We start from the raw sequence: 144,179 nt of genomic DNA, 5'->3' as shown, positions 1-144,179 counted from the left end.
TTACTGTAACACGCTCTACATGGGGCTGCCCCTGAAGAGTGTTCAAAGACTTCAGCTAGTCCAGAATGCAGCTGCGTGAGCGATTGTGGGTGCATCTAGGTACACCCACGTTACACCTATCCTCCGCGAGCTGCACTGGCTTCCCATTGGTCTCCAGACACGCTTCAAGGTGCTAGTCGTTATTTTTAAAGCCCTACATGGTATCGGATCTGGCTACCTGAGAGACCGTCTCCTGCCAATTACCTCCCAGAGAACTATTAGATCGCACAGACTAGGCCTCCTCCGGATTCCATCTGCCGGCCAATGTCGGCTGGCGACCCCCTGGGGAGGGCCTTTTCTGTAGCTGCTCCGGTCCTATGGAACGATCTCCCTGTTGAGATCCGGACCCATACTACCCTGGGCATTGGCCTGTTCCTGGTGGTGAGGAATGATTTGAAGATAGTACTGGGGCACAATGGGCAGAGGGAGAGTTGCTGGCAGTCAAACAGAGGGGCCGGTCAGCAACTGATTACATCAGAGAATTTTGATGTTTTGCCAGAAAGGTCAGGGGCTGGTCAGAGAGATTGATCATATATCAGTTCAAGGTTAGTCTCAACTATGGGTTAAGGAGAGCATTTGTATAACAGTGCCTGAGGTCTCGCCTTATGCACTGGTTCCAGGCAATGACTGAATTGGGCACTGAGATGTGGGATGATAGATTGAGAACCGGTTGGATGCATTGGGGTCAAAGACCACCTGAAAAGCCAACTAAATGCAGCCCCGCCATGCTGACAGCACCACCCATAACAACAAGTCCTCCTATTGCAACACCAGTTAGAACTGGACCTCCTCATATGCCAATGTCGTGTTTCCAGTGTGGAAAACTGGGTCATAGGACTGTAGAATGTGCAGAGGCAATTGTAAAGGCACCAACCATAAAGCCTATCATTTGGCCAGGGATGGCGAAGAAGAGTATCCGGAAACCCATGGAGTCCTTCAGCGGAGCACAACAAGTAGCTCAAACACCACAAGAAGATGCCGTATCTCTCATGAATGAAGGTGTACTGGCTAGTGAGAGTGATGATGATGATGAGGATGACCCTATGGTGCATAATGCTATTAAACCTTTCCTTGGGCCAGTTACCCTAAAAGCAAAAATCTGCTGGGAGTGCAAAGCCTTAATAGTCTCAGGATGCACTAGATATCCTATAAGTGCTGATATTGCTGCTAAGTTGAGGGTACATATGAGGAGACTATCCCAGGCAATATGTTTCGAACAAATGGATGGTTCTTTGTTGGGGGCCAGCCGGCAACCCATATAACCAACTAGGTCACGAAGGAGATAGTCCCTCATAGGGAAATCATACGTTTTGTGATTGTCCTGGGAATTACTGAGCAGGTTGTATTGGGTTTAGCTTGGTTAGACAAGTGGGGTCCCACTATTTTTTTTGGGGGGGGGTAGTAGGCATCTTCAGATCAGACTTGGCACTAACCCACCTCCGCATGAGCAACTTTTCATGGGGTTGGAGTCTGAGAAAGGGGGGAAGGAGGCATCATATTCACTACTGTATGATGAGCTAAGGGAGGTGTTCAGTGAGCAAGGTTGTGATACCTTGCTTCCCCACAGGCTCACTGATTGTGCTATCGAGATAATATCTGGGTCATGACTACTGAAACCCCATGTACTCGATGACTACTCAGCGAGATGCCAGCTTATATTGAAAAGAATCTTAAGCAGGGTTTTATACAACCAGCCTGACCACGGGTAGCCGTTCCTGTGCTGTTTTGGGATAAAAAAGATAGAGAGTTAAGGCTGTGTGTTGACTTTAGAGGTATCAACGTGGTTTGCGTTGAGCACCTCTACCCGCTTCCATTGAAGAAAGATATGTTGGCCCAATTAGCAGCAGGCCACATATTCATTAAACTTGATCTCAGGGAGGCTTATTACAGGATCCGAATCAAAGCAGGTGATGAATGGAAAACAACTTTCAATTGTCTGTTAGGTAGCTATCAGTTTAGGTCATGCCCTTTGGGTTACAAGGAGCCCCTGCTGTGTTCATGCAGCTGAGTAATGAAGTCCTGTATGGACACCTTTATAAAGGGGTCCTTGTTTAACTAGATGATATATTGATATAGGCTAAAACAATGGATGAGCATGTCCATTTGATGCACTAAGTACTTAGAAAATTGTTGGATTGGACCATGTGATAGTCTTGTGGGTGTAGGGGCAAGTTCATGAATTTTCAACTGGGTGAGCAAAACTGGGAAGCTTTCAGATTCAGTTTTTTCCAGATGTGCCAACATGGCTCTTAATAAATTGGAACTTTGAGCAATACTTTTCCTTGGACACTGATTTAATTTTGGATGCCATTCGGAACCCTGACAGGGGCAAGAAGAGCACTATGAGTGGAGGCCATATTAGATACCCACCTGTGGCATGGCCACCTTCTGTGTCTTGTATTGCGGAAGGGATATCCATTGGCAGAGGCATCATGGGTGGCTGGGGAGGATGTACATGTGGATAGGTTGCTTGCTAGATTTTATAGAAACAACCCACTGAATCCAGGAAATCCCCAGAGCCACACCAGGTAATCCCCAGAGGCACACTCACTTAGATCTTTCTATTCAATACATTGTCTCTATGGTAGGGGCTGCATGTCAGTTCTGGCGCTCTCAGCAGCTCAGGGCTGCCTTATTGCTGGTGGGGAGATTCGTGACTTGGATGACTGTTATATCACATGTGTTTCCCTGCCGCACCAAGATCCTGCAGTGAGTTTCATTCGGAACGGAACCAGCACATGCGTGGCAATGTAAACCAGCATAGCCTGTCACATCATTGGAGTATATTGAGTATATTGCACACGGGTAGGAGAGGGCGGGCCACAAGTGGGTGGGGCATAGGATGGTTTAAATGGTGGAGGAAAGTACAGAATTACAGGCTTGACTTTAATTCACTCGTGTTTTGCATTATGTGTTTGCTGGAAGTATCGGAACAGGCTTATAAAGATTACATTTACCACAAACCACCTGCTTAGTCTTGCTGTTTGTTTTCTTTGCAAAGCCAGAACTGAGAACCATGGGCCAACATGCCAAATCTACTTTTCCCTCCCTTAACTAATAGCCAATGAGGTTCAGGCAAGTTGCTTTCATGATGGTCATTCCACGAACCGTTTGGTATCCTGTCGCATTCTTCTTTCAGCTTGATGACCTTGAGGCAGTGTCTCAAGGAGGTAAATCACTTACTTTCATTTCCCCAAGTCTTCCCCCACTTCAGTCCCCTTCTGCACAGTTCGTGGCAGCCTGTCACCACATAGCAGGAAAGCACAAGCGAGCATAAGATGGCAGCTGATAGTGTGTGACACTTGAGGGGCATGTGTACATGTTGAGCTGACATAAGGAGTTGAGTATTTTTATTTGTAGTGTGAGAGTTATAATTATATTTACATGGTGTAAAGCCTCAGGAAAGCCCTTCTATTTTCTATCTATGATTATTTTTCCATCTGCATAGTACAATGCTGAAAGCTTCCCAGTTGGAGAGAAGAGGATCAAGTGGTTTCTTTGGCTAAGAGACCAATCTAGTCTCAAGTTTTCTTTTTTCTTTCCCTTGAATTGAGCCTTCACAAAGGTTGTTGCAACCCTTCTAGGTGAAGTTTTACAACCGCGTCATTCCTGTTGACTCGTGTCCAGAAATGATGTTGTGAGAGTAATAAATCACTTTCAAAGAAATGAAATTCTGATGTCCCATAAGGTCTATGATGTCACCCAACATCTGCAGAAATCACTGTAGTGGGTCATGCAGAGTGTTGCAACTGAGAGTCATCAGTATGTTCTTGACAACCAGCTCTACTGTCCTCACCTACTTTTGAGAACAAGTCAGAGAGAGAAGGATACTATGCTACGAAGTTCCATATACAGTATATTCAATTTTTGGCAACAGAATCCTTCCCCTTCTCTTTTGGGAGCCTTGTCTCCTTGGCAGCTGTCTTGTGTCAATATACACTGACTGTCTCATTGCTTATACTGTCATTATCTGACTGGGGAAAAATTAATTATTATCGTTTTACTCATAGAAAGTATAACCTTGCATTTTAACTTCACTAGTCTCACACTTAATTCTATTGTTCTATGATTCTATTACATCTGAATTTAAGAAATTATTTCACTATCACTGCCCTACTTTTATGGTTAGATGTTCCTTAGTGTTTAGATCTGGTCTCAAGATGATAATGTAGCACTTCGGGAAGAAGATGCAGACCAGGAGACCAGCACTCGAGGCCAAGATGGAGAAGACCTGCACAGCCACCATGGACTTTCCTTTGGTGCTCAGGTAGGTGGGCAGGAAGGAGACCCAGACACTGCAGAAGACCAGCATGCTGAAGGTAATCAACTTGGCTTCATTGAAGGCCCCAGGGAGATTCCTGGCCAGGAAAGCCACTGTGAAGCAAATGACAGCTAGGAAACACATGTAGCCAAGGACAACATAAAACATAGTGACAGAGCCTTCGTTGCATTGAAGGATGATCTCTCCAGGCTGGGAATGCAAGTCAGAGTCAGGAAATGGAGGAGAAACTCCCAGCCATATGGCACAGATGAAAATTTGACCAGCAGCACCAGAAAGGATGATGGAGTTGGCCAAGCTCTTCCCCAACCATCTTCTCACTTTGTTCCCTGGTTTTGTGGCCAGGAATGCCAGCACGACTGTGATTGTTTTGGCCAACAGAGAGGACACAGCTACTGAGAAGACAATGCTGAACACTGTTTGTCTCAAAAGACAGGTGGCTTTTCTAGGTTGACCAATGAAGAGAAAAGAAGACAAGAAGCAAAGGAGGAGGGAGACCAGGAGGATATAAGAGAGGTCCCGGTTGTTGGCTTTGACAATGGGAGTTTCTAGGTATTTAATGAATACGATTAAAACAAATCCTGTAGTTAGGAACAAGAGTAGGGCAAAAGAGATCAAGATGATTCCCAGATTCTCTTTATAGGACAGGAAGGTTATTCTTTTGGGGATACATTGGACTCGGTTCTCAGTTGGATATTGATCATCTGGACACTTTCTGCACTTTTCAGTATCTGTGGAAACAGAAAGTAAAGTTTCTTTTATGCACCAATCTCTCCTTCCAAATGACTCACATATCAGTTTAATGCACATTATACAAAAGAAAAGAGAAGGGACCAAGGACCTGAACTCTGTCCTCCAACAACACCAACTAAAACCATATGTGAAGAGGAGAAACATTGCTAAAGTCTGTCTCTCATTCCCAATCCTCAGTGTTGTTCCAGAAAGAGACCTTTGTTGTTGGTACAAGAACCTTACGGCAGGTCCAGAAAGGACAATATGGTTTTACCAACCACATCCTGAGCTCTGCAGAGGTCATTGGCAAGAGCAACTGGTGTCATCTTTCTGCTGTAATTCAAGATACCATCCATTCCTAGGAGAAGACATTAACTCCTAGACTTTTTGGGGTATAAAATGCATTTGCCCCCTAAAAGTGGGTGAAAGTTGTGATGATCTTATACACCAAATGTTTCCAAAGCCCTGCCCACCCACTGACCATCCCCACAACTTGGAACAGTTGATTCGCAGTATTCCGGGGGGCCAAACCAACCACCAATCAGCTGCTCATGTGGAGTCATGCTGAGATAACGTGCTGAAGCTGACCAGGCTGTTTGCTACAAGGACACTAGCCAGATCTTTTTCTTATTTTAGAATTTACATTCTTTTGAATGTAAAATGCAACAACAAAATATTTAAGCATCTATGTGTCTTTAACGTGCACTTTGATCAAAATCTCTGTATGCCTCTGGTTTCATGTTTTCCAGAGTCACAAACCTTCATAAGTGGAGATGGTCCCCTCTGGACAAGGAATGCAGTCATAACAGCAAACTGGTTCTCCTTCTCGAGCCCGCTTGACAAATCCAGGATGACAATTTTCTACACATATGGATTGAGGTAGAGGCTAAGAGGAAAAATAGTGAATGCCAAGAAAATGCATTAGGACTCACCGTTCCATGGGAAATAGAGGTCAACAAGAACATTCATTAAGTAGACTATGGGCTTCATTTAGATAGATATGCAATTTCTAATTAGTTCCAAGTGGTTATAGGAGATATGATTTCTGGAGAATAGTTTGACTCCCTCTTCTTTGTGGCAGCCTCTGAGATATTGGAAGACTCCTATCATTTCTCACTCCGTCTTACTTTTCATTAAACTAGACATACCCAGTTCCTGCAACCATTCTTCATATCTTTTAGCCTCCAGTCCCCTAATCATCATTGTTGCTCTTCTCTGCACTCTTTCTAGAGTCTCCACATCATTTTTACACCATGGTGCCCAAAACTGGATGCATTATTCCAAGTGTGGCCTTACCAATGCATTATAAAGTGGTATTAACACTTCATGTGATCTTGATTCTATCCCTCTGTTTATGCAGCCTAGAACTGTGTTGGCTTTTTTGGCAGCTGCTTCACACTGCTATCTCTGTAACTCAAAATTATAAGTTTCACTCTACATATTCAATTATCAGTGTAGTTCACCTACCTTGTGACTGGGTCATAAGGCTTTTGAAAACAGAAAAAAAGACTAATATTTCACCCACCTTGTCGTACCACTTTAGCAAGGAAAGACTCTCTTGGCTGATGATAAGCCTCTGCCTTTCAAAACTTCCCATTTGCTCTTCATAGTTACTCTCATCGGGGAAAACCACCAAGCTCGTTATATGCAGATCTGCTATCAGATCTCCATTTTGGTCCAAATACATTTTCATCTCAGAAAAATTGCAAAATGCATTCTTCTTCAGAAAGGGATGAAGCTGGAATGAAAACAACCAGACAGTTTAAAAGCAGAAATCTTTGGTTTCTTATCCCACTTTGGTCTCTACATATTTGAATATTTGAATTGTTCTAATAGAGTTGTCTAACTAGCAGATATTCTTGAGATTTTAGATCTAAGATGTTGAGACTCTAGAAAGAGTGCAGAGAAGAACAACAAAGATGATTTGGGGACTGGAGACTAAAACATATGAAGAACAGTTGCTGGAATTGTATATGTCTAGTTGTCAGCAACCCATGTCTCTGGAGCCACATGTGGCTCTTTCATCCCTCTGCTGTGGCTCACTGTCATCAAAATATGCATTACAACCACCAATGTGCGACACCCACTGGTATGTGATTTATTAAGTTTTAGATTCCTAGTAGGCCACCAATGGATAAATCCAAGAAAAGAAAAGTTTTCCCCCCCAAAATAATAGAATCTTTGATTCAACTACATATGCTAGTTTTGTGGCCGCTCAGGAAATAGTCCTGCACGGGAAGCGTTTTGTGGCTCCCAGTGTTTTCTTTTCTGTGGGAAATGGATTCAAAAAGTTCTTTGAGTGTTTAAGGTTGCCGACTCCTAGTCTTGATGAAAAGAAGGACCAGGGATGACATGATAGCAGTGTTCCAATATCTCAGGGGTTGCCACAAAAAAGAGGGAGTCAAGCTATTCTCCAAAGCACCTGAGAGCAAGACAAGAAGCACTGATGCTACACTTCCAAGTAACGGACCCAAATTAGTCAAAACTCTGAGGCCAGGGGTTTCCTCAAAGTATGAATTATTTAGACATGCCATTTTGGCACAGCTGATAGAAACCCAACTCTGAAAGACCTGAGGTTTCTTCCACCCAAATCAAAACCCAAAGTTCTTTCCCTGGGCCATACGTCCATCACATGGTCCAATCAGTTCACTGATTGTTCAAACTAATCAAGGAGAGAAGCAACTTAGAACTGGGGAGAAATTTCCTGACAGAACAATTAATCAGTGAAACAACTTGCCTCCAGAAGTTGTCAATGCTACAACACTGGAAGTTTTACAGAAGATGTTGGATAACCATTTGTCTGAAATGGTGTAGCGTTTCCTGCCTTTGCAGGGGGTTGGGACTAGAAGACCTCCAATGTCCCTGCCAACTCTGTTATTCTGTTATTTTTAATTGGAAGAACAAGTTTTACCATTGTCTTCAAAAGTGAAAAAGAATGGTTCTGTGAAATTTCTCAATCGAATATATACAGGCTAATCCTGTAAGGAAGACAGGAAGGAAACATTCTGGGGTTGTTTCTACCCTAAACTTTATTCCCCTGCTTACAGAAACTGCCTCTCCAGTTAAGTCTTATTACACTGTAACACTAAGGCGAAGTCCCCATCGACCAGAGTGAGGTTTAGTTGGACATCCCCATATGGTCATATGACCACCAAGCCCTGCCTACCCAGCTGGTCTTTAGGGCAGAGAACCAGTTGTTAAATTATTTGAAGCAGACCACTCACTCACACACACACACACGCACACACACACACAGACACACACAGACACAGAGAGAAAATAACGAAATTTAGGGAGCAGTCTAGAGCAGAAACTAAACTAACGAAGAAATCAAGGGATTATTCTTAAACTCTACGAAAGCCACAAGGGGATTATTCAAAGAATGGGATTTCTGCAAAGAGGAAGAATTTGGATTAGCTTGAAATTTATGAGCATCAAATTCTACAGTGCTAATACCACTTGCTCATCCGGAAATCTCCAGAACTGTAAATCCTACAAACTTGAAATTTGGAACATAGGTTCCTCTTGGCTTTACATGCTAGCTAAGACAGGACTTTTTCGAAATGACAATCTGATCATTAGTATCTTATTTAGTATTATATTAATATGCTCTGATGCTAAGGAGTTAGATGTTCAACACCCCCTCCCCACCTGAAAAGAACTCTGTTCCAACTGCCAGTTGCCATATATTAAGCCCAATCACATAGTTTCTTAGCGAAGCATGGGTATCCAGCTAGTTAAAATATATCTGACATACTTCCCTCTCTCAGGAAATTATGCTCCAAGGACCTAAGGTTGGCCAAGCATTTTGGCCTTTTGTAGCACAAGTAGGTTTAGATAGGTTGCTATCTTCTCCTTTGGATTCATTTTCAAAGGAACGAAGCTTGATGAATCCTTTTATGGTCTCCTTACCTGCCATGGCTGAAGTCTTGAAGCCACCAACCACTTCTTCCTTCTCTTATTGGATCTGGAGGAATATGCAGCATTCAAGGCATAGGCCAGAGTCTTAATGACACTATAAGCACGGGGGTCGATAGGGTACTTGTGGCTGTCTCCTTTCTCTTCTGTTTCCAATGGCTCTTTCTGTGTGCATCTTCTTCGGACTTTGACAGAAAGGACGTGCTTTGAAAAAGAACAGTCAAAAGAACGGTTTTGAAATTGTGGTTCCACAAAGATAAATTCTTGAAAGGAATCTTCATACCCTCTTTCCTGTATATAAAAGCGCCAAATACTATGAACATATTCGTAAAGTCTATGACTGCTTACTGGCAACTGCCCAAAAAGTGTGATGATCCAGATTTTCCCTTCAACGGGTTGTGGCAGACCTTCAAGTGCAAAATGGACATGGCGAATTCCATCCATCATGGTACTAAAGTCTGTATAGAAAACAAAGACATTGACTTGTCTCCACTTAGAGATGGCATCCCTGAAGGGTGATGTAGGTGTAGTCGTTGAGAATCGTTGCGATATAACAACACAAATTCCATTCCTCACAAGCATAGGAGTAAATATCTGCATGAAATTCTCCCCCTTCTCTGTGTCTGAAGCAAAGAGACCAATCAAGGTCCATCTGAAATGGAGGAGCAGTTGGACAATTGCTGGGTACTGGATCCCATTTTTGGGGGCCATCCGGTAGAAATAGGGGAATTGTCTTTTATCACTCAGAGCCTCCGAAACAAATGAACAAGTGATCTGAAAAAGCAATGAAGAATGCAGTGTCATATTTGGGGTGAGTTGAAGCCCAAAATATTTGTTTTTAATAGTTCCAACTTTGTTCTAATCAACATAATAGAATGGCTTATTGTTGATTAGTCATTGGCCATTTCAAGATACAGAATATAAAACAGACATTAACATTAACAAGTACAAGGACATGACTGCCTCAATCCTTATCCCTTCACCACTTTGCATCCCTATCCCTAGCCATGAGTTCTACAATGGCCATGGTGAAAAGCAGCTCCTGAATTTTATAGAGAAGATAGGGCTGAATCTATTGTTCACACACCACCATTCCACTCATTTTACTCATAGAGAAACACACACACACCTGTGGGACTTTGTTGGTGCCTACTAAAGTTGACATCTGGATGGAGATGTCTCTTTTAGCTCCATCAAGAAGAGCCAAAAGGTTTTCTTTCCTTCCACAGCTATAGTTGGGAACGTTGGCTTCTCCAGTAGAGAGTGTGTCCAGCAAGGCATCTGAAGTGGCAAATGTGCTCAAATAGTTGTCATGGATGCTGTAACCAAGTGTGAGATTGTGCAGGTCCTGGAAATTCTTGTTGACCACTTGAGTGACGAAAATGTAGGGTTGCATTCCTGCCAGATTTGTGTTTCTAGTACTGTACGAATATGTTTATGTTATTATCATGAAGAATAGAAACCACAAAATAAACTATTACTCATCCAAAACCAAAAGAAATGACAGTCACATATCACCATTTAATTTCCAAAATTGTTGAGAAGATGAGATGGACATCGCTTTCAACCAGGGTTTTTTTCACAGATATATCATTATTTGTACTAATGCTGATTTTCACATCTCCAGTGACCATGTTTCACAGTCATTCAGTCAAGTACAGCTACTGAATCATTAAAGCAAGAACATAGATGAATAAGTGAGCCAGCTAAGCAATTCTAAAGTAAGTCATCTTATTCTATAAGGAAAGGCAATTAATACAACTTTTCAAGAGCTACATAAAATAATAATCATCATGAACAGGATAAACTCATATTTTAGAAGATCCTCTGAATTCTGTTTTGTTTTTCTCAGGTTCTTTTAGATTTCCTTCTTCCCCATCCTTACATTTGAGTCTTGTACAAGATAAGGCAAAAGAGGAGAGCTTTATCAATCAAGATGATTCACCCACATTCACATTTTCCTACAATATAGAAATAATTGGAAGAAAAAGAAAGGAAGAAGAGCACTAGAAATGCAAATGGATGGAATGCAACTCCATCACATAGAATGACTTACAGAGAAGAAATATACGGAGCCCTGTTAAATTGTAACAGCTCAAGAGAAGGATTTGTTGCTGTTTCAAACACAGTGATGATATGGTCTCCTGGCCCATAATAGTTCCATGGCTTTCCTGTGTCCTGCTGCTTCAAAATCGGGGGGCATTTAGCTGTGAGCCTCCCCAAATTTCTTTGGTTCAGCCCAAGCATCAGAAGCAGAAGCAGGAGGTTCATTCTTCCTTTGGTTGAATCAGCCACTTCTGTTTCTAAACCGTAAGAAGAGTTAGAAGAATTCAAAGCACACTCACAAAATGGAAAAGCAGATGATTTTCCTGATTCAGCCAAAGTAAGTTTCATGTGGAAAGGCATGGAAGATACATTCAATAGGCCAGTCTTTGCCTGTCCTAAATGTTGTGCATGAGACTCAGGATGACTAGAGGTTGATGCAAAAGCTATTCCATGTTGCTTTAGTCTATTACATGAAAGGCAATGGTTGGAGAAGCAGCAGATGGTAATAATTATAGTGGGAAGCCACATCTCCTCTGGGGAACCTTGAGTCCTTCTGAGTCTCCATGTTCAGAGGGAGGGATGGAGAATAGGATTCTTGTGTAAAGTCACAGATTTGCCTCTGGGGGAATTGTTTTGCAGTAGTTCTGGCCCTTTCTACTGGGATACCTTAGGAAATGAACATTGGAGGATGAGAGTTCAACCTCCAATGTTTGTTGATCCAGGATTATGATGACCAGGATTCTTTCATTGGAATGTCTGAATTCCACATCTCAATTGAGGCATGACAGGAAACCACAGGCTGGGTGCAATATAGGAGAGCTTATGCGGCAGGAACAAATTCCTTATACATACAACCACACTTGACCTATAGGGAATTCTATTCTATTCTATTCTGTCCTGCTCTGCTGTATTCTTAGGCTTGCTAAATATGTGTCTTTCTAAATGTAGTTGTTGAGCAATACCACTAGAGCAACTTCTTTTTTTAACTTCTTTCATGCAAATAACTGTATTTCCTGTTTGTGTTACCAAGTGAAGTATAAAGGCATGCTGAAGAAAGCATTTGGGTTCTTCCAGCTTTATGGCAGGATCCACCTTTGTCCAGATCTGAATAAATGTGTGACTCAGAGAGAATTGGACTCTGCCTCTTTGTTCATGGCAGGCCAGCCTAAGCCTCCTGCTTAACAACTTCTGATGTCCTTCTATCTTCTCTTCTTTGCTTTTCAACATTAACAGTGACCACTGGGCAAGGTCACCTACCCCCCATCATGTGGTACCACTATATGCTGATGATACTGACCTCTATTGCTGGATGGTCACTAGAAAGGACACTGGGCCCCAGTACTTTATTTCTGCACAGTAAACACTTTGATTTGATCCAAGTTCAAATCAAGCATGTCTACTGATATTTAACAATCTATTTTACAACATGAAATCATTGTCAAATGTCCGACTAGTGACACCCAACTAGTGAAACACTCTCACGAGCTTTGAATTCCCAAAAGCAACTATTGGATGCAACATTTTGATGCATCAAAACCAGCTCTGGTTTTCCCGTGCAAATGCTTGCTTAGTTAAACAATAGCTTCCCCTTCTCCCCATCCCCGGATGATCACATTATCCAATTATAAGATGTCCTTTTGTTATGGGAACAGTCCATCTCATTCTCAAGCACCTGCAGTGGTGTCCTTGATATTGCCGGGCTCACATGATTTAGGCACACATAATAAATACATAATTGAGTCTGGACGGGAAACAGCAAGGTGAAGCAATAAACATCAAGCACAATAGAACCCATATTCATTTTATTTTTCTTGTTTAATCTTTTAGCACAATGGATATACAGTAAATAAAGTTCATGTAGGATTCAAACTGATTACAATCATGCACACAAGTGTTTTATGTCAGACTGTGTCCTAAAAGGGGAGAAAAAGAATAATGTCTCTGGTACAGCTTTTTCATTTTCATGTGCTCAAATGCCCATTTTGAGTGAGAACGTATTTCCGTGAATGCGCTTGAAGGGGAGATTTTAAATGAATGATGAAGCATGGGAAGAAGTTAGAGAAATGGGTACCTACATCACAGGCAGTTTTGTAGAAGATATGGGAATATCCTCCATCCTAACGAACTTAAAGGCAACTCGGGAGCTAAAGTAAATATATCTAGGGGTCATCTATTTCTATACCTTAAACTTATTTTGTAGGAATTATAGGTCAAAATTATAAGAGGAAAGTGTATCCAAAGATATTGGAAGACTGCTATCATGTCTCCCCTAGTCCCACTTTTCAATAAACTAGACCTACCCAGTTCCTGCAACCGTTCTTCATATGTTTTAGCCTCCAGTCCCCTAATCTATTTATTTATTTATTTTTTATTTTATTTTAACATTTATATGCCGCCCTTTTCCCTGAGGGGACTCAGGGTGGCTTACAACAATGGGGGAAGGGAGTGCAAGACAAGACTTAAAAGAAAAAAAAACGTGCGTGAAAAAAAATTAACCATAAAAACACAACATTCACTCAACATTCGGGCGGGGTGAGAATAAATCCTATCCCCAGGCCTGACGGGATAGCCAGATCTTGAGGGCTGTGCAGAAGGCCTGGACTGTGGTGAGGGTACGGATCTCCACGGGGAGGTTGTTCCATAGCGTCGGAGCTGCAACTGAGAAGGCTCTCCTCCGCGTAGTTGCCAGTCAGCACTGACTGGCGGATGGAATTCGGAGGAGGCCTACCCTGTGCGATCTGATGGGACGCAGGGAGGTAATCATCTTTGTTGCTCTTCTCTGCACTCTTTCTAGAGTCTCCACATCTTTTTTATATTGTGGCAACAAAAATATGCTACAATGTCACTAATGACCCTAGCATTGGTGTCCATAGGATCAGACTGATGCAAACAGTGTGACAATGACAGTGCGACATGACACATAAAACCAAACTTACGTTCATTATTGTCCTTGTACATCATACATTCAAACAAAGATGTTATTCCTTCATTTTTCAACAAGGTATTCTAAATAGTCACTTCATATATATATATATTTTTAATTACTTCCTTATTAAAATTATTTATCAACAACAAAACATAAGCATGCTCTGGGTTCTATATAAACCAATATTTGTATTGATGACTTGCTGATAGTCTGGCGTGGCCTGGGTATTTATTTCTAGTGGGAAAATGTCCAGACTAAACATAATTTCTTGTTGTGGCCCAGCAGGAGCCGTTGGTACTGCAAACAGACTCCGATAGTGAGGGACCCTATGAGTCGGCTCTGGAAGATGTGGAGGACCCTGGACAGGGTTCAGACTCTGAGCAGGGATCAGAGAGGCTGGTTGGCAACCAGGAGGTGCCTGAGGCATGGAGCAGTGGTGAAAGCCAAAGGGAGTTTGTCCCTGACGTCAGGCCTGGAGCAGTGAGGAGGAGCTAAGGGAGTTGGTCCCGTACGCCAGGCAAAGATGGGCAGATAAGCGGCGACAGCAACTACAGAGATACAGAAGATAATTGGGGCCAGGTGGTTGTGATTAGGCTCCTCCCAAGGGAGTAGATAAGAAGAGACTTTGGGAGGTGGCTTTTTGCAGGACACAACTATTATACTAAAGCTGGAGAAGCTCTTGTGTATATTTCTTATCTGCGGAAGTCTGGGTTGCTGCCAAAGTCTGGTCGGTGTGTTAATTTACTGTGAATAAATTGTGACTCACTGTATGGAGGGGGGGTCAGAACAATTTCTAATGTTGGATTTTCCCCCTTGCTAGAGGGAGCCCCCTTGTGGAGTACTGTGAAGCCGTTACTATGGCAATTCCACTGCGCTGCACAGTAGAAGCCATTTTGCAGCAGAAGCCATTTAAAGGCACAGCAGGCTGCATCTTAACAGAACACACATACACCCCAAAGCAGTGGTGGGTTCCTACTGGTTCGACCTGGGTCAGCTGAATTGGTAGTGGTTTTGCAGCCTGGGTTGCTGGAACTGGCAGTGACCAAGGCCTGCCACGCCACTGAACTGGTTCTCCTGGCACTGCCATAGGCACCACCATTTTGTTTTTTGCTTCTGCACATGTGCACAGCAATTTTTATTGCACTGCGCACGTGCGCACATTACACATCAAGTGCACACATCAAGCGTGCGCACAGGGCCATAAGCAAACTAGCAGTAGTGACTATCAGAACCCACTCCTGCCCCAAAGGGTGTTAGGGTTGTCTTACCCCCACAGTACTAAAGTAGAATAAAATATGGATTAAAAATATAAGAATGAAGACGTGGCATAAAAAGGATAGTTAGAAGCTTGCTTAAAGGAAACTTCATCAGCCTCAAACCACAAGATGTTCTAGCCAACACCCCTATGTCAAAAGTCCAAACCACAAGGTTCAGATAAAGTTCGTTAATGACACGTTGTCCATTCCTGTAACAAAAGGAGAAGTAAGACCCTCATCTCCTTATAAGGCTTTCCCCCCAAAATAACCAATAAGAAATGCGTTAAGTATTTCCGTGTTGCAATGCTTTTGAGAATGTATAAGAACGTGTGGTTTGATGATGAAGGTGGTTCAGAATTTGCAACGTTAGCCATTTCGCTAACTTTCTGAACCTGGCTGCCAAATAAACTTTTTCTGTATCCTGAGAAGTCTAACGCCTGTCATTTTCTGCAACAGTACTTTTCTCCAGAGAGTAAGTCATCTGTGTACCAAGTTTGGTTGAAATTGCTCGAGGCATTCCAGAGTTATGCTGGAACATACATACACAAGCACACACACACACAGAGCCATTTTTACATACATAGAAGATTTTGATGAAAAGAGAGGGGGAATCTTAGAACTTGAGATGGATCATAGAAAATTGAATGGGAAATTTAGACCTTGGATTTGGGCTATGTATATGATGCAGCCAAGATGGATTAAAATAAGGTGTTTTTTTTAAAATGCATCTCTGCAATAGGGCTGAAATAAATCTTGAAGGACTGATTTATCACATTTTGAAAGAAACATCTCTAGTGGAAAGTGGGCATTAGAGCAGGTATGCCAGAGTGTGACATTATGCATGGAACAACCTCCCCGTGGAGATCCGTACCCTCACCACAGTCCAGGCCTTCCGCACAGCCCTCAAGATCTGGCTATCCCGTCAGGCCTGGGGATAGGATTTACTCTCACCCCGCCCGAATGTTGAGTGAATGTTGTGTTTTATAGTTAATTTTTTTTTATTCAAATTTTTCTTTTATGTCTTGTTTTGCACTCCCTTCCCCCATTGTTGTAAGCCGCCCTGAGTCCCCTCAGGGAAAAGGGCGGCCTATAAATGTTCAATAAATCTAAATCTAAATCTAATGCATAGACACAATAGTTTGGCCAAGCCAAAAATTCTCTATATTCAGGGACTTCTGGTTCAATGCATGGTGTAACTTTGCATTATTCCTTGTATTTGTTGATCAAAGGACTGGTTTCCAAGGTGACCAGTGGATAACTCCCTGAAGAGATAAAAGAGATGAAGAAATCCCCAGCGCTTCCGTAATTATAGGGGAGGACACCTGCCACTGCTCCTTGGCAGAGCTGGAAGAGAGCCTGTAAATGAAATGTTTCAGAGCTCCAGTCTTGGAAATTAATAAAGGGAGAAACGTGATTTTCTTGCTGAAAGTAAACAATGTTAAGATGTAGTATTGAAAGAGCAAGCAACATGTATTAATTAATGTCCATGTTTGCTGCAGGTTAAAGATAGATACACTTCACGTGATCTTGATTCTGTCCCTTTGTTAATGGAGACTAGGACTTTTTTTTGGTTTTTTTGACAGTTGCAGGCTTATAGTTCACAATTACTACTATTGAACCAAGTACTACATATCCTATACCTGCACATTTCATTTTTCTTGCCTAAATGTTGAACCTGAAAGATTTAAAGAAGCAGCTTATAAGAATATATATATAATAGATATAGATATAGATATAGATATAGATATAGATATAGATATAGATATAGATAGATGATATAGATATAGATATAGATATAGATATAGATATAGATATAGATATAGATATAGATATAGATATAGATATAGATATAGATATAGATATAGATATAGATATAGATATAGATATAGATATAGATATAGATATAGATATAGATATAGATAGATAGTGTCACAACCCCTGGTATGCCCCAATTATGGGAGGATCTAACTGCTTCCATTATCTATCAATCGGCTTGTCACAAGAGTCCATCACGACAGAAACCCAATATTTTTACTGTTGCCTTTGTTATATTTGTGTTATATTTGTGCTGATAAATAAATAAAGGGAGACTAGTATAGATCTATTTCAAGCTATTTAGCTCTCATCAGCTAGCTAAATCCCAGTAAGGGTATGGCTAGCTGATGAGAGCTAAATAGCTTGAAATAGATCTATACTAGTCTCCCTTTATTTATTTATCAGCACAAATATAAAACACACACACACACACAGACACACACACACACACACACACACACAAACACACGTGTGTGTGTTTGTGTGTGTGTGTGTTTGTGTGTGTGTGTGTGTGTTTGTGTGTGTGTGTGTGTGTGTGTGTACACCTAACTGTATATGTTCTGGCCCACCTCTGTCCGGTAATGAACACAGACACAGGCTTAGCTGTTTGCCCCTCTTTATTCACAGCAATTATAATCCTGTTGGTTGAAAGCCCAGACACGACTGACAAGACATTGGCAGCAACCCAGACTCCAACAGACACGGGAACACAAGGCAGACCAGACAAGGAGTTCTACGGATTACTATGGATCGTTATGTCCTGCAAAAGGACTGCTCCCAAAGTCTCTTCTTATATACTCTCTTGGGAGGGGCCAAGCCACAACCATCTGGGCTTGATTATGTCTTATGAGTCTGTCTCCGTAACTACTGCCTCCGTTTCTCCGTGATGCTATGAAGGGCGTCATCCATGTAGAGGTATGCTGCGAGTTGTTAAATGCAAACTCCACCATGGCCAGGTACTCCACCTAGTTGTTCTGCTGCTGATTCATGAAGCAGTGCAGGTATTGTTCCAAGATCCCAATCACCTTCTCCGTCCCCCCCGTCAGTGTCAGGATGGTGCGCTGAGGAGAAACAAACCTGGACATCTAGAGCCTCCATCAGCCCTTTCCAGAACTGGGTCGTGAATTCTGTCCCACTGTCCGACATGACCCGGTTGGGTAGGCCGTGCAGCTGGAAGACATGCTGGATGAACATGCGAGCGGTGGTGCAGGCTTTCAGCAATCTCTGACAGGGGATGAAATGCACCATTTTTGTGAGCATGTCCACCACCATGAGGACCATGGTAAACCCTGAAGATAGAGGCAGTTCTGTCAGAAAGTCCATGGACACGGCACCCCAGGGCCTGTCCGAGGTCGGCAATGGCTGAAGCAGGCCTGGAGGAGCTCCCGTCGCTGACTTGGCCTGCCAACACTGTACACAAGAGGTGACATATATCTGCATGTCATGTCATAAGTGGGGCCACCAGAAAGTACAGGAGACCAGGTTCAACATCTTGAAAAGGACAAAATGTCCCGCCACCAGATTGCCATGATACTGGGAGAGAATAAGTCCATGGAGGGGCCCCGCGGGCACATAGAGCCAGTCCCGGTACCTCAAGAGGTCATCGTCGAATGTCCACGAGGAGGCTAGCCATACCTCTGCCTTCCTTTGCTCCACCCACTCGTCGCACCACTGCACATCCCGTATCTGAGACCGTAAGTTCATGGGCTCATGAACTGCAGCGAAGGATTCGATGGGCAAAACTGTCTAGGGTGGAAGCGAGTCTGCAGTGTCAAGAGTACTCCAGTTTCCAGGACAGGGCATCCGCCCTTTGGTTTTGCGCACTCAGAATGTAGGTCATTCTGAAGTTGAACCGGGTAAAGAACAGAGACCACCAGATCTGGCACTGGTTCAACTTGCATGCCATTGTCAGGAACTCTAGATACCTATGGTCCATCCGGACCTCAACTTGATGCCTGGTCCCCTCCAGGTGATGCTTCCAGGCCTCAAACGCCATCTTAATGGCCAATAACTCCTTCTCCCAGATGGTGTAATTGTGCTTGGAAGGATTGAGTTTCCGCGAAAAGAAATTGCAATGGAAAAGGATACCACCAGGGGCATAAGCCTGCAGTAACACCGCGCCCACCACGATGTCAGACATGTCTGCCTCCACTACAAACGGACGATGGGGTTCAGGGTGCTTCAGGATCGGCTCTTTTGTGAAGGCATGCTTCAGGGCCTCGAACACGTGTTGTTCCATGGGCCCCCAGCGAAACAGCACTTTCTTCTGCAGGAGCCGAGTGAGGAGCACGGTCAGGAAAGGAAAGCTGGAATGAAGATCTGATAGTAGTTGGCAAACCCGAGGAGTCTCTGGACATCCTTCACATGGTGAAGAGGTTGCCAACTGCGCAATGCCTCTACCTTGCCCGGCTCCATCGCAATTCCTTCAGGGGAGATATGGTGCCCCAGGAACTCGATGGTAGTCTTCCAGAACTGACACTTCTCCAGCTTTGCAAATAAACGATGCTCCCAGAGTCGTTGCAGGACCAAGCATAGGTGTTGCTGATGATCCTTCTGAGATGTCGAGTAGATCAAGATGTCGTCCAGGTAAATGATGACAAACTGATCCAAGCGGTCCCAGAAGATATCGTTCATGAAGTGCTGGAAGACTGCCGGGGCATTGGTCAAACCAAATCGCATGACTGTGTACTCAAAATGTCCATACCGGGTGCCAAAGGTGGTCTTCCATTCGTCCCCCGCCCGGATTCGGACCAGGTTATAAGCGCCACGCAAGTCCAGTTTCATGAACACCGTCGCCTCCCGGAGCTGCTTCAACAACTTAGGAATCAGGGGCAGCAGGTTACAGTTGTGCACCGTGATGGCATTCAGGTGATGATAATCACAACAGAGTCTCAGATCCCTGGTCTTCTTTTTGACGAACAAGACCGGGGTAGACAGTGGTGAAGATGAGGGCCGGATAAAACCCTGGGTGAGGTTTCCGGCCAGAAAGTCCCGCAATGCAGCCAACTTCGGCTTGGACATGGAGTATAGGCGACCCAGAGCTTTGCGTCTGGTACCAAGTCAATGGGGCAGCGGCATTTGGTCCGCCTCCTGCTTGCTGAAGATGTCCGCGAACTCCGCTTAGTCCAGCGGCACGGACACCCTGGGCGAGCTGAGCACCTGACCTGCGCAGATGTGATGGGTGTGGTCGACATATTGCAGGGACTGGAACGTGACCAGGTTCTGAGACCAATAAATCTGAGGGTCATGCGCCCGCAGCCAAGCCAAACCAAGGACCACAGGGAAATGCAGGCCCAAAGCAATATAAAATTGGATGGTCTCTTCCTGCTTCCCGAGGACCAGGCACAAGGACTGCATGGCAGCCTTGATAGGCCCAGACAGAAGCACCTAGCCATCAATGGTCTTGACCCGCATTGGTGGGTCCACCGGACAAAGAGGGACGGTGTACTTAGTAGCAAACATCACGTCCATAAAGTTCGTGGTAGCCCCAGAATTGACCAAGGCATGGGCCGGAATTCCCTGCAGACTGCCAGACAGGAGGATGCGTGCTGCCAAGATCATGTGCTGGGGAGGGCTGTCAATCTCTGTTTCGGCATGCGCCCAACCTAAAGTCTCCCTTAGATCTGGCTCCACCCGTTTCCGAACATGTTGTTCCATTGCTGAGGGGAGGCCGCAGACCTTGCAGCCCCCTACTCTTTTTGGGGCAAACCGTGGCCAGGTGTTCAGGATCCTCGCAATAGAAACACAAACCCCCTGTGTGCCATCTGGCCATCTCAGATCGTGACAAGTGGGGTTTGGCGGCGCCCAACTCCATGGGCTCCTCCTGTGAAGCTAGGGTCTCATGAGGGATCGGCACCCTACTGGTCTCCTGAGGTGCGCAGCGAGGCCCCCGCCTCTGCAGCCAGGCGTCTATCTGGAGGCACAGGTGGATCAACTTGTTGAATGTCAGTGGCATGTCCACACACACCAACTCATCTTGCAGGTCATCTGACAGCCCGTCTTGAAAGGTGTCTATGAGGGCTGCCTCATTCCAGGCTGAATTTTGGCTAAGAAGCCGGAATTCGCTGACATAATCCTGCAAGGTGCCTGAGAGCAAGCTGATAATGAATCCCACCTTAGCCCGGTCGGTGAGAAAGTCCTTCGCTCTCAGGCTGATAAACGTCCCCTGTAGGAAAACCAGTTCAGGAGTGTGGCAGGCATGAGTTGCTGCCAGTTCCAGCGACCCAGGCCGCCAAGTTACTACCAGTTCGGCTGAACCGGTCTGAACCGGTAGGAACCCACCTTTGCCACCATCATGCCACAACCGCTGAAGCTTCTTGGGTGAGAAGCAAAATGTCCTCCTCAAGGAAGAAACAATCCAGTTGCTTTTTGAAAGAGCACCTTTGAGGTAGAAGAAATTAATAAATTAATGAGTGTTGAACTTAATTTCCTAGATGTTGAACTACGTAGCATTCCTCCAGAATCCCTTTCTGGATATGTCCTGAATGAAAAGACCACAGCCACTGGAGAACAGTTCCTCAGGGATGTATCTGTGATTTTTCACCCACATGCTTTTCCCCAGATGCCTGTCCGCACATGGAGTCCTGAAGGAGTTCACCATCCCCAGAGAAGAGGATACTTCTCACTGTAATTTTCACCATCCTGATCTTTGAGACCTGTTCTGCTACTTCTTCAGTGACTTCCTTTGATGTAAACAGGCTGAAGCCACATGAAAGAGAGCTTGCATCAGAAAAGGATATAGGCGTCAGGTGGCACAATCTGTGTGGCAAAGGTTTTGGGACAGGCAAAGGCTGGGCTCTTGAATGCATGTTTCTTTCCTTTCCAGGTGAAGCTTGGTCTGCCTTTGTCTGAATCAGGAAAGCCACTGGCATTTACATCTTGTGAGATTGCTTTGAATACTAATTCTTCTTGTTGCTCTTGTTTAGAGATGGGAATGGGGTTGTTTCAGCCCTATGGATGATGGACCTCCTGCTTCTGTTCCTGATGCTGTTGGTGTCTCAGCCAGTCTCTGGGAAGCTGAGGATGAAATGCCCGCTGAGTTTCGAACACCAGGAGGAAAAAAACCCATGGAGCTGTTATAGACCAGGAGATTATCTTATTGGTGTGGTGACCACTGCAACAAAAGAATTGCGTATAACGTTGCCTTTTAACACGGCTCCTTATATTCAATTTGATTCGTAAGTCATTCAGTCTGATTCAGTAGCATGCCCTTCATTTGCAGTTCTAACACTCTCCCACTGCCTTCTTCATATTTTGCTTACTGGTATATTGCAAGGCATTTCTATTTTCCTGAATTGTTTTGATTTCCGTGGCTTCCGTTTGTGTCTTCTTGTACATGAGAGACTCACAGATGGTGCAGAAAAATTCCCGAAAGAAGTCCAAATTATTTTCCTCTCCACATCCAGTCCTTCATTCACCACTTGAATATAGGCTTTTGTTTGAAGTAGTTATAGTTGCCTCTTCTCAGCCCATTTCCATATTTTTTACAACTGCTTATTGATATTCAATGTCTGATCCTTATAGAAATAAAGGTTGACTTGATGTTAGAATGTCTTTGCTTATGAAACATTTGCTTGATTTTATGATGGCTATACTTTTAATGATTGAATCATATTACATGCTGGTTATTGGACAAATAGAAATTAAGCCTGCTATAAGTAACGACTGTTTGTATTTTTTAATCTTAATTCTGGTGGTCCTCTATCAACAGCCCATCTTCTCAACCCTCCTAAAAATTAAATGGTAATAAGATATATTTCTGGTTTTGGATCTGTATTGACTTAAAACTCAATAAGCTTGTGGAGACAAAGAGGAATGAATAAATAAAAATGTTTTTTTGCTAATGACGATAACAACATGAATTCTTTTTTTCCCCCAGTACATCTTCTGATCACTCTAGAATTCTACGCTTCATTTTCACAACTGAACTTGTCAACAAGAATGCCCAGCTCCTACAAAACCTCACACTGGGCTACAACATCCATGACAACTATTTGAATCCACTTGGCACTTCAGATGCCTTGCTGGATGTGCTTTCTACTGGAGATGCCAATGTTCCCAACTATGCCTGTGGAAAGAATGACCACCTTTTGGCTCTTCTCGATGGAGCTGACAGGGACATCTCCATCCAGATGTCAACATTAGTAGGCACCTACAAAATTCCACAGGTTGGTGTGTATGTGTGTTTCATTATCTGATAAAGTGTGTAGAGTGGTGGTGGATGAACAATAGAGCTAACCAACCTTCCCTATGGAATTCAAGAGCTGCATTTCCACCATGGTCATTGTAGATGTCATAGCTAGGAATAGGGACCTAAAGTGGGGATGATGCAAGGATCAAAGGAATCCTCTCCTCTCATGGCACCATCTCTGTGTGTATCCCTGAAATATCACACAGAATTCTTCATTGCTTTTTCAGATCAGTTATGCAACTGCTTCAGAGGCCCTAAGTGATAAAAGTCAGTTTCCCTTTTTCTATTGGATGCTCCCAAAAGTAGGGATTCTCTTCCCAGCAATTGTCCAACTGCTCCTCCATTTCAGATGGACCTTGATTGGTCTCTTTGCTTCAGACACAGAGAATGGAGATAATTTCATGAGGATGTTTACTCCTGTTCTTGTCAGGAATGGAATTTGTGTAGTCATATCACAAAAAGTCTCAATGACTGAATCTACAACATCTCTCAAGGATGCCATCTCCAAATGGAGACAAGTCAATGTCTTTGTGCACTTTTTAGAATACGTTTCCCTTTGGGATAGACTTCTTCCTTTCCATTTAACACTTCAAGAGTTGCCAGAACCTGTCAAAGGGCAAGTCTGGATAATCACACCTATTGGGGAATTGTTGGTGAGAAGGCACACATATCTCAAATACATCCATAGTATTTTGTCCTATGCTTTTCAGTGGAATGAAAAGACAAATGATGATTCCTTTGAACCAGATCTTTTTGTGGAACCACAGTTTGGAGAACAGTCTTTTAGCTGTTCTTTTTCAAAGCATGTCTTCTCTGTCAAAGGCCGGAGAAGGTGCATGCAGAAAGCACCTCTGGAGACCAAAGAGGAAAGGAACAGCATCTGGTTCCGATATACTCGCCATGTTTACAGTTTTGTTAATACTCTGGCCCACACCTTGAATGCTGCATATTCCTCCATTTCCAGGAGAGGAAGAAAAGAAGAGAGGTTGAGGGCTTCAAGGTTGCAGCCATGGCAGGTATGGTGTTCCAACAGGGGTCCATCAAACTTTGTTCATTTTGAGTAAGTGATAAAAGAGAAGACGGGAAACCATCTCAACTTCCTTGTGTTACAAAAAGCCAACACTTTTGGCCATGATGTGGAGACTCTAGAAAGTGCAGAGAAGAGCAACAAAGATGATTAGGGGACTGTAGGCCAAAACATATGAAGAACAGTTGCAGGAACTGGGTATGTCTAGTTTAATGAAGAGAAGGACTAGGGGTGACATGATAAGTATAAGTATAATCTTTATTGTCATTGTACTTAAATGCAACAGAATTGGTTTTAACCTCACTGGCGCAAAATTATAACAGAAATGAAAAAAAAACAACAAGAAATATGCATGGAGTGATTGTGGTTGTATTTAAAAGTCTCACAGCCCAAGGATAGAAACTATCTTTAAACCTGTTTGTTTGGCTGGCTATACTTTGATGTCTTCTGCCTGATGGTAGAAGTGCGAAGAGACACTGACCAGGGTGTGAATTATCTCTGAGTATCTTCCTTACGCTGCTAAAGCAGTGAGACCTGGTGATGTCATCCAGCGGTGTCAGAGGGCAACCAATGGTTTCTTGTGCCGAATTGATCACTCTCTGTAGGGCCTTCTGTCCACAGCTGTTAAACCAGCATACCATACTGTAATACAATATGTATTACACTTTCTATGGTGGAGCGATAGAAAGAGGTCATCAGCCATTGTTCCTCCTGATTTTTTTGCAGGACTCTAAGGAAATGAAGTCTATGTTGGGCCTTTCCAATCACCAGAGATGTGTTGTTTTTCCAGGTGAGATCTTGACTAATAAACACTCCCAAGAATTTAAAATAGGAAACCCTCTCCACACAGCCCCCCTCAATATACAGTGGGACAGGTTCCTCTCTGTGCTTCTGGAAATCTAGCACCATCTCCTTTGTCTTACTAGTATTTAGATATAAATTGTTTCTTGAGCACCATGTGAAAACTTTCTGGACTTCTTCCCTGTATGCTGATTCGTCCCCTCCAGTTATGAGACCCAGCACTGTTGTGTCGTCTGCACACTTTATTATGATGTTGGATGGATCAGAGGATATACAGTCATCTGTATACAGCGAGTACAGGTATGGGCTGAGCACACAGCCCGGAGGGGAGCCTCTGCTGAGCTTCAGCGTGGAAGATGTAAAGGACCCAACCCTTACTGTTTGTGGATGATCCGTCAGGATGTCCTTGATCCATTCACAAGTGAGGGGAGGGAAATTCAGGTCAGTCAACTTTTCAATGAGAATTCCTGGTAAGATGGTGTTAAAGGCTGAGCTATAGTCTTTCCTATTTAATCCCCAGATTTCTCAAGGTGGTTTAGTGCAATATGTAGAGCAGTAGTGATGGTGTTCCCTGTTGGTTTAGGTTTAGGTTTATTGGGATTTATATGCCGCCCTTTTCCCTGAGGGGACTCAGGGCGGCTTACAACCACAGGGGAGGGGAAGTGCAAGGTCAAAACAAACACTTTGTGAACAAAAGAAAAATAATAAAACACAGCTTTCATTCAGCAATCAAACACTCGGGCGGGTAATTGGAAGCCTATCCCCAGGCCTGCTGGGAGAGCCAGATCTTGAGGGCTGCGCGGAAGGTCTGGGTCGTGGTGAGGGTGCGGATCTCCATGGGGAGCTCGTTCCATAGGGTCGGGGCAGCAACAGAAAAGGCTCTCCTCCGTGTGGTCGCCAGTCGACATTGACTGGCAGATGGAATTCGGAGGAGGCCCAGTCTGTGCGATCTGATTGGTCGATTTAGGGAGGTAATCGGCAGAAGGCGGTCTCTCAAGTACCTAGATCCACTACCATGGAGTGCTTTAAAGATGGTCATCATTATCCTGAAGCGCACCCGGAGACCAACAGGCAGCCAGTGCAGCTCGCGGAGGACAGGTGTAACGTGGGCGAACCGAGGTGCGCCCACTATCACTCGCGCGGCTGCATTTTGGACTAGCTGTAGTCGCCGGATGCACTTCAGGGGCAACCCCATGTAGAGCCCATTGCAGTATTCCAGTCTAGAGATCACAAGGGCTCGAGTGACTGTTGTGAGGGCCCCCCGATCTAGGTAGGGCCGCAACTGGCGGACCAGGCGAACCTGGGCAAATGCCCCCCTGGTCACAGCTGACAGCTGGTGGTCAAAAGTCAGCTGTGGATCCAGGAGGACTCCTAAGTTGCGGACCCTATCTGAGGGGTATAAAATTTGACCCCCCAGTTGACCTGTTGCTTCTATAAGCAAACTGGTGTTGATCAAAATTTGGTGGAAGACAGGACCTGAGGTGTGCTCTCAAAGCATTTCATCACTATAGATGTTGGTGCAATGGGTCTGTAGTCATTCAAGCTTTTTATTGCTGCTTTCTTCGGAACTGGGATAATTGTGGCTCCTTTCAAGCCTGATGGGACTCTAGCCTGTTGTAGGAAGAGGTTAAAAATCCTTGTCAGCCCCCCTGTTAATTGGTCAGCACAGGTTTTTACCACTTTTCCCAACACCCTGTCTGGACCTGCAGCTTTGTTGGGATTTACAGCCTTCAGCTCAGCTCTCACTTGATGTTCATCGGAGGCAGGAGAGAAAGATAGTATAAAAGAAAGAGATACAATATTTTAAGAAACATATAAAATAGAGGTCAAGTGGCTGAGCTAATGGAAATGTACTTCTTAAAAGGAGAACTTGCTTAAAATGTTGCTTACAGAAGGAAGAACTTGTTCAATGTAACCTATAGTTGAATGACCTATGTAATAACCTATGTACTAAAATAATTCCTGTAGCTTGTGCAAGGGAGGTGGACCCAAAGTAACAGATGGTGTAAGATAAGACCCACCCATGTAACCCACCCACACATAGAAGTATAACAAACTCATCATTTATTGAATTTCCTCTATTTAGTTACATTTCTCCTTTCTTGTGTTTTGTACTGATAGAGAAGGTGGCATAGCCTAATGCCTGGGCAGTGCCGGGTTTGCGAAATATATAAAAGTAACACCCTGGGCATTACCTGGGGTTCAGAATTTGTCATGCGAATGCTCTGAACCATTGCACAAATAAATCTGAGTTTGGTTTTTGGTTTTGGTTTTATTAGAATTTGTAGGCCGTCCTTTTCCCTGAGGGGACTCAGGGCGGCTCACAGAAAACCAGGGAGGGGGAATACACATTAAGATGACAACATATAATAAAATAGTAAACAACATACATTCATCATTCGGGCGGGGTAGGGGTCCTTATCCCCAGGCCTGGCGGGCGAGCCAGTTCTTCAAGGCTGTGCGGAAGGCTGGGACGGTGGAGAGGGTACGAATCTCCACAGGGAGCTCGTTCCAAAGGGTCGGGGCCACTGCTGAGAAGGCCCTCCTCCTTGTAGTTGCCAGCCGACACTGGCTGGCCGATGGAATGCGGAGGAGGCCTAGTCTGTGGGATCTTATGGGTCGTAGGGAGGTAATTGGCAGAAGGCGGTCTCTCAAGTATCCAGATCCACTGCCATGTAGGGCTTTATGGGTGATTAACAGCACCTTGAAGCGCATCCGGAGATCGACAGGCAGCCAGCGCAGCTCGCGGAGGATAGGTGTAATGCGGGTGAATCGAGGTGCACCCGCTATCACTCGCGCGGCTGCGTTCTGCACTAGCTGAAGTCGCCGGATGCTCCTCAAGGGCAGCCCCATGTAGAGCACATTGCAGTATTCCAGCCTAGAGGTCACAAGGGCCCGAGTGACTGTTGTGAGAGCCTCCCGATTCAGGTAGGGTCGCAACTGGCGCACCAGGCGTACCTGGGCGAATGCCCCCCTGGTCACAGCCGTTAAATGGTGGTCGAATGACAGCTGTGGGTCCAGGAGGACTCCCAAGTTGCGGACCCTCTCTGAGGGGTGTAAAATTTGACCCCCCAGCCTGAGTGTTGGAATATTGGCCAAATCTTTGGGAGGAAAACACAACAGCCACTCGGTCTTTTCTGGGTTGAGCACAAGCTTGTTAGCCCTCATCCAGTCCATAACGGCCTCAAGACCCCGGCACATCACATCAACCGCTTCATTGATTTGGCACGGGGCGGACAGATACAATTGAGTATCGTCCGCATATTGATGGTATCTAATCCCGTGCCTGCGGATGATCTCTCCCAGCGGTTTCATGTAGATGTTGAATAGTAGGGGGGATAAGACCGAACCCTGCGGCACCCCATAATTTAGGGGCCTTGGGGACGATCTCTGCCCTCCCACTAACACCGACTGCGACCTGTCCGAGAGGTAGGAGGAGAACCACCGTAGCACGGTGCCTCCCACTTCCACCTCCCGCAGTCGTCGCAGAAGGATACCATGGTCGATGGTATCGAAAGCCGCTGAGAGGTCAAGGAGGACCAGGATGGAGGAACGTCCTTCATCTCTGGCTCTCCAGAGATCATCCATCAATGCGACCAAAGCGGTTTCTGTGCTGTAACCGGGCCTGAAGCCCGACTGGAAGGGGTCTAGGTAGTCTGCTTCCTCCAAGGACCGTTGGAGCTGGAAGGCCACCACCTTCTCGACAACCTTCCCCAGAAAGGGAAGGTTGGAGACTGGGCGATAGTTATTGAGGACAGCTGGATCCAAGGATGGTTTCTTCAGGAGGGGTCTCACCACCGCCGCTTTCAGTGTGGCGGGGAAGTTCCCCTCCCGAAGGGAGGCGGTTACAACCGCCTGGATCCAGCCTCGTGTCACCTCGCTGCAGTTAGTAACCAGCCATGAGGGACACGGATCCAGAACACAGGTGGAGGTACTTACAGCTCTCATGGCCTTGTCCACATCCCCGGGGGTAACGTCCTGAAACTCAACCCAGAGCTGTTCTACTTGGTCCCCCTGCGCCTCGGCTGGAACTGCGGGGGTGGAGTCCAAGTCCGATCGTGGTCTTGTGTCCTGAATTGGTGACAGGATTAGGTGCAACACATCCAGGGTGAGTGGCTGGAGGTCAGAGGGCCTTTGGGCTAGAGCCACAGAGACTGATCTTTTGACCTCAAAGCTATTTAGCTCTTCTACTAGCAGGGCATTAGCATTGGCTATTTTTTCATATTGCCCTTATAGTTGGTTAGGTGTTGTAGCCCCTGCCACACCTGTCTTGAGTTATTATCTTCCAGATGCTTCTCTATCTTTTGTTTGTATTTCTGTTTAGCCGCCTTAATGCCTCTTCTCTAGTTTGCCCTGGCTTCATTGTATTTGTCTTTGTTTCCTGCCTTGAAGGTGGAGTTTTGGGCTCTCAGAAATAATTGTACCTCTGCTGACATCCAGAGTTTACGATTACTGTAAATTCTGATGTGCTTATTCACTGTTACATTGTCTGTGCATGTTTTAATGTATGAGAGTACAGTGTCAGTGAATTCTTGCAGCTCCAAATGTTCAAATATACTCCACTCGGTAGTCTCAAAGCAGTCCTGCAACTGGCAGAGTGCTCCCTCCAGCCAAATTTTGACAGTTTTTAAGACTGTTCGTATCCTTTTCCTAAGGGGGGGATATACTTTGTGCACTGTACCAGAGAGATGTGGTCAGGCGTAACCAGATGGGAGAGGGGGATTGCTCTACATGCCTGTCTTAAGTTTGAGTACATATGGTCTAGAGCAGTGGTCTCAACCTTCCTAATGCCACGACCCTTTAATACAGTTCTCTATTTTATGTTTTCCATATTTTTTTCAAAAATATGTATTTTCTGATGGTCTTAGGCGACCCCTGTGAAAGGGCCGTTCGACCCCCAAAGTGGTCCCGACCCACAGGTTGAGAACCACAGGTCTAGAGTATTCTTACCTCTGGTGGTACACTGCACATACTACATACTGCACAAACTTAAGGAGAACAGACTTTAGACTGGTTTGATTAAAATCCCTAGCCACGATAAAAGCGCCCTCAGGGTAAGTTTTCTCCTGCCTCTCGATGGCATCATGTAACTTAGAGAGTGCTGTGCTAACGTTTGCATCAGGTGAAATATAGACAGCAGTGATAATGATAGCAGTCTTCCAATATCTCAGGGGCTGCCACAAAGAAGAGGGAGTCAAACTATTTTCCAAGGAACCTGAGGGTAGAACAAGAAGGAATGGGTGGAAACTAATCAAGGAGAGAAGCAACTTAGAACTGAGGAGAACTTTCCTGCCAGTTAGAACAATTAATCAATGGAACAACTTGTTCCATAAGTTGCAAATGCTCCAACACTGGAAGTTTTTAAGAAGATGTTGGATAACCGTTTGTCTGAATTGGTGTATGGTTTCCAGACTAGGCAAGAGGTTGGACTAGAAGACCACCAAGGTCCCTCCCAACTCTGTTATTCTATTGTATTTTTAGAATTTGCAAATGCTCCAACACTGGAAGTTTTTAAGAAGATGTTGGATAACCATTTGTCTGAAGTGGTGCAGGCTTCTCTTCTCTTCTCTTCTCTTCTCTTCTCTTCTCTTCTCTTCTCTTCTCTTCTCTTCTCTTCCTTTCCCTCCCCTTCCCTTCCCTTCCCTTCCCTTCCCTTAAAATTGCTCTAGGCATAATGTTCCAAGGAGTGGGCCCCTTGGAGACATACATTTTGTATCAATATTTGTAGAGAATATTTGCAGCTCTGAGATGATATGGGGGGCCCTTGCTGCTCTGTGAGCTTTTACTCTTGCAGATGTTTCATTACCCAAAGTAGGTAACATCTTCAGAGGTACCCAGATATATTTTGATATAAAAAAATTGCTGGTTGTAAAACAGATGTTTGCATTTTTGAATAAATTCCTATACCCATGGGTTTGTGATTAGCATTGTAGAATGTTACCTTCATTAATTTGAAGGAGACCCTGAAACCATCTATCCCAACCCTTCCTCTCTGCAGGAATCGAACTTTAAACATCTCTGACTGATGGCTGATTGAACTTCTCTGGTTCCCGGGCTCCTCTGCTTCTCCTTTCAGGGTGTCTCTGCTCTCATTCAGCCTGTACTTCCTTTCTAATGACCAAGCTTCTCTATAACATATTTCATAGGTGGCTCAGTGGCTCAGTGGCTAAGATGCTGAGCTTGTCGATCAGAAAAGTTCGCAGTTCGACAGTTTGAATTCCTATTGCCATGTAACAGAGTCAGCTCCTGTTACTTGTCCCAGCTTCTGCCAACTAGCAGTTCGAAAGCAAGCAAAAAATTCAAGTAGAAAAAATAGGGACTGCCTTTGGTGGGAAGATAACAGCATTCTCTGCACCTTCGGCATTTAGTCATGCCGGCCACATGACCACAGAGATGTCTTCAGACAGCGCTGGCTCTTCGGCTTTGAAATGGAGATGAGCAATGCCCCCTAGAATTGGGAATGACTATGACATATGTGTGAAGGGAACTTTTACCTTTATAACATCTTTCAGTGATTGGAAGAGTGCTGTATCCTCCCTTCTGCAACCAAAAGATTCTGTTAGTTGGAAAATCTGCTCCCAGACACCTGATTTTCAGCTTCCACTGATCAATGTGGTTCTTCTCCTTGTCTTTCCTCGAGGCTAAGAACAGCGCCTTTGACCTCTTCCTTGGTTTCTTTATCCTTCCTTAAATCCGATCCAGATTGTCTGTAATGTCTTCTTCAAGCATGATGCCTGCAAAGCGATCCAGTACTTGTGTTGCGTTCTCCCCAAAACAGAATATTCACTTCCTGAGATTCTTATTTGCCTTCTTTCCATAAGCATCACACTGCCATATTACATTTGGTTTGTAGCCAGCTATTATTTTGAGATTATTGTCACAATAATTCTGTCTCTCTTAAATTTTATTCCATTTTTTCAGCCCATGTTTGTAAACCATCAAGATGTGTTTTGAATTTTATATCTGGTTCTGAGTTATACATTTAGACACTCAATCTAATATCTGTGATATCAGCTATCAGCTATTTGATAGCTGTGATATCAGCTATCAGCTATCTATCAGCTATAGATATCAGCTATTTTTTTATTTCCGTTTTTTTTTTTTTTTTTACAAATATATCAAATCAATGCATGAACAGTGTGGTACCTGGGTATCATACATTCTAATACAAGTAAAACTGATAAAGTTAATCATATTTATTACATTCAATCAACTGATGTTTTTCTAATAATATTACCTATCACTTGACAGCCATTCCTTTCCTTTTCCTCCAAATCATTAATGATTTTATCATCAAATAATTTATATGATTATCAAATCATTAAAATATTACTACTAATAATTTATTATAATCAGTGACTTGTGTACATACAATACTGTATATGTAAAAATGAAATCTTAATGAAAGGTCTACATTGTAGCCAGCATCTGTTCTCATATGAAATAACTTGGTTTGTCAAATCCTATTCGATAAAAATCAGATATTTTTTCTACTGGATTTTACTTGTGCACCCCTCTCTATTGTGAAATTATAAATATTTTTCTGGAAACTTGATTTTACTTAAATGACATTACAGCAGTTTGGTCTAAAGGTTGGTGTAAATTTTGCATCACAATGCCATGATTTATTAACTCTACCTCCATGAATTAATGACAATATAGAAGAACAGATGACCAAAGACTAATTGTTATTCAGGGACGTGCAGTCAGGGGAGGCAGGGGAGGCAGAGCCTCACCATTGTCATCATGAAAAGAAAAAAAAATGTAAAAGGGAAAAGGCAAGAGCTGAGGTCAGGCTGAGCTAGTTGCTGCCAGAGTCACCATGGATGACTCTGCTTAACTGTTTTAAAAAAGCCTTTAAAAAGTGCCCTCTACAGGAGGTGGCAGGAGAACGACGTGCCTCATCTAGTCTGGCATTTTATGATCACTCAAGCAGAGTTAAGCAAGAGTTAAAAGCCGAATAATTCCTGATGTAGATGAGGCACCTCATTCTCTTGCCTCCTCCTGCAGAGGGTGCTTTTTTAGAAGCTTTTTTAAACAGTTAAGCAGAGTCATCCACGGTGACCCTGGCAGCAACTAGCTCAGCCTGACCTCATCTCTTGCCTTTTTCCTTTTTTTTTCTTTTCATGATGGCAGGCAAGAGCAGAGTTGAAATCCTCTCTGAAACAGCTGGAAAAGGTACGTGTGGGTCGGAGGGAGGGGGAGGAATTCAAACTTCATCCTCCTGGTGCAACTTTGTGTTTGTGTGTGTGTGTGTGTGTGTTTGAAAGAGGGGGGAGGGAGCATATTGAGACAGTTCTTTAATTTATGCACTATGTAACACTCTAATACTATGCCTTTGGATCTTCTGAAATTTTAATTATCCAATCATAAGCAAAAACAATGTTTTCAGTAGAATGAATTTCCACTTCTACTTACACCTGCCAGCCAAAATGCTGCTAGTGGTATTGCTAACATGGGCTGAGGAGGAAAACCTAAATTTTCTGAATCCTGCTGCAACTTTGTGTGTGTGTGTTTGCGAAAGGGGGGAGGGAGGGAGAGAGGGAGGAAGGAGGGGAATGAAGAAGAAAAAGAAAGAAGGAAACTTATTTAGCAAAGGAGAAAAACAAATGCTGTCACTTTAAATTGGAACTGAGCATGCCTGGCTGTGGAATTCTGGGAGTTGAAGTCCACAAGTCTAAAAAAAATGCTGCCTCACCAGCCATAAACCTCACCTCACGTCACAGTTGTTATTCATAACTCTCCAGTTTTATGAGGAACTTTGAAAATTATTGAGTACATTTTTAAAAACAGCACTTACATAACTAGACTCCTTATCATCACACTACAAAGTAGTTTGTTAATACTTTGCTGAAATCAAGTTATAACACCAGCTTTGTCACAAGGAAAGGTAATGATATGTAGGAATGGCCTTGTGGATAGGATGAAGAGATGCTTCTTTCAGATGATCAGATAAAAGGGTGAAATCCCACAGTTGCATATCAGCCATGAGAAAGAAGAAAGGATCATCTTAAATTTCTTGTAAAAAGTGTTTTGGTGGGAGATTTATAGTGTCAGACTTGCAACAAAGGTGTTTTTTCAAGAGGCAACTGGACATGCTTTTTTTTTCTTGAAGACATTTAACTTCTCATCCAAAACAAAATAAAAAAATGGTTGCAGGAAGCAGGTATGTTTAATTTAATGAAAAGAAGGATTAAGGGTGACATGATAGCACTATTGCAATATCTCAGGGGTTGCCACAGAGAAGAGGGAGTCAAGCTATTCTCTAAAGCATCTGAGAGTAGAAGCAATGGGTGGAAACTAATCAAACAGAGTTGCAACCTAGAACTAAGGAGAAATTTCCTGACAGTTAGAACAATTAATCAGTGGAACTACTTGCCTCCAGAAGTTGTGAATGCCCCAACACTGGAAGTTTTATAGAAGATGTTGGATAACCATTTGTCTGAAGTGGTATAGCGCTTCCTGCCTAGACAGGGGTGTGGACTAGAAGACCTCTAAGGTCCCTTCCAACTCTGTTATTCTTAATCTTGTAAAACAAAACAAAAACAATGATCAGTTCATCTAGTTGTTTTACGGTCTGGTATACTTGGGGGAACATTAGTCTGGCAACTTTCTTCTTGACATATCCTTCCTTTCTGGTAAATCACTGTTTTGAAGGAGTTTATAGACAATCTCTTTACTTGTTGGTTGGTTCAATTTACTTTTGACCTGCTCTAGAATGTTCCTGATGATTTGAAAAAAAATCCAACGATATTATGTCAAACATATATTTTTGTCAAGATTGACAAATTGTGCTGAACCTTTTCTTGGCAGCTATGTAATGAGTAGAGAAGTACATTCAGAAAGGATCCTCGCCAACTTTCTATGCTGTAAAAAGAGCTACGGAGACATCTGTAGTTATTATGAGATTTGTAGATTTCCTACAATCCCAACTAAGGATATTTCAGAGTTAGAAGAAACTTTCAAAAGGGAATAGACCACACACTGAATGAGAAATCAAGTTGCCCACTTTAAAATTCTCAAATGTTTCTATTCTAGTTCCACCCCTTTCTGGAGAAGAATGAGTTTTGCAATCTTTCCCAACGGAAACTGTACTTGGACCAAAATGGAGACGTAGCGGCAGATCTGAACATCATGAGTTGTGTCATTCTCCCACAGATGGATGTCACTGTGGAGCAATTGGGGTCTTTTGAAAGACAGAAACTTATTCTTAACCAAGATCATCTGTCCCACCTAAAATTGTTAAACAAGGTAGGGGAAAATATTGTTCACTTTTCCTCTTCTTTGCTGAAGCATTTTCAAGTGGGTTAAACCTGCTCACCAAGGTGTCAAAGTTCCAAATAGCATTCAAAAGTAAATCACAGTCCAAGGCAAAGTATTGCTCAAAGTTTCAATTTATGAAAAGAGCCATGTTGGCACATCTGGGAAAACCAGAAACTGAAAGCTTCCCAGTTTTCCCCACCTAGTTGAAAGTTCAAGATCTTGCCCCCACACCCACAAGTCTATCACACAGTCCAATCTCTCACTGCCATGCTGGCAGTTCCACCCTTCCAGTTCCGGTCAGGTGCAGAGGTGCAACGACAAAGGATGACCTTGGCTTTCTAGAAAGAATTTTGTTATGGCTACATAGTATGTAACTCCTTACAATTCCCCCTCCCATTTTCCCACAATAGAAAATGCATAGTAAAATAATAGAATGTGTGGCAGGCCAAAGATCCAAAAGAAAAGATGGCTGCAGGCTTGACACAAGGTGGATGACATTCACTGAGAATTGAATGTGGGAAATATAGCCATTATAGTTTTGTTAGACTGCTTGGGAGCTTCCAGTACTATTCACAAAGATGTCCTTCAGATGATATAATATGGAACTGTTTTAAGCTCATGAACCCATGTACAAAATGGGTGAGAAATTAAACAATGATTTTACAGGACACAGATTATGGCCCTTTTGTGTCCCTTCTGCAATTCAGTATCCCGATAAACCTAGAAAGAAAGAGACTCTCAAGTGGTGGGGATTGTAGAACAGAAATTTGGGTCATTCTTGTCCTCTAGTAACAAAGAAGAAGGCAATTGCAGTGCCCACATTCAGGTTTGGTTGGTCTAAATCACTCATTCACTCAATCAATCAGAATAGTATTGGAAGGGACCTTGGAAACCTTCTAGTCCAAGCCCCTGCAGGAGACCCTATACCATTTCAGATAAGTGGCTGTTCAGTCTCTTCTTAACATCCTCCAGTGATGAAGCACTCACAACTTTTGAGGGCAAGCTGTTCCACTGGTTAATTGTCCTCACTGTTAGGACATTTCTCCTTAATTCCAGGTTTCCTCGCTCCTTGAATAGTTTCTACACATTGTCTTACCTTCTGATGCTTTGGGAAATAAATCGTCCCCCTACTGCTTGGGGCAGCCCCTCAAATACTGGAATATTGCTGTCGTGTGTCATAGACAAGGGGATGGGAACTTGCACTTCAGTCAAAACAAAGCAACTCCAGCTGGCAAACATCAAGGTCAAATCCACAGAGATCCACAGTGGCCAGAGGGTGTGACTTCTACAACCCACAAAATTGCTTCAATGGGGAATGTGACTGATGACACACCTGGGGGGGGGGAGAAGGGGAAACAGGGTCTGAGCCAAGGTGCAAATAAAGTGAGATTTATTTATTTATTTATTTATTTATTTATTTATTTATTTATTTATTTATTTATTTATTTATTTATTTATTTATTTAGTTAGTTAGTTAGTTAGTTAGTTAGTAGATTTATAGGCCGCCCAAACCTGGAGGACTCCGGGCGGCTTACAAAGCGAAAAGAAGAGTAATAAAAAAATAAAGGAAAACAATTTAAAAACATCACCCATGCACCCAATCTGATTCAGAGTTGGCTTCACTTAGTTCATGCCGACATGGCGCTCCTAATAAATAACTGGATTTCTTTTGAAGCTTGGCTTGAGGCTCATGATTTAATTAGGGCATTGGTTGGAACCCTGACCATCTGACCAGAGTAACTCATGTCTTTCTTTCATTCCATTGGGATGGAGCAATAGTACTCTGCTTCTGGGAAGGAGATCCAAGAAAGTCCAGTTGCCTCCTGAAAAAGCACTTCTAAAAAAATCTTTGCAGATCCTACTGGTTCAAAGTTTCTTTCTTTACCATAATTTTATTCTCTTTCAATAAATACCATAGAATAAAAAATAATAAATATTTTAGAATAAATTTTATTGTAAATTTTTATTGTAAAATTAATAGAAATAGATCGTCCTGTTTTCCAAATGATGGATGCGTGATGAATGGAGGAATGCATGTTAATAGGGCTGTGAGGAGCTGATTGTCACTTAATGTACAAATCTTTTCTCAATTCCATTCCTCCAGCCTTTATTAAATAGAAAATTGTAATGTGATATGCCAGAAGTAAATGGGAGAAACTCAATGAAGAATCTTTCAGTAGTTGTATCTTCTGCAATAATTTGAAACTAATTAAAAATATATCCATGTAGAGTACATCTAATTGAAACCCTGAGTCTCCTTGACTGATGTTCACACCAACCTCCATTTTCCATGGATGGTTATTCTTGACTTATTTTCTCTGGAATTCCTTTTTCTTCTTTTTAGTCTTTCCCTCAATCCAAATGTGTGGAGAGTTGTCCTCCTGGATTTTACAAACGGACTCGGGAAGGAGAGCCAGTTTGCTGCTATGACTGCATTCCTTGTTCGGAGAGGACCATCTCCACTGGGGAAGGTGGGTGACATCAGAGGCAAGGATGCTCTTTCCTGCCCACCTACCTTAGCATCAAAGGGAAATACATTGTGGCTGTGCAGGTCTTTTCCATTTTGGCCTCCAGTGCTGGGCTGCTGGCATAGATGGTACTCAGCAGGTTCTGACCAATTCTGGAGAACTGGCAGCAAACATTTTGAGTAGTTCAGAGAACCAGTAAATACCAACTCTGACTGGCCCTGCTGCCATCTATTCTCTGCCTCTCGAGCCCCAGCTGATCAGGAGAAAATGGGGATTTTGCAGTAACCTTCGCCTGGAGTGGGGAGGGAATGGAGATTTTACAGTATCCTTCCCCTGCCACACCCACCAAGCCATGCCACGCCCACTAGCCATGCCAACAGAACCTGTAGTAAAAAAATTTGAACCCCACCACTGGCTGCCGGGCTGCATCTTCTTCCCCAAGTGCTATATTATTATCCTGCAACCAGATCTAAACACTAAGGAACATTATCAGTTCCCTACTTTTAATGATAAAAGTAGGGAACTGATAATGAAATTATTTCTTAGGATGATAACATTTAATGTTTTATTGCAATAATTATTAATAGGTTTGTATGCTTCTTTTTATTCTGACAATTAAGGTTATTTTAAACATTTCAATCAACGTTCATGTTAAAAGAGACATGTTGACACTTGACTGTTTTTTTGTTTATTTTCAACCTGCCTGATTTCTATTATAATAGGAGAAATTAGGGGGAAAAATCTGGAAGGGTGAAGTAGGAAGGGATAGCAAGTCATGGGGAATTGGATAAGATTACTTCTGGTACAGAAAACATCTCTTCTATTTCTCAGTTTAGAAGAGTCTTTCCATATGTTCTTTGGAACATTTGAATTCTTTGAAGCTTGAAGAATTGCTTCTAGCCAATGGCTGTTGTTCATTCACACCAAATTACTTATAGGACAAAAGGGACATAACAGAATAACAGAGTTGGCAGGGACCTTGGAGGTCTTCTAATCCAACTTCCTTTTCAGTCAGGAAACCCTATACCATTTCAGACAGATGGCTATCCAATGTCATCTTAAAATTCTCCAGGGTTGGAGCAAGTTTTCCCACTGATTAATTGTTTTAACATTCAGGAATTTTCTCCTAATTTCTAGGTTGGTTCTCTCCTTATTTGGTTTCCATCCATTGTTTCTTCTCCTGCCTTCAGGTGATTTGGACAATAGGTTGATCCCTTCTTTTTGGGGATAGTCCCTTAGATATTGAACTATTGCTGTCACATCACACCAGTCCTTCTTTTAATTAACCAGACATACCCAATTCCTGCAATCATTTTTTATATCTTTTAGCCTCCAATTAACTAATCATCTTTGTTGCTCTTCTCTGCACTCTTTCTAGAGTCTCGACTTCTTTTTTATATCATAGCAACCAAAACTGCATGCAGTATTCCAAGTGTGGCCTTACCAAGGCCTTATAAAGTGGTATTAACACTTCACGTGATCTTGATTCTATCCCTCTGTTAATGCAGCCTAGGACTGTGTTGGCTTTTTTTGGCAGCTGCAATACACTGCTGACTCATATTTAAGTGATTGTCTTCTTATCAATCCTTCTTACTACTATTGTGATAGGTGCCACCTATTCTATATTGAGAGCTGAAGTGGCGCAGTGGTTAGAGTGCAGTACTGCAGGCCACTTCAGCTGACTGCTATCTGCAGTTCAGCGGTTCAAATCTCACCGGCTAAAGGTTGACTCAGCCTTCCATCCTTCCGAGGTAGGTGAAATGAGGACCCAGACTGTGGGGGCAATATGCTGACTCTGTAAACCGCTTAGAGAGGGCTGAAAGCCCTATGAAGCAGTATATAAGTCTAACTGCTATTGCTATTTGGTTTTTCTTGCCTAAATGTAGAACCTTACTTTTCTCATCATTGGATTTCATTTTGTTAGATAGGACTCAGAGTTTAAGACTGTCAAGATCCTTCTGTATCTTAAGTCTATCTTCTGGAATGTTGGCTATTCCTGCCAGCTTGGTGTCATCTGCAAAGTTGATGAGTTCCCTTTCAATTTTCCTCGTCTAAGTCATTGTTGAAGATATTAAAGAATACTGAAGTTAAGACAGAAATTTGTGGTTCCCCCACTTTTCATGTCCTTCTATGTACATGCAGTTCCATTGAGTGTGGTTGCTCAGCCAGTTACAAATCCATCTGGTGGTGATACTGTCTAACCCAAATTTTTCTAGCTGATCAAGTAGCAGGTTGTGGTTTACATTATCAAATACCATATTGAAGTCCAAGTATAGCATTTCTCTTGTCCACTAATTTTGTCACATTGTAAAAGAATGTAAAAAGATTTGTCTGGCATGATGTGTTTATGACCTTGTTTTCCTCTAAGTGTTCGCAGATTCATTACTTGATTATCTTTTCCAGAATCAATCAATCAATCATTCAATCAATGTGTTTTTAGATTTTTAGTTACATAAGCAGAAAGATCTAATTAGGAGGACCATGGAGGGATGGAAGTTGGATTCAAGGGATGAGAGAAAACCAAATGGAGGACTCACCATAAAACCTATCAATAGGATATCAGAGTGTGAGATTGAATATAAACTAAATTCGCCGCTTTTTTGGGACAAAATCTGCCTCTTTCCTCTTCAATGTTCTTTATACAATTGTATATAACTGTGATTGTGTATGTATATTTATACGTATAGGCTCCTGTTTAATATTTACAATGGCTTTCTGGTCTCTTATTAATACCTGTCATGAAAGAAGATCTATCTTCAAATATGAAAGGGGAGACTGTATAAGAAATATTACTTTCTATTTTCTCAGATACTGAAAAATGCACTAGGTGCCCAGACAATCAATATCCAACTGAGGCCCGAGTCCAATGTATCCCCAAAAGAATATCCTTCCTGTCCTATGAAGAACATCTGAGTATTATCCTTGTCTCTTTGCCCTATTCTTGTTCCTAACCACAGGATTCATTATTATAATATTTATTAAATACCTAGAAACTCCCATTGTCAAAGCCAACAACCGAGACCTCTCCTACATACTTTTGATCTCCCTCTTGTTTTGCTTCTTGTCCTCCTTTCTCTTCATTGGTCAACCAAGGAAAGTCACCTGCCTTCTCCGACAAACGGTGTTCAGCATTGTTTTCTCAGTAGCCGTGTCTTCTCTGTTGGCCAAAACGATCACAGTAGTGCTGGCTTTCCTGGCCACAAAACCAGGGAACAGGGTGAAGAGATGGTTAGGGAAGAGCTTGGCCAACTCCATCATCCTTTCTTGTTCCATTGTCCAAATTACCATCTGCTCCATCTGGCTGGGAGTTTCTCCCCCATTCCCTGACTCTGACCTGCACTCCCAGCCTCGACAGATTGTCCTTCAGTGCAATGAAGGCTCTGTTACCATGTTTTATGTTGTCCTTGGCTACATGGGTTTCCTAGCTGCCATTTGCTTCATAGTTGCTTTCCTGGCCAGAAATCTGCCTGGAGCCTTCAATGAAGCCAAGTTGATCACCTTCAGCATGCTGATCTTCTGCAGTGTTTGGGTTTCCTTCCTGCCCACCTACCTTAGTACCAAAGGGAAATACATGGTGGCTGTGCAGGTCTTCTCCATCTTGGCCTCCAGTGCTGGACTGCTGAGCTGCATCTTCTTCCCCAAGTGCTATATTATCATCCTGAGACCAGATCTAAACACTAAGGAACATCTAATGATAAAAGTAGGGAACTGATAGTGAAATTGTTTCTTAGGCTCATAATATTTAATGTTTTATTGCAATAATTATTAGTAGGTTTGTATGCTGCTTTTTAATCTGACAATTAAGCTTATTTTAAACTGAAGGAATTAAAATTATCAATGAGTAATGAAATTTAGAGTTCCATGACTGTGTAGTTGAATCATCACTCTCCACATCTGGACATGTCCCAACAACAACAATGACTAACTGTCAGACCTGCCCCACATAGGTTCCTTAGGAAAGAAAGACCTCCAATTCCATTTGGTTGACATGATTGGTTCTTTAACTAGTGGATACTAGTTGCAGCAAAATCGGGCTAGAACTAATTTTTCCATGTGGAGAAATTGTTTCTCTCCATGAACACTCCATCTTCACCCAGTGAAGATTCACCCAGGTGTTTTGAGCATACTGAGATGTTTGGAGTAATATACACCTGTGTGAAAAAGTCCTGCATGCTTTCAGTTTTAAGCTGTATTTACATGTTCACTCATAGAAACCACACAAAATTAGTACTTCGATGAACATTTCTGTAGTCAGATTGAGATGCATAATTTTTGTTAATATAACCAAAGTCTTTTTAAGGTTTTGAGTGAGTTTATGTGCTAAACAAACACAACTTGAATTTTTGAGAATGTTAGGATCGAAAGTAGCCAATCAGCAGCGAGCTTTGGCTGACCAAGTAAAATGCACAGAGGCTAAATCTATGAACCAATCAATGTTGTCATACTCTCTGACTATAAATAGGCATGAAAAGCATTGAGAAATTTAATTTAGCTCTGGCTGCGGGCAAGGATGAAGGCCTTTGCTTTCACCAGTACTGAGCAGTGGCATTACATCATTGTACTTCACGAAGAGGTTTGCTCCTGTACAGAAATAGCCAAGAGAATGAATTGCCATTGCAGAGCAGAGCCTGTAATCAACTGAACCAGTAAGCAAAGTGGTTGAAAAAATACCAAATAACTGGTTCAGTTGATTACAGGCTCTGCTCTGGAAGACAAAGAAAGTCAACAAAACAGCAAGATTGAGCTCTGCAATGCATTTTGATGGCTGACAGGAAGCTCACCTCACCTCAGATTACAAGAATTTGGGGTGAAACATGTGATGTAAAAGTGTGCACAAGCATAGTGCATCACAGACTGCTTGCCAGAGGGCTCAAAGGCTGCAGGGCTCGAAGTAAATCTTTGCTCACAGACGCTCACCACTTTAGTTGATGTGCATGGGCCAAGAAGTATGCCAAGTGGACCAATGAACAGTGGGCCAAGGTCATCTTCAGCGATGAGAGCAATTTCTACTTGATTGGGAATCAGTGCAATAAGTATGTCAGAAGATTTCCAGCTGAAGAATTTAGGCCGTACTGCCTGAATGTATTGGTGAAGCATCCATTGCACGTGATGATCTGGGGCTGTATCGCTGCTTCTGGTATTGGTCAGATACAAATTGGGCAGGGAATCATGACTTCCAAGCACTATGTTGAAGTTCTGGAAAAGACCATGCTTCCTTCAGCTTAGCAACTTGTAGTGAAGGACTTTTACTTCCAGGATGACAAGTTCAGCTTGTCCAGCAGTGGATGAAGAAGCATGGTGTTCGACTTCTGGATTGGCCAGCTCAGAGCCTGCATTTGAACCCACTTGAGAACTTGTGGGCCAAGATTGGTTATGAAATAAGCAAGAAGCATCTGAAGATCAAGCAGGAGCTAATTGAATCCATTATTGCAGCCTGGCACCACATTGTCACCAAAAATCATGTGCAAAGGCTTATACAGTCTATGCCAAAGCAATGCCGCCTGGTGATAAGCAATAAAGGCTGGCCAATTTCATATTAGTAACCATGTTTGGTTACCTAAACGGTCCTTTTCAGGGCCACAAACAATAAAAATGTTAACAAAACACTAGCATCGACCTTAGTAATTGCAACACATATCCCACTGGGTATGCATCAGTTAATTGTTTTCATAGTCATTGTAAGCATGCAAGAAAATTCACAATCCCCATCGAAACAGCACCAAATTGCAAAAAGCTTATGCTTTTCACTTAAAAACCACCAGTATTTATTTAAATATAACAATATTTGCATAGCAGTTAGCATAAAACATCATAAAATCAATGGCCTATCCAAAAAATGTCATAAACCATAAACCGTGCAGGATTTTTTCCACACAGTTGTACATTCTTTCTCAGGGTGCATGGCCTTGAGTGCTGGCACAAACTGGTTCTGAGCCATTTTTGGGAAAGTTTTTTTATTTGCCTCTTCAAAATCTTGGTGCGTCTTATACTCTGGTGCACCTTATACTCTGAAAAATACGGTGCTTAACTGTAACTTTTCAAGACACTCTGGAAAGTTGGGAATTTGAAGAAATACATGAGATTATAAAAATATACGAGTCATTAAAATTAAAATTAAATAGAATTTTGAAGTTAGAAATTAAGAAGAAACAAGAAGTGAGGGAAGAAGAAGGGAAAGGTAGTGGAACTATAGAAAAAACAATAGAAAATAAAAAAAACAGACAAAAGATTTCACTGGGTTTGACAAGGAAAATTGAAAAGGGGGATATGTCCCAACAAGGAAAGGGACTATAGAAGAAAGGAAAGGAAATGGCCAGACAGGCATAGAGAAGAAAGAGAAGAAAGAAAGGAGTGATAAGGGAAAAGAGGAAGAGAAGACAGGGAGACAGAGGATACGTCGAATGACGCAGCAGTGGGTGATGGAAAAGCCAGAGAAGGAAGAATATATGCCCAGTAGAAAGAAAAAGCAGGAACTTAGAGTTTGGGATAAAAGGCTCACTAGGAAGAAATGGAAAGGATTGACAGGAGAGAGAAAGAAGGGAAGCATATACAAATATATATAGAAGCACATATATTAATATGAATGACTAGCTAATTGGATATTTAGAAGTTATTATGTGGAGAATATAAATGACATGATAGTTAAACTGAATTGCTAATGAAAAGATAATTAAATATAAGTTAAAATATTTGGAATATGGATTCATATAGAACTTTTAAGAGGATGAATATAAGCGAGGTGCATATTGCTTGTCATGTTATATAGCAGATCAACGGAATTGTAATATGCATTGAATAGCAAGGATTGTAATTAAAAGATAATTAAATGTAAGCTAAGTAAAGATATGGAAAAATGGAAGGGGAACTGGAAATATACTTATAATGGAAAATTACTGAGATTATAAAGAGAGAACTAAAAATTTGGGGCATGTAATGATGTATAACTGTACAATATTATGAAGGGAATAGCTGGAAATTGTAACCAGGTCCACACTTTGGCCAAAAAAATAAGCTTTTGGTGGTGAGTGGGTGGATAAAAATGCAATTGCAATATATGTATACTTTGTTTTTTAAAAAAAGGAGGATATATGTTCAAATTATTAATATGAAAAATGTTTATTGAAATAAAACTACTAACACCATCAACATTAAACGGAGCCTGCTCAGACGCTGAAATGCACCATGCAAGGCAGATGAAGAGAGTGGAAGAGAGAAGTGAGACAAGAGGAGGAAGAGAGGGATTAGGAGAGAGGGTGGGGGGAAGAGGAGGAGAGAAAGAAGGAGTGGAAAGAGGAGAGAGAAGGAGAGAGGAAGTAGAGAAGAGATGAATGATAGAGGGAAGAAAGGAGGTAGAGAGGAGGAGAGAGCGAGAGGAGGCCAGAAAGCGATGGATAGGGTATAAATATGGAGAGCGGAAGCGGAAATGATAGTGTCAGCCTCTGTTTTGCTGCTTGCTTTTTGGCTGCCATTGAAACTGGGAGGGGGGGGCATGGTATTTGGGTGTGGGAAATATTCTGTGCAGGACGGACTGTAAGAAAGGAGTTGTTCTCACCATCTACTGCGCATGTGGCAGGGAGAGGAGTTTCCCGCCAAGTCCAACTGTCCGGCATACCAACCTGATGATGATTTTTGAGAATGTCTCCCACATGACACCTGTGGAGTAATTGGATTTGACTATGGGTTGGGTTACCAAGGGGAGGGGAATGGGTCATATATTGATATTTATGTTTGCGCACACTTTTGTCTCAGATCCTGCTTTGCTTAGCTACTATTTACTTATAACCAGTAAAAGTACTCTTAATTCTGCAAAATGGAGTTGAGTGGTTTCTTTCTTGGTTATTAAGTGAAGCAGCCCTGGCAGATAGTCTTTGGGAGTTGATGGTAAGAGGAATTGATATAATATTGAATAATACAAAATAGCGTTGGTTATGATGTAATGGTACACATTTGATTATTGGTATAAAAATAAAAAATAATAATAAAAAACTGATTAAAAAGAAAAAAGACATCTTTGGGACACCCTATCTGTAGTTTCCTGTCCTGCTTCCATGGAGCTGTGGATAGGCACACATTGTAACAATTCATTTCATCTCTTGAATTCAGACATGTCAGTGAAAGAATCCTGATCATCATAATCCTGATCAACAAAGTCTTTCACCTGAACTCTCATCCTCCAATGTTCATTTCCTAAGGTATCCCAGTAGAAAGGGCCAGAACTACTGCAAAACAATTCCCCCAGAGGCAAATCTGCGACTTTACACAAGCATCCTATTCTCCATCCCTCCCTCTGAACATGGAGTCCCGGAAGGACTCAAGATTCTCCAGAGGAGATGTGGCTTCTCACTATAATTATTACCATCCCAGTCTTTGGGATGTCTTCTGCTGCTTCTCCAACCGTTGCCTTTCATGTAATAATCAGACTAAAGCAACTTGGAAGAGCTCTTGCATCAGCCTCTAGTCATCCTGAGTCTTATGCACAACATTTAGGGCATGCAAACACTGCCCTGTTGAATGTATCTTCCAATATTTTCCATGTGAAACTTCGTTTGTCTCTGTCTGAATCAGGAAAATCATTTGCTTTTCCATTTTGCTTTGAATTCTTCTTTTCTTACGGTTTAGAAACAGAAGTGGCTGATTCAACCAAAGGAAGAATGAACCTCCTGCTTCTGCTTCTGATGCTTCGGCTAACCCAAATAAATTTTGGGAGGCTCACAGCTAAATGCCCCCCGATTTTGAAGGAGCAGGACACAGGAAAGCCATGGAACTACTACAGGCCAGGAGACCATATCATCACTGTGTTTGAAACGGCAACAAATCCTTCTCTTGAGCTGTTACAATTTAACGGGGCTCCGTATATTTCTTCTCCGTAAGTCATTCTATGTGATGGAGTTGCATTCCCTCCATTTGTATTTCTAGTACTCTTCTTCCTTTCTTTTTCTTCCAATTATTTCTAAATTGTAGGAAAATGTGTATGAGGGGTGAATCATCTTGATTGATAAAGCTCTCCTCTTTTGCCTTATCTTGTACAAGACTCAAATGTAAGGATGGGGAAGAAGGAAACCTAAAAGAACCTGAGAAAGACAAACACAGAATTCAGAGGATCTCCTAAAATATGAGTTCATTTTGTTCATGGTGATTTTTATTTCATGTGGTTATTGAAAAGTTGTATTAATTGCCTTTCTTATAGAATAAGAATGTGTTATTTCTAGAATTGCTTAGCTGGCTCACTTATTCATCTATGTTCTTGCTTTAATGATTCAGTAGCTGTACTTGACTGAATGACTGTGAAACACGGTCATCGGAGATATGAAAATCAGCATTAGTACAAATAATGATATATCTGTGACTATTGACCCTGGTTGAAAGCTTTGTCCATCCCATCGTCTCAACATTTTTGGAAATTAAATGATGATATGTGACTGTCATTTCTTTTGGTTTTGGATCAATAATAGTTTATTTTGTGGTTTCTGTTGTTTATGATGATAACATAAACATATTTGTACAGTACTAGAAACACACATCTGGCAGGAATGCAACGCTACATTTTCATCACTCAATTGGTCAACAAGAATTTCCAGCTCCTGCACAATCTCACACTTGGTTACAGCATCTATGACAACTATTTGAGCACATTTGCCACTTCAGATGCCTTGCTGGACACACTCTCTACTGGAGAAGCCAATGTTCCCAACTATAGCTGTGGAAGGAAAGACAATCTTTTGGCTCTTCTTGATGGAGCTAAAAGAGACATCTCCATCCAGATGTCAACTTTAGTAGGCACCAGCAAAGTCCCACAGGTGTGTGTGTGTTTCTCTGTGGGTAAAATGAATGGAATGGTGGTGTGTGAACAAAAGATTCATCCCTATCTTCTCTATGGAATTCAAGAGCTGCTTTTCACCATGGCCATTATAGATGTCATGTCTTGGAATAGGGAGCCACAGTGGTGAAGGGATAAGGATTGAGGTAGTCATGTCCTTGTATTTGTGGCTAATGTTAATGTCTGTTTTATATTCTGTTTCTTGATATGGCCAATGGATAATCAACATTAAGCCATTCTATTATGTTAATGAATGTTGGATCTATTAAAAGCAAATATTTTGGGCTGCAACTCACCCCAAATATAGCACTGCATTCTTCACTGCTTTTTCAGATCACTTCTTCATTTGTTTCGGAGGCTCTGAGTGATAAAAGACAATTCCCCTATTTCTACCGGATGGCCCCCAAAAATGGGATCCAGTACCCAGCAATTGTCCAACTGCTCCTCCATTTCAGATGGACCTTGATTGGTCTCTTTGCTTCAGACACAGAGAAGGGGGAGAATTTCATGCAGATATTTACTCCTATGCTTGTGAGGAACGGAATTTGTGTTGTTATATCGCAACGATTCTCAATGACTACACCTACATCACCCTTCAGGGATGCCATCTCTAAGTGGAGACAAGTCAATGTCTTTGTTTTCTTTACAGACTTTAGTACCATGATGGACGGAATTCGCCATGTCCATTTTACACTTGAATGTCTGCCACAACCCATTGAAGGGAAAATCTGGATCCTCACACTTTTTGGACAGTTACCAGTAAGAAAACATAGACTTTACGAATACGTTCATAGTATTTGGCGCTTTTATATACAGGAAAGAGGGTATGAAGATACCTTTCAAGAATTTATCTTTGTGGAACCACAATTTCAAAACCGTTCTTTTCACTGTTCTTTTTCAAAGCACACCCTTTCTGTTAAAGTCCGAAGAAGATGCACACAGAAAGAGCCACTGGAAACAGAAGAGAAAAAAGGCAGTCATGAGTACAAAATTGACCACCGTGCTTATAGTGTCATTAAGACTCTGGCCTATGCCTTGAATGCTGCATATTCCTCCAGATCCAAGAGGAGAAGGAAGAAGAGGTTGGTGTCTTCAAGACTTCAGCCATGGCAGGTAAGGGGACCATACAAGGATTCATCAAGCTTAGTTCCTTTGAAAATGAATCCAAAGGAGAAGATAGCAACCTATCTAAACCTACTTGTGCTACAAAAGGCTTGGCCAACCTAAGTTGCTTGGAGCATAATCTTCCTGAGAGTGGGAAATATGACAGATATATTTTAGCTAGCTGGATACCCATGCTTTGCTATAAAACTATGTGATTGGGCTTGGTTAATATAAGGCAACTAGCAGTTGGAAGAGAGTTCTTTTCAGATGGGGAGGGGGAGTTGAACATCTAACTCCTTAGAATCAGAGCATGTTAATATAATTCTGTATAAGAAATACTACTAATCCTTTCTTAGCAAGCAACGAAAAACAAGAGGAACCTCCATACCAAATTGCAAGTTTGTAGGATTTACGGTTCTGGAGATTTCATGATGGGTGAGTGGTATTAGCACTGTAGAATTTTATGCTCATATATTTCAAGAATCCCATTCTTTGAATAATCCCCTTGTGGCTTTCATAGAGTTTAAGAATAATTTCTTGATTTCTTTATTAATTCAGCAGAGGGATGAAATAGCCACATGTGGCTCCAGAGCCACAGCAAAGGGATGAAAGAGCCACATGTGGCTCCAGAGCCATGGGTTGCTGACAACTAAACATACACAATTCCAGCAACTGTTCTTCATATGTTTTAGCCTCCAGTCCCCTAATCATCTTTGTTGTTCTTCTCTGCCCTCTTTCTAGAATCTCAGCATCTTAGAACTAGAATCTCAAGAATATCTGCTGGATAGACAACTGTATTAGAACAATTAAAATATGTAGAGACCAAAGTGGGATAAGAAACCAAAGATTTCTGCTTTTAAACTGTCTGGTTGTTTTCATTCCAGCTTCATCCCTTTCTGAAGAAGAATGCATTTTGCAATTTTTCTGAGATGAAAATGTATTTGGACGAAAATGGAGATCTGATAGCAGATCTGCATATAACGAGCTTGGTGGTTTTCCCTGATGAGAGTAACTATGAAGAGCAAATGGGAAGTTTTGAAAGGCAGAGGCTTATCATCAGCCAAGAGAGTCTTTCCTTGCTAAAGTGGTACGACAAGGTGGGTGAACTACACTGATAATTGAATGTGTAGAGTTTAACTCACACTCCCCTACTCCTCCCTTGAGTTCTTATCTTTTGTATTCAACCCAACCTTTATTTCCAACTCCACTATTATTTTTTGCTGCCAATCCATCCCCTGAGTCTGCCAAAACTGCTATCTTTTCCCCCAAAATATTATTCAGTTCCATTTTTCTATCTCCTAGTATATAACATAAAAACCTTGGAGCATCAACATAATGTCTTTTTGAAGAGTCTTTCCTTGCTAAAGTGGTACGACAAGGTGGGTGAAATATTAGTCTTTTTTCTGTTTTCAAAAGCCTTATGATCCAGTCGTAAGGTAGGTGAACTACACTGATAATTGAATGTGTAGAGTGAAACTTATAATTTTGAGTGACAGAGCCAGCAGTGTGAAGCAGCTGCCAAAAAAGCCAACACACTTCTAGGCTGCATAAACAGAGGGATAGAATCAAGATCACGTGAAGTGTTAATACCACTTTATAATGCATTGGTAAGGCCACACTTGGAGTAATGCATCCAGTTTTGGGCACCATGATGTAAAAAAGATGTGGAGACTCTAGAAAGAGTGCAGAGAAATGAAGAATGGTTGCAGGAACTGGGTATGTCTAGTTTAATGAAAAGTAAGACCGGGTGAGACATGATAGGAGTCTTCCAATATATCAGAGGCTGCCACAAAGAAGAGCGAGTCAAACTAATCTCCAGAAATCATATCTCCTATAACCATTTGGAACTAATTAGAAATTTCATATCTATCTAAAAGAAGCCCATAGTCTACTTAATGAATGTTTTTGTTAACCTCTATTTCCCATGGAATAGTGAGCCCTAATGTATTTTTTTGGGCATTCACTATTTTTCTGCTTAGCCTCTACCTCAATCCATATGTGTAGAAAATTGTCATCCTGGATTTGTCAAGCGGGCTCAAGAAGGAGAACCAGTTTGCTGTTATGACTGCGTTCCTTGTCCAGAGGGGACCATTTCCACTCAGGAAGGTTGGTGACTCTGGAGGACAGGATACCAGAGGCATACAGAGATTTTGATCAAAGTGCACATTAAAGACACACAGATGCTTGAATATTTTGCTGTTGCCTTTTACATTCAACAGAATGTAAATTCTAAAATAGGAGGAATAAGAAAAAGGTCTGGCTAGTGTCCTTGTAGCAAACAGCCTGGTCAACTTCAGCACATTATCTCAGCATGAGTCCGCATGAGCAGCTGATTGGTGGTTGGTTTGGCCTCCTGGAATACTGCAAATCAGCTTTTCCAAGTTGCGGGGATGGCACAACCCATCGTCTCCCGCACACATCATGTTTTTGGCCTCTGCGCACTCTGTTTTACACCCATTCCAGGCTGCCAGGATCGCCAAAGCACATTGCTGCTGATTTCCACCTTCATGCATCACACTTTTGGCCTCTGTGCATCGGGTTTTTGGTCTTGGCATGACAATCCTCACCACCTGGAATCGACTGAAAAAGTGATGAGCAGAGGCCAAAAATGCAACACACAGAGGCGGCGAATGACTGTGATGTGCTGTGGGGATTGCCTGGAATGGGTCTAAGATGGAGTGTGTGGAGGCTAAAAACTCAATACTTGGAGGCTTAAAATAGCTGAACAGTGAGGGTCAGTGGGTGGGTAGGGCTTTGGAAACATTTGATGTATAAGATCATCACAACTATCACCCTCTTTTAGGGGGCAAATGCATTTTATACTCAGAAAAGTCCAGGAGTTAATGCCAGGAATTACAGCAGAAAGATGACACCAGTTGCTCTTGCCAATGACCTCTGCAGAGCTCAGGATGTGGATGGTAAAACCATATTGTCTTTTCTGGATCTGTCGTAAGGTTCTTGTACCAACAACAAAGGTCTCTTTCTGGAACAACACTGAGGATTGGGAATGAGAGGCAGACTTTAGTGATGTTTCTCTTCTTCACAGATATTTTCAGGTGTTGTTGTTGTAGGACAGAGTTCAGGCCCTTGGTCTCTTCTTTCTTTTTTATAATGTGCATTAAACTGATAGGTGAGTCATTTGGAAGGAGAGATTGATGCATAAAAGGAACATTACATTCTGTTTCCACAGATACTGAAAAGTGCAGAAAGTGTCCAGATGATCAATATCCAACTGAGAACCGAGTCCAATGTATCCCCAAAAGAATAACCTTCCTGTCCTATAAAGAGAATCTGGGAATCATCTTGATCTCTTTTGCCCTACTCTTGTTCCTAACTACAGGCTTTGTTTTAATCATATTCATTAAATACCTAGAAACTCCCATTGTCAAAGCCAACAACCGGGACCTCTCTTATATCCTCCTGGCCTCCCTCCTCCTTTGCTTCTTGTCTTCTTTTCTCTTCATTGGTCAACCTAGAAAAGCCACCTGTCTTTTGAGACAAACAGTATTCAGCATTGTCTTCTCAGTAGCTGTGTCTTCTCTGCTGGCCAAAACAATCACAGTCGTGCTGGCATTCCTTGCCACAAAACCAGGGAACAAAGTGAGAAGATGGTTGGGCAAGAGCTTGGCCAACTCCATCATCCTTTCTGGTGCTGCTGGTCAAATTTTCACCTGTGCCATGTGGCTGGGAGTTTCTCCTCCATTTCCCGACTCTGACCTGCATTCTCAGCCTAGAGAGATCATCCTTCAATGCAACGAAGGCTCTGTCACCTTGTTTTATGTTGTTCTTGGCTATATGTGTTTCCTAGCTGTCATTTGCTTCACAGTGGCTTTCCTGGCCAGGAATCTCCCTGGGGCCTTCAATGAAGCCAAGTTGATTACCTTCAGCATGCTGGTCTTCTGCAGTGTCTGGGTCTCCTTCCTGCCCACCTACCTGAGCACCAAAGGAAAGTCCATGGTGGCTGTGCAGGTCTTCTCCATCTTGGCCTCGAGTGCTGGTCTCCTGGTCTGCATCTTCTTCCCGAAGTGCTACATTATCATCTTGAGACCAGATCTAAACACAAGGGAACATCTAACCATAAAAGTAGGGCAGTGATAGTGAAATAATTTCTTAAGCTCAGGTGTAATAGATTCATAGACAATAGAATTAAGTGTGAGATTAGTGAAATTAAAATGCAAAGTTATACTTTCTATGAGTAAAATGATAATAATTAATTTTTCCCCAGTCAGGTAATGACAGTATAAGCAATGAGACAGTCAGCGTATATTGACACAAGACAGCTGCCAAGGAGACAAGGCTCCCAAAAGAGAAGGGGAAGGATTCTGTTGCCAAAAATTGAATATATTGTATATGGAACTTCTTAGCATAGTATCCTTCTCTTTCTGACTTATTCTCAAAAGTAGGTGAGGACAGTAGAGCTGGTTGTCAAGAACATACTGATGACTCTCAGTTGCAACACTCTGCATGACCCACTACAGTTATTTCTGCAGATGTTGGGTGACATCATAGACCTTATGGGACATCAGAGTTTCATTTCTTTGGAAGGTGATTTATTACTCTCACAACATCCTTTCTGGACACGAGTCAACAGGAATGATCCGGTTATAAAACTTCACCTAAAAGGGTTGCAACAACCTTTATGATGGCTCAATTCAAGAAAAAGAAAAAAAGAAAACTTGAGACTTGATTGGTCTCTTAGCCAAAGAAACCACTTGATCCTCTTGTCCCAATTGGGAAGCTTACAGCATTGTTCTATGCAGAGGGAAAAATAATAATAGATAGAAAATAGAAGGGCTTTCCTGAGGCTTTACACCATGTAAATATAATTATAACTCTCACACTACAAATAAAAAGACTCAACTCCTTTGTCAGCTCAACATGTACATACGCCCCTCAAGTGTCACACACTGTTAGCTGCCACCTTATGCTCGCTTGTGCTTTCCTGCTATGTGGTGACAGGCTGCCGTGAACTGTGCAGAAGGGGACTGAAGTGGGGTAAGACTTGGGGAAATGAAAGTAAGTGATTTACCTCCCTGAGACACTGCCTCAAGGTCATCCAGCTGGAAGAAGAATGGAACAGGATACCAACTGTTCTTGGACTGACCATCATGAAAGCATCTTGCCTGAACCTGATTGGCTATTAGTTAAGGGAGGGAAAAGTAGATTTGGCATGTTGGCCCATGGTTCTCAGTTCTGGTTTTGCAAAGAAAACAAACAAAAAGACTAAGCAGGTAGTTTGTGGTAAATGTAATCTTTATAAGCCTGTTCCGATACTTCCAACAAACACATAATGCAAAACACGAGTGAATTAAAGTCAAGCCTGTAATTCTGTACTTCCCTCCACCATTTAAACCAACCTATGCCCCGCCCACCTGTGGCCCACCGTCTCCTACATGTGTACAATATACCCAATATACTCCAATGATGTTACAGGCTATGCTGGTTTACATTGCTACGCATGCGCTGGTTCCGTTTTGTATGAAACTCACTACAGGATCTTGGTGCGGCGGGGAAACAAGTGTGATATAGCAGTCATCCAAGTCATGAATCTCCCCACCAGCAATATGGCAGCCCTGAGCTGCTGAGAGCGCCAGAACTGACATACAGTCCTTACCATAGAGACAATGTATTGAATAGAAAGATCAAAGTGAGAGTGCCTCTGGGGATTACCTGGTGTGGCTCTGGGGATTTCTTGGATTCATTGGGTTGTTTCTATAAAATCTAGCAAGCAACCTATCCACATGTACATCCTCCCCAGCCACCCATGATGCCTCTGCCAATGGATATACCTTCCGCAATACAAGACACATGCCACAGGTGGGTATCTAATATGGCCTCCACTCATAGTACTCTTCTTGCCCCTGTCAGGGTTCCAAATGGCATCCAAATTAAATTAGTGTCCAAGGCAAAGTATTGCTCAAAGTTCCAATTTATTAAGAGCCATGTTGGCACTTCTGGAAAAACCTGAATCTGAAAGCTTCCCAGTTTTGCCCACCCAGTTGAAAGTTCACGAACTTGCCCCCACACCTACAAGTCCATCACATGGTCCAATCCAACAATTTTCTAAGTACTTAGCGCAGCAAATGGACATGCTCATCCATTGTTTTAGTCTATATCAGTATATCATCTAGTTAAACAAGGATACCTTTATAAAGGTGTCCATACAGGACTTCATTACTCAACTGCATGAACACAGCAGGGGCTCCTTGTAACCCAAAGGGCATGGCCCTAAACTGATAGTTACTGAACAGACAATTGAAAGTTGTTTTCCATTCATCACCTGCTTTGATTCGGATCCTGTAATAGGCCTCCCTGAGATCAAGTTTAGTGAATATGTGGCCTGCTGCTAATCGGGCCAATATATCTTTCGTCAATGGAAGTGGGTAGAGGTGCTCAATGCAAACCATATTGATACCTCTAAAATCAACACACAGCCTTAATTCTCTATCTCCCCCCCCCCCAAAACAACACAGGAACGGCTACCCGTGATCAGGCTGGTTGTATAAAACCCTGCTTAAGATTCTTTTCAATATAAACTGGCATCTCGCTGAACTCCTGAGGAGTCATCGAGTACATATGCGGTTTCAGTAGTCGTGACCCAGAGATTATCTTGATAGCACAATCAGTGAGTCTGTGGGGAAGCAAGGTATCACAACCTTGCTCACTGAACACCTCCCTTAGCTCATCATACAGTAGTGAATATGATGCATCCTTCCCCACTTTGTCAGACTCCAACTCCATGGAAAGTTGCTCATTTGGAGGTGAGTTAGTGCCAAGTCCAATCCAAAGATGCCTACTACCCCCCCCCCCAAATAGTGGGACCCCACTTGTCTAACCAAGCTAAACCCAATAGAACCTGCTCGGTAATTCCCAGGACAATCACGAAACATCTCCTTCATGACCTAGTTGGTTATATGAGTTGCCGACTGGCCCCAAACAAAGAGCCATCCATTTGTTCGAAACATATTGTCTGGAATAGTCTCCTCAACTTAGAAGCAGTATCAGCACTTATAAGACATCTAGTGCATCCTGAGACTATTAAGGCTTTGCACTCCCAGCAGAGTTTTGCTTTTAGGGTAACTGGCCCAAGGAAAGGTTTAATAGCATTATGCATGGGTCTTCCTCCTCCTCCTCATCACTCTCACTAGCCAGTACACCTTCATTCATGATGGGTACGGCATCGCCCTGTGGTGTTTGAACTACTTGTTGTGCTCCCCTGAAGGACTCCATGGGTTTCCGAATACTCTTCTTCGCCATCCCTGGCCAAATGATAGGCTTTATGGTTGGTGCCTTTACAATTGCCTCTGCACATTCTACAGTCTTATGATGCAGTTTTCCACACTGGAAACACAACATTGGCATATGAGGAGGTCCAGTTCTAACTGGTGTTGCAATAGAAGGACGTTGTTATGGGTGGTGCTGTCAGCATGGCGGGGTTCCTTTTAGTTGGCTTTTCAGGTGGTCTTTGACCCCAATGCATCCAACCGGTTCTCAATCTATCATCCCACATCTCAGTGCCCAATTCAGTCACCACCTGGAACCAGTGTATAAGGTGAGGCCTCAGGCCCTGTTATATGAATGCTCTCCTTAACCCACGGTTGAGACTAACCTTGAACTGATGTATGATCAATCTCTCTGGCCAGCCCCTGACCTTTCTGGCAAAACATCAAAATTCTCTGATGTAATCAGTTACTGGCCGGCCCCTCTGTTTGACTGCCAGCAACTCTCCCTCTGCCCATTGTGCCCCAGTACTATCTTCAAATCATTCCTGGATCACCGCCAGGAACAGGCCAATGTCACCCAGCTCTCTAGCATGGTTGCTATACAGGTCACCGACCCATTCAGCCACTTCCCCCTCCAAGACTGCCACTACAGCCATAACTATAGACTACTATGATACATATAAATGTCCGTCCTTATCCAGATGGTTGTCCAATGAAAAGAGCTACCCTTTCTGGGCTTTCATGAAACGATGCCCTGACATCTGGAGGATCCAAAGGACCCATTTGAACTGGTCCATAGCCCAGCGACCCAGGCCAAGAAGGTCTTGTTGAGGAGTCCTAACATCCCATCTCCCCTGTGGTCACATTCATTCATTTCATTCATTTTATTTGTCTTGTATGCCGCCCACTCCCGGAGGACTCCGGACGGCTCACAACAGACAAGGGAAGGAGGATAAATAGACAAAGACAACACTTTAAAAAAGACGCAACATTCACAATTTCCGTGGGGCTGGATGTTTCACAAGCCCCCCGGCCTGCTGGAGCAGCCAGGACTTGGTGGCTTTGCGGAAGGCCGGGAGGGTAGTAAGGGTCCGGATCTCCACGGGGAGGTCATTCCAGAGGGCTGGAGCTGCAACAGAGAAGCCACTCGGTCTTGTCTGGATTGAGTGCCAACTTGTTTGCTCCCATCCAGACCCTAACAGCCTCCAGACACTGGCACATCACTTCTACTGCTTCACTGAGTTGGCACAGGGCGGACAGATACAGCTGCGTATCATCCATGTATTGGTGGTACTTAATCCCGTGCCGGCGTATGATCTCACCCAGCGGCTTCATGTAGATGTTAAATAGGAGGGGGGACAGGACCAAGCCCTGCGGCACCCCATAGTTGAGGGGCCTTGGGGTCGACCTCTGCCCTCCGACCAACACCGACTGCGACCTGCCCAAGAGGTAGGAGGAAAACCACCGGAGGACGGTGCCTCCCACTCCCACCTCTCGCAACCGTCGCAGAAGGATACCATGGTCGATGGATTCGAAGACCGCTGAGAGGTCAAGGAGCACAAGGATAGAGGGGTGACCCCTATCCCTGGCTCGCCAGAGATCATTGATCAGCGCGACCAAAGCAGTTTCCATGCTGTAACCAGGCCTGAAACCCGACTGATAGGAATCTAGATAATCAGTTTCATCCAAGGACCGTCGAAGTTGAGAGGCCACCACTTTCTCAACAACCTTCCCAACAAAGGGTAGGTTGGAGACTGGACGATAGTTGCTCAAAATGGCAACGGGATAGCCAGATCTTGAGGGCTGTGAGGAAGGCCTGGACTGTGGTGAGGGTACGGATCTCCACGGGGAGGTTGTTCCATAGTGTCGGAGCTGCAACTGAGAAGGCTCTCCTCCGTGTAGTCGCCAGTCGGCACTGACTGGCGGATGGAATTCGGAGGAGGCCTACTCTGTGCGATCTGATGGGACGCAGGGAGGTAATTGGCAGGAGGCGGTCTCTCAGATAGCCAGATCCACTACCATGGAGCGCTTTATAGGTGGTAAGTAAGACCTTGAAGTGCACCCGACGATCAACAGGTAGCCAGCGCAGCTCACGGAGAATCGGTGTTATATGGGCGAACCGTGGTGCGCCCATGATCACTCGCGCGGCCGCGTTCTGAACTAGCTGAAGTCGCCGGATGCTCTTCAAGGGCAGCCCCATGTAGAGCACATTGCAGTATTCCAGCCTAGAGATCACAAGGGCTCGAGTGACTGTTGTGAGAGCCTCCCGGTTCAGGTAGGGCTGCAACTGGCGCACCAGGCGAACCTGGGCAAATGCCCCCCTGGTCACAGCCGACAAATGGTGGTCAAAACTCAGCTGTGGATCCAGGAGGACTCCCAAGTTGCGGACCCTGTCTGAGGGGTATAAATTTTGCCCCCCCAGCCTGATTGATGGAACGTTAGCCGAATTTTTGGGAGGAAAACACAACAGCCACTCGGTCTTTTCCGGGTTGAGCACCAGTTTGTTAGCTCTCATCCAGTCTTTAACAGCCTCAAGGCCCCGGTTATTCTAAACAAGGCGGCTGGGCACGATTCAGCGGATGCAATAAGGGTGGCAAAATGCGAGCATTTCGCCGCCCGTATTGCCACGAGATAGGCTCTGATAAAGGCTCTCATCAGTGCACCTTGACTGTCATATAACGTGTCCTTCCGTGCTGTAACTTGTGCTGCCAGTGTCTGTTCCCCAGTAACCCCCTGGCCCAATCCATAGGGTGGTATCACACCAGGGTGGTCCCTCTACCACCTTCATCTGAGGCTTGCATCTTCTGGGACAGACAAGCTCTCTATGCCAACAACAACCAAGAACAGGCTCCTTAAACCTGGGTGGCCCAAACATTTCTCTTATAACATCCAGAGTTTGAGTACCTAATGCAGTTGAATAACTCCATTCATCTTCCAAATCCTTCTTTTCCTCCATTGCGAAAAATGTCTTCCAGTGGACGTGAGAGTAGGAGGACCCTGCAGACCCTCAAAACCTCCAGGACCCAGGGCACCTGCCACCATCCACTTATGGCACCCTCATGCGGCTTTCCCTGGTACACAGAAGCACCCTCCTGCGCTCCCAATTGAAGAGGCCTCTCCACTGGCCTCTCTTTGGGGTGTACATGCAGACCCAATGGAAAGGCTTTGGGATAACAAGCTCTGTTGGTGCTTTTGATTCTGCTAGGACAGCTGTCTCCAGATCAGGCTGAAATATGTTGAGGCTCGACTTTCTGTCAGGCTCGATTCAGGCAAAGAAAACAAACAAGCTGACTAAGCAAGTAGTTCGTGGTCAATGTAATTTTTATAAGCCTGTTCCTCTACTTCCAACAAACACACAATGCAAAAGACGAGTGAATTAAAACCAAGCCTGTAATTCTGCAGTTCCCTCCACCATTTAAACAATCCTATGCCCCGCCATCCTGTGGCCCGTCCTCTCCTATGGACACGCAATACACCAAATATACTGTGACAACGTGAGAGACCGTGCTGGTTTACATTGCCATGCATGCGCTGGTGCCATTCCATATGAAACTCACTTCAGGATCTCAGTGCAGCAAGGAAACAAGTGCGGTACAGCAGAGGTCCAAGTCACGAAATGCCCCAGTCACGAATCTCCCCACCAGTGGAATGGCAGCCCTGAGCTACTGAGAGTGCCGGGACTGACAAATAGTAAAGAGCAGCTTATATTGAAATAGAACAAAAATGTAGTCTTATGGGGTTTTTTTTATTTTAAAGTGGTAATTTAGAATTCCTTACCACCAAACAATTTCATTTGGCATAGGGATAGTAATCAGAGAAAGGCTGAATAATTCCTTTCAAAAATGATATTTCATTTTTTATATATATAACAAAGACTTGATCTGCATTTCTCATTCCAAGGAATTTGGCTAAGTTTTCTGGTTTTGCTTTCTCCTTTACCTATAATCCCATAATTATTCAGGACACAGCCATACATAAACTCTTGCATGCATGATTGCAATTAGTTTCAATCCTGCACGGACTTTATTTATATCAGAAAGAAGCATATTGAGCAAGCCTATGAAGAGAAGAGAAGAGAGCAGAACAGAACAGAACAGAACAGAATATAGAATTAGAATAGTATTTTTTATTGGCCAAGTGTGATTGTACACACAAGGAATTTGCCTCCAGTGCATAAGCTCTCATATATTGCCCCATATCAGTGTCTATGGAGATTTTCAGTCAGCCAGGTCATGGTTGTCCCAAAGGTGGGGCACGGAATCTTTCCATCCCCCCCCCCATTCTTCAGAGCAGAAGAAGCTTCTTGGATGAAAAGCAATATGTCTTCCAAGAAAAACCAGAAAATCCAGTTGCCTATTGAAAAAAAGCACCTTTGGGATGCCCTATCTATTTTCCTGTCATGCCTCCAGTGAGCTACGGACAGGCACACATTGTAACAATTCATTTAGTCTCTTGAATTCAGACATTTCAATGAAAGAATCCTGATCATCATAATCCTGATCAACAATGTCTTTCAACTGGGGTTTGAACTCATAGTAGAAAGGGCCAGAACAACTGCAAAGGAATCCCCCCAGAGGCAAATCTGTGACTTTTCTTTCACAAGGACAATATTCTCCATCCCTCTCTCTGAACATGGAGACTCAGAAAGACTCAAGGGTCCCCAGAGGAGATGTTGCTTCTCACTATAATTATTATAAACCCAGTCTTTGGGATGTCTTCTTCTGCTTCTCCAATCATTGCCTTTCAGGCAATAATCAGACTAAAGCAACATGGAAAAGCTCTTGCATCAGCCTCTACTCATCCTGAGTGTTATGCACAACATTTAGGACAGGCAAAGACTGGCCTGTTGAATGCACCTTTCCACGTGAAACTTACTTTGCCTCTGTCTGAATGAGGAAAGTCATTTGCTTTTCCATTTTGTGAGAGTGCTTTGAATTCTTCTAACTCTTCTGGCGGTTTACAAACAAAAGTGACTCATTCAGCCAGAGAGGAATGAACCTCCTGCTTCTGCTTCTGATGCTTGCGCTAACCCAAATAAATTTTGGGAGGCTCATAGCTAAATGCCCCCCGATTTTGAAGCAGCAGGAGCCAGGAAAGCCATGGAACTACTATAGGCCAGGAGACTATATCATCACTATGTTTGAAACGGCAACAAATCCTTCTCTTGAGCTGTTACAATTTAACGGGGATCAGTATATTTCTTCTCTGTAAGTCATTCTATGTGATGGAGTTGCATTCCCTCCATTTGCATTTCTAGTACTCTCCTTGCTTTCTTTTTCTTCCACTTATTTCTAAATTGTAGGATAATGTATAGGTGGGTAAGCTCTCGCCTTTTGCCACATCTTGTACAAGACTCAAATGTAAGGATGGGACAGAAGGAAGCTTAAAAAAACCCCGAGAAAGACAAACACAGAATTCAGAGGATCTCTCCTAAAATATGAGTTCATCCCGTTCATGTTGATTTTTATTTCATGTGGTTATTGAAAAGTTCTATTGATTTCCTGTCTAATTTTTAGAATTGCTTAACTGGCTCACTTATTCATCAATGTTCTTGCTTTAATAATTCAGTAGCTGTCATTTGACTGAATGACTGTGAAACATGGTCACTGGAGATGTGAAAATTAACATTAGTACAAATAATGATATATCTGTGACTATTGACCCTGGTTGAAAGCTTTGTCCATCCCATCGTCTCAACATTTTTGGAAATTAAATGATGATATGTGACTGTCATTTCTTCTGGTTTTGGATCAATAATAGTTTATTTTGTGGTTTCTATTGTTCATAATGATAACATAAACATATTTATACAGTACTAGAAACACTAATATGGCAGTAATGCAACGATACATTATCATCACTCAATTGGTCAACAAGAATTTCCAGCTCCTGCACAATCTCACACTTGGTTACAGCATCTATGACAACTATTTGAGCACATTTGCCACTTCAGATGCCTTGCTGGACACACTCTCTACTGGAGAAGCCAACGTTCCCAACTATAGCTGTGGAAGGAAAGACAATCTTTTGGCTCTTCTTGATGGAGCTAAAAGAGACATTTCCATCCAGATGTCAACTTTAGTAGGCACCAACAAAGTCCCACAGGTGTGTGTGTGTTTTCCTGTGAGTAAAATGATTTGATGGTGGTGTGTGAACAATAGATTCAACCCTATCTTCTCTATGAAATTCAAGAGCTGCTTTTCACCATGGCCATTGTAGATGTTATGTCTTGGAATAGGGTGAAGGGATAAGGATTGATGCAGTCATGTCCTTGTACTTGTTGTTAATGTTGTCTCTTTTGTATTCTGTATCTTGATATGGCCAACAATAAGCCATTCTTATTTTAAGCCATTCTATTGTGTTAATGAGAACAAAGTTGGATCTATTAAAAGCAAATATTTTGGGCTGCAACTCACCCCAAATATGACACTCCATTCTTCATTGCTTTTTCAGATCACTTCTTCATTTGTTTCAGAGGCTCTGAGTGATAAAAGGCAATTCCCCTATTTCTACAGGATGGCTCCCAAAAATGGGATCCAGTACCCAGCAATTGTCCAACTGCTCCTCCATTTCAGATGGACCTTGATTGGTCTCTTTGCTTCCGACACAGAGAAGGGGGAGAATTTCATGCAGATATTTACTCCTATGCTTGTGAGGAATGGAATTTGTGTTGTTATATCGCAACAATTCTCAACGACTACACCTACAGCACCCTTCAGGGATGCCATCTCTAAGTGGAGACAAGTCAATGTCTTTGTTTTCTATACAGACTTTAGTACCATGATGGACGGAATTCATCATATCCATTTTGCACTTGAAGGTCTGCCACAACCCATTGAAGGGAAAATCTGGATCCTCACGCTTTTTGGACACGTGCCAGTGACAAGACATAGACTTTACGAATACGTTCATAGTATTTGGCGCTTTTACATACAGGAAAGAGGGTATGAAGATACCTTTGAACCATTTATCGTTGTGGAACCACAATTTCAAAACCGTTCTTTTGACTGTTCTTTTTCAAAGCACGTCCTTTCTGTCAAAGTCCGAAGAAGATGCACACAGAAAGAGCCACTAGAGATCAAAGAGAAAGGAGACAGTCATGACTACAAGGTTGACCATCGTATTTATAGTGTCACTAAGACTCTGGCCTATGCCTTGAATGATGCATATTCCTCCAGGTCCAAGAGCAAAAGGAATAAGAGGTTGGTGACTACAAGTCTTCAGCCATGGCAGGTAAGGGGACCATAAAAGGATTGATTAAGGTTAGCTCCCTTGAAAAATATATCCAACCGATTTGTGCTACAACAGGGTAACAGGTTTGGCCAACTTTAGTTGCTTGGGGCATAATCTTCCAGAGAGAGGGAAGTATGACAGATATATTTTAGCTATGCTGGATACCCATGCTTTGAAATGAAACTATGTGATTGGGCTTGGTTAATATAAGGCAATTGGCAGTTGGAACAGAGTTCTTTTTAGGTGGGGTGGGGGAGTTGAACATCTAACTCCTTAGCATCAGGGTGTGTTAATATAATAATATATAGGAAATACTAATGATCAGATGGTCACTTCGAAAAATCCTTTCTCAGCGAGCACCTAGAAGCCAAGAGGAACCTATGGTCCAAATTTCAAGTTTGTAGGATTTACAGTTCTGGAGATTTCATGATGAGTGTTTGGTATTAGCACTGTAGAATTTTATGCTCATATATTTCAAAAATCCCATTCTTTGAATAATCCCCTTGTGGCTTTCATAGAGTTTAAGAATAATCTCTTGATTTCTTTGTTAGTTCAGTTTCTGCTCTAGACTGCTCCATTCATTTCGTTATTTTTCTTACATACATACAAACATACATACAAACATATATACAAACATACATACATACAAACATACATACATACATACATTTCTGCTTTTAGACTGCTCCCTACTTTTCATTGTTTTACTTACTTACATACATAGATACAAACATATATACATACATGTGATTGAAAAATTTCACAGAACCATTCTTTTTCAGTTTTGAAGACAATGGTAAAACTTGTTCTTCCAATTAAAAATAACAGAATAACAGAGTTGGCAGGGACCTTGGAGGTCTTCTAGTCCAACCCCCTGCAAAGGCAGGAAACACTATACCATTTCAGACAAATGGTTATCCAACACCTTCTTAAAAACTTCCAGTGTTGGAGCATTCACAACTTCTGGAGGCAAGTTGTTCCACTGATTAATTTTTCTTACTGGCAGGAAATTTCTCTCCAGTTCTAAGTTGCTTCTCTCCTTGATTAGTTTCTGTTCAGTTGTCAGCCCTGAAGTCATATTGGAGCATCTTCAGGGCTGCTGCAGCGAGGCCAGTTGGAGCTGTGGGAAGGAAAGGGGGAAATAGAGATAGCTGGGGATTTGTAGCCAAAATAAAATTCTTTCTCCTTGGATCCAAGGATGTTCCCACCAGGTGTTGGGGAGGTGTGGAGTGAAGCCAACTGGAGTTGGGACTGTGAACTGATTGGACCATGTGATGGACGTATGGCCCAGGGAAAGAACTTTGGGTTTTGATTTGGGTGGAAGAAACCTCAGGTCTTTCAGAGTTGGGTTTCCACCAGCTGTGCCAAAATGGCATGTCTAAATAATTCATACTTTGAGGAAACCCCTGGCCTCAGAGTTTTGACTGATTTGGGTCTGTTACTTGGAAGTGTAGCATCAGTGCTTCTTGTCTTGCTCTCAGGTGCTTTGGAGAATAGCTTGAATCCCTCTTCTTTGTGGCAACCCCTGAGATATTGGAACACTGCTATCATGTCACACCTGGTCCTTCTTTTCATCAAGACTAGGAGTCGGCAACCTTAAACACTCAAAGAACTTTTGGGATCCATTTCCCACAGAAAAGAAAACACTGGGAGCCACAAAACGCTTCCTGTGCAGGACTATTTCCTGAGGGGCATAAAGCTAGCATATGTAGTTGAATCAAAGATTCTATTTTTGGGGGGAAACTTTTCTTTTTTTTGGATTTATCCATTGTTGGCCTACTAGGAATCTAAAACTCAATAAATCACATACCAGTGGTGTCACACATTGGCAGTTGTAATGCATATTTTGAGTGACAGGGAGCCACAGCAGAGGGATGAAAGAGCCACATGTGGTTCCAGAGACATGGGTTGCTGACAACTAGACATACACAATTCCAGCAACTGTTCTTCATATGCTTTAGCCTCCAGTCCTGTAATCATCTTTGTTGTTCTTCTCTGCACTCTTTCTAGAATCTCAACATCTTAGATCTAGAATCTCAAGAATATCTGCTGGTTAGACAACTCTATTAGAACAATTCAAATATGTAGGGGCCAAAGTGGGATAAGAAACCAAAGATTTCTGCTTTTAAACTGTCTGGTTGTTTTCATTCCAGTTTCATCCCTTTCTGAAGAAGAATGCATTTTGCAATTTTTCTGAGATGAAAATGTATTTGGACCAAAATGGAGATCTGATAGCAGATCTGCATATAACGAGCTTGGTGGTTTTCCCCGATGAGAGTAACTATGAAGAGCACATGGGAAGTTTTGAAAGACAGAGGCTTATCATCAGCCAAGAGAGTCTTTCCTTGCTAAAGTGGTACGACAAGGTGGGTGAAATATTAGTCTTTTTTTCTGTTTTCAAAAGCTTTATGACCCAGTCACAAGGTAGGTGAACTACACTGATAATTGAATGTGTAGAGTTTAACTCACCCCCCCAATACTCCTCCCTTGAGTTCTTATCTACATCTTTTGTATTCAACCCAACATTAATTTCCAACTCCACTTTTTTTTTTGCTGCCAATCCATCCCGAGTCTGCCAAAACTGCTATCTTTTCTCCAAAAATATTATTCAGTTCCATTTTTCTATCTCCTAGTATATAACATAAAAACCTTGGAGCATCAACATAATGTCTTTTTGAAGTGCCTTCAATTCTTGCTGATGTGCCATCTTATCTTATTTTTAAAAGTCTAAATATTGCTCAATGTTCTATCAATAGCAATAGCAATAGCAGTAGACTTATATACCGCTTCATAGGGCTTTCAGCCCTCTCTAAGCGGTTTACAGATAGTCAGCATATTGCCCCCAACAATCTGGGTCCTCATTTTACCCACCTCGGAAGGATAGAAGGCTGAGTCAACCCTGAGCCGGTGGGATTTGAACCGCTGAACTGCTGATCTAGCAGTAGCTTGCAGTGCTGCATTTAACCACTGCGCCACCTTGGCTCTTAGTCTATCACCTTTCAAAGTTTGTTCTTTTTAACTTCCTAAAGCCAGCAAGTTATTTAATCTTAACATTGTCCATCAGGAGATACAATGGTTATAGTTCTTTATATCCCACAGTTAGTCAGTTAGTTCCATTTGTCCAGTCCAGGTAGTTCTCCAAATAGCTCCTTAAATCCACTCTTTAAATTGCTAATTAGCTCCAGTATTCAAAAGTAATTCCATTAAATATCCTCCAGGTTTTCAAGGTTGATCCTTTGGTGACCATAAAGTAAATAAGTATAGAATGGTAGATAATATGGTAGACCTCCAGGTGTTATTTTCTTTTTTTTTATCAAAAATCTCCAAGGTTGTTTTTGTTATTCTAGGAGTGTGACATAATATATATGCAGTCACAAGTAGATGGTGCTTTCAGCTTAAAGTTCAATGTTAAAGTTATTCTGCCAGTTATTTGTTTCAAGTTGATTAAAAAAGGCTTCAATAAGCAGTCAATTATCCAGCATTTTAAAATGTCTATTCAAAGTTATGCCAGTAAGACTTATGCATCCAGTCTTTCTGTATTTTATAGCTTTTACTTATTTCCTGTTAGGGTGCAATTTCTCTCTATCTCTCTTTAGTCACTACTTAAAAGCATTCCAGAGATCCTCTTCCTTGGATTTATTTATTTTTCTTTTAGGGTCAAATCCTAGGTAAAAATTAAAAATCACTCCCTGCTCCCCTCACTGTCCACTCACAATGCTCCAGCACAATCTTAGTTTCTTCGTTGTCCCAGCTTCAAGGCAGCCATAATGTCTGCCTTGTCTTTGTCTTTGGTAAAGAGGGAACAAACTCTGGGATCAGCATGAGAGCCGCCGCTCTCCGTGACCTGCAGGATGCCCCTCCTTTCTATGTCACCCCTACAGGGTGACTTTATCCCCTTAGAGGGGCTCTCCAATGAAGATGAATCAGCATGGGGATGCAGAGCCCAGTTACCCTGCGTTGATTTCACTATGACATCACTGGAATTCCTTTTCTTTTCTCTATTCCATTCTTCCTGACTTTATTAAGTACAAAAGTCTTTTCTTGCAATCTGATCTGTCAGAAGCAAGGAAAGGAACTAAATAAAGAATTTGCCAGTAGTCATATGTCCTATATCCATTTGGAACGTATTACAAATTTCATCTCTATCTAAATGAAGCCCAAAGTCTACTTGATGAATGTTCTTGTTGACCTCTTATTCCCATGGAATGGTGAGTCCTAATGCATTTTCTTTGGCATTCACTATTTTTTCGTTTAGCCTCTACCTCAATCCATATGTGTAGAAAATTGTCATCCTGGATTTGTCAAGCGGGCTCGAGAAGGAGAACCAGTTTGCTGTTATGACTGCGTTCCTTGTCCAGAGGGGACCATCTCCACTCAGGAAGGTTGGTGACTCTAGAGGACAGGATACCGGAGGCATAGAGAGATCTTGATCAAAGTGCACATTAAAGACACATAGAAGCTTAAATATTTTGCTGTTGCACTTTACATTCAGCAATTTATTCCAGAATAGGAGGAATAAGAGAAAGGTCTTAAAAACAAGGCAAGAAGGACATGGTGGACATTTTAGCCAGACACAGTCTCACTTCAAGAGGGATGCGGTGGCTTAGTGGCTAAGATGCTGAGTTGTCAATCAGAAAGGTTGGCAGTTCAGTGGTTCAAATCCCTAATGCCCCATAAGGGAGTGAGCTCCCATTATTTGTCCAAGCTTCTGCTAGCCCAGCAGTTCGAAAGCATGTAAAAATGCAAGTAGAAAAATAGGAACCACCTTTGGTGAGAAGGTATCAATTTTCCGTGCACCTTCAGCATTTAGTCATGCTGGACATATGACCACATAAACATCTTCGGACAGCGCTAGCTCTTCAGCTTTGAAACGGAGATGAGCACCACCCCCTAGAGTCGGGAACAACTAGCACTTATGTGCGAGGGAAACCTCACAGTTCCAGAGCCAACATTTTCCTAGTTTAATCAGCTCTCATTCCAAAACCTATAGTTCTATCAATTCCATCAAGACAAAGATACTTCAACCTCCCAGGGAATTCCTCAAGCATCACTTTCTAGACATGTCCTGACAGGAAGGACTGAAATCACTGCAGAACAGTGGCCCAGGGGTAGTAGAAAAATAGGTACCACCTTTGGTGGGAAAGTAACAGCATTCCGTGCGACTATGTTGTTTAGTCATGCCAGATAAATGACCACAGAGACATCTTTCTACATTGCTGGCTCTCCGGCTTTGAAATAGAGACAAGCACTGCCCCCTAGAGTTGGGAAAAACTAGCACATATGTGCGAAGGAACCTTTACCTTATCTCACTTCTACTAATCAATTTGAAGCCATCTTTCCATGTTTACCTTTGCTAGGAACAACTAAGCGCTTTGAAAGTTGAGGAACAGTTTCAGATCAATGGCTTGTTCTCACTCAAATCGACTTTACATTATTGGGCAAAGAATACAAACCACTGAACATATGATGGGCAGCATATAAACTTAGCAAACAAATAAAATACATCACTCAATCAATTGAATATCTTGTCAATATTTACTAAGATCGTACAGCCTTATAAAGAGAAATGTGTAGTCACGAGGACCACGGAGGGAAGCAGATGGGTTCAAGGGACAAGAGAAATCTAAATTGAGCACCCATCATAAAATCCATTAAGAGAATTTCAGTGTGACAGGAGGGATGAAATTAATTTTTCTGTTAGCAGAGATAAAACCTGCCTGTCTCCTTGCCAACACTCTTACTATTCATCTTATAAATTGAGAAGTAAAGCACCAATATTGCTTATTGCCCAGTTCAACAATCCTGGGTTCACCATTTATTCTGGGTGGCATTCTATAAAACCAACAATAAAATATTTTGCAAACCCAAATTAAATCAATGAAACCTAAAAACAAACAAACATAAGAGCAGCTCTGTTGAACAAATCACATTTTAAAGGGATTTCCAGAAAAACCTCAAATGTTGGAGTTAATCTCAACTTGAAGTACCATATTTTTTGAAATATAAGATGCTCCAGAGTATAAGCCACACATTAGTTTTTGGGGAGGAAACAAGAAAAAAAAGTATGCCTCTGCCTACCAGCATCCATTGGTCCTTGTAGCCAACAGCCTGGTCAGCTTCAGTACATTATTGCAGTGTGATTCCATGTGAGCAGCTGATTAGCAGTTGGATTGGCCTCCGAGAATACCACCAATCAGGTGTTCCAAGCTGTGGGGATGGCCACAGCCCATCGTCGACTCCATATATCACATTTTTGGCCTTGGTGTGTCATGTTTTTGGCATCCGCATGCTCCATTTTACACCCATTCCAGGCTGCCAGGATCGCCACAGCTCATTGCTGCTGATTTCTGCCTACATGCATCACAATTTTGGCCTCAGTGCGTTGGGTTTTTGACCTCCAAATGCTGATCCCCACCACCTGGAACCCACTGAAAACGCCACGTGCAGAGGCCAAAAACAAGGCATGCGGAGGCTAAAAAAGTCATGTGCGGAGGCTGAAAACACAATGCTTGGAGGCTTAAAATAGCTGAACAATGAGGACCAGTGTGTGGGCGGAGCTTTGGCAACAGTTGGTGTATAAGAAGCACCACAATTTTCACCCTTTTGTAGAGGGGGGGGGAGTGCATTTTCTACTCTGAAAAGTACGGGAGTTAATGTCTTTTCCCAGGAATGGATGGTATCCTGAATTGCAGCAGAAAGATGACACCAATTGTTCTTGGCAATGATCTCTGAAGGGCTCAGGATGTGGGTGGTAAAACCATACTGTACCTTCTGGACTTTTCAAAAGGTTCTGTTACCATCAACAAAGGTATCTTTCTGGAACAACATTGAGGATTGGGAATGAGAGGCAATGTTTTTCTTCTTCACAGATGTTTTCAGGTGTTGTTGTTGGAGGACAGAGTTCAGGCCCTAGGTCCCTTCTCTTTCCCTTTTTATAATGTGCATTAAACTGATAGGTGAGTCACTTGGAAGGAGAGATTGGTGCCTAAAGGAAACTTTACTTTCTGTTTCCTCAGATACTGAAAAGTGCACAAAGTGCCCAGATGACCAATATCCAACAGAGAACAAAGTCCAATGTATCCCCAAAAGAATAACCTTCCTCTCTTACAAAGAGCATCTGGGCATCATCTTGATCTCCTCTGCCCTACTCTTGTTCCTAATCACAGGCTTTGTTTTAATCATATTCATGAAATACCTAGAAACTCCCATTGTCAAAGCCAACAACCGGGACCTCTCTTATATCCTCCTGGCCTCCCTCCTGCTTTGCTTCTTGTCACCTTTTCTCTTCATTGGTCGACCTAGAAAAGCCACCTGTCTTTTGCGACAAACAGTGTTTAGCATCATCTTCTCAGTAGCTGTGTCTTCTCTGTTGGCCAAAACAATCACAGTGGTGCTGGCATTCCTGGCCACAAAACCAGGGAATAAAGTGAGAAGATTGTTGGGGAAGAGCTTGGCCAACTCCATCATCCTTTCTGGTGCTACTGGCCAAATTTTCATCTGTGCCATGTGGCTGGGAATTTCTCCCCCATTCCCTGACTCTGATCTTCACTCCCAGGCTGGAGAGATCATCCTTCAATGCAATGAAGGCTCTGTCACCTTGTTTTATGTTGTCCTTGGCTACATGTGTTTCCTAGCTGCCATTTGTTTCACAGTAGCTTTCCTGGCCAGGAACCTCCCTGGAACTTTCAATGAAGCCAAGCTAATCACCTTCAGCATGCTGGTCTTCTGTAGCGTCTGGGTCTCCTTCCTACCAAGTTATCTGAGCACAAAAGGAAAGTCCATGGTGGCTGTGCAAGTCTTCTCCATCTTGACGTCAAGTGCTGGTCTTCTGGTCTGCATCTTCTTCCCCAAGTGCTACATTATCATCTTGAGACCAGATCTAAACACTAAGGAACATTTAATGATAAAATTTGGGAACTGATAGTGGAAAAATTCCTTAAGTCTTGTGATGGGTCAGGTATGGATATATCAGGTGAGAGTGATGTCATGTGTCATGTGTAGGTGTGTCAAGTAAGAGTCTTGTAAAGAGTCTTTGGAAACCAACTCACAAGCTTGGAGAACAAACCTTTACCTTCCTCCTTGTTAAAATATTCATGACTGGGAGAGACCAGCCAATGGATAAGCATAGCAACTAAGTCAGACAATGGGAGCTTAAACATATCTCAGTCTGTGCAGAAAATTGAAACAGAAATCTAAGCGGTCTGCTGCTCTGAGAAATAAACTAGCAGTGTGTCTGGGCTTGTGGGCTAAAATGAAGCTAACTGCTTGTGTTTCCCTGTAATTTTCCTGCCTTGTGTTTACTTGGAAGAACCACCTGTTGGCATTGTACATTTATTCATCTATTCTTATGTATATAAAGAAGTTAAGGAAACCAGCTGAATCAGTTATCTGTGTCTGTTTTCTGGATTTGAATTTTTGCAACGAACTCTGACAATCCTAGATCCGTGCTACAGATATTTGCCACTATTGCAATGCTATAGGGTTTCCTGCTGAAGCAGGAGTTTGGATTACAAGACTTCCAAGATCACTTCCAACTTTTTAAATTGAAACTGCTAAGTTTAAACTGATTATGTGTTGCAAAAATGATCCCAACGATGAGATGTTTTCCTGCTATGTAAAGCTTTGGTGGTTCTAATCCATCCCACTTCCACAGATAATGTCACTTGTACAGTCAGCCCTCTTATCACATAGATACAGTAATGATTGCAGGTCAAAGGTCTAATATGACATGATTGAGATCTCTATGGGCTTTTTTGATTTGGAGGGTGCAACACACGTAAGAGAGATGATGTACAAAGGATGCACAAAGCTGAAATGTATTTGGAATAAAACTTCTCTGGGTATTCAGATGTTCTATGCAAGATATTTATTTGTGTCAATTTATAGCAATAGCAGACTTATATACCACTTCACAGTACTTTACAGCCCTCTCTCAGCAATTTACAGAATCAACATATTTCCCCAACAACCTCATTGCTCATTTTACTGACCTCAGAAAGACAGAAGCCTAAGTGAACCTTGAACTAGTGGGAATGAAACTCCGGCAGTCAGTAGAATTAGCCTGCAATACTGCATTCTAACCACTGTGCCACCACGGCTCATTTTGGTTCTCATTTCCCTTTATCAGCTTCAGTTTGTTTGAGTGGGATGAAGATTGGGGAAAGTAGTTTAGGAGGTGGTGGGTTATGATGATCTCTTCTAAATGTGCATCAATCATTATGCAAGTCTTGTAGAGTTGATGTACCATTTGGGGGAACTCCCCACCTGATGAATTCATTTGCAAATCTGTCATTCAGGCCATGTCTGAACTATAGCCATTAGGGAAGGCTCGTTCACTTCAAACCAACTACAATCAGTCGTGGCATGACAAAACCATGAAGCCCTTATCCGCGGAGACATAAGCGCATCGCTAAAGCCACGACGACATCACCGCGCGTCATCACCGCCGCGACAACAGCGCGGCAACAGAAGGGCACTTTAAAACGGCGCCGCGGCAGAAAGCCGATTTCAATTAAGGTAAGGGTTAGGGTTAGGTTTAGGGGTTTGTTTTAGGGTTAGGTTTAGGGTTAGGGTTAGGTTTAGGGTTAGGTTTAGGGTTAGGTTTAGGGTTAGGTTTAGGTTTAGGTTTAGGGTTAGGTTTAGGGTTAGGTTTAGGGTTAGGTTTAGGGTTAGGTTTAGGGGTTTGTTTTAGGGTTAGGTTTAGGGGTTTGTTTTAGGGTTTGTTTTAGGGTTAGGTTTAGGGTTAGGTTTAGGGTTAGGTTTAGGGTTAGGTTTAGGGTTAGGTTTAGGTTTAGGGGTTTGTTTTAGGGTTAGGTTTAGGGGTTTGTTTTAGGGTTTGTTTTAGGGTTAGGTTTAGGGTTAGGTTTAGGGTTAGGTTTAGGTTTAGGTTTAGGTTTAGGTTTAGGGTTAGGGTTAGGTTTAGTGGTTTGTTTTAGGGTTAGGTTTAGTGGTTTGTTTTAGGGTTAGGTTTAGGGTTAGGTTTAGGGTTAGGTTTAGGGTTAGGTTTAGGGTTAGGTTTAGGGTTAGGTTTAGGGTTAGGTTTAGGGTTAGGTTTAGGTTTAGGGTTAGGGTTAGGGTTAGGGTTAGGGTTAGGGTTAGGTTTAGGGTTAGGTTTAGGGTTAGGTTTAGGGTTAGGTTTAGGGTTAGGTTTAGGGTTAGGTTTAGGGTTAGGTTTAGGGTTAGGTTTAGGGTTAGGTTTAGGGTACTGAGTGTTTGGAAATGCACGGATTTGCCCTCCGCGATTATGTCATCGCGGTAGGGTCGCGTTTTTCCTTAGCGCTTTGAACGGTACGAATTAGTCTTCACGCTTATGTCTCGGCGGATAAGGGCTTCGTGGATTTGTGGTGGAACCACAATCAGTTTGTATTCTTCTATGCAGAAACTTATTCTGTGGTTATCTTGTAGAAGTTAGTACAATTGTTGTATGGTGGTATCTTCTTCTTTGGGATCACTGAAGTGTTGCCTGAAGTTGGTTATGAAGTTTTGGAGGTTATCCAAGATTGGGTCATTGAGCTCAAGCACAAGACAGGCTTGTCTGCTGGCTGAAGATGTCGGGAGGCCAAGAATAAAGGATGCTCATGATTTGTCCATCACAAATTCCCCTGGTCTGGTCCTGATGACCATGTTGCATTCAGCAAGAAATATTGTCATTTTATCTGAGTCTCCCACATGCCTCTCAGATAAGCCTTCAGAACCCAGAGGCATCAAGTACCTGGCAGCCAAGCACTAAGATTAGAAACCAAGGACCATACAGTGGAAAAATTTTCAAGTAACCTCAACAACGGACCCTCCAATATCCTCAACAATGGACACTCCTCTGCCTGTTATTATCAGATAGTTCTGCCTATCTTGTGAACTTCCTCCTCTTATTCAGACTGCCAGTTCTGCTTTCTAGGCTAAGTTCACAGCCGTGGTGGCACAGTGGTTAGAATGCAGTAATGCAGGTCTAACTCACCACTCACTCCAGGAGTTCAACATAAGGAGCCAGATTGTTGGGGGCAAGAGGCTGACTCCATAAACCATTTAGAGAGGGGTCTAAAAGCACTAAGGTAAAGGTTCTGGTTCTCCTCGTACATGTATGCTAGTCGTTCCCGACTCTACAGGGCGGTGTTCATCTCTGTTTTAAAGTTGAAGAGCCAGCACTGTCCGAAGATGTCTCCATGGTCATGTCGCCAGTATGACTAAACACCGAAGGGGCACAGAAAGCTGTTACCTTCCCACAAAAGGTGGTCCCTATTTCTTCTACTTGCATTTTTACATGCTTTCAAATTGCTAAGTTAGCAGAAGCTGGGACAAGTAACAGGAGATCACCTTGTTAGGTTGCACTAGGGATTCAAACAGCCGAACTACCCACCTTTCTGATCAACAAGCTCAGCATCTTAGCCACTGAGCCACTGCATCCCATGTAAAAGCACTATGAAGCAGTATATAAGTCTAATTGCTGTTACTATTGCTAAGCTCTAGTGCTCTTTAGCATAAGACCAGCACTTTTCTTTGAACTTAATAATTGGTATGCCATCTTATACTCGCTTGTGCTTTGCTACCTTCTGATGCAGTGGGGTTTCACTTATTTTTACCACCGGTTTGCCCTGCTCACGCATTCTCACTTCACACACATGTGCACCTTCTGTGCATGCCCCTGGCCTTTGCTCATGCAAAGACTTTCCACACATGTGCCCGGCCTCAAAAATGTGGCTAAATAGGATGGCATACTTCTGGGGTGGTGGTGGGAGGGTAAGCCCACCCGCAATCTCCACTACTGGTTTGCCTGGACTGGTCCAAAGCGACTGAATACTACCTCTGATCTGGTGACTGTCTGCCAAGAACTCTGGGGAGGGTGGAAGGGAGGTGGAATGTTTGGGAGGAAATGAAAGTGGCTGCTGTATCTTCCTAAGATGCTGCTTCAAGGTCAGCTGTCTGGAAGAAGAAGGCATCTGCATACCCACCTCGCTTAAATCCTTGAACCCACCACTCTGAAAACATCTTGCTTGAACTTGGTTGGTCATGGGGAGATCAGCAATGGGAGGCAGTTAAGGGAGGGGAAGATAGAACTTAGGGATTTGGGTGCACAATTCTCAGTTCTGGCTATGTATTACTGCAATACACCTGATTACTAATAAAACTATACCATTCTCAACAAATGGAGCCAAGGTTGGTTTCTATTTAGATGTTTAATTGGTGGCATGTCTGACTGTAAGGCTTGCATTGTCAATGAGCATTGAGGCTATTGTATCCAACACTAGTTAAAATTTCTGGATGATTTTTAAAGGATATCCCCCCCCCCCGCCCCAGGAGAACACATTATCCAAGTGGTAATTATGGGAAGGATGGTTTACCTTCCACAGTTGGGCAGAAGCACCTAGCCACAATCTTCATCTGTGCTTCTCGCAGAACTATGAATTTAAATTCATAATTTGAGGGGCTGCCACAAACAAATGGTTGCCCAAACTCTTCTTCAAAACTTCCAGTGTTGGAGCATTTACAACTCCCGGAGGCATGTTGTTCAATTGATTAATTGTTCTAACCAGGGGTGGGTTCTGGCAGTCACTACTGCCGGTTTGCTCATGGGCGCACTGTGCACACCGCACACTTGTTGCGCAGTACCACAAAAAATGTTCTGCGCATGCGCAGGGAAAAAAAGTTGGCGGCGTCTCCAGCACTGTCCAGAGAACTGACTCAGGGGTGTGGAAGGCCTGGCTCACTGCCTGTTCCAGTGACCCAGGCTGCCAAACCACTACCGGTTCAGCCGAACCGGTGCAAACCAGTAGGAACCTGCCTGTCAATGCCCCTTCATTTAATAACCAAGAAAGAGACCACTCAAGTCCATATTTCAGAATTAAGTGTACTTATACTGGTTACAAACGAAAAGAAGCAAAGCAAAGCTGAATCTGAATAAAAAGGCGTGAAAGCAATAGATATCAATACAAGATCCAATCCCCTCGCCTTGGTACCCCAGTCCAATCATAATTCACCCAACTGTCAGGTGGGAGACATCTTCGAAAATAATCATCAGGATGGAATGCTGGACAGCCTTTGCGGGAAACTCCCTTCCTTCCGCATGCGCAAAGAGATGCTGAGAATAACTCCCTAATTAAACAGTCCTCCAGCACAAAATGATTCCCTTCCCAAATACCATGCCCCCCCTCCCCGTTTCAATGACAGCCGAAAAGCAGCAGCGAAGCAGAGGCTGACACTACCACTGGTTCTAATTATCAGGAAATTTCTTCTTAGTTCTAGGTTGCTTCTCTCCTTAGTTTCCATCTGTTACTTCTTCAAGTGCTTTGAAGAAAAAAAGGTTGACTCCGTCCTCTTTGTAGCAACCACTGAGATATTGGGACAAAAAGCATATGCAGACAACCAGAACAAGGGCCACCACCTGACCCAAAACCTGCTTCTGGATGGATGTGGCAAGAAATAAGGTCTCCCTGTTCACCAATTGATGGTCATCACCATCACCTCAGCTGCAGACCACCCAGGGAACTGTTTATCTAATACAATAAGAAACCTCAAAATATAATGAATCTCAGTGTCTTGCATGATGCTGGAAGGACAATGTAGAGCAGGGGTGTCAAACTCATGTTGTCACAGTGTTGTCATGTGACGTTCCATGAATTTTTCCCATTCACTAAACCGGGCATGGGTGTGGCCAGTGCATGATGGGTTTGACAGCCCTGATGTAGAGAGTTTCACGGAAAAAATAAATTTATACCAACTTCTATATCCAATCTATAACTTTCTCCCAATTTACCCATCCCTACAGTCCACACGCTGCTACTTTCCCGTCTCTTAATAAGGTCTCATCCAAAAATTTAGATTGCCAGAAGAAGTGGGAAATGAAATCTCACTTCATGCAGAAATAATTTTAAACTCAGCTTTGATTTACAATAAATTTATGGAGATCTTATATAAAATAAAATCACAAACAGATCCTACTCTGTTTGTGTTCAAAGGTACTGATCTGTTCATTTGTGTAGAAAACAAATAACATTAGAATTAAATCTCATCAACCTAGAATAAACTCCATACTTATGAGTGATCTTCAGGGGTGGGATTGAAAACTTTTAGCAGTTAGACTTATATACCGCTTCATAGGGCTTTCAGCCCTCTCTAAGTGGTTTACAGAGTCATCATATCGCCCCCAACAATCTGGGTCCTCATTTTACCCACCTCGGAAGGATGGAAGGCTGAGTCAACCCTGAGCCGGTGAGATTTGAACAGCCGAACTGCAGAACTGCAGTCAGCTGAAGTAGCCTGCAGTGCTGCACTCTAACCACTGCGCCACCTCGGCTCTCTCTAACTTTTATCATGGGGGTGTTGCCTAGTCGGCCTCCTGCACCATGGAGGGGGACTTTTTGCCCTCCCCAGGCTCTGGAGGCCTCGGGAGGGCAAAAAGAGCTTCCCCCAGGCTCCAGACCCCTTCCAGAGGCCAGAAACAGGCCCATTTCTGGACTTCTGGAGGCCCATTTTTCACCTTCCCAGAGCCTCCAATGAGCCCTGCGCTTATCTGGCACGATGAATGGGCCATGTGGAGACTCCTGGGAGGGGCAGGGTGGGGTAGGCAGGGTCAGGCAGTCCTTCCAACTACTGGTTCAGCAAACCAGATGTAAAATTAGCATCCAGTCCACCATAACTGGTCCAAACTGGCTGAATCTCACCCCTGCTGATCTTCCCTAACAGTCTATGGAGGAAAAATGCCAGGACATCAAAAGCCAGTTACCTCGATGGTGAACTATCTACCTGCAGCATCACTTTTTGTACATGTGCTGACAGGAAGTAGCCAAAGCAATTACAAACCAATGCCCCCAGGTGTCTGTCTCTGTTTTTTGCACCAACATGCTTTTTTTCCACATATCCCTTTGCACATGGAACCCCAAAAGACCTTCAAAATTCCCTGAGGAGGAGTTGCTTCTCATTGTAATTTTCACCATCCTGGTCTTTGAGGCCATTTCTGCTACTTTGCTGTAAACATCAGACTGAAGCAACATGGAAGGGATTTTTCATTAGATAAGAATAAATGCCTGAGAGGACACTCTGTGTGATACATGTGGGGGCTTAGCTCGTGAATGTACCTTTCTATCCTTTCCTGGTGAAGCTCAATTTGTCTCTGTCTGAATCAGGAAAACTGCTGGCATTTCCACCTTGCAAAAGGGCTTTGAATTCATCTAACTCCTCTTATTGTCCTTCTTTAGAAATGGGAAGGAGATTGAGGGTTACATGAATTATGGACTTCATCTTTCTGCTTCTGATATTGCTAGTATCCCAGCCAGTCTCTGGGAAACGTAGAATGAAGTGTCTGCTAAATATGGAGCACCGAGATGGAGAAAATTCATATTACAAGACGGGGGACCATATCATTAGTGTGGTCACCACTGCAATACAACTATCGTATACAAAGTTGCCTTTCGACAGGGCTCCATATTGTCAGGTTAACACGTAAGTCATTCAATATGTTGGAATTTCATTCCTTCCATTTGCATTTCTAACAATCTTCTACTTTTCTTCTTATTTCACTTACTCCTAGATGGCAAAACATGCCTAATTTCTTAAATTGGTTACTTTACATAGCTTCTCTGCTTTGTCTTATTTTATGAAAACCAAAGGTTTAGGCAGAAAAAAACACTGAAAGAATCCAGACTATTTTCACATTCAATCGTCATTTCAACACTTCAAAACTGAATTATTAAAAGAGTTATAGTCACCTCTGCCCAGCCGACTTCTATATTTTTTATGAATGTTCATTGATATTCAAAGCCAAATGCTTATAAAATAAAGACTGACTTGTTTTTAGAGTTGCTTTTCTGAGTCACACGTGAAATATCTCCTTCCTATTCTGGAGCTTCTATTTTAATGATTCCAAGATTTTCAATACTAGTTATTGGACAAACAAAAATAATCCCTACTACAAATAATGATATATTTGTGACTCTTAACTTTGTTAGAAGACTTTCTCCATCCCATCTTCTCAACATTCATAAAAATTAAATAGAGATGGGTGACTATAATTAGTCTCTCACTTTGGATCAAAATTGCATTAACACCCAATAGGCTTCTGAAGAAAAAGAAATAAATGAAAATATTTGATGATGATGATCATGAATATTTTTTACAGTAGTTTGTCTACTGATAAGTCTAGAACCCTTGGCTTCATTTTTGCCATTCAAGTGGTCAACAATAATCTCCAGCATCTGCTCAATCTCACTCTGGGCTACAACATCCATCACAAAGATATGAATGCTGTTGCCACTTCAGATGCCTTACTGGACATGCTCTCAACTGGAGAAGTCAATGTTCCCAATTACAGCTGTGGAAGGAAGGACCACCTTTTGGCTCTTCTTGATGGAGCCGCCAGGGACATCTCTATCCAGATGTCAACCTTGATAGGCCCCTACAAAGTCCCACAGGTTTGTGCATCTGTGTTTCTCTATCTGGTAAAACAGGTGTGGTGGTTGTACTTGGGCAATAAATTCAACTATACTTTCTCTATGGAATTCAAAAGATGCTTTTCATCATGGCCATTGTAGGTGTCATGACTATGGACTGGGATTCCCAATGTGGAGGGAGAAAGGATCAAAACAGACATATCCTCTTATGACACCAGCCCCATTGTTGTAGGGGCTTCTTCTGAAGGTGAGGGGAGGCTCTGTATCCAATCAAAGAGCGTTCTGTAATGGGAAGCTCATATTTTGTACACAATCTTAGCAAAAAAATTCAATGGCTAATTGAAGCTATGGAAACTGACAGACACTCAAATTTGTGTCTGTTTAAACAGACAAAATTTCAGTTAAACACCCATTGGATTGTGCAACAAACAAGTCATTTTAGGAGCTGTGACCTCTCTGTCTCAACTGGAGAATAAGCTAGAAAGTTTGTTGCACAAAGAATCTGGAATCTTCAAGCAGCGAAAGAAATAGCTAACATATGTAAGGTTTACATATTGAAATGGATGAGCTGCTACAAACAATCTTTTCCAAATTAGGAGAGAAATGAGGAGTGGAAAGCGGGGAGAGGAGAAGGAGAGAGGAAGGGGACGTAGAGAAGGGAAAGATGACAGAGGGAAGAAAGGAGGAAGGGCAGGGGAGGAGAGAGAGGGAGAAGAAAGTGATGGATAAGGTACAAATATGATGTATGGAGAGCAGAAGAGCTAAATAATTGTGTTTTGGGAGTTGATGGTAAGATGAATTGATGTAAACATTTAATAATACAATATGGTGTTGGCTATGTAATAGTATACATGTGATTATATGTTACAAAAATGAAAAAATAAAAAACTCTACCAAGAAAAAAACAATCTTTTCCAAACTGTTTATTGAAATATTTATTGTTTTTTGAATAGAATTCTTTATTTGTCAAGTGTAACACACAAGGAATTTGTCTTTGGTGCATAAGCTCTCGGTGTACATAAAAATACATTCATCAAGAATCGTAAGATACAACATTTAGTGATAGTCATAGGATACTAAATAAGGAATCAAAATCATACTAGAAAACTAAAATTATAATTTTATATAAAATTATATATAAAAATTATAGTGAACAAAGTTTTATTTGTGGATTTTGAGAGATAGAAAATGTAACACACCTATGATTTGAATTCCACTGTGTAAGAAGTCAATATCTTGGACTGAGCATTAGATGAAGAACATATTGGTATCCTAATATTAAAACAACGTATTTCCTGTTTATTTAGAAATTTTAATGTCTTTATAATATGGCTCTTTATTTGAACAAAACATTTGATGGTAGAGATGATAAATAAATATGATTTGCATTAGAAACAGAGAAATATGCAGCCTAAGGGCAATCAACAATCATTTTTCATCAGAACCAATTTGGATTTATTAAAATTAAAGTAATATTTTTGATTTGATCAGACCACAAATAAAACAAATTATTCTTCATTGCTTTTCCAGATCACTGATAAAATTGTTTCAGAGGCTCTGAGTGAAAAAAACCAATTCCCTTTTTTCTACCGGATTTTCCCCAAATTAGGATTCCACTACCCAGCAATTGTCCAGGTGCTCCTCCATTTCAGGTGGACGTTGATTGGTCTCTTTGCTTCAGACACAGAGAATGGGGAGCATTTCATGAGAACTTTGTCTCCTGTGCTTTTCAGAAATGGGATCTGTGTTGTTATAACACAACTATTCTCAAAGACTAAACCTACAGCAGCCCTCTGGGATGCCATCACTAAGTGGAGACAAGTCAATGTATTTGTTCATTTCATGGAATATGATTCTCTTCTGGACAGAATTCTTCCTTTCCATGTGGTGTTTAACCATTTTCCAGGACCCATTGAAGGGAAAGTTTGGATCACTACATTCTTGGGAACATATAAAATAAAACAGAGCAAACTGTTCAGATATATCCATAGTATTTGGACCTTTGCTTTTCAGGAAAAAAAAAGACTGAAAGATTATTATTTTCAACCTGACATATTCGTGGAACAGGAATTTGAAGACCATTATTTTCTCTGTTCTGTTTCAAAGCATGTCTTTTCTGTCAAAGGCCGGAGGAGATGCACCCAGAAAGCACCACTGGAAAACCAACCGAAAAGGAACAGTATAGAGATCCGAAGTTACCACCATCTTTACAGTGTCATTAAGACTCTGGCCCATGTCTTGAAAGCTGCCTATTCTTCCAGATCCAGGAGGAGAAAAAATGAGGGTGAAGAGAAGTTGTCTATTCTAAGGCTGCAGCCATGGCAGGTATGGGGACCCAACAATCATCCAACAACCAGATGCCTAATTTTCCACTCCAGTTGACCAATATGGCTCTTATTGTTGTCGTTACTTAAGGTTAATAATAGCTCCTTTGATCTCTTCCTTGGCTTCATTGTCCTTCCATAAATCTCATCCAGTTTTTGTGCAATGTCTTCTCAGTAGACAGCAAGTTGATCTTATACTGGAGTTGGGTTCACCCCAACCAGAACATTCAAGGAATTATGGAAGCATTTTCCTTCTTTCCATGAGCACCACACTACCAACTCACAGTCAGTTTGCAATCAATTACAGTTTTGTCCTTGCCTAAAGCTGATGAAAATTCTGTGCAATGTCTTCTCCAAGTGTGGTGCCTCTTAGGAGACCTGGTATGAATCCACTGTGTGATTCATGACATTATCAAATTAGTAATGTGATTATTATGAAATCATTAAAACATTACTATTACTTTATTATAATCAGCAACCAATCTACATACAGAATAATATTAGAAAAACTACAAATGAAATCTTACAAGAATGTAATGATATATTATGTCATAGGAGCTCAAAATTAGTTTCCAACTAGATTTTAAATATGCACCTCTCCCTATTTCAAAATCATATTTTTATATTTTATAGCAATAGCAATAGCAGTAGACTTATATACCGCTTCATAGGGCTTTCAGCCCTCTCTAAGCAGTTTACAGAGAGTCAGCACATTGCCCCCAACAATCTGGGACCCCATTTCACCCACCTCGGAAGGATGGAAGGCTGAGTCAACCCTGAGCCGGTGAGATTTGAACCGCTGACCTGCTGATCTAGCAGTAGCCTGCAGTGCTGCATTTAGGATATATTAGTAGTCAACTATATCCATCTATGTTAATGAAGACATAGAATTATAGCTAACTAACGGCTAATTGTTATTAATAACTCTCCAGGTTTATGAGGAAAATTGGAAATAAATTGAGTACAATTTTTCATACAATTCTAATTCATTTACTTATCGTACTATCCAGTCCTCACTTAACTAGCTTCCTTATCATCACATCAGGAAGTAGTTTGTCAAGGAGAGAAGCAGAACTTTAGGAGAAATTTCCCGACAGCTAGAACAATTAATCAGTGAAACAGCTTGCCTCCAGAAGTTGTGAATGCTCCAACATGGGAAGTTTTTAAGAAGAGATTGGATAACCATTTGTCTGAAATAGTATAGGGTTTCGTGCCTAAGCAGGGTGTTGGATTAGAAGACCTCCAAGGTCCCTTCTGACTCAGTTATTCTATTCTATTCTATTCTATTCTATTCTATTCTATTCTATTCTATTCCTTTGCAGAAATCAAGATATAGCATCACCATTCCCATAATCCATGAAGGAAGTATAAGGACATGTGGGATTTGGGGATAGGAGGAAGAGATGCTGCCTAAAAATGATCAGATAAGATGGAGGAAGATACATAACAGGCAAAGAAAGAAACTCAAGAAGGATCCTTCCTAAACTTCTATGCTGTAGAAACTATTTGTGAGAGATTAGTAATTCCCCCCTTCCAAATTTCTGTTAATGTAGTTTAACAATGTAGTAGAAATGTAATGGTGAAACTATGGCACACATGCCCGAAGTAGCATGCAGTGCCATGTCAGCTGACACGTGCAGCATCACTCGTTCTTCTTCTGGTTTCTGGCGTGCATGCGCAGCCAATGATCACCTGGCCTTCATGCGTGTGGCAGTTCTGGAAACTGAAGAGCTGGTCTTCTGTTTTCTGGCATGTGCATGCATGCTGGCTAGCTGATTGTCTCACGCACAAGCACGCCAGAAATGGGAAGTGCGTATGCCAGAAACCAGAAGTCCATGCTGGAAAACAGAAGTATGCATGCTGGAAACCGGAAGTTCATTTCCTGGTGTGTACATGCCCCCTGGGCAGCTCCTCTTCCAGGTTGCATCCCTGATCAGCACTCACACATGCTCCCTTTTTGGCAATCAGTATGGAGAAGGTTCACCATCCCTGTACCAGAATTACCATATTATTACCACACAGAAACATTTTTCACTTTTCAGGACACCTTTTTCTCCCAATATGCTTACATATTTGCATATTAGACAAATGTAGAAGAAACATTCAAGCCTGAAAAGGCCATCTGGGGTAAGAAACCAAGGTTTCTGCTCCTAACATTCTTGGATGTTCAATTCTAGTTCCATCCCTTTCTGGAGAAGAATGAGTTTTGCAATCTTTCCTGGAGGAAACTCTACTTGGACCACAATGGAGATGTAGCAGCAGATCTGAACATCATAAGTTTGGTGGTTCGCGCCAAGGAGAATCTTATCAAAGAACACCTGGGGAGTTTTGCAAGGCAGAGTCTTACGATTAACCAAGATAAACTCTCACAACTAAAGTTGCTCAATATGGTGAGGAAAATATTGGTGTTTTTTTTTTCTTTTGCCAAAGCCTTAGGATCCATTTCAACTGGTCTAAGTCAGTGGTGGGTTCCGGTTGGTATGCCCTGATACCGTTCCAGTATGATGCTTCGGAGGGCCCACCCACCCGCCCATGTTCCTTACCTGTATTTGACCCAACCGGAGCATTTGTGCATGCAGCATATGGTGCCTACATGACACTCTGCCGAGCAGCTGGAGCATTGTGGGTGGTGGGAGCACATGCATCTGCAGCATGCATGCATCTGGTGGATGCCCAGCCCCATTGCAGCATACTGGTTGTGATGGGATCTGGAACCCACCACTGATCTAAGCCTAATCTCTATACTATTGACCAGGGTGAGCAGGTGGTTGGACTAGAAGACCTCCAAGATCTCTTAAAACTCTGTTGTTCTATTACACTGTTAAGGTGTCCTTCAGATGCTATAACATGGAACACTGTTTTAAGAGCCGAGGTGGCGCAGTGGTTAGAATGCAGTACTGCAGGCTACTTCAGCTGACTGCTAGCTGCAGTTGGGCAGTTCAAATCTCACTGGCTCAAGGTTGACTCATTCCTCCATCCTTCCGAGGTGGGTAAAATGGGGTCCCAGATTGTTGGGGGCAATATGCTGATTCTGTAAACTGTTTAGAGAGGGCTGTAAAAACACTATGAAGCCGTATACAAGTCTACGTCCTATTGCTATTTAAGCTGATTCAGTCAGATTCAACATGGATTCTGGGTGACTATTGCTTAGGATCTAGATCATGGACCTTTTGTGTACCCTCTGCACTTTAGTATCTCCACAAAATCTGGTGTGATGAGCCAAGAAGTGCTGAAGATTGTACTCCTGATAGCATCAACTTCGCTTGTTCCTTGCCCAAAATTAGGTTTTTAAAAAAGAAAACAGTCCCATTGACCAATGCCAAAGTTAAATTAATAAAAAAGAATGGTGCTTCTTTTGACCATATTGGGAAATATTTTTTTTGCATGCTCCGAACTGGTAGTAATGCCGGGAGCAACACATCCCTGGGCGAGGCCATGCCCCTCAATCTCACCTACACAACCATTGTCTGGCATCGGCAACCAGTTCTACATTGGCAGTCTACCATCTGGTGCTTAGGCCCCACCAGCCATCATCGCTTGGGCTGTAGACCGCTTCCATTTTCCATATACAGTTAGTTCTAACACATTTCTTTGGTGCTTTTGTTTTTTCTGCTTAGTCCCTGCCTCAGTCCAAATGTGTGGACAATTGTCATCCTGGATTTTTCAAGCGGGCTCGAGAAGGAGAACCAATCTGCTGCTATGACTGTGTTCCTTGTCCAGAGGGGACCATCTCCACTCAGGAAGGTGGGTGGGTATACAAACTATGCCCTTTCCTGCACCAAAGGGGCCTTGCTCATGCCTTTGTCACATCCTGTTGGAATTATTGCAGTGTGCTCTATATGGGGCTGTTCTTGAAGACCTCCTGGAATATACAAATTGTCCAGAATGCAATGGAATGCACATTGTTGAGTTCCCCTATGTTCAACCCGATTGCACCACTGTTGTGTGAGCTTCACAGGCTCCCAGTTTCTTTCCAAATGCAATTAAGTTCACTTTTAAAGGCCTACATTGGACAGTGTATCTGTGGGATTTCTTCACCCTAAGGTTTTCTGCTTGTCCCACCAGAACAGATATAAAAGGCATGCTTCAGGTCCATTCCTTAAAACATTGGCACATTGTGAGTTCTTAGAAATCTTATCCTTATAGAACTCCCTTCCCATTAAGCTCAAACAGGACCCAACCAGTGTAATATGAAAAATTGGTGAGCTGCCTAAGTAAAGGATGCTTGTGGTACCATGTACAGTATATCAATTTGGATTTTATTTTTGTTATTGTTTTTAATAACACATATATACATACATACATGTACATACACACAAACACACATGCACATACAAAGACTCTTATTTAACATTTATAATGGCTTCTTCAAAAGGGATGCAGTGGCTCAGTGGCTTAGACACTGAGCTTGTCGATCAGAAATGTCAGCAGTTCGGCGGTTTGAATCCCTAGCACCAAGTGAGCTCCCGTTACTTGTTCCAGCTTCTGCCAACCTAGCAGTTTGTCAGCAAGTAAAAAAGGCAAGTAGAGAAATAGGGACCACCTTTGGTGGGAAGGTAACAGCATTCTGTGTACCTGTGGTGTTTAGTCATGCCGGCTACATGATCATGGAGACGTCTTCTGACAGCACTGGCTCTTCGGCTTTGAAACGGAGATGAGCACCACCCTCTAGAGTAGGGAGCGACTAGCACATATGTGCGAGGGGAACCTTTACCTTTACCTTTTCCAGTCACTCAATGTCAAGTGACATCCAAAGCAGGTGTTTCTTGAAAAGTGAGAACGTTGAAGAAATACTGCTTTTTTGTTTTCTCAGATACGGAAAAATGCACCAAGTGCCCAGATGATCAATATCCATCCAAGAACGGAGTCCAATGCATCCCAAAAGTTATAACTTTCCTGTCTTATGAAGAAAATCTAAGCATCATCCTGGTCTCTTTTACCTTGTTCTTCCTTCTAGCAACAGGCTTTGCTTTAATCATATTCCTTAAATACTTAGAAACCCCCATTGTCAAAGCCAACAACCGGGATCTCTCTTACATCCTCCTGGTCTCCCTCATGCTGTGTTTCTTGTCCTCCTTTCTATTCATTGGGCAACCAAGGAAAGCCACCTGCCTTCTTCGACAAACAGTGTTCAGCATCATCTTCTCAGTAGCTGTGTCTTCTGTGTTGGCCAAAACAATCACAGTCGTGCTGGCATTCCTTGCCACAAAACCAGGGAACACAGTGAGAAGATGGTTGGGAAAGGGTTTGGCCAACTCCATCATCCTTCTTTGTTCTGCTGGACAAATTATCATCTGCTCCATCTGGCTTGGAGTTTCTCCCCCATTCCCTGACTCTGACCTCCACTCCCAGCCTGGAGAGATCATCCTTCAATGCAATGATGGCTCTGTCACCATATTTTATGTTGTCCTTGGATACATGGGCTTCCTTGCTTCCATTTGCTTCATGGTGGCTTTCCTGGCCAGAAACTTGCCTGGGGCTTTCAATGAAACCAAGCTGATCACATTCAGCATGCTGGTCTTCTGCAGTGTCTGGGTCTCCTTCCTGCCCACCTACTTGAGCACTAAAGGAAAGTCCATGGTGGCTGTGCAGGTCTTCTCCATCTTGGCCTCTGGTGCTGGACTGTTGAGTTGTATCTTCTTCCCCAAGTGCTACATTATCATCTTGAGACCAGATCTAAACACTAAGGAACATCTAACCATAAAAGTAGGGAACCAATAGTGAAATTGTTTCTTAGGCTTGTGTAATTATTTTTTCATTGCAGTTATTATTGGACTCACCAAATGGAGTTGGTCTTTGCCTATGATGGAATTAATATGAAAAAATGTTATGTGGGCATGAGTAATAGAGGAGTAGAGGCATAGGAGATAAAAATAAGAGTTGGAGAGCAGTATATATTTATTATATATATACAACAACTGACCCAGATACATATACAGTACATATAACGCACATGCGGACGTGCACGCGTGCACGCGTGCACGCACACACACACACACACACACACACACAAGATAAAGGTTCCCCTCGCATATGTATGCTAGACTCTACGGAATGGTGCTCATCTCCGTTTCCAAGCCGTCAAAATTCTTGAATGTTCAATTTTAGTTACATCCCTTTCTGGAGAAGAATGAGTTTTGCAATCTTTCCTGCAGGAAGCCCTACTTGGGCCACAGTGGAGATGTAGCAGCAGATCTGATCAGGATAAGTTTGGAGGTTCTCTCCAAGGAGGATCTTATCAAAGAGCACCTGGGGAGTTTTGCAAGGCAGAGTCTTACGATTAACCAAGATGCACTCTCACAACTAAAGTTGCTCAATACGATGAGGAAAATATTGGTGTCTTTTCTCTTTTGCCAAAGCCTTAGGATCCATTTCAACTGGTCTAATTGACTAGGGTGAGCAGGTGGTTGCACTAGAAAACCTCCAAGCCAGTGGTGAAATCTATTTTTTTTTTGCCACCAGTTCTTTGGTGGGCGTGGCTTGGTAGTGGTGGTGGTCATGTGACTGGGTGGGCATGGCCAACTTATTTTTATTTTTTAAAGCATTTTTAACTAGTAAAAAAGCTTCCGATGATCAGCACCTGGCCAGCCTGACCCCCCTCACCAAGCCAGATCCAATGCCTCTTAGCCCTGAAGATTGCCCACCTTTCCACCTCAGACATCCAGTCCAGGAGATGATGGAGGGTGGACAAAAAAGAGAGAGAAACAAAGGGCTTGGCTCCCCCTTCTCACTCATTTCCCAAGCTTTCTGCTGTGGATTTTCACAACTTGCTACACACGCCCGGGAACATCGCCCACGTCTTTTTCTTCCTTCTCCTCTCCATCTTCTTCCTCCTCCAGCTGCCACTGAGTGCCCTTAGCTGCCAGCTCCTGGGGAGCCTCAAGCATCCAGGCAGCAGTGGCAGCTGTGCAGGCACCAGGTACACATCAGCATGCACCGGGCACATTCACCTGTGAGGTGTGCCTTTGCTCAGGAACCTTCCTGACCTGAAGCACAGAAGAAGAAGAAGGTTTGGTTGGGCTAAATCACTCATTCACTCAATCAATCAATCAGAATAGTATTGGAAGGGACCTTGGAAGTCTTCTAGTCCAAGCCCCTGCAGGAGACCCTATACCATTTCAGATAAGTGGCTGTTCAGTCTCTTCTTAACATCCTCCAGTGATGAAGCACTCACAACTTTTGAGGGCAAGCTGTTCCACTGGTTAATTGTCCTCACTGTTAGGACATTTCTCCTTAATTCCAGGTTTCCTCGCTCCTTGAATAGTTTCTACACATTGTCTTACCTTCTGGTGCTTTGGGAAATAAATCGTCCCCCTACTGCTTGGGGCAGCCCCTCAAATACTGGAATATTGCTATCGTGTGTCATAGACAAGAGGATGGGAACTTGCACTTCAGTCAAAACAAAGCAATTCCAGCTGGCAAACATCAAGGTCAAATCCACAGAGATCCACAGTGGCCAGAGGGTGTGACTTCTACAACCCGCAAAATTGCTTCAATGGGGAATGTGACTGATGACACACCTGGGGGGTGGGGAGAAGGGGAAACAGGGTCTGAGCCAAGGTGCAAACTAAGTGAGATTTATTTATTTATGATTTAATTAGGGCATTGGTTGGAACCCTGACCATCTGACCAGAGTAACTCATGTCTTTCTTTCATTCCACTGGGATGGGGCAATAGTGCTCTGCTTCTGGGAAGGAGATCCAAGAAAGTCCAGTTGCCTCCCGAAAAAGCACTTCTAAAAAAATCTTTGCAGATCCTACTGGTTCAAAGTTTCTTTCTTTACCATAATTTTATTCTCTTTCAATAAATATTTTAGAATAAAAAATAATAAATATTTTAGAATAAATTTTATTGTAGATTTTTATTGTAAAATTAATAGAAATAGATCGTCATGTTTTCCAAATGATGGATACATGAAGAATGGAGTAATGCATGTTAATAGGGCTGTGAGGAGCTGATTGTCACTTAATGTACAAATATTTTATCAATTCCATTCCTCCAGCCTTTATTAAATAGAAAATTGCAATGTGATATGCCAGAAGTAAATGGGAGAAACTAAATGAAGAATCTTTCAGTAGTTGTATCTTCTGCAATAATTTGAAACTAATTAAAAAATACATCCATGTAGAGTACATCTAATTGAAACCCTGAGTCTCCTTGACTGATGTTCACACCAACCTCCATTTTCCATGGATGGTTATTCTTGACTTATTTTCTCTGGAATTCCTTTTTCTTCTTTTTAGTCTTTCCCTCAATCCAAATGTGTGAAGAGTTGTCCTCCTGGATTTTACAAACGGACTCGGGAAGGAGAGCCAGTTTGCTGCTATGACTGCATTCCTTGTTCGGAGAGGACCATCTCCACTGGGGAAGGTGGGTGACATCAGAGGCAAGGATGCTCTTTCCTGCCCACCTACCTTAGCATCAAAGGGAAATACATTGTGGCTGTGCAGGTCTTTTCCATTTTGGCCTCCAGTGCTGGGCTGCTGGCATAGATGGTATTCAGCAGGTTCTGACCAATTCTGGAGAACTGGCAGCAAACATTTTGAGTAGTTCAGAGAACCAGTAAATACCAACTCTGACTGGCCCTGCTGCCATCTATTCTCTGCCTCTCGAGCCCCAGCTGATCGGGAGAAAATGGGGATTTTGCAGTAACCTTCCCCTGCCACACCCACCAAGCCATGCCACGCCCACTAGCCATGCCAACAGAACCTGTAGTAAAAAAATTTGAACCCCACCACTGGCTGCCGGGCTGCATCTTCTTCCCCAAGCGCTATATTATTATCCTGCAACCAGATCTAAACACTAAGGAACATCTAATGATAAAAGTAGGGAACTGATAATGAAATTATTTCTTAGGATGATAACATTTAATGTTTTATTGCAATAATTATTAATAGGTTTTTATGCTTCTTTTTATTCTGACAATTAAGGTTATTTTAAACATTTCAATCAACGTTCATGTTAAAAGAGACACATTGACACTTGACTGTTTTTTTGTTTATTTTCAACCTGCCTGATTTCTATTATAATGGGAGAAATTAGGGGGAAAAATCTGGAAGGGTGAAGTAGGAAGGGATAGCAAGTCATGGGGAATTGGATAAGATTACTTCTGGTACAGAAAACCTCTCTTCTCTTTCGCAGTTTAGAAGCGTCTTTCCATATTAACCTTTCTTTGGAACATTTGAATTCTTTGAAGCTTGAAGAATTGCTTCTAGCCAATGGCTGTTGTTCATTCACACCAAATTACCTTATAGGACAAAAGGGACATAACAGAATAACAGAGTTGGCAGGGACCTTGGAGGTCTTCTAATCCAACTTCCTTTTCAGGCAGGAAACCCTATACCATTTCAGACAGATGGCTATCCAATCTCATCTTAAAATTCTCCAGGGTTGGAGCAAGTTTTCCCACTGATTAATTGTTCTAACATTCAGGAATTTTCTCCTAATTTCTAGGTTGGTTCTCTCCTTATTTGGTTTCCATCCATTGTTTCTTCTCCTGCCTTCAGGTGATTTGGACAATAGGTTGATCCCTTCTTTTTGGGGGTAGTCCCTTAGATATTGAACTATTGCTGTCACGTCACACCAGTCCTTCTTTTAATTAACCAGACATACCCAATTCCTGCAATCATTTTTTATATCTTTTAGCCTCCAATTAACTAATCATCTTTATTGCTCTTCTCTGCACTCTTTCCAGAGTCTCGACTTCTTTTTTATATCATAGCAACCAAAACTGCATGCAGTATTCCAAGCGTGGCCTTACCAAGGCCTTATAAAGTGGTATTAACACTTCACGTGATCTTGATTCTATCCCTCTGTTAATGCAGCCTAGGACTGTGTTGGCTTTTTTGGCAGCTGCTGCACACTGCTGACTCATGTTTAAGTGATTGTCCACTTATCAATCCTTCTTGGAGTTACTACTATTGTGATAGGTGCCACCTATTCTATATTGAGAGCTGAGGTGGCGCAGTGGTTAGAGTGCAGTACTGCAGGCCACTTCAGCTGACTGCTATCTGCAGTTCAGTGGTTCAAATCTCACCGGCTCAAGGTTGACTCAGCCTTCCATCCTTCCGAGGTGGGTGAAATGAGGACCCAGACTGTGGGGGCAATATGCTGACTCTGTAAACCGCTTAGAGAGGGCTGAAAGCCCTATGAAGCAGTATATAAGTCTAACTGCTATTGCTATTTGGTTTTTCTTGCCTAAATGTAAAACCTTACTTTTCTCATCATTGGATTTCATTTTGTTAGATAGGACTCAGAGTTTAAGACTGTCAAGATCCTTCTGTATCTTAAGTCTATCTTCTGGAGTGTTGGCTATTCCTGCCAGCTTGGTGTCATCTGCAAAGTTGATGAGTTCCCTTTCAATTTTCCTCGTCTAAGTCATTGTTGAAGATATTAAAGAATACTGAAGTTAAGACAGAAATTTGTGGTTCCCCCACTTTTCATGTCCCTCTATGTACATGCAGTTCCATTGAGTGTGGTTGCTCAGCCAGTTACAAATCCATCTGGTGGTGATACTGTCTAACCCACATTTTTCTAGCTGATCAAGTAGCAGGTTGTGGTCTACATTATCAAATACCATATTGAAGTCCAAGTATAGCATTTCTCTTGTCCACTAATTTTGTCACATTGTAAAAGAATGTAAAAAGATTTGTCTGGCATGATGTGTTTATGACCTTGTTTTCCTCTAAGTGTTCGCAGATTCATTACTTGATTATCTTTTCCAGAATCAATCAATCAATCATTCAATCAATGTGTTTTTAGATTTTTAGTTACATAAGCAGAAAGATCTAATTAGGAGGACCATGGAGGGATGGAAGTTGGATTCAAGGGATGAGAGAAAACCAAATGGAGGACTCACCATAAAACCTATCAATAGGATATCAGAGTGTGAGATTGAATATAAACTAAATTCGCCGCTTTTTTGGGACAAAATCTGCCTCTTTCCTCTTCAATGTTCTTTATACAATTGTATATAACTGTGATTGTGTATGTATATTTATACGTATAGGCTCCTGTTTAATATTTACAATGGCTTTCTGGTCTCTTATTAATACCTGTCATGAAAGAAGATCTATCTTCAAATATGAAAGGGGAGACTGTATAAGAAATATTACTTTCTATTTTCTCAGATACTGAAAAATGCACTAGGTGCCCAGACAATCAATATCCAACTGAGACCCGAGTCCAATGTATCCCCAAAAGAATATCCTTCCTGTCCTATGAAGAACATCTGAGTATTATCCTTGTCTCCTTTGCCCTATTCTTGTTCCTAACCACAGGATTCATTATTATAATATTTATTAAATACCTAGAAACTCCCATTGTCAAAGCCAACAACCGAGACCTCTCCTACATACTTTTGATCTCCCTCTTGTTTTGCTTCTTGTCCTCCTTTCTCTTCATTGGTCAACCAAGGAAAGTCACCTGCCTTCTCCGACAAACGGTGTTCAGCATTGTTTTCTCAGTAGCCGTGTCTTCTCTGTTGGCCAAAACGATCACAGTAGTGCTGGCTTTCCTGGCCACAAAACCTGGGAACAGGGTGAAGAGATGGTTAGGGAAGAGCTTGGCCAACTCCATCATCCTTTCTTGTTCCATTGTCCAAATTACCATCTGCTCCATCTGGCTGGGAGTTTCTCCCCCATTCCCTGACTCTGACCTGCACTCCCAGCCTCGACAGATTGTCCTTCAGTGCAATGAAGGCTCTGTTACCATGTTTTATGTTGTCCTTGGCTACATGGGTTTCCTAGCTGCCATTTGCTTCATAGTTGCTTTCCTGGCCAGAAATCTGCCTGGAGCCTTCAATGAAGCCAAGTTGATCACCTTCAGCATGCTGATCTTCTGCAGTGTTTGGGTTTCCTTCCTGCCCACCTACCTTAGTACCAAAGGGAAATACATGGTGGCTGTGCAGGTCTTCTCCATCTTGGCCTCCAGTGCTGGACTACTGAGCTGCATCTTCTTCCCCAAGTGCTATATTATCATCCTGAGACCAGATCTAAACACTAAGGAACATCTAATGATAAAAGTAGGGAACTGATAGTGAAATTGTTTCTTAGGCTCATAATATTTAATGTTTTATTGCAATAATTATTAGTAGGTTTGTATGCTTCTTTTTAATCTGACAATTAAGCTTATTTTAAACTGAAGGAATTAAAATTATCAATGAGTAATGAAATTTAGAGTTCCATGACTGTGTAGTTGAATCATCACTCTCCACATCTGGACATGTCCCAACAACAACAATGACTAACTGTCAGACCTGCCCCACATAGGTTCCTTAGGAAAGAAAGACCTCCAATTCCATTTGGTTGACATGATTGGTTCTTTAACTAGTGCATACTAGTTGCAGCAAAATCGGGCTAGAACTAATATTTCCATGTGGAGAAATTGTTTCTCTCCATGAACACTCCATCTTCACCCAGCGAAGATTCACCCAGGTGTTTTGAGCATACTGGGATGTTTGGAGTAATATACACCTGTGTGAAAAAGTCCTGCATGCTTTCAGTTTTAAGCTGTATTTACATGTTCACTCATAGAAACCACACAAAATTAGTACTTCGATGAACATTTCTGTAGTCAGATTGAGATGCATAATTTTTGTTAATATAACCAAAGTCTTTTTAAGGTTTTGAGTGAGTTTATGTGCTAAACAAACACAACTTGAATTTTTGAGAATGTTAGGATCGAAAGTAGCCAATCAGCAGTGAGCTTTGGCTGACCAATCAAAATGCACAGAGGCTAAATCTATGAGCCAATCAATGTTGTCATACTCTCTGATTATAAATAGGCATGAAAAGCATCGAGAAATTTAATTTAGCTCTGGCTGCGGGCAAGGATGAAGGCCTTTGCTTTCACCAGTACTGAGCAGTGGCATTACATCATTGTGCTTCACGAAGAGGTTTGCTCCTGTACAGAAATAGCCAAGAGAATGAATTGCCATTGCAGAGCAGAGCCTGTAATCAACTGAACCAGTAAGCAAAGTGGTTGAAAAAATACCAAATAACTGGTTCAGTTGATTACAGGCTCTGCTCTGGAAGACAAAGAAAGTCAACAAAACAGCAAGATTGAGCTCTGCAATGCATTTTGATGGCTGACAGGAAGCTCACCTCACCTCAGATTACAAGAATTTGGGGTGAAATATGTGATGTAAAAGTGTGCACAAGCACAGTGCATCACAGACTGCTTGCCAGAGGGCTCAAAGGCTGCAGGGCTCGAAGTAAACCTTTGCTCACAGACGCTCACCACTTTCGTTGATGTGCATGGGCCAAGAAGTATGCCAAGTGGACCAATGAACAGTGGGCCAAGGTCATCTTCAGCGATGAGAGCAATTTCTACTTGATTGGGAATCAGTGCAATAAGTATGTCAGAAGATTTCCAGCTGAAGAATTTAGGCCATACTGCCTGAATCTATTGGTGAAGCATCCATTGCACGTGATGATCTGGGGCTGTATCGCTGCTTCTGTATTGGTCAGATACAAATTGGGCAGGGAATCATGACTTCCAAGCACTATGTTGAAGTTCTGGAAAAGACCATGCTTCCTTCAGCTTAGCAACTTGTAGTGAAGGACTTTTACTTCCAGGATGACAAGTTCAGCTTGTCCAGCAGTGGATGAAGAAGCATGGTGTTCGACTTCTGGATTGGCCAGCTCAGAGCCTGCATTTGAACCCAATTGAGAACTTGTGGGCCAAGATTGGTTACGAAATAAGCAAGAAGCATCTGAAGATCAAGCAGGAGCTAATTGAATCCATTATTGCAGCCTGGCACCACATTGTCACCAAAAATCATGTGCAAAGGCTTATACAGTCTATGCCAAAGCAATGCCGCCTGGTGATAAGCAATAAAGGCTGGCCAATTTCATATTAGTAACCATGTTTGGTTACCTAAATGGTCCTTTTCAGGGCCACAAACAATAAAAATGTTAACAAAACACTAGCATCGACCTTAGTAATTGCAACACATATCCCACTGGGTATGCATCAGTTAATTGTTTTCATAGTCATTGTAAGCATGCAAGAAAATTCACAATCCCCATTGAAACAGCACCAAATTGCAAAAAGCTTATGCTTTTCACTTAAAAACCACCAGTATTTATTTAAATATAACAATATTTGCATAGCAGTTAGCATAAAACATCATAAAATCAATGGCCTATCCAAAAAATGTCATAAACCACAAACCGTGCAGGATTTTTTCCACACAGTTGTACATTCTTTTTCAGGGTGCATGGCCTTGAGTGCTGGCACAAACTGGTTCTGAGCCATTTTTGGGAAAGTTTTTTTATTTGCCTCTTCAAAATCTTGGTGCGTCTTATACTCTGGTGCACCTTATACTCTGAAAAATACGGTGCTTAACTGTAACTTTTCAAGACACTCTGGAAAGTTGGGAATTTGAAGAAATACATGAGATTATAAAAATATACGAGTCATTAAAATTAAAATTAAATAGAATTTTGAAGTTAGAAATTAAGAAGAAACAAGAAGTGAGGGAAGAAGAAGGGAAAGGTAGTGGAACTATAGAAAAAACAATAGAAAATAAAAAAACCAGACAAAAGATTTCACTGGGTTTGACAAGGAAAATTGAAAAGGGGGATATGTCCCAACAAGGAAAGGGACTATAGAAGAAAGGAAAGGAAATGGCCAGACAGGCATAGAGAAGAAAGAGAAGAAAGAAAGGAGTGATAAGAGAAAAGAGGAAGAGAAGACAGGGAGACAGAGGATACGTCGAATGACGCAGCAGTGGGTGATGGAAAAGCCAGAGAAGGAAGAATATATGCCCAGTAGAAAGAAAAAACAGGAACTTAGAGTTTGGGATAAAAGGCTCACTAGGAAGAAATGGAAAGGATTGACAGGAGAGAGAAAGAAGGGAAGCATATACAAATATATACAGAAGCACATATATTAATATGAATGACTAGCTAATTGGATATTTAGAAGTTATTATGTGGAGAATATAAATGACATGATAGTTAAACTGAATTGCTAATGAAAAGATAATTAAATATAAGTTAAAATATTTGGAATATGGATTCATATAGAACTTTTAAGAGGATGAATATAAGCGAGGTGCATATTGCTTGTCATGTTATATAGCAGATCAACGGAATTGTAATATGCATTGAATAGCAAGGATTGTAATTAAAAGATAATTAAATGTAAGCTAAGTAAAGATATGGAAAAATGGAAGGGGAACTGGAAATATACTTATAATGGAAAATTACTGAGATTATAAAGAGAGAACTAAAAATTTGGGGCATGTAATGATGTATAACTGTACAATATTATGAAGGGAATAGCTGGAAATTGTAACCAGGTCCACACTTTGGCCAAAAAAATAAGCTTTTGGTGGTGAGTGGGTGGATAAAAATGCAATTGCAATATATGTATACTTTTTTTTTAAAAAAAGGAGGATATATGTTCAAATTATTAATATGAAAAATGTTTATTGAAATAAAACTACTAACACCATCAACATTAAACGGAGCCTGCTCAGACGCTGAAATGCACCATGCAAGGCAGATGAAGAGAGTGGAAGAGAGAAGTGAGACAAGAGGAGGAAGAGAGGGATTAGGAGAGAGGGTGGGGGGAAGAGGAGGAGAGAAAGAAGGAGTGGAAAGAGGAGAGAGAAGGAGAGAGGAAGTAGAGAAGAGATGAATGATAGAGGGAAGAAAGGAGGTAGAGAGGAGGAGAGAGCGAGAGGAGGCCAGAAAGCGATGGATAGGGTATAAATATGGAGAGCGGAAGCGGAAATGATAGTGTCAGCCTCTGTTTTGCTGCTTGCTTTTTGGCTGCCATTGAAACTGGGAGGGGGGGGCATGGTATTTGGGTGTGGGAAATATTCTGTGCAGGACGGACTGTAAGAAAGGAGTTGTTCTCACCATCTACTGCGCATGTGGCAGGGAGAGGAGTTTCCCGCCAAGTCCAACTGTCCGGCATACCAACCTGATGATGATTTTTGAGAATGTCTCCCACATGACACCTGTGGAGTAATTGGATTTGACTATGGGTTGGGTTACCAAGGGGAGGGGAATGGGTCATATATTGATATTTATGTTTGCGCACACTTTTGTCTCAGATCCTGCTTTGCTTAGCTACTATTTACTTATAACCAGTAAAAGTACTCTTAATTCTGCAAAATGGAGTTGAGTGGTTTCTTTCTTGGTTATTAAGTGAAGCAGCCCTGGCAGATAGTCTTTGGGAGTTGATGGTAAGAGGAATTGATATAATATTGAATAATACAAAATAGCGTTGGTTATGATGTAATGGTACACATTTGATTATTGGTATAAAAATAAAAAATAATAATAAAAAACTGATTAAAAAGAAAAAAGACATCTTTGGGACACCCTATCTGTAGTTTCCTGTCCTGCTTCCATGGAGCTGTGGATAGGCACACATTGTAACAATTCATTTCATCTCTTGAATTCAGACATGTCAGTGAAAGAATCCTGATCATCATAATCCTGATCAACAAAGTCTTTCACCTGAACTCTCATCCTCCAATGTTCATTTCCTAAGGTATCCCAGTAGAAAGGGCCAGAACTACTGCAAAACAATTCCCCCAGAGGCAAATCTGCGACTTTACACAAGCATCCTATTCTCCATCCCTCCCTCTGAACATGGAGTCCCGGAAGGACTCAAGATTCTCCAGAGGAGATGTGGCTTCTCACTATAATTATTACCATCCCAGTCTTTGGGATGTCTTCTGCTGCTTCTCCAACCGTTGCCTTTCATGTAATAATCAGACTAAAGCAACTTGGAAGAGCTCTTGCATCAGCCTCTAGTCATCCTGAGTCTTATGCACAACATTTAGGGCATGCAAACACTGCCCTGTTGAATGTATCTTCCAATATTTTCCATGTGAAACTTCGTTTGTCTCTGTCTGAATCAGGAAAATCATTTGCTTTTCCATTTTGCTTTGAATTCTTCTTTTCTTACGGTTTAGAAACAGAAGTGGCTGATTCAACCAAAGGAAGAATGAACCTCCTGCTTCTGCTTCTGATGCTTCGGCTAACCCAAATAAATTTTGGGAGGCTCACAGCTAAATGCCCCCCGATTTTGAAGGAGCAGGACACAGGAAAGCCATGGAACTACTACAGGCCAGGAGACCATATCATCACTGTGTTTGAAACGGCAACAAATCCTTCTCTTGAGCTGTTACAATTTAACGGGGCTCCGTATATTTCTTCTCCGTAAGTCATTCTATGTGATGGAGTTGCATTCCCTCCATTTGTATTTCTAGTACTCTTCTTCCTTTCTTTTTCTTCCAATTATTTCTAAATTGTAGGAAAATGTGTATGAGGGGTGAATCATCTTGATTGATAAAGCTCTCCTCTTTTGCCTTATCTTGTACAAGACTCAAATGTAAGGATGGGGAAGAAGGAAACCTAAAAGAACCTGAGAAAGACAAACACAGAATTCAGAGGATCTCCTAAAATATGAGTTCATTTTGTTCATGGTGATTTTTATTTCATGTGGTTATTGAAAAGTTGTATTAATTGCCTTTCTTATAGAATAAGAATGTGTTATTTCTAGAATTGCTTAGCTGGCTCACTTATTCATCTATGTTCTTGCTTTAATGATTCAGTAGCTGTACTTGACTGAATGACTGTGAAACACGGTCATCGGAGATATGAAAATCAGCATTAGTACAAATAATGATATATCTGTGACTATTGACCCTGGTTGAAAGCTTTGTCCATCCCATCGTCTCAACATTTTTGGAAATTAAATGATGATATGTGACTGTCATTTCTTTTGGTTTTGGATCAATAATAGTTTATTTTGTGGTTTCTGTTGTTTATGATGATAACATAAACATATTTGTACAGTACTAGAAACACACATCTGGCAGGAATGCAACGCTACATTTTCATCACTCAATTGGTCAACAAGAATTTCCAGCTCCTGCACAATCTCACACTTGGTTACAGCATCTATGACAACTATTTGAGCACATTTGCCACTTCAGATGCCTTGCTGGACACACTCTCTACTGGAGAAGCCAATGTTCCCAACTATAGCTGTGGAAGGAAAGACAATCTTTTGGCTCTTCTTGATGGAGCTAAAAGAGACATCTCCATCCAGATGTCAACTTTAGTAGGCACCAGCAAAGTCCCACAGGTGTGTGTGTGTTTCTCTGTGGGTAAAATGAATGGAATGGTGGTGTGTGAACAAAAGATTCATCCCTATCTTCTCTATGGAATTCAAGAGCTGCTTTTCACCATGGCCATTATAGATGTCATGTCTTGGAATAGGGAGCCACAGTGGTGAAGGGATAAGGATTGAGGTAGTCATGTCCTTGTATTTGTGGCTAATGTTAATGTCTGTTTTATATTCTGTTTCTTGATATGGCCAATGGATAATCAACATTAAGCCATTCTATTATGTTAATGAATGTTGGATCTATTAAAAGCAAATATTTTGGGCTGCAACTCACCCCAAATATAGCACTGCATTCTTCACTGCTTTTTCAGATCACTTCTTCATTTGTTTCGGAGGCTCTGAGTGATAAAAGACAATTCCCCTATTTCTACCGGATGGCCCCCAAAAATGGGATCCAGTACCCAGCAATTGTCCAACTGCTCCTCCATTTCAGATGGACCTTGATTGGTCTCTTTGCTTCAGACACAGAGAAGGGGGAGAATTTCATGCAGATATTTACTCCTATGCTTGTGAGGAATGGAATTTGTGTTGTTATATCGCAACGATTCTCAATGACTACACCTACATCACCCTTCAGGGATGCCATCTCTAAGTGGAGACAAGTCAATGTCTTTGTTTTCTTTACAGACTTTAGTACCATGATGGACGGAATTCGCCATGTCCATTTTACACTTGAAGGTCTGCCACAACCCATTGAAGGGAAAATCTGGATCCTCACACTTTTTGGACAGTTGCCAGTAAGAAAACATAGACTTTACGAATACGTTCATAGTATTTGGCGCTTTTATATACAGGAAAGAGGGTATGAAGATACCTTTCAAGAATTTATCTTTGTGGAACCACAATTTCAAAACCGTTCTTTTCACTGTTCTTTTTCAAAGCACACCCTTTCTGTTAAAGTCCGAAGAAGATGCACACAGAAAGAGCCACTGGAAACAGAAGAGAAAAAAGGCAGTCATGAGTACAAAATTGACCACCGTGCTTATAGTGTCATTAAGACTCTGGCCTATGCCTTGAATGCTGCATATTCCTCCAGATCCAAGAGGAGAAGGAAGAAGAGGTTGGTGTCTTCAAGACTTCAGCCATGGCAGGTAAGGGGACCATACAAGGATTCATCAAGCTTAGTTCCTTTGAAAATGAATCCAAAGGAGAAGATAGCAACCTATCTAAACCTACTTGTGCTACAAAAGGCTTGGCCAACCTAAGTTGCTTGGAGCATAATCTTCCTGAGAGTGGGAAATATGACAGATATATTTTAGCTAGCTGGATACCCATGCTTTGCTATAAAACTATGTGATTGGGCTTGGTTAATATAAGGCAACTAGCAGTTGGAAGAGAGTTCTTTTCAGATGGGGAGGGGGAGTTGAACATCTAACTCCTTAGAATCAGAGCATGTTAATATAATTCTGTATAAGAAATACTACTAATCCTTTCTTAGCAAGCAACGAAAAACAAGAGGAACCTCCATACCAAATTGCAAGTTTGTAGGATTTACGGTTCTGGAGATTTCATGATGGGTGAGTGGTATTAGCACTGTAGAATTTTATGCTCATATATTTCAAGAATCCCATTCTTTGAATAATCCCCTTGTGGCTTTCATAGAGTTTAAGAATAATTTCTTGATTTCTTTATTAATTCAGCAGAGGGATGAAATAGCCACATGTGGCTCCAGAGCCACAGCAAAGGAATGAAAGAGCTACATGTGGCTCCAGAGCCATGGGTTGCTGACAACTAAACATACACAATTCCAGCAACTGTTCTTCACATGTTTTAGCCTCCAGTCCCCTAATCATCTTTGTTGTTCTTCTCTGCCCTCTTTCTAGAATCTCAGCATCTTAGAACTAGAATCTCAAGAATATCTGCTGGATAGACAACTGTATTAGAACAATTAAAATATGTAGAGACCAAAGTGGGATAAGAAACCAAAGATTTATGCTTTTAAACTGTCTGGTTGTTTTCATTCCAGCTTCATCCTTTTCTGAAGAAGAATGCATTTTGCAATTTTTCTGAGATGAAAATGTATTTGGACCAAAATGGAGATCTGATAGCAGATCTGCATATAACAAGCTTGGTGGTTTTCCCTGATGAGAGTAACTATGAAGAGCAAATGGGAAGTTTTGAAAGGCAGAGGCTTATCATCAGCCAAGAGAGTCTTTCCTTGCTAAAGTGGTACGACAAGGTGGGTGAAATATTAGTCTTTTTTCTGTTTTCAAAAGCCTTATGATCCAGTCGTAAGGTAGGTGAACTACACTGATAATTGAATGTGTAGAGTGAAACTTATAATTTTGAGTGACAGAGCCAGCAGTGTGAAGCAGCTGCCAAAAAAGCCAACACACTTCTAGGCTGCATAAACAGAGGGATAGAATCAAGATCACGTGAAGTGTTAATACCACTTTATAATGCATTGGTAAGGCCACACTTGGAGTAATGCATCCAGTTTTGGGCACCATGATGTAAAAAAGATGTGGAGACTCTAGAAAGAGTGCAGAGAAATGAAGAACGGTTGCAGGAACTGGGTATGTCTAGTTTAATGAAAAGTAAGACCGGGTGAGACATGATAGGAGTCTTCCAATATATCAGAGGCTGCCACAAAGAAGAGGGAGTCAAACTAATCTCCAGAAATCATATCTCCTATAATCATTTGGAACTAATTAGAAATTTCATATCTATCTAAAAGAATCCCATAGTCTACTTAATGAATGTTTTTGTTAACCTCTATTTCCCATGGAATAGTGAGCCCTAATGTATTTTTTTGGGCATTCACTATTTTTCTGCTTAGCCTCTACCTCAATCCATATGTGTAGAAAATTGTCATCCTGGATTTGTCAAGCGGGCTCAAGAAGGAGAACCAGTTTGCTGTTATGACTGCGTTCCTTGTCCAGAGGGGACCATTTCCACTCAGGAAGGTTGGTGACTCTGGAGGACAGGATACCAGAGGCATGCAGAGATTTTGATCAAAGTGCACGTTAAAGACACACAGATGCTTGAATATTTTGCTGTTGCCTTTTACATTCAACAGAATGTAAATTCTAAAATAGGAGGAATAAGAAAAAGGTCTGGCTAGTGTCCTTGTAGCAAACAGCCTGGTCAACTTCAGCACATTATCTCAGCATGACTCCGCATGAGCAGCTGATTGGTGGTTGGTTTGGCCTCCTGGAATACTGCAAATCAGCTGTTCCAAGTTGCGGGGATGGCCACAACCCATCGTCTCCCGCACACATCATGTTTTTGGCCTCTGCACACTCTGTTTTACACCCATTCCAGGCTGCCAGGATCGCCAAAGCACATTGCTGCTGATTTCCGCCTTCATGCATCACACTTTTGGCCTCTGTGCATCGGGTTTTTGGTCTTGGCATGACAATCCTCACCACCTGGAATCGACTGAAAAAGTGATGAGCAGAGGCCAAAAATGCAACGCACAGAGGCGGCGAATGACTGTGATGTGCTTTGGGGATTGCCTGGAATGGGTCTAAGATGGAGTGTGTGGAGGCTAAAAACTCAATACTTGGAGGCTTAAAATAGCTGAACAGTGAGGGTCAGTGGGTGGGTAGGGCTTTGGAAACATTTGATGTATAAGATCATCACAACTTTCACCCACTTTTAGGGGGCAAATGCATTTTATACTCAGAAAAGTCCAGGAGCTAATGCCAGGAATTACAGCAGAAAGATGACACCAGTTGCTCTTGCCAATGACCTCTGCAGAGTTCAGGATGTGGATGGTAAAACCATATTGTCCTTTCTGGATCTGTCGTAAGGTTCTTGTACCAACAACAAAGGTCTCTTTCTGGAACAACACTGAGGATTGGGAATGAGAGGCAGACTTTAGCGATGTATCTCTTCTTCACAGATATTTTCAGGTGTTGTTGTTGTAGGACAGAGTTCAGGCCCTAGGTCCCTTCTCTTTCCCTTTTTATAATGTGCATTAAACTGATAGGTGAGTCATTTGGAAGGAGAGATTGATGCATAAAAGGAACATTACATTCTGTTTCCACAGATAGTGAAAAGTGCAGAAAGTGTCCAGATGATCAATATCCAACTGAGAACCGAGTCCAATGTATCCCCAAAAGAATAACCTTCCTGTCCTATAAAGAGAATCTGGGAATCATCTTGATCTCTTTTGCCCTACTCTTGTTCCTAACTACAGGATTTGTTTTAATCGTATTCATTAAATACCTAGAAACTCCCATTGTCAAAGCCAACAACCGGGACCTCTCTTATATCCTCCTGGTCTCCCTCCTCCTTTGCTTCTTGTCTTCTTTTCTCTTCATTGGTCAACCTAGAAAAGCCACCTGTCTTTTGAGACAAACAGTGTTCAGCATTGTCTTCTCAGTAGCTGTGTCCTCTCTGTTGGCCAAAACAATCACAGTCGTGCTGGCATTCCTTGCCACAAAACCAGGGAACAAAGTGAGAAGTTGGTTGGGGAAGAGCTTGGCCAACTCCATCATCCTTTCTGGTGCTGCTGGTCAAATTTTCATCTGTGCCATGTGGCTGGGAGTTTCTCCTCCATTTCCCGACTCTGACCTGCATTCCCAGCCTGGAGAGATCATCCTTCAATGCAACGAAGGCTCTGTCACTATGTTTTATGTTGTCCTTGGCTACATGTGTTTCCTAGCTGTCATTTGCTTCACAGTGGCTTTCCTGGCCAGGAATCTCCCTGGGGCCTTCAATGAAGCCAAGTTGATTACCTTCAGCATGCTGGTCTTCTGCAGTGTCTGGGTCTCCTTCCTGCCCACCTACCTGAGCACCAAAGGAAAGTCCATGGTGGCTGTGCAGGTGTTCTCCATCTTGGCCTCGAGTGCTGGTCTCCTGGTCTGCATCTTCTTCCCAAAGTGCTACATTATCATCTTGAGACCAGATCTAAACACAAGGGAACATCTAACCATAAAAGTAGGGCAGTGATAGTGAAATAATTTCTTAAGCTCAGGTGTAATAGATTCATAGACAATAGAATTAAGTGTGAGATTAGTGAAATTAAAATGCAAAGTTATACTTTCTATGAGTAAAATGATAATAATTAATTTTTCCCCAGTCAGGTAATGACAGTATAAGCAATGAGACAGTCAGTGTATATTGACACAAGACAGCTGCCAAGGAGACAAGGCTCCCAAAAGAGAAGGGGAAGGATTCTGTTGCCAAAAATTGAATATATTGTATATGGAACTTCTTAGCATAGTATCCTTCTCTCTCTGACTTGTTCTCAAAAGTAGGTGAGGACAGTAGAGCTGGTTGTCAAGAACATACTGATGACTCTCAGTTGCAACACTCTGCATGACCCACTACAGTTATTTCTGCAGATGTTGGGTGACATCATAGACCTTATGGGACATCAGAGTTTCATTTCTTTGAAGGTGATTTATTACTCTCACAACATCCTTTCTGGACACGAGTCAACAGGAATGATCCGGTTATAAAACTTCACCTAAAAGGGTTGCAACAACCTTTATGATGGCTCAATTCAAGAAAAAGAAAAAAGAAAACTTGAGACTTGATTGGTCTCTTAGCCAAAGAAACCACTTGATCTTCTTGTCCCAATTGGGAAGCTTACAGCATTGTTCTATGCAGATGGAAAAATACTCATAGATAGAAAATAGAAGGGCTTTCCTGAGGTTTTACACCATGTAAATATAATTATAACTCTCACACTACAAATAAAAAGACTCAACTCCTTTGTCAGCTCAACATGTACATATGCCCCTCAAGTGTCACACACTGTTAGCTGCCACCTTATGCTCGCTTGTGCTTTCCTGCTATGTGGTGACAGGCTGCCGTGAACTGTGCAGAAGGGGACTGAAGTGGGGTAAGACTTGGGGAAATGAAAGTAAGTGATTTACCTCCCTGAGACACTGCCTCAAGGTCATCAAGCTGAAAGAAGAATGGAATAGGATACCAAACGGTTCTTGGAATCACCATCATGAAAGCATCTTGCCTGAACCTGATTGGCTATTAGTTAAGGGAGGGAAAAGTAGATTTGGCATGTTGGCCCATGGTTCTCAGTTCTGGTTTTGCAAAGAAAACAAACAAAAAGACTAAGCAGGTAGTTTGTGGTAAATGTAATCTTTATAAGCCTGTTCCGATACTTCCAACAAACACATAATGCAAAACACGAGTGAATTAAAGTCAAGCCTGTAATTCTGTACTTCCCTCCACCATTTAAACCAACCTATGCCCCGCCCACCTGTGGCCCACCGTCTCCTACATGTGTACAATATACTCAATATACTCCAATGATGTGACAGGCTATGCTGGTTTACATTGCTACGCATGCGCTGGTTCCGTTTTGTATGAAACTCACTACAGGATCTTGGTGCGGCGGGGAAACAAGTGTGATATAGCAGTCATCCAAGTCATGAATCTCCCCACCAGCAATATGGCAGCCCTGAGCTGCTGAGAGCGCCAGAACTGACATACAGTCCTTACCATAGAGACAATGTATTGAATAGAAAGATCTAAGTGAGTGTGCCTCTGGGGATTACCTGGTGTGGCTCTGGGGATTTCTTGGATTCATTGGGTTGTTTCTATAAAATCTAGCAAGCAACCTATCCACATGTACATCCTCCCCAGCCACCCATGATGCCTCTGCCAATGGATATCCCTTCCGCAATACAAGACACATGCCACAGGTGGGTATCTAATATGGCCTCCACTCATAGTACTCTTCTTGCCCCTGTCAGGGTTCCAAATGGCATCCAAATTAAATTAGTGTCCAAGGCAAAGTATTGCTCAAAGTTCCAATTTATTAAGAGCTATGTTGGCACATCTGGAAAAACCTGAATCTGAAAGCTTCCCAGTTTTGCCCACCCAGTTGAAAGTTCACGAACTTGCCCCCACACCTACAAGTCCATCACATGGTCCAATCCAACAATTTTCTAAGTACTTAGCGCAGCAAATGGACATGCTCATCCATTGTTTTAGTCTATATCAATATATCATCTAGTTAAACAAGGATACCTTTATAAAGGTGTCCATGCAGGACTTCATTAGTCAACTGCATGAACACAGCAGGGGCTCCTTGTAACCCAAAGGGCATGGCCCTAAACTGATAGTTACTGAACAGACAATTGAAAGTTGTTTTCCATTCATCACCTGCTTTGATTCGGATCCTGTAATAGGCCTCCCTGAGATCAAGTTTAGTGAATATGTGGCCTGCTGCTAATCGGGCCAATATATCTTTCGTCAATGGAAGCGGGTAGAGGTGCTCAATGCAAACCATATTGATACCTCTAAAATCAACACACAGCCTTAATTCTCTATCTTCCCCCCCCCCCCCCAAACAACACAGGAACGGCTACCCGTGATCAGGCTGGTTGTATAAAACCCTGCTTAAGATTCTTTTCAATATAAACTGGCATCTCGCTGAACTCCTGAGGAGTCATCGAGTACATATGCGGTTTCAGTAGTCGTGACCCAGAGATTATCTTGATAGCACAATCAGTGAGTCTGTGGGGAAGCAAGGTATCACAACCTTGCTCACTGAACACCTCCCTTAGCTCATCATACAGTAGTGAATATGATGCCTCCTTCCCCCCTTTCTCAGACTCCAACTCCATGGAAAATTGCTCATTTGGAGGTGAGTTAGTGCCAAGTCCGATCCAAAGATGCCTACTACCCCCCCCCCCCACAAAATAGTGGGACCCCACTTGTCTAACCAAGCTAAACCCAATACAACCTGCTCGGTAATTCCCAGGACAATCACGAAACATCTCCTTCATGACCTAGTTGGTTATATGAGTTGCCGACTGGCCCCAAACAAAGAGCCATCCATTTGTTCGAAACATATTGTCTGGGATAGTCTCCTCTACTTAGAAGCAGTATCAGCAGTTATAAGACATCTAGTGCATCCTGAGACTATTAAGGCTTTGCACTCCCAGCAGAGTTTTGCTTTTAGGGTAACTGGCCCAAGGAAAGGTTTAATAGCATTATGCACGGGTCTTCCTCCTCCTCCTCATCACTCTCACTAGCCAATACACCTTCATTCATGATGGGTACGGCATCGCCCTGTGGTGTTTGAGCTACTTGTTGTGCTCCCCTGAAGGACTCCATGGGTTTCTGAATGCTCTTCTTCGCCATCCCTGGCCAAATGATAGGCTTTATGTTTGGTGCCTTTACAATTGCCTCTGCACATTCTACAGTCCTATGACGCAGTTTTCCACACTGGAAACACAACATTGACATATGAGGAGGTCCAGTTCTAACTGGTGTTGCAATAGAAGGACTTGTTATGGGTGGTGCTGTCAGCATGGCGGGGTTCCTTTTAGTTGGCTTTTCAGGTGGTCTTTGACCCCAATGCATCCAACCGGTTCTCAATCTATCATCCCACATCTCAGTGCCCAATTCAGTCACCACCTGGAACCAGTGTATAAGGTGAGGCCTCAGGCCCTGTTATATGAAGGCTCTCCTTAACCCACGGTTGAGACTAACCTTGAACTGATGTATGATCAATCTCTCTGGCCAGCCCCTGACCTTTCTGGCAAAACATCAAAATTCTCTGATGTAATCAGTTACTGGCCGGCCCCTCTGTTTGACTGCCAGCAACTCTCCCTCTGCCCATTATGCCCCAGTACTATCTTCAAATCATTCCTGGATCACCGCCAGGAACAGGCCAATGTCACCCAGCTCTCTAGCATGGTTGCTATACAGGTCACCGACCCATTCAGCCACTTCCCCGTCCAAGACTGCCACTACAGCCATAACTATAGACCACTGCTATACATATAAATGTCCGTCCTTATCCAGATGGTTGTCCAATGAAAAGAGCTACCCTTTCTGGGCTTTCATGAAATGATGCCCTGACATCTGGAGGATCCAAAGGACCCATTTGAACTGGTCCATAGCCCAGTGACCCAGGCCAAGAAGGTCTTGTTGAGGAGTCCTAACATCCCATCTCCCCTGTGGTCACATTCATTCATTTCATTCATTTTATTTGTCTTGTATGCCGCCCACTCCCGGAGGACTCCGGACGGCTCACAACAGACAAGGGAAGGAGGATAAATAGACAAAGACAACACTTTAAAAAAGACGCAACATTCACAATTTCCGTGGGGCTGGATGTTTCACAAGCCCCCCAGCCTGCTGGAGCAGCCAGGACTTGGTGGCTTTGCGGAAGGCCGGGAGGGTAGTAAGGGTCCGGATCTCCACGGGGAGGTCATTCCAGAGGGCTGGAGCTGCAACAGAGAAGGCTCTACCCCGGGGAGTTGCCAGCCGGCATTGGCTGGCAGATGGAATCCCGAGGAGACCTAACCTGTGAGATCTAATCGGTCTCTGGGAGATAATCGGCAGGAGGCGGTCTCTCAGGTACCCAGGTCCGATGCCATGTAGAGCTTTATAGGTAACGACCAGCACCTTGAAGTGGGTCCGGAGACTAATGGGTAGCCAGTGCAGCTCGCGGAGGATAGGTGTGACGTGGGTGTACCTGGGTGCACCCACAATCGCTCGCGCGGCTGCATTCTGGACTAACTGAAGTCTTCGAACACTCTTCAAGGGCAGCCCCATGTAGAGCATGTTACAGTAGTCCAGTCCTGAGGTCACAAGGGCGTGAGTGACTGTCTGAAGGATCTCCCGATCCAGGTAGGGTCGCAATTGGTGCACCAGGCAAACCTGGGCAAAGGTCCCCCTGGTCACAGCCGACAAATGGTGTTCTAACGTCAGCTGGGGATCCAGGAGGACTCCCAAATTGTGGACCCTCTCTGAGGGGCGTATAATTTCACCCCCCAGCCTGAGAGATGGAATAGTTGGCCAATCTTTGGGAGGGAACATCAGAAGCTACTCGGTCTTGTCTGGATTGAGTGCCAACTTGTTTGCTCCCATCCAGACCCTAACAGCCTCCAGGCACTGGCACATCACTTCTACTGCTTCACTGAGTTGGCACGGGGCGGACAGATACAGCTGCGTATCATCCACGTATTGGTGGTACTTAATCCCGTGCCGGCGTATGATCTCACCCAGCGGCTTCATGTAGATGTTAAATAGGAGGGGGGACAGGACCGAGCCCTGCGGCACCCCATAGTTGAGGGGCCTTGGGGTCGACCTCTGCCCTCCGACGAACACCGACTGCGACCTGCCCAAGAGGTAGGGGGAAAACCACCGGAGGACGGTGCCTCCCACTCCCACCTCTTGCAACCGTCGCAGAAGGATACCATGGTCGATGGATTAGAAGACCACTGAGAGGTCAAGGAGCACAAGGATAGAGGGGTGACCCCTATCCCTGGCTCGCCAGAGATCATTGATCAGCGCGACCAAAGCAGTTTCCATGCTGTAACCAGGCCTGAAACCCGACTGATAGGAATCTAGATAATCAGTTTCATCCAAGGACCGTCGAAGTTGAGAGGCCACCACTTTCTCAACAACCTTCCCAACAAAGGGTAGGTTGGAGACTGGACGATAGTTGCTCAAAATGGCTGGGTCCAGAGACGGTTTCTTCAGGAGGGGTCTCACCACCGCATCCTTCAGGAGGAGCGGGAAGATTCCCTCCCGGAGAGAGGTGTTAACTATCGTCCGGATCCAGCCACGTGTCACCTCCCTGCTGGTCGAGACCAGCCAGGAAAGACACGGGTCCAGGATACAAGTGGAGGCACTCACCGCTCCCATGGCCTTGTCCACTTCCTCAGGAGAAGCAAGTTGAAACTGAATCCATAAAGTATGCTCAAGACCTTCCCCCGGTACCTCGGCTGGTACCGTGCAATTGGAGTCCAGCTCTGTCCGAATCTGAGCAACTTTATCCATTAAATACTGAACAAATTCCTCAGCTCTACCTTGTAAAGGGTCATCCGCATCCCTCCCTTTCAAGAGGGAGCGGGTTATTCTAAACAAGGCGGCTGGGCGCGATTCACCGGATGCAATAAGGGTGGCAAAATGCGAGCATTTCGCCGCCCGTATTGCCACGAGATAGGCTCTGATAAAGGCTCTCATCAGTGCACCTTGACTGTCATATAACGTGTCCTTCCGTGCTGTAACTTGTGCTGCCAGTGTCTGTTCCCCAGTAACCCCCTGGCCCAATCCATAGGGTGGTATCACACCAGGGTGGTCCCTCTACCACCTTCATCTGAGGCTTGCATCTTCTGGGACAGACACATTCTCTATGCCAACAACAACCAAGAACAGGCTCCTTAAACCTGGGTGGCCCAAACATTTCTCTTATAACATCCAGAGTTTGAGTACCTAATGCAGTTGAATAACTCCATTCATCTTCCAAATCCTTCTTTTCCTCCATTGCGAAAAATGTCTTCCAGTGGACGTGAGAGTAGGAGGACCCTGCAGACCCTCAAAACCTCCAGGACCCAGGGCACCTGCCACCATCCACTTATGGCACCCTCATGCGGCTTACCCTGGTACACAGAAGCACCCTCCTGCGTTCCCAATTGAAGAGGCCTCTCCACTGGCCTCTCTTTGGGGTGTACATGCAGACCCAATGGAAAGGCTTTGGGATAACAAGCTCTGTTGGTGCTTCTGATTCTGCTAGGTCAGCTGTCTCCAGATCAGGCTGAAATATGTTGAGGCTTGACTTTCTGTCAGGCTCAATTCAGGCAAAGAAAACAAACAAGCCGACTAAGCAAGTAGTTCGTGGTCAATGTAATCTTTATAAGCCTGTTCCAACAAACACACAATGCAAAACACGAGTGAATTAAAATCAAGCCTGTAATTCTGCAGTTCCCTCCACCATTTAAACCATCCTATGCCCCGCCATCCTGTGGCCCGTCCTCTCCTATGGACACGCAATACACCAAATATACGGTGACAACATGAGAGACCGTGCTGATTTACATTGCCATGCATGCGCTGGTGCCATTCCATATGAAACTCACTGCAGGATCTCAGTGCAGCAAGGAAACAAGTGCGGTACAGCAGAGGTCCAAGTCACAAAATGCCCCAGTCCCGAATCTCCCCACCAGTGGAATGGCAGCCCTGAGCCACTGAGAGCACTGCAGCTGACAAATAGTAAGGAGCAGCTTATATTGAAATAGAACAAAAATGTAGTCTTATGGGGTTTTTTTTATTTTAAAGTGGTAATTTAGAATTCCTTACTACCCAAACAATTTCATTTGGCATAGGGATAGTAATCAGAGAAAGGCTGAATAATTCCTTTCAAAAATGATATTTCATTTTTTTTATATATAACAAAGATTTGATCTGCATTTCTCATTCCAAGGAATTTGGCTAAGTTTTCTGGTTTTGCTTTCTCCTTTACCTATAATCCCATAATTATTCAGGACACAGCCATACATAAACTCTTGCATGCATGATTGCAATTAGTTTCAATCCTGCACGGACTTTATTTATATCAGAAAGAAGCATATTTAGCAAGCCTATGAAGAGAAGAGAGCAGAACAGAACAGAACAGAATAGAATATAGAATTAGAATAGTATTTTTTATTGGCCAAGTGTGATTGTACACACAAGGAATTTACCTCCGGTGCATAAGCTCTCAGATATTGCCCCATATCAGTGTCTATGGAGATTTTCAGTCATCCAGGTCATGGTTGTCCCAAAGGTGGGGCATGGAATCTTTCCATCCCCCCCATTCTTCAGAGCAGAAGAAGCTTCTTGAATGAGAAGCAATATGTCTTCAAAGAAAAACCAGAAAATCCAGTTGCCTATTGAAAAAAAGCACCTTTGGGATGCCCTATCTATTTTCCTGTCATGCCTCCAGTGAGCTACGGACAGGCACACATTGTAACAATTCATTTAGTCTCTTGAATTCAGACATTTCAATGAAAGAATCCTGATCATCATAATCCTGATCAACAATGTCTTTCAACTGGGGTTTGAACTCATAGTAGAAAGGGCCAGAACAACTGCAAAGGAATCCCCCCAGAGGCAAATCTGTGACTTTTCTTTCACAAGGACAATATTCTCCATCCCTCTCTCTGAACATGGAGACTCAGAAAGACTCAAGGGTCCCCAGAGGAGATGTTGCTTCTCACTATAATTATTATAATCCCAGTCTTTGGGATGTCTTCTTCTGCTTCTCCAATCATTGCCTTTCAGGCAATAATCAGACTAAAGCAACATGGAAAAGCTCTTGCATCAGCCTCTACTCATCCTGAGTGTTATGCACAACATTTAGGACAGGCAAAGACTGGCCTGTTGAATGCACCTTTCCACGTGAAACTTACTTTGCCTCTGTCTGAATGAGGAAAGTCATTTGCTTTTCCATTTTGTGAGAGTGCTTTGAATTCTTCTAACTCTTCTGGCAGTTTACAAACAAAAGTGACTCATTCAGCCAGAGAGGAATGAACCTCCTGCTTCTGCTTCTGATGCTTGCGCTAACCCAAATAAATTTTGGGAGGCTCATAGCTAAATGCCCCCCGATTTTGAAGGAGCAGGACACAGGAAAGCCATGGAACTACTACAGGCCAGGAGACCATATCATCACTATGTTTGAAACGGCAACAAATCCTTCTCTTGAGCTGTTACAATTTAACGGGGATCAGTATATTTCTTCTCCGTAAGTCATTCAATGTGATGGAGTGTGCATTCCCTCCATTTGCATTTCTAGTACTCTCCTTGCTTTCTTTTTCTTCCAATTATTTCTAAATTGTAGGATAATGTATATGTGGGTAAGCTCTCGCCTTTTGCCACATCTTGTAGAAGACTCAAATGTAAGGATGGGACAGAAGGAAGCTTAAAAAAAACCCGAGAAAGACAAACACAGAATTCAGAGGATCTCTCCTAAAATATGAGTTCATCCCGTTCATGTTGATTTTTATTTCATGTGGTTATTGAAAAGTTCTATTAATTTCCTGTCTAATTTTTAGAATTGCTTAACTGGCTCACTTATTCATCAATGTTCTTGCTTTAATAATTCAGTAGCTGTCATTTGACTGAATGACTGTGAAACATGGTCACTGGAGATGTGAAAATTAACATTAGTACAAATAATGATATATCTGTGACTATTGACCCTGGTTGAAAGCTTTGTCCATCCCATCGTCTCAACATTTTTGGAAATTAAATGATGATATGTGACTGTCATTTCTTCTGGTTTTGGATCAATAATAGTTTATTTTGTGGTTTCTATTGTTCATAATGATAACATAAACATATTTATACAGTACTAGAAACACTAATATGGCAGTAATGCAACGATACATTATCATCACTCAATTGGTCAACAAGAATTTCCAGCTCCTGCACAATCTCACACTTGGTTACAGCATCTATGACAACTATTTGAGCACATTTGCCACTTCAGATGCTTTGCTGGACACACTCTCTACTGGAGAAGCCAACGTTCCCAACTATAGTTGTGGAAGGAAAGACAATCTTTTGGCTCTTCTTGATGGAGCTAAAAGAGACATTTCCATCCAGATGTCAACTTTAGTAGGCACCAACAAAGTCCCACAGGTGTGTGTGTGTTTTCCTGTGAGTAAAATGATTTGATGGTGGTGTGTGAACAATAGATTCAACCCTATCTTCTCTATGAAATTCAAGAGCTGCTTTTCACCATGGCCATTGTAGATGTTATGTCTTGGAATAGGGTGAAGGGATAAGGATTGATGCAGTCATGTCCTTGTACTTGTTGTTAATGTTGTCTCTTTTGTATTCTGTATCTTGATATGGCCAACAATAAGCCATTCTTATTTTAAGCCATTCTATTGTGTTAATGAGAACAAAGTTGGATCTATTAAAAGCAAATATTTTGGGCTTCAACTCACCCCAAATATGACACTCCATTCTTCATTGCTTTTTCAGATCACTTCTTCATTTGTTTCAGAGGCTCTGAGTGATAAAAGGCAATTCCCCTATTTCTACAGGATGGCTCCCAAAAATGGGATCCAGTACCCAGCAATTGCCCAACTGCTCCTCCATTTCAGATGGACCTTGATTGGTCTCTTTGCTTCAGACACAGAGAAGGGGGAGAATTTCATGCAGATATTTACTCCTATGCTTGTGAGGAATGGAATTTGTGTTGTTATATCGCAACGATTCTCAACGACTACACCTACATCACCCTTCAGGGATGCCATCTCTAAGTGGAGACAAGTCAATGTCTTTGCTTTCTTTACAGACTTTAGTACCATGATGGATGGAATTCGTCATGTCCATTCTGCACTTGAAGGTCTGCCACAACCCATTGAAGGGAAAATCTGGATCCTCACGCTTTTTGGACACGTGCCAGTGACAAGACATAGACTTTACAAATACGTTCATAGTATTTGGCGCTTTTACATACAGGAAAGAGGGTATGAAGATACCTTTGAACCATTTATCGTTGTGGAACCACAATTTCAAAACCGTTCTTTTGACTGTTCTTTTTCAAAGCACGTCCTTTCTGTCAAAGTCCGAAGAAGATGCACACAGAAAGAGCCACTAGAGATCAAAGAGAAAGGAGACAGTCATGACTACAAGGTTGACCATCGTATTTATAGTGTCACTAAGACTCTGGCCTATGCCTTGAATGATGCATATTCCTCCAGGTCCAAGAGCAAAAGGAATAAGAGGTTGGTGACTACAAGTCTTCAGCCATGGCAGGTAAGGGGACCATAAAAGGATTTATTAAGGTTAGCTCCCTTGAAAAATATATCCAACCGATTTGTGCTACAACAGGGTAACAGGTTTGGCCAACTTTAGTTGCTTGGGGCATAATCTTCCAGAGAGAGGGAAGTATGACAGATATATTTTAGCTATGCTGGATACCCATGCTTTGAAATGAAACTATGTGATTGGGCTTGGTTAATATAAGGCAATTGGCAGTTGGAACAGAGTTCTTTTTAGGTGGGGTGGGGGAGTTGAACATCTAACTCCTTAGCATCAGGGTGTGTTAATATAATAATATATAGGAAATACTAATGATCAGATGGTCACTTCGAAAAATCCTTTCTCAGCGAGCACCTAGAAGCCAAGAGGAACCTATGGTCCAAATTTCAAGTTTGTAGGATTTACAGTTCTGGAGATTTCATGATGAGTGTTTGGTATTAGCACTGTAGAATTTTATGCTCATATATTTCAAAAATCCCATTCTTTGAATAATCCCCTTGTGGCTTTCATAGAGTTTAAGAATAATCTCTTGATTTCTTTGTTAGTTCAGTTTCTGCTCTAGACTGCTCCCTTCATTTCGTTATTTTTCTTACATACATACAAACATACATACAAACATACATACAAACATATATACAAACATACATACATACAAACATACATACATACATACATTTCTGCTTTTAGACTGCTCCCTACTTTTCATTGTTTTACTTACTTACATACATAGATACAAACATATATACATACATGTGATTGAAAAATTTCACAGAACCATTCTTTTTCAGTTTTGAAGACAATGGTAAAACTTGTTCTTCCAATTAAAAATAACAGAATAACAGAGTTGGCAGGGACCTTGGAGGTCTTCTAGTCCAACCCCCTGCAAAGGCAGGAAACACTATACCATTTCAGACAAATGGTTATCCAACACCTTCTTAAAAACTTCCAGTGTTGGAGCATTCACAACTTCTGGAGGCAAGTTGTTCCACTGATTAATTTTTCTTACTGGCAGGAAATTTCTCTCCAGTTCTAAGTTGCTTCTCTCCTTGATTAGTTTCTGTTCAGTTGTCAGCCCTGAAGTCATATTGGAGCATCTTCAGGGCTGCTGCAGCGAGGCCAGTTGGAGCTGTGGGAAGGAAAGGGGGAAATAGAGATAGCTGGGGATTTGTAGCCAAAATAAAATTCTTTCTCCTTGGATCCAAGGATGTTCCCACCAGGTGTTGGGGAGGTGTGGAGTGAAGCCAACTGAAGTTGGGACTGTGAACTGATTGGACCATGTGATGGACGTGTGGCCCAGGGAAAGAACTTTGGGTTTTGATTTGGGTGGAAGAAACCTCAGGTCTTTCAGAGTTGGGTTTCCACCAGCTGTGCCAAAATGGCATGTCTAAATAATTCATACTTTGAGGAAACCCCTGGCCTCAGAGTTTTGACTGATTTGGGTCCGTTACTTGGAAGTGTAGCATCAGTGCTTCTTGTCTTGCTCTCAGGTGCTTTGGAGAATAGCTTGAATCCCTCTTCTTTGTGGCAACCCCTGAGATATTGGAACACTGCTATCATGTCACACCTGGTCCTTCTTTTCATCAAGACTAGGAGTCGGCAACCTTAAACACTCAAAGAACTTTTGGGATCCATTTCCCACAGAAAAGAAAACACTGGGAGCCACAAAACGCTTCCTGTGCAGGACTATTTCCTGAGGGGCATAAAGCTAGCATATGTAGTTGAATCAAAGATTCTATTTTTGGGGGGAAACTTTTCTTTTTTTTGGATTTATCCATTGTTGGCCTACTAGGAATCTAAAACTCAATAAATCACATACCAGTGGTGTCACACATTGGCAGTTGTAATGCATATTTTGAGTGACAGGGAGCCACAGCAGAGGGATGAAAGAGCCACATGTGGTTCCAGAGACATGGGTTGCTGACAACTAGACATACACAATTCCAGCAACTGTTCTTCATATGCTTTAGCCTCCAGTCCTGTAATCATCTTTGTTGTTCTTCTCTGCACTCTTTCTAGAATCTCAACATCTTAGATCTAGAATCTCAAGAATATCTGCTGGTTAGACAACTCTATTAGAACAATTCAAATATGTAGGGGCCAAAGTGGGATAAGAAACCAAAGATTTCTGCTTTTAAACTGTCTCGTTGTTTTCATTCCAGTTTCATCCCTTTCTGAAGAAGAATGCATTTTGCAATTTTTCTGAGATGAAAATGTATTTGGACCAAAATGGAGATCTGATAGCAGATCTGCATATAACGAGCTTGGTGGTTTTCCCCGATGAGAGTAACTATGAAGAGCACATGGGAAGTTTTGAAAGACAGAGGCTTATCATCAGCCAAGAGAGTCTTTCCTTGCTAAAGTGGTACGACAAGGTGGGTGAAATATTAGTCTTTTTTTCTGTTTTCAAAAGCTTTATGACCCAGTCACAAGGTAGGTGAACTACACTGATAATTGAATGTGTAGAGTTTAACTCACCCCCCAATACTCCTCCCTTGAGTTCTTATCTACATCTTTTGTATTCAACCCAACATTAATTTCCAACTCCACTTTTTTTTTTGCTGCCAATCCATCCCCTGAGTCTGCCAAAACTGCTATCTTTTCTCCAAAAATATTATTCAGTTCCATTTTTCTATCTCCTAGTATATAACATAAAAACCTTGGAGCATCAACATAATGTCTTTTTGAAGTGCCTTCAATTCTTGCTGATGTGCCATCTTATTTTTAAAAGTCTAAATATTGCTCAATGTTCTATCAATAGCAATAGCAATAGCAGTAGACTTATATACCGCTTCATAGGGCTTTCAGCCCTCTCTAAGCGGTTTACAGAGAGTCAGCATATTGCCCCCAACAATCTGGGTCCTCATTTTACCCACCTCGGAAGGATAGAAGGCTGAGTCAACCCTGAGCCGGTGGGATTTGAACCGCTGAACTGCTGATCTAGCAGTAGCTTGCAGTGCTGCATTTAACCACTGCGCCACCTTGGCTCTTAGTCTATCACCTTTCAAAGTTTTGTTTGTATGTTCTTTTTAACTTCCTAAAGCCAGCAAGTTATTTAATCTTAACATTGTCCATCAGGAGATACAATGGTTATAGTTCTTTATATCCCACAGTTAGTCAGTTAGTTCCATTTGTCCAGTCCAGGTAGTTCTCCAAATAGCTCCTTAAATCCACTCTTTAAATTGCTAATTAGCTCCAGTATTCAAAAGTAATTCCATTAAATATCCTCCAGGTTTTCAAGGTTGATCCTTTGGTGACCATAAAGTAAATAAGTATAGAATGGTAGATAATATGGTAGACCTCCAGGTGTTATTTTCTTTCTTTTTATCAAAAATCTCCAAGGTTGTTTTTGTTATTCTAGGAGTGTGACATAATATATATGCAGTCACAAGTAGATGGTGCTTTCAGCTTAAAGTTCAATGTTAAAGTTATTCTGCCAGTTATTTGTTTCAAGTTGATTAAAAAAGGCTTCAATAAGCAGTCAATTATCCAGCATTTTAAAATGTCTATTCAAAGTTATGCCAGTAAGACTTATGCATCCAGTCTTTCTGTATTTTATAGCCTTTACTTATTTCCTGTTAGGGTGCAATTTCTCTCTATCTCTCTTTAGTCACTACTTAAAAGCATTCCAGAGATCCTCTTCCTTGGATTTATTTATTTTTCTTTTAGGGTCAAATCCTAGGTAAAAATTAAAAATCACTCCCTGCTCCCCTCACTGTCCACTCACAATGCTCCAGCACAATCTTAGTTTCTTCGTTGTCCCAGCTTCAAGGCAGCCATAATGTCTGCCTTGTCTTTGTCTTTGGTAAAGAGGGAACAAACTCTGGGATCAGCATGAGAGCCGCTGCTCTCCGTGACCTGCAGGATGCCCCTCCTTTCTATGTCACCCCTACAGGGTGACTTTATCCCTTAGAGGGGCTCTCCAATGAAGATGAATCAGCATGGGGATGCAGAGCCCGGTTACCCTGCGTTGATTTCACTATGACATCACTGGAATTCCTTTTCTTTTCTCTATTCCATTCTTCCTGACTTTATTAAGTACAAAAGTCTTTTCTTGCAATCTGATCTGTCAGAAGCAAGGAAAGGAACTAAATAAAGAATTTGCCAGTAGTCATATGTCCTATATCCATTTGGAACGTATTACAAATTTCATCTCTATCTAAATGAAGCCCAAAGTCTACTTGATGAATGTTCTTGTTGACCTCTCTTTCCCATGGAATGGTGAGTCCTAATGCATTTTCTTTGGCATTCACTATTTTTTCGTTTAGCCTCTACCTCAATCCATATGTGTAGAAAATTGTCATCCTGGATTTGTCAAGCGGGCTCGAGAAGGAGAACCAGTTTGCTGTTATGACTGCGTTCCTTGTCCAGAGGGGACCATCTCCACTCAGGAAGGTTGGTGACTCTAGAGGACAGGATACCGGAGGCATAGAGAGATCTTGATCAAAGTGCACATTAAAGACACATAGAAGCTTAAATATTTTGCTGTTGCACTTTACATTCAGCAATTTATTCCAGAATAGGAGGAATAAGAGAAAGGTCTTAAAAACAAGGCAAGAAGGACATGGTGGACATTTTAGCCAGACACAGTCTCACTTCAAGAGGGATGCGGTGGCTTAGTGGCTAAGATGCTGAGTTGTCAATCAGAAAGTTTGGCAGTTCAGTGGTTCAAATCCCTAATGCCCCATAAGGGAGTGAGCTCCCATTATTTGTCCAAGCTTCTGCTAGCCCAGCAGTTCGAAAGCATGTAAAAATGCAAGTAGAAAAATAGGAACCACCTTTGGTGAGAAGGTATCAATTTTCCGTGCACCTTCAGCATTTAGTCATGCTGGACATATGACCACATAAACATCTTCGGACAGCGCTAGCTCTTCAGCTTTGAAACGGAGATGAGCACCACCCCCTAGAGTCGGGAACAACTAGCACTTATGTGCGAGGTAAACCTCACAGTTCCAGAGCCAACATTTTCCTAGTTTAATCAGCTCTCATTCCAAAACCTATAGTTCTATCAATTCCATCAAGACAAAGATACTTCAACCCCCCAGGGAATTCCTCAAGCATCACTTTCTAGACATGTCCTGACAGGAAGGACTGAAATCACTGCAGAACAGTGGCCCAGGGGTAGTAGAAAAATAGGTACCACCTTTGGTGGGAAAGTAACAGCATTCCGTGCGACTATGTTGTTTAGTCATGCCAGATAAATGACCACAGAGACATCTTTCTACATTGCTGGCTCTCCGGCTTTGAAATAGAGACAAGCACTGCCCCCTAGAGTTGGGAAAAACTAGCACATATGTGCGAGGGAACCTTTACCTTATCTCACTTCTACTAATTAATTTGAAGCCATCTTTCCATGTTTACCTTTGCTAGGAACAACTAAGCGCTTTGAAAGTTGAGGAACAGTTTCAGATCAATGGCTTGTTCTCACTCAAATCGACTTTACATTATTGGGCAAAGAATACAAACCACTGAACATATGATGGGCAGCATATAAACTTAGCAAACAAATAAAATACATCACTCAATCAATTGAATATCTTGTCAATATTTACTAAGATCGTACAGCCTTATAAAGAGAAATGTGTAGTCACGAGGACCACGGAGGGAAGCAGATGGGTTCAAGGGACAAGAGAAATCTAAATTGAGCACCCATCATAAAATCCATTAAGAGAATTTCAGTGTGACAGGAGGGATGAAATTATTTTTTCTGTTAGCAGAGATAAAACCTGCCTGTCTCCTTGCCAACACTCTTACTATTCATCTTATAAATTGAGAAGTAAAGCACCAATATTGCTTATTGCCCAGTTCAACAATCCTGGGTTCACCATTTATTCTGGGTGGCATTCTATAAAACCAACAATAAAATATTTTGCAAACCCAAATTAAATCAATGAAACCTAAAAACAAACAAACATAAGAGCAGCTCTGTTGAACAAATCACATTTTAAAGGGATTTCCAGAAAAACCTCAAATGTTGGAGTTAATCTCAACTTGAAGTACCATATTTTTTGAAATATAAGATGCTCCAGAGTATAAGCCACACATTAGTTTTTGGGGAGGAAACAAGAAAAAAAAGTATGCCTCTGCCTACCAGCATCCATTGGTCCTTGTAGCCAACAGCCTGGTCAGCTTCAGTACATTATTGCAGTGTGATTCCATGTGAGCAGCTGATTAGCAGTTGGATTGGCCTCCGAGAATACCACCAATCAGGTGTTCCAAGCTGTGGGGATGGCCACAGCCCATCGTCGACTCCATATATCACATTTTTGGCCTTGGTGTGTCATGTTTTTGGCATCCGCATGCTCCATTTTACACCCATTCCAGGCTGCCAGGATCGCCACAGCTCATTGCTGCTGATCTCTGCCTACATGCATCACAATTTTGGCTTCAGTGCGCTGGGTTTTTGACCTCCAAATGCTGATCCCCACCACCTGGAACCCACTGAAAACGCCACGTGCAGAGGCCAAAAACAAGGCATGCGGAGGCTAAAAAAGTCATGTGCGGAGGCTGAAAACACAATGCTTGGAGGCTTAAAACAGCTGAACAATGAGGACCAGTGTGTGGGCGGAGCTTTGGCAACAGTTGGTGTATAAGAAGCACCACAATTTTCACCCTTTTGTAGAGGGGGGGGAGTGCATTTTCTACTCTGAAAAGTACGGGAGTTAATGTCTTTTCCCAGGAATGGATGGTATCCTGAATTGCAGCAGAAAGATGACACCAATTGTTCTTGGCAATGATCTCTGAAGAGCTCAGGATGTGGGTGGTAAAACCATACTGTACCTTCTGGACTTTTCAAAAGGTTCTGTTACCATCAACAAAGGTATCTTTCTGGAACAACATTGAGGATTGGGAATGAGAGGCAATGTTTTTCTTCTTCACAGATGTTTTCAGGTGTTGTTGTTGGAGGACAGAGTTCAGGCCCTAGGTCCCTTCTCTTTCCTTTTTTATAATGTGCATTAAACTGATAGGTGAGTCATTTGGAAGGAGAGATTGGTGCCTAAAGGAAACTTTACTTTCTGTTTCCTCAGATACTGAAAAGTGCACAAAGTGCCCAGATGACCAATATCCAACAGAGAACAAAGTCCAATGTATACCCAAAAGAATAATCTTCCTCTCTTACAAAGAGCATCTGGGCATCATCTTGATCTCCTCTGCCCTACTCTTGTTCCTAATCACAGGCTTTGTTTTAATCATATTCATTAAATACCTAGAAACTCCCATTGTCAAAGCCAACAACCGGGACCTCTCTTATATCCTCCTGGCCTCCCTCCTGCTTTGCTTCTTGTCACCTTTTCTCTTCATTGGTCGACCTAGAAAAGCCACCTGTCTTTTGCGACAAACAGTGTTTAGCATCGTCTTCTCAGTAGCTGTGTCTTCTCTGTTGGCCAAAACAATCACAGTGGTGCTGGCATTCCTGGCCACAAAACCAGGGAATAAAGTGAGAAGATTGTTGGGGAAGAGCTTGGCCAACTCCATCATCCTTTCTGGTGCTACTGGCCAAATTTTCATCTGTGCCATGTGGCTGGGAATTTCTCCCCCATTCCCTGACTGTGATCTTCACTCCCAGGCTGGAGAGATCATCCTTCAATGCAATGAAGGCTCTGTCACCTTGTTTTATGTTGTCCTTGGCTACATGTGTTTCCTAGCTGCCATTTGTTTCACAGTAGCTTTCCTGGCCAGGAACCTCCCTGGAACTTTCAATGAAGCCAAACTAATCACCTTCAGCATGCTGGTCTTCTGTAGCGTCTGGGTCTCCTTCCTACCAAGTTATCTGAGCACAAAAGGAAAGTCCATGGTGGCTGTGCAAGTCTTCTCCATCTTGACCTCAAGTGCTGGTCTTCTGGTCTGCATCTTCTTCCCCAAGTGCTACATTATCATCTTGAGACCAGATCTAAACACTAAGGAACATTTAATGATAAAATTTGGGAACTGATAGTGGAAAAATTCCTTAAGTCTTGTGATGGGTTAGGTATGGATATATCAGGTGAGAGTGATGTCATGTGTCATGTGTCATGTGTAGGTGTGTCAAGTAAGAGTCTTGTAAAGAGTCTTTGGAAACCAACTCACAAGCTTGGAGAACAAACCTTTACCTTCCTCCTTGTTAAAATATTCATGACTGGGAGAGACCAGCCAATGGATAAGCATAGCAACTAAGTCAGACAATGGGAGCTTAAACATATCTCAGTCTGTGCAGAAAATTGAAACAGAAATCTAAGCGGTCTGCTGCTCTGAGAAATAAACTAGCAGTGTGTCTGGGCTTGTGGACTAAAATGAAGCTAACTGCTTGTGTTTCCCTGTAACTCTCCTGCTTTGTGTTTACTTGGAAGAACCACCTGTTGGTATTGTACATTTATTCATCTATTCTTATGTATATAAAGAAGTTAATGAATCCAGCTGAATCAGTTATCTGTGTCTGTTTTCTGGATTTGAATTTTTGCAACGAACTCTGACAATCCTACATCCGTGCTACAGATATTTGCCACTATTGCAATGCTATAGGGTTTCCTGCTGAAGCAGGAGTTTGGATTACAAGACTTCCAAGATCACTTCCAACTTTTTAAATTGAAACTGCTAAGTTTAAACTGATTATGTGTTGCAAAAATGATCCCAACGATGAGATGTTTTCCTGCTATGTAAAGCTTTGGTGGTTCTAATCCATCCCACTTCCACAGATAATGTCACTTGTACAGTCAGCCCTCTTATCACATAGATACAGTAATGATTGCAGGTCAAAGGTCTAATATGACATGATTGAGATCTCTATGGGCTTTTTTGATTTGGAGGGTGCAACACACGTAAGAGAGATGATGTACAAAGGATGCACAAAGCTGAAATGTATTTGGAATAAAACTTCTCTGGGTATTCAGATGTTCTATGCAAGATATTTATTTGTGTCAATTTATAGCAATAGCAGACTTATATACCACTTCACAGTACTTTACAGCCCTCTCTCAGCAATTTACAGAATCAAACATATTTCCCCCAACAACCTCATTGCTCATTTTACTGACCTCAGAAGGACAGAAGCCTAAGTGAACCTTGAACTAGTGGGAATGACACTCCGGCAGTCAGTAGAATTAGCCTGCAATACTGCATTCTAACCACTGTGCCACCACGGCTCATTTTGGTTCTCATTTCCCTTTATCAGCTTCAGTTTGTTTGAGTGGGGAAAGTAGTTTAGGAGGTGGTGGGTTATGATGATCTCTTCTAAATGTGCATCAATCATTATGCAAGTCCTGTAGAGTTGATGTACCATTTGGGGGAACTCCCCACCTGATGAATTCATTTGCAAATCTGTCATTCAGGCCATGTCTGAACTATAGCCATTAGGGAAGGCTCGTTCACTTCAAACCAACTACAATCAGTCGTGGCACGACAAAACCGTGAAGCCCTTATCCGCGGAGACATAAGCGCATCGCTAAAGCCGCGACGACATTACCGCGCGTCATCACCACCGCGACAACAGCGCGGCAACAGAAGGGCGCTTTAAAACGGCACCGCGGCAGAAAGCCGATTTCAATTAAGGTAAGGGTTAGGGTTAGGTTTAGGGGTTTGTTTTAGGGTTAGGTTTAGGTTTAGGTTTAGGGTTAGGGTTAGGGTTAGGTTTAGGGTTAGGTTTAGGGTTAGGTTTAGGGTTAGGTTTAGGGTTAGGTTTAGGGTTAGGTTTAGGGTTAGGTTTAGGGTTAGGTTTAGGGTTAGGTTTAGGGTTAGGGTTAGGGTTAGGGTTAGGTTTAGGGTTAGGGTTAGGTTTAGGGTTAGGTTTAGGGTTAGGTTTAGGGTTAGGTTTAGGGTTAGGTTTAGGGTTAGGGTTAGGGTTAGGGTTAGGGTTAGGGGTTTGTTTTAGGGTTAGGTTTAGGGGTTTGTTTTAGGGTTTGTTTTAGGGTTTGTTTTAGGGTTTGTTTTAGGGTTTGTTTTAGGGTTAGGTTTAGGGTTAGGTTTAGGGTTAGGTTTAGGGTTAGGTTTAGGGTTAGGTTTAGGGTTAGGTTTAGGTTTAGGGTTAGGGTTAGGTTTAGGGTTAGGTTTAGGCTTAGGCTTAGGCTTAGGGTTAGGGTTAGGGTTAGGGTTAGGGTTAGGTTTAGGGTTAGGTTTAGGGTTAGGTTTAGGGTTAGGTTTAGGGTTAGGTTTAGGGTTAGGTTTAGGGTTAGGTTTAGGGTACTGAGTGCTTGGAAATGCGCGGATTTGCCCTCCGCGATTATGTCATCGCGGTAGGGTTGCGTTTTTCCTTAGCGCTTCGAACGGCACGAATTAGTCTTCACGCTTATGTCTCCGCGGATAAGGGCTTCGCGGATTTGTGGTGGAACCACAATCAGTTTGTATTCTTTTTTTTTAACTTTTCAATCAAAGATTCTTTTATTACATTTTCATTTTCCTTTATACAATCACTTAAATACTGTGCAGTTAAAAATAAGAAGCAATAAACAACTCATAACACTTCTATCCTACATACACCCTTCCTTCTATCCCTCCAACTTTCATTTCTCCCTTCCAACAATCCCCTCTTCTACTTCCCCTCCCCCTCAGCCATTCCTTTCTCCCCTTCCCACCATCTCACCCTCCTTACATTCCCTTCTCACTCCCTCTTAATTCCGCCCTCTTCTTTCCCTCTACACCTCGCTTCGGTGTATTTCTAGTATTCATTGGTCTATTTGTTTTGTACTAAAACAAAAGGAAAATAAAAGGAAAAGAAAGAAGAAAAGAAAAAAAGAAAAAAAAGCAACAGTATCCAAGTGCATTCATTGTTCTGAAAATTGAGTCTATACTTCCACCCTCCCCTCCACCCACCCCCTGAACCCCCCTCCCTGACCCCCTTCCGACTTCCCAGATCCCATTCCCGGCATCGTTCTTTATCAAGCAAAGTCTGGAGTATATTGAAACCAAATAGATTAGAAGTTACAAAATAATAAAAAATAATAAAAAATAAAGAACAAAAAAGAAAAGAATAATAAAAAGGAAAAAAAAGGGAAAAAAAGGAAAAAAAAGGGGGGGGGAACTCCCCCCCCAAGAAAGAGAAGTCAATATACTCTCTAACATTAAACTCAGCTTCTCATTATTTTTAAAATCTTAAACAATGTCTTTACCTGCTTCTGCATATAAATTCTATACCTCCCATCCTGCCTTTACCCGTGTCCGCATATATATTTTATCCTCATCCATTGCTCCTCTCATATTTACTCCACCCTCGTGTAGACTCTCCAGATAATCTTTCTTAACCTTGTATTCAAATAACAATTTATACAAAAATCAGCTTACATTCTGGATCAAGATAATCTAATTGAACTTTCACTACCCTTCCATCTACCCCACGCACCCGACTCCATTCATCCCAAACCACAATCCAAGAAAAGTATGATCTCCGCTCTCCTCGCCCCAAAGAATAGATCATGCGCAGTTTAAATTAAGATTCAAACAAGTCTTATATAAGTCCCATACAATATATGTCCAAATTCAGCACCGCTTCTTTCAGTCTCAATATCTCTTCATCGGTATACAGCTTTATCATTTTATACCAGACAGGAGTCCTGAAATTTTATTCAAATTAAAAATTTAAGAAGTATTTTAAAGGCATAGCTGGATCTTTATTCTTTACTCTTCTGCCCTTCCGGAAAGGGAAAGCAACACTCTCCGCCTTGTAGCCACGTGTCCCGCTGCTTGTCTTCTCCTTCTCCTTGTCTTTCTCCAAGTCCGGGTGAATCAGGAAGTCCCGCCTTCAGAGTTTTGTAGTAAAAATCTTGGGCTTCGCAAACAGAATTGAGACGATATTTTTGGTTCTCAAATGTGACTGTGATACCAGATGGCACTTCCCATTTATATTGTATCTGAGAATCTTTGAGTTTTTCAGTTAAGAAAGTGTAGTCTCTCCTTGCTCTTAATATTTGAGATGGTATTTCTTTAAAAACAATCAAGTCCTGTCCATCGATTCGCAGCCTGTTATTGTAGAACTTCTGTATTATCGCATTTCTGGATTCTCTTGTGGTGAAATATATAATTATGTCCCTCGGAAGCTGTCGTTGTTTTGCTACACACGAGTTCTGGCGATAAATTTTTTGAATCTGCCAATCAAAGTTAAATCCCGGACTTCCCACCAAACGTCTGAAAGCTTCAAAAAAGGTCTGTTTCAAATTCTCCTGTTCCTTTTCACGCAATCCTCTGACTCTTATTGCAAACGCAGTCTTATTGTAATTTATCATAACGAGTTATTTTTGAGCATTTTCAACTTCCTGTTGTAACGTTTGAATTTTAGATGTCAAATTAGAATTAGTTTTTTCCAAAAGTTCCAATTTGTCCTCCATTTCAGAAACATAGCCTGTCATAACAGTCATAACTCTGATCGTATCTTCCCTTGTTTGAGCAATCTTGGCGTCCAGTTTATCATATAAGTCCGATAAAAGTTGTTTAATTTCCTGTCTGAACTCTTTAAGGGTTTCAAAGAGAAATTCTTGCGTTAAGAGATCTCCAGTAGAGGGCGTGGGAGGCAAGGGCAGCGATTTTGTAACAATTTCTTGAGATGTATTATTAAGGAAACGCTTAGACTGCTTCGATTTGGGAGCCATTATAAAAAACGCACAAACAAACAAGCAAACAAACAAAGTCTCTGCTCCCCTCGGTTTTAAATGGGATACTATTTATAGACTTTTAACAGTTAATAAGGAGAAGTCTTCAGGAGAATAGAACTGATTGAGTGTGTCATATATCAAACGCAGAAGCTATAAAATCGCCATCTTGTAACGCAGCTGGATAAGAAAGCCTTTTACAGAATTGAAGCTGGTATTTTGAATAGTAATAAGAAAAAAATTTACAACTTCAAGTTAATATTTGGTTTTGAAGCCATTTCAAAATTTATCTGCCTGCAGTTAATAAAACTCTATTGCCTGAATATGCAGCTTTAAGTGAAGAGGCTGAATTCCCCTTTTATTTTGAAGTTAAGGCTTGGCAAAACTTTCAGTGAGTAAACATTGTAACAAGACCGTTCAGCAGATTCATCACCATTTAACTTCCAGATAAGCAAAGTTAATGAAGGAGTAACATTCTTGTAGAAATAAAGCTAATTAAAAAGCTTCTGCTGGTCTATTGTGAAACCAAAACATATGATAAGCAATCTCTTTTGTTTTGAATTCTTGTGAATTCTTGTGAGGATTAACAAAAAGTGTTCATTATTACCGGAGAAACCAGCCTGCTCGGCGCCATTTTAAAAGCCTCTAAGTAAATAATTTTTCGGAGGAGAAAAAGAAAAGAAGCTAAAATGTTGATAAACAATTATTGTGCACGGAAATGGATTCAGCTCGTGATAAGATTAAATCAAACAAAACTTTGAACTGAGTGGGGGAGACCTACTTTGTCCTGCACAAGGCAGTTTGAAGTTCCCAGCACGGACAGCCGTTCTGCCTTGGGCTAGCCCCCCTTTCTCTGCAAGCACAAAAGCTGCAAAAATCGAAGAGCATTTGCCAGCAAAACAGTTTCTTCTTTCCTTCTTGCCTGAAGGATAAGAAAACCTGATAAGACGTCAGATGGAAGATCCTCTAAACAGGTACGTAGCCAGGAATTCGGAGGCAGCTGATTTTTTTGCTGCCACCACCAGCAGGCTCCTCAATCAGTTTGTATTCTTCTATGCAGAAACTTATTCTGTGGTTATCTTGTAGAAGTTAGTACAATTGTTGTATGGTGGTATCTTCTTCTTTGGGATCACTGAAGTGTTGCCTGAAGTTGGTTATGAAGTTTTGGAGGTTACCCAAGATTGGGTCATTGAGCTCAAGCACAAGACAGGCTTGTCTGCTGGCTGAAGATGTCGGGAGGCCAAGAATAAAGGATGCTCATGATTTGTCCATCACAAATTCCCCTGGTCTGGTCCTGATGACCATGTTGCATTCAGCAAGAAATATTGTCATTTTATCTGAGTCTCCCACATGCCTCTCAGATAAGCCTTCAGAACCCAGAGGCACCAAGGACCTGGCAGCCAAGCACTAAGATTAGAAGCCAAGGACCATACAGTGGGAAAACTTTCAAGTATCCTAAACAACAAGATTAGAAGCCAAGGACCATACAGTGGGAAAACTTTCAAGTATCCTCAACAACGGACCCTCCAATATTCTCAACAATGGACACTCCTCTGCCTGTTAATATCAGATAGTTCTGCCTATCTTGTGAACTTCCTCCTCTTATTCAGACTGCCAGTTCTGCTTTCTAGGCTAAGTTCACAGCCGTGGTGGCACAGTGGTTAGAATGCAGTAATGCAGGTCTAACTCACCGCTCACTCCAGGAGTTCAATTCTGAGCAGCTCAAAGTTGTTTTCCATCCTTCTGAGGGGGTAACATAAGGAGCCAGATTGTTGGGGGCAAGAGGCTGACTCCGTAAACCACTTAGAGAGGGGTCTAAAAGCACTAAGGTAAAGGTTCTGGTTCTCCTCGTACATGTATGCTAGTCGTTCCCGACTCTACAGGGCGGTGTTCATCTCTGTTTTAAAGTTGAAGAGCCAGCACTGTCCGAAGATGTCTCCATGGTCATGTCGCCAGTATGACTAAACACCGAAGGGGCACGGAACGCTGTTACCTTCCCACCAAAGGTGGTCCCTATTTCTTCTACTTGCATTTTTACATGCTTTCAAATTGCTAAGTTAGCAGAAGCTGGGACAAGTAACAGGAGATCACCTTGTTAGGTTGCACTAGGGATTCAAACAGCTGAACTACCCACCTTTCTGATGAACAAGCTCAGCAGCCACTCAGCAGCAGTGGATGCAGCCACTGAGCCACTGCATCCCATGTAAAAGCACTATGACGCAGTATATAAGTCTAAGTGCTATTGCTATTGCTAAGCTCTAGTGCTCTTTAGCATAAGACCAGCCCTTTTTTTGAACTTAATGATTGGTATGCCATCTTATACTTGCTTGTGCTTTGCTACCCTCTGATGCAGCAGGGTTTCACTTATTTTTACCAGTGGTTTGCCCTGCTCACGCATGCTCACTTTACACACATGTGCACCTTCTGTCCATGCAAAGACCTTCCACACATGTGCTCGGCCTCAAAAATGTGGCTAAATAGGATGGCATACTTCTCGGGTGGGGGTGGGAGGGCAGGCCCACCTGCAATCTCCACTACTGGTTTGCCTGGACCGGTCCAAACCGACTGAATACTACCTCTGATCTGGTGACTGTCTGCCAAGAACTCTGGGGAGGGTGGAAGGGAGGGTGGAATGTTTGGGGGGAAATGAAAGTGGCTGCTGTATCTTCCCAAGATGCTGCTTCGAGTTCAGCTGGCTGGGAGAAGAAGGCAGCTGCATACCCACCTCTCTTAAATGCTTGAACCCACCACTCTGAAAACATCTTGCTTGAACTTGGTTGGTCATGGGGAGATCAGCAATGGGAGGCAGTTAAGGGAGGGGAAGATTGAACTTAGGGATTTTGGTGCACAATTCTCAGTTCTGGCTATGTATTACTGCAATACACCTGATTACTAATAAAACTATACAATCCTCAACAAATGGAGCCAAGGTTGGTTTCTATTTAGAGGTTTAATTGGTGGCAGGTCTGACTGTAAGGCTTGCATTGTCAATGATCATCAAGGCTATTGAATCCAACACTAGCTAAAGTTTCTGGATGATTTTTAAAGGATATCCCACCCCCGCCCCAGGAGAACATATTACCCAAGTGGTAATTATGGGAAGGATGGTTTATCTTCCACAGTTGGGCAGAAGCACCTAGCCACAATCTTCATCTGTTCTTCTCGCAGAACTATGAATCTAGATTCATAATTTGAGGGGCTGCCACAAACAAATGGTTGCCCAAACTCTTCTTCAAAACTTCCAGTGTTGGAGCATTCACAACTCCTGGAGGCATGTTGTTCCACTGATTAATTGTTCTAACCAGGGGTGGGTTCCGGCAGTCACTACTGCCAGTTTGCTCATGGGCGCACTGTGCACACCGCACACTTGTTGCGCAGTACCACAAAAAATGTTTTGCACATGTGCAGGGAAAAAAAGTTGGCGGCGTCTCCAGCACTGTCCAGAGAACTGACTCAGGGGTGTGGCAGGCCTGGCTCACTGCCTGTTCCAGTGACCAACTCTGCCAAACCACTACCGGTTCAGTCGAACCGGTGCAAACCGGTAGGAACCTACCTGTCATTGCCCCTTCATTTAATAACCAAGAAAGAGACCACTCAAGTCCATATTTCAGAATTAAGTTTACTTATACTGGTTACAAACAAAAAGAAGCAAAGCAAAGCTGAATCTGAATAAAAAGGCGTGAAAGCAATAGATATCAATACAAGATCCAATCCCGTCGCCTTGGTACCCCAGTCCATAGTCCAATCATAATTCACCCAACTGTCAGGTGGGAGACATCTTCGAAAATAATCATCAGGATGGAATGCTGGACAGTTGGCCTTGGCGGGAAACTCCCTTCCTTCCGCATGCGCAAAGAGATGGTGAGAATAACTCCCTAATTAAACAGTCCTCCAGCACAAAATGATTCCCTTCCCAAATACCATGCCCCCCCTCCCCGTTTCAATGGCAGCCGAAAAGCAGCAGCGAAGCAGAGACTGACACTACCACTGGTTCTAATTATCAGGAAATTTCTTCTTAGTTCTAGGTTGCTTCTCTCCTTAGTTTCCATCCTTTACTTCTTCAAGTGCTTTGAAGAAAAAGGTTGACTCGGTCTTCTTTGTAGCAACCCCTGAGATAATTGGAAAAAGACATATGCACACAACCAGAACAAGGGCAACCAGATGACCCAAAACCTGTTTCTGGATGGATGTGGCAATAAATAAGGTCTCCCTGTTCACCAATTGATGGTCATCACCATCACCTCAGCTGCAGACCACCCAGGGAACTGTTTATCTAATACAATAAGAAACCTCAAAATATAATGAATCTCAGTGTCTTGCATGATGCTGGAAGGACAATGTAGAGCAGGGGTGTCAAACTCATGTTGTCACAGTGTTGTCATGTGATGTTCCATGAATTTTTCCCATTCACTAAAGCGGGCATGGGTGTGGCCAGTGCATGATGGGTTTGACAGATGTAGAGAGTTTCACGGAAAAAATAAATTTATACCAACTTCTATATCCAATCTATAACTTTCTCCCAATTTACCCATCCCTACAGTCCACACGCTGCTACTTTCCCGTCTCTTAATAAGGTCTCATCCAAAAATTTAGATTGCCAGAAGAAGTGGGAAATGAAATCTCACTTCATGCAGAAATAATTTTAAACTCAGCTTTGATTTACAATAAATTTATGGAGATCTTATATAAAATAAAATCACAAACAGATCCTACTCTGTTTGTGTTCAAAGGTACTGATCTATTCCTTCGTGTAGAAAACAAATAGCATTAGAATTAAATCTCATCAACCTAGAATAAACTCCATACTTATGAGTGATCTTCAGGGGTGGGATTGAAAACTTTTAGCAGTTAGACTTATATACCGCTTCATAGGGCTTTCAGCCCTCTCTAAGTGGTTTACAGAGTCATCATATCGCCCCCAACAATCTGGGTCCTCATTTTACCCACCTCGGAAGGATGGAAGGCTGAGTCAACCCTGAGCCGGTGAGATTTGAACAGCCGAACTGCAGAACTGCAGTCAGCTGAAGTAGCCTGCAGTGCTGCACTCTAACCACTGCGCCACCTCGGCTCTCTCTAACTTTTATCATGGGGGTGTTGCCTAGTCGGCCTCCTGCACCATGGAGGGGGACTTTTTGCCCTCCCCAGGCTCTGGAGGCCTCGGGAGGGCAAAAAGAGCTTCCCCCAGGCTCCAGACCCCTTCCAGAGGCCAGAAACAGGCCCATTTCTGGACTTCTGGAGGCCCATTTTTCACCTTCCCAGAGCCTCCAATGAGCCCTGCGCTTATCTGGCACGATGAATGGGCCATGTGGAGACTCCTGGGAGGGGCAGGGTGGGGTAGGCAGGGTCAGGCAGTCCTTCCAACTACTGGTTCAGCAAACCAGATGTAAAATTAGCATCCAGTCCACCATAACTGGTCCAAACTGGCTGAATCTCACCCCTGGTGATCTTCCCTAGCAGCCTATGGAGGAAAAATGCCAGGACATCAAAAGTCAGTTACCTCGATGGTGAACTATCTACCTGCAGCATCACTTTTTGTACATGTGCTGACAGGAAGTAGTCAAAGCAATTACAAACCAATGCCCCCAGGTGTCTGCCTCTGTTTTTTGCACCAACATGCTTTTTTCCCACATATCCCTTTGCACATGGAACCCCAAAAGACCTTCAAAATTCCCAGAGGAGGAGTTGCTTCTCATTGTAATTTTCACCATCCTGGTCTTTGAGGCCATTTCTGCTACTTTGCTGTAAACATCAGACTGAAGCAACATGGAAGGGATTTTTCATTAGATGAGAATAAATGCCTGAGAGGACACTCTGCGTGATACATGTGGGGGCTTAGCTCATGAATGTACCTTTATATCCTTTCCTGATGAAGCTCAATCTGTCTCTATCTGAATCAGGAAAACTGCTGGCATTTCCACCTTGCAAAAGGGCTTTGAATTCATCTAACTCCTCTTATTGTCCTTCTTTAGAAATGGGAAGGAGGTTGAGGGTTACATGAATTATGGACTTCATCTTTCTGCTTCTGATATTGTTAGTATCCCAGCCAGTCTCTGGGAAACGTAGAATGAAGTGTCTGCTAAATATGGAGCACCGAGATGGAGAAAATTCATATTACAAGACGGGGGACCATATCATTAGTGTGGTCACCACTGCAATACAACTATCGTATACAAAGTTGCCTTTCGACAGGGCTCCATATTGTCAGGTTAACACGTAAGTCATTCAATATGTTGGAATTTCATTCCTTCCATTTGCATTTCTAACAATCTTCTACTTTTCTTCTTATTTCACTTACTCCTAGATGGCAAAACATGCCTAATTTCTTGAATTGGTTACTTTATATAGCTTCTCTACTTTGTCTTATTTTATGAAAAAGTCCCAAAACCAAAGGTTTAGGCAGAAAAAAACACTGAAAGAATCCAGACTATTTTCACATTCAATCGTCATTTCAACACTTCAAAACTGAATTATTAAAAGAGTTATAGTCACCTCTGCCCAGCCGACTTCTATGTTTTAATGAATGTTCATTGATATTCAAAGCCAAATGCTTATAAAATAAAGACTGACTTGTTTTTAGAGTTGCTTTTCTGAGTCACACGTGAAATATCTCCTTCCTATTCTGGAGCTTCTATTTTAATGATTCCAAGATTTTCAATACTAGTTATTGGACAAACAAAAATAATCCCTACTACAAATAATGATATATTTGTGACTCTTAACTTTGTTAGAAGACTTTCTCCATCCCATCTTCTCAACATTCATAAAAATTAAATAGAGATGGGTGACTATAATTAGTCTCTCACTTTGGATCAAAATTGCATTAACACCCAATAGGCTTCTGAAGAAAAAGAAATAAATGAAAATATTTGATGATGATGATCATGAATATTTTTTACAGTAGTTTGTCTACTGATAAGTCTAGAACCCTTGGCTTCATTTTTGCCATTCAAGTGGTCAACAATAATCTCCAGCATCTGCTCAATCTCACTCTGGGCTACAACATCCATCACAAAGATATGAATGCTGTTGCCACTTCAGATGCCTTACTGGACATGCTCTCAACTGGAGAAGCCAATGTTCCCAATTACAGCTGTGGAAGGAAGGACCACCTTTTGGCTCTTCTTGATGGAGCCGCCAGGGACATCTCTATCCAGATGTCAACCTTGATAGGCCCCTACAAAGTCCCACAGGTTTGTGCATCTGTGTTTCTCTATCTGGTAAAACAGGTGTGGTGGTTGTACTTGGGCAATAAATTCAACTATACTTTCTCTATGGAATTCAAAAGATGCTTTTCATCATGGCCATTGTAGGTGTCATGACTATGGACTGGGATTCCCAATGTGGAGGGAGAAAGGATCAAAACAGACATATCCTCTTATGACACCAGCCCCATTGTTGTAGGGGCTTCTTCTGAAGGTGAGGGGAGGCTCTGTATCCAATCAAAGAGCGTTCTGTAATGGGAAGCTCATATTTTGTACACAATCTTAGCAAAAAAATTCAATGGCTAATTGAAGCTATGGAAACTGACAGACACTCAAATTTGTGTCTGTTTAAACAGACAAAATTTCAGTTAAACACCCATTGGATTGTGCAACAAACAAGTCATTTTAGGAGCTGTGACCTCTCTGTCTCAACTGGAGAATAAGCTAGAAAGTTTGTTGCACAAAGAATCTGGAATCTTCAAGCAGCGAAAGAAATAGCTAACATATGTAAGGTTTACATATTGAAATGGATGAGCTGCTACAAACAATCTTTTCCAAATTAGGAGAGAAATGAGGAGTGGAAAGCGGGGAGAGGAGAAGGAGAGAGGAAGGGGACGTAGAGAAGGGAAAGATGACAGAGGGAAGAAAGGAGGAAGGGCAGGGGAGGAGAGAGAGGGAGAAGAAAGTGATGGATAAGGTACAAATATGATGTATGGAGAGCAGAAGAGCTAATTAATTGTGTTTTGGGAGTTGATGGTAAGATGAATTGATGTAAACATTTAATAATACAATACGGTGTTGGCTATGTAATAGTATACATGTGATTATATGTTACAAAAATGAAAAAATAAAAAACTCTACCAAGAAAAAAACAATCTTTTCCAAACTGTTTATTGAAATATTTATTGTTTTTTTTAATAGAATTCTTTATTTGTCAAGTGTAACACACAAGGAATTTGTCTTTGGTGCATAAGCTCTCGGTGTACATAAAAATACATTCATCAAGAATCGTAAGATACAACATTTAGTGATAGTCATAGGATACTAAATAAGGAATCAAAATCATACTAGAAAACTAAAATTATAATTTTATATAAAATTATATATAAAAATTATAGTGAACAAAGTTTTATTTGTGGATTTTGAGAGATAGAAAATGTAACACACCTATGATTTGAATTCCACTGTGTAAGAAGTCAATATCTTGGACTGAGCATTAGATGAAGAACATATTGGTATCCTAATATTAAAACAACGTATTTCCTGTTTATTTAGAAATTTTAATGTCTTTATAATATGGCTCTTTATTTGAACAAAACATTTGATGGTAGAGATGATAAATAAATATGATTTGCATTAGAAACAGAGAAATATGCAGCCTAAGGGCAATCAACAATCATTTTTCATCAGAACCAATTTGGATTTATTAAAATTAAAGTAATATTTTTGATTTGATCAGACCACAAATAAAACAAATTATTCTTCATTGCTTTTCCAGATCACTGATAAAATTGTTTCAGAGGCTCTGAGTGAAAAAAACCAATTCCCTTTTTTCTACCGGATTTTCCCCAAATTAGGATTCCACTACCCAGCAATTGTCCAGGTGCTCGTCCATTTCAGGTGGACGTTGATTGGTCTCTTTGCTTCAGACACAGAGAATGGGGAGCATTTCATGAGAACTTTGTCTCCTGTGCTTTTCAGAAATGGGATCTGTGTTGTTATAACACAACTATTCTCAAAGACTAAACCTACAGCAGCCCTCTGGGATGCCATCACTAAGTGGAGACAAGTCAATGTATTTGTTCATTTCATGGAATATGATTCTCTTCTGGACAGAATTCTTCCTTTCCATGTGGTGTTTAACCATTTTCCAGGACCCATTGAAGGGAAAGTTTGGATCACTACGTTCTTGGGAACATATAAAATAAAACAGAGCAAACTGTTCAGATATATCCATAGTATTTGGACCTTTGCTTTTCAGGAAAAAAAAAGACTGAAAGATTATTATTTTCAACCTGACATATTTGTGGAACAGGAATTTGAAGACCATTATTTTCTCTGTTCTGTTTCAAAGCATGTCTTTTCTGTCAAAGGCCGGAGGAGATGCACCCAGAAAGCACCACTGGAAAACCAACCGAAAAGGAACAGTATAGAGATCCGAAGTTACCACCATCTTTACAGTGTCATTAAGACTCTGGCCCATGTCTTGAAAGCTGCCTATTCTTCCAGATCCAGGAGGAGAAAAAACGAGGGTGAAGAGAAGTTGTCTATTCTAAGGCTGCAGCCATGGCAGGTATGGGGACCCAACAATCATCCAACAACCAGATGCCTAATTTTCCACTCCAGTTGACCAATATGGCTCTTATTGTTGTCGTTCCTTAAGATTAAAAATAGCTCATTTGATCTCTTATTTGGCTTCATTGTCCTTCCATAAACCTCATCCAGTTTTTGTGCAATGTCTTCTCAGTAGACAGCAAGTTGATCTTATACCGGAGTTGGGTTCACCCCAACTAGAACATTCAAGGAATTATGGAAGTATTTTCCTTCTTTCCATGAGCACCACACTACTAACTCACAGTCAGTTTACAATCAACTACTGTTTTGAGATCTCCTTCTCAAGTCTTCTTGTAAAGTTTGGTATCCGTCATTCTGCTTCTAGTGGATCGTTATTGGCATTATTCATATGATTATTAAATCTTAAAATTTTACTACCAATTTTTAAAAATCATTGACCCTTATGTGTATATAATAAAATGAGAAAAAGTAGAGATCAAATCTTAATGATAGATCTACATTGTAGTTGTTATTTTTTCCTTACATAAGAACCTGTAGTTTGTCAAGTCCTAGCTGCTAAAAATAAGATATTTTTCTAATTGATTTAATTTTTGCAATTCTTCCTATCAGTAAAACATCAATATTTCTCTGGATCTCTAAGGTCTTGCCTCTTCTAACCCCTCAAGAAAGCAGAACTCTTGAAACAATCAGCGTTTCAAAAGGAAACTTTTATTGAGAGATAGTGATAGCAAGGAGGGAAAGAAGGATCTAAAGTTCCCACGTGAAAATATTAGATGAAAAGTTATAGAAGCCCCTCCCCTTTGTCCAGTCATTCATGAGTCAATCTTCAGGTATGAAATTGTTGTGAGGATTTTGAGCTGAGAAGATGATAAGGAACATTTCTGAGGCACCATGTACTTGTCTTTCTGAGGCTGAGACAAAACAGATGGTTCCAGGCACATCCCTCCCACCCTCCTCCCCATTCCCAGGAAGGTACATCAAAGTAAAGAAAAGATCAGAGCTAGGAATAAGTCATAAAATATTCAAGATCAAAAATATTCAGATCAAAATAGTTTTCTCTAAGGGTTGATAGAAATCTTGCACCACAAAAATCTTGCATTAGGATATATTAGTAGTCAACTATATCCATCTATGTTAATGAAGACATAGAATTATAGCTAACTAACGGCTAATTGTTATTAATAACTCTCCAGGTTTATGAGGAAAATTGGAAATAAATTGAGTACAATTTTTCATACAATTCTAATTCATTTACTTATCGTACTATCCAGTCCTCACTTAACTAGCTTCCTTATCACCACATCAGGAAGTAGTTTGTCAAGGAGAGAAGCAGAACTTTAGGAGAAATTTCCCAACAGCTAGAACAATTAATCAGTGAAACAGCTTGCCTCCAGAAGTTGTGAATGCTCCAACACGGGAAGTTTTTAAGAAGAGATTGGATAACCATTTGTCTGAAATAGTATAGGGTTTCGTGCCTAAGCAGGGTGTTGGATTAGAAGACATCCAAGTTCCCATCCGACTCAGTTATTCTATTCTATTCTATTCTATTCTATTCTATTCTATTCTATTCTATTCTATTCTATTCTATTCTATTCTATTCTATTCTATTCTATTCTATTCTATTCCTTTGCAGAAATCAAGATATAGCACCACCAGTGACGTGCGGTGACGGTTACCGTTGGTGAGGCAAGACTGCAGCAGCGGCGAGAAGCAACGTCCCCAGCACTGTGTCCGACAGGTGTCTCGCATTTATGGCAGACATAAACATGAGATGCCTGTCGGACACAGTGGCGGGGGTGTTGCTTCTCGCCACCGTCGCGCTCCACCGCCTTGCCCCCCACCTCCTCCGATGAACCATCCTGCTGGACTCACCGCTCTTCTCCTCCTCCTCCTCCTCGTCCCCGCTCGGTGCTGGGCTGGCTGCAGCCGGGGCATCAGGATTGTTTGTCGGAGGAGGCGGGGGGGCCAAGGCGGTGGAGCGCGACGGTGGCGAGAAGCATCTCAGATGGAGCCGGGACACCCGGAAGGCAAGCCGGCGCTTCGGCATGCCTTTAAGTGCCGGCTTGCCTTCCGGGTGTCCTGGCTCCATCTGAGATGCTTCTCGTCGCCATCGCGTTCCACCGCCTTGCCCCCCCACCTCCTCATATGAACAATCCTGCTGTCCCAGCCTGCAGCCAGCCCACCCACCCCCGCCCGACCTGCTCCCTGCCTGGACTCACCGCTCTCCTCCTCCTCCCCACTCGATGCTGGGCTTTAAAGGGGTCTCCCCTCCCCAGCCAGCCAGCCCACCCAGCCAATTCCCCCACCACCACCACTGTGTCCAACAGGCCAGGTGTCTCGTGTTTATGGCGGACATAAATGCAAGACGCCTGGCCTGTTGAAACACAGCAGCGAGAACATCCCTGCCGCTTCCGTGCTCTGCCGCCTCGCCCCCCCTGCCTCCTCCGACCCCACCGCTGTGAAGAAAGAAAAAAAAACACACACAAACCTCACAATAAAAATTAGTTTTTTTATTAAATTACAAATTAAATTACAATAAATTTGAATCCCCCCTCCCTCCATCCAATCCACCTTTTCCAGCTGTGGAAACTCTCTCAACTCTCCTCTTGTCCGCCCAACATAAGTGTGCTCAACGTAAGCTCTTAAGGCATGATTCGCTGCTCCCCGATCAGGAGGCGGGAGAATCAGTGCCTCTTTTGCATATGAAAGTGTTCACTTGTTAACTCCGCCTTAACTTTTAAAAGGTGAACAATTCCTTAGGCAAAAGAGGCTCCAAGTTCTCTGGCCTCCTCCTATAGTTAACACTGAGAGCAGACACCAAGCCACTGTGACTTTGAATCTGGTAGCAACTACCCTGGCTTTAATTATTTAAAAAATATTATTTAAAATTCTTCCTTTCCCCCAGGAGACTGGTGAGGCCCCGCCTCCCCTGCCTCTAATGACTGCACGTCCCTGAGCACCACCATTCCCACAATCCATGAAGGAAGTATAAGGACATGTGGAATTTGGGGATAGGAGGAAGAGATGCTGCCTAAAATGATCAGATAAGATGGAGGAAGATACATAACAGGCAAAGAAAGAAACTCAGGAAGGATCCTCCTTCCTATGCTGTAGAAACTATTTGTGAGAGATTAGTAATTCCCACCTTCCAAATTTCTGTTAATGTAGATTAACAATGTACTAGAACCGTAATGGTGAAACTATGGCAGACATGCCCGAAGTGGCATGCAGAGCCATGTCAGCTGACACGTGCAGCATCACTCGTTCTTCTTCTGGTTTCTGGCATGCATGCGCAGCCAATGATCACCTGGCCTTCATGCGTGTGGCAGTGCTGGAAACCGAAGAGCTGGTCTTCTGTTTTCTGGCATGTGCATACATGTGGTCAGCTGATTGTCTCACGCACAAGCATGCCAGAAACGGGAAGTGGGTATGCCAGAAACCAGAAGTGCGTGCTGGAAAACAGAAGTTCATTTCCTGGTGTGTACATGCCCCGTGGGCAGTTCCTCTTCCAGGTTGCATCCCTGATCAGCACGCGCGCATGCTCCCTTTTTGGCAATCAGTGTGGAGAAGGTTCACCATCACTGTATTAGAATTACCATATCATTACCACATAGAAATGTTTTTCACTTTTCAGGACACGTTGTTCTCCCAATATGGTTACATATTTGCATATTAGACAAATGTAGAAGAAACATTCAAGCCTGAAAAGGCCACCTGGGGTAAGAAACCAAGGTTTCTGCTCTTAACATTCTTGGATGTTCAATTCTAGTTCCATCCCTTTCTGGAGAAGAATGAGTTTTGCAATCTTTCCTGGAGGAAACTCTACTTGGACCACAATGGAGATGTAGCAGCAGATCTGAACGTCATAAGTTTGGTGGTTCACGGCAAGGAGAATCTTATCAAAGAGCACCTGGGGAGTTTTGCAAGGCAGAATCTTACGATTAACCAAGATGCACTCTCACAAATAAAGTTGCTCAATATGGTGAGGAAAATATTGGTGTTTTTTTTCCTTTTCCCAAAGCCTTAGGATCCATTTCAACTGGTCTAAGTCAGTGGTGGGTTCCGGTTGGTATGCCCTGATATGGGCGTAGCAGTTCCTGCTGGCAGCAGCAGGCACTGTTCCAGTATGGTGCTTCGGAGGGCCCACCCACCCGCCCATGTTCCTTACCTGTATTTGACCCAACTGGACCATTTGTGCATGCAGCATATGGTGCCTACACGACACTCTGCCAAGCAGTTGGAGCATTGCGGGTGGTGGGAGCACATGCATCTGCAGCATGCATGCATCTGGTGGATGCCCAGCCCCATTGCAGCATACTGGTTGTGATGGCATCTGGAACCCACCACTGATCTAAGCCTAATCTCTATATTATTGACCAGGGTGAGCAGGTGGTTGGACTTGAAGACCTCCAAGATCCCTTAAAACTCTGTTGTTCTATTACACTGTTAAGGTGTCCTTCAGATGCTATAACATGGAACACTGTTTTAAGAGCCGAGGTGGCGCAGTGGTTAGAGTGCAGTACTGCAGGCTACTTCAGCTGACTGCTAGCTGCAGTTGGGCAGTTCAAATCTCACTGGCTCAAGGTTGACTCATTCCTCCATCCTTCCGAGGTGGGTAAAATGGGGTCCCAGATTGTTGGGGGCAATATGCTGATTCTGTAAACTGTTTAGAGAGGGCTGTAAAAACACTATGAAGCGGTATATAAGTCTAAGTCCTATTGCTATTTAAGCTGATTCAGTCATATTTAACATGGATTCTGGGTGACTATTGCTTAGAATCCAGATCATGGACCTTTTGTGTACCCTCTGCACTTTAGTATCTCCACAAAATCTGGTGTGATGAGCCAAGAAGTGCTGAAGATTGTAGGCCTGATAACATCAACATTGCTTGTTCCTTGCCCAAAATTAGCTTTTTAAAAAAGAAAACAGTCCCGTTGACCAATGCCAAAGTTAATTAAAAAAGAATGGTGCTTCTTTTGACCATATTGGGAAATATTTTTTTTGCGTGCTCCGAACTGGTAGTAATGCCGGGAGCAACACATCCCTGGGCGAGGCCATGCCACTCAATCTCACCTACACAACCATTGTCTGGCATCGGCAACCAGTTCTACATTGGCAGTCCACCATCTGGTGCTTAGGCCCCACCAGCCATCATCGCTTGGGCTGTAGACCGCTTCCATTTTCCATATACAGTTAGTTCTAACACATTTCTTTGGTGCTTTTCTTTTTTCTGCTTAGTCCCTGCCTCAGTCCAAATGTGTGGACAATTGTCATCCTGGATTTTTCAAGCGGGCTCGAGAAGGAGAACCAATCTGCTGCTATGACTGTGTTCCTTGTCCAGAGGGAACCATCTCCACTCTGGAAGGTGGGTGGGTATATAAACTATGCCCTTTCCTGCACCAAAGGGGCCTTGCTCATGCCTTTGTCACATCCTGTTGGAATTATTGCAGTGTGCTCTATATGAGGCTGTTCTTGAAGACCTCCCGGAATATACAAATTGTTCAGAATGCAATGGTATGCACATTGTTGAGTTCCCCTATGTTCAACCAGATTGCACCATTGTTGTGTGAGCTTCACAGGCTCCCAGTTTCTTTCCAAATGCAATTAAGTTCACTTTTAAAGGCCTACATGGGACAGTGTATCTGTGGGATTTCCTCACCCTAAGGTTTTCTGCTAGTCCCACCAGAACAGATATAAAAGGCATGCTTCAGGTCCATTCCTTAAAACATTGGCACATTGTGAGTTCTTGGAAACCTGCTTATTATGTTACAGCCCTTTCCTTTCAGAACTCCCTTCCCATTAAGCTCAGACAGGACCCAACCAGTGTAATATGAAAAATGGGTGAGCTGCCTAAGTAAAGGATGCTTGTGGCACCATGTACAGTATATCAATTTGAATTTTATTTTTGTTATTGTTTTAATAATACACATATACATACACGCACATACAAAGACTCTTATTTACCATTTACTTTGGCTTTTCCAAAAGGGATGCAGTGGCTCAGTGGCTTAGACACTGAGCTTGTTGATCAGACAGGTCAGCAGTTCGGCAGTTTGAATCCCTAGCACCAAGTGAGCTCCCGTTACTTGTCCCACTTCTGCCAACCTAGCAGTTTGTAAGCATGTAAAAAAGGCAAGTAGAAAAATAGGGACCACCTTTAGTGGGAAGGTAACAGCATTCTGTGTACCTGAAGTGTTTAGTCATGCCGGCTACATGATCATGGAGACATCTTCTGACAGCGCCGGCTCTTCACCTTTGAAATGGAGATGAGCACCACCCTCTAGAGTAGGGAACGACTAGCACATATGTGCAAGGGGAACTTTACCTTTACCTTATTGCTTTTCCGGTCACTCAATATCAAGTGACATCCAAAGCAGGTGTTTCTTGAAAAGTGAGAACGTTGAAGAAATACTGCTTTTTTGTTTTCTCAGATATGGAAAAATGCACCAAGTGCCCAGATGATCAATATCCATCCAAGAACGGAGTCCAATGCATCCCAAAAGTTATAACTTTCCTGTCTTATGAAGAAAATCTAAGCATCATCCTGGTCTCTTTTACCTTGTTCTTCTTTCTAACAACAGGCTTTGCTTTAATCATATTCCTTAAATACTTAGAAACCCCCATTGTCAAAGCCAACAACCGGGACCTCTCTTACATCCTC

General features: G+C 42.4%; 4 protein-coding genes across 4 annotated transcripts; all 4 read left to right on the top strand.

The window, feature by feature from the left end:
• The first annotated feature begins 48,237 nt into the window (after positions 1-48,237).
• On the top strand, positions 48,238-52,776 carry LOC148047283 (vomeronasal type-2 receptor 26-like). The gene is made up of 5 exons (XM_087708034.1): positions 48,238-48,336; positions 49,566-49,778; positions 50,686-50,787; positions 51,485-51,599; positions 51,872-52,776. Exons 1-5 carry the CDS (start codon positions 48,238-48,240, stop codon positions 52,774-52,776), a joined length of 1,434 nt encoding a protein of 477 aa, XP_087564160.1.
• Positions 52,777-62,684: 9,908 nt separating this feature from the next.
• Positions 62,685-93,874, top strand: LOC148047282 (vomeronasal type-2 receptor 26-like). The gene is made up of 3 exons (XM_087708033.1): positions 62,685-63,137; positions 90,084-90,210; positions 92,970-93,874. Exons 1-3 carry the CDS (start codon positions 62,685-62,687, stop codon positions 93,872-93,874), a joined length of 1,485 nt encoding a protein of 494 aa, XP_087564159.1.
• Positions 93,875-100,637: 6,763 nt separating this feature from the next.
• Positions 100,638-104,898, top strand: LOC148047281 (vomeronasal type-2 receptor 26-like). Its single transcript, XM_087708032.1, has 4 exons — positions 100,638-100,736; positions 101,966-102,178; positions 102,779-102,905; positions 103,994-104,898. The coding sequence occupies exons 1-4, from the start codon at positions 100,638-100,640 to the stop codon at positions 104,896-104,898; spliced, it is 1,344 nt and encodes a 447-aa protein (XP_087564158.1).
• A 12,785-nt stretch (positions 104,899-117,683) lies between these two features.
• Positions 117,684-123,403, top strand: LOC148047280 (vomeronasal type-2 receptor 26-like). Its single transcript, XM_087708031.1, has 2 exons — positions 117,684-117,903; positions 122,499-123,403. Exons 1-2 carry the CDS (start codon positions 117,684-117,686, stop codon positions 123,401-123,403), a joined length of 1,125 nt encoding a protein of 374 aa, XP_087564157.1.
• Positions 123,404-144,179: the final 20,776 nt, after the last annotated feature.

Source organism: Thamnophis sirtalis, unplaced genomic scaffold, assembly GCF_051295495.1.
Source record: "Thamnophis sirtalis isolate CommonGarterSnake01/CBP01778 unplaced genomic scaffold, rThaSir2_p1.2 scaffold_3, whole genome shotgun sequence".
NCBI lineage: Eukaryota > Metazoa > Chordata > Lepidosauria > Squamata > Natricidae > Thamnophis > Thamnophis sirtalis.
The sequence above is the reverse complement of the archived record's forward strand: the minus strand, read 5'-3'. Positions and strand labels throughout refer to the sequence as shown.

Excerpts from the sequence above, each read along its gene's own strand:
- LOC148047283 (XM_087708034.1), top strand. The coding sequence starts at position 48,238 with ATGATGGACGGAATTCGCCATGTCCATTTTACACTTGAATGTCTGCCA. Across the intron at positions 49,779-50,685 it reads TGCTAAAGTGGTACGACAAG|AAAATTGTCATCCTGGATTT; the intron begins GTGGGTGAACTA and ends CCATATGTGTAG. Across the intron at positions 50,788-51,484 it reads GACCATTTCCACTCAGGAAG|GGGGCAAATGCATTTTATAC; the intron begins GTTGGTGACTCT and ends ACCCTCTTTTAG.
- LOC148047280 (XM_087708031.1), top strand. The coding sequence starts at position 117,684 with ATGTATTTGGACCAAAATGGAGATCTGATAGCAGATCTGCATATAACG. Across the intron at positions 117,904-122,498 it reads CTTTATGACCCAGTCACAAG|ATACTGAAAAGTGCACAAAG; the intron begins GTAGGTGAACTA and ends CTGTTTCCTCAG.
- LOC148047281 (XM_087708032.1), top strand. The coding sequence starts at position 100,638 with ATGATGGACGGAATTCGCCATGTCCATTTTACACTTGAAGGTCTGCCA. Across the intron at positions 100,737-101,965 it reads CACTTTTTGGACAGTTGCCA|CTTCATCCTTTTCTGAAGAA; the intron begins GTAAGAAAACAT and ends TTTTCATTCCAG. Across the intron at positions 102,179-102,778 it reads TGCTAAAGTGGTACGACAAG|CCTCTACCTCAATCCATATG; the intron begins GTGGGTGAAATA and ends TTTTCTGCTTAG.
- LOC148047282 (XM_087708033.1), top strand. The coding sequence starts at position 62,685 with ATGATGGACGGAATTCATCATATCCATTTTGCACTTGAAGGTCTGCCA. Across the intron at positions 63,138-90,083 it reads CAAGTCTTCAGCCATGGCAG|TCTTTCCCTCAATCCAAATG; the intron begins GTAAGGGGACCA and ends TCTTCTTTTTAG. Across the intron at positions 90,211-92,969 it reads GACCATCTCCACTGGGGAAG|ATACTGAAAAATGCACTAGG; the intron begins GTGGGTGACATC and ends CTATTTTCTCAG.